The sequence below is a fragment of the Rhipicephalus sanguineus genome, chromosome 4 (assembly GCF_013339695.2).
Source record: "Rhipicephalus sanguineus isolate Rsan-2018 chromosome 4, BIME_Rsan_1.4, whole genome shotgun sequence".
In the NCBI taxonomy this organism is placed as follows: domain Eukaryota; kingdom Metazoa; phylum Arthropoda; class Arachnida; order Ixodida; family Ixodidae; genus Rhipicephalus; species Rhipicephalus sanguineus.
In genome coordinates, this window is record NC_051179.1 from 171,262,948 (window position 1) to 171,407,126 (window position 144,179).

Below are 144,179 nucleotides of genomic sequence, written 5' to 3' on the forward strand. Positions count from 1 at the left end.
AAGTTCGTTCGCTCCTGCCTCTATTGCAAACGCCGAAAACCTGCAAAGCACGTGTCACCAGCTGTTGTAAAACCATTACCTTGCTCTAACCGTCCATTTGGGCGCGTGGGCATCGATTTGTATCGACCACTTCCTCTTACGTCGGCTGGTAACCACTGGGCCATCGTCGCTGTTGACCATCTAACATGATACGCCGAAACCGCCGCGATGTTGCCTCCCTCCTGCTACACCGATTCATACTGCGTCACGGTCCACCCCAGGAGCTTCTCAGAGATGGAGGCCATGTGTTCTTGTCGGAAGTCGTCGAAGCCATTCTGAAAGAGTGCCATGCTGTTCACCGCAACACTACTGCTTACTATCCGCAGACGAATGGCCTAACCGAACGCTTTAACCCCATGCTCGGCTACGTGCTCTCAATGTACGTCGCCGCCGATCACACAAATTGGGATGCCATGCTGCGCTTCGTCACCTACGCATACAATACCGCTCATCGGAGCATTGCTAATTTTTCGCCATTCTTCGTATTGTGCGGAAGGCATCTGTCGCACACCAGCCACACGATACTTCCATACAATCCGGATCCGTCTGAGTGCGCGCCTACTTCTGTCACAGCCAGGCTTGCTGAAGAGTGTCGCGAGCTTGCCAAGACCTTTACGACGCATGAACAAGAGCGACAGATGAGAATTCACGGTGGCACCACCACTTCCGAGCCCACGTTCAACCCTGAATCGCTCGCATGGCTCTCGTTCTCTACCACTGCAAGTGGCGCCTCTACAAAATTACTGCCGATATACGAAGGACGAATCGCTCACTGAACTACTGTCGCCGCTGCCGCCGACTGCCACGCAGGGACACCAACAATCAGCGCCTGCTTTTTCTCTTCGTCGTCCTCACACGGCGTTCGTCATAACTGGACATTCTTGTCCTCACCCGCGCCACCCCTCTCCGTCTGTCGGGTAGGAGCCGCGTGCTGGCGGGCGCGCGCGCCTCCTCATGTACACTGCTGTCGCGTGACTCTCGCTGCGGCTATGTGGACAGCACGCCGCTCCTTGCTGGACGGAGGCGCCGAAGGGCTGGATCCCGTCGTGGCATGCTTTGCCCCAGCGAGGCCATGTGTTCTTCCGACAAGAACACATGGCCTCGCTGTCCTCCCGTAGAGCGTCAGCGCTTCTCTACCGCCGACCGAATCGCTCACTGAGCTATATTCGCCGCTGCCGCGCAGGTAAACATCCAATCAGTGCCTGGTTTCTCTCCTCGTCCTCTTCACATGGCGGTCGTTGTAGCAACTAGACGTTGTTCTGCTCACCCGCGCTGCCCCTATCTGTCTTTCGGGGATAAATCGCGAGCCGCAGACGCCTCGACACGTCCACCCTTGGCACGTGAGGCTCGTGCCGGTAATGTGGACAGCGTGCCGCTGCTTGCCGAGCGGAGGCGCCAACGGGCTGGACGCCGTCGCGCATTGCTCTGTGCCAGTGTGCACGTAACTTTTCTTCGATGGAGCGTCAACGCTTCCCTGCCGTCGACCGAATTACCCACTGAGCTACTTTCGCCGCATAGGCAAACAACCAATCAGTGCCTGCTTTTTCTCCTCGTCCTCCTCACATGTCGGTCGTCATAGCCACCGGACATTGTTCTCCTCACCAGCGCTACCCATTTCCGTCTGTCGGGGAGAAGCCGCGAGCCGGCGCGCGGGCCTCGACACGTTAACTCTTGTTGCGTGACTCTCGCTCAGGCTATGTGGTCAGCTTGCCGCTGCTTTCCGGGCAGGGGGCGCCGACGGGCGGGACGCCGCCGCGGCATGCTTTGCGCCTGTGTGCACGTACCTTAAGCAAACGGAATGCGGAAAAGAAATCCCCGACAAGCGCTCAAGTGAATGAGATCTTATGAGCCTCCGTGTTTCCGGCACAAGTGTATTCTAGAAATGCCACAAGATTACGCATGGAACTGCCGAGTCTGGACAAGCACTGACTTGTAAAAATGGACGCTTACAGTTCTGTAAAATCATCTAATGCAGGTGCATCTACAGCTATGAGCAAAAGTATGCGGAGCACGGGAATGCCTGCCGAAATTTTCGCCTGCGCCGTCTAGTGATGAGCCGCCCGTTGTCGAGAGCATTTGGACAGCGCAGTGCTCTCGACAACACACCACTCGCAACTAGACGGCGCAGGCGGAAATTTCGCCACGAGCTCCCGTGGTCCGTATACTTTTACTCACGAGTGTACTTTTCTTTGCGCTAGCCAATTATTGTTCACGACGATTGTTTAAATCCATATGACATTTAATGTGACTTAATCGTACAGGTGTGCACGTATTTCAAATGTTAGTAACTGCCTGAATTAAGAATATACGTTGTTATTGTGTTCTGCCAACTCTGAGTTCTGACAAGGCCTTTGGACCACAACCGGCGATTGCTGGCGCACCGAACGACCCTCTCAGAAGTGCCCGTGCTGTCGTATGGCGTTTCGGCGAAGAGGTGCGTCTGTCCTTGGAATCAGACTAGTGTCAGCACCCCATTTTCGGGATGTGACGAAGAATGAATTGCCTTTCACCGAGGCATACAATCACTCACGTGCAATAAAGATGAAGATAGAACATCTACGAACCAATGAAGCTGTACAGGGAAGGAAAATGGAGTAGAAAGAGCGAGAATAACTGCAATACCTTTTAACCATAGAAGAGCTAGATCACATTTTTTTTTCGACGCGTAGTGATCAAACTGTGTCATTCAATATTGAGAATTGCTTGTTGCATGCACGTTTGCCTGTGATTGTTGTAAACTGGCCGCGAATACTTCAGAAATATTCGAAATTTATTCGGAAATAGAAAACAATGAACAGTAATAACGTTATGCAATGGATCATTCGTGAAAGAAGTATCGTAAACCGCCGAATCTTTTTTTTTTTCATTTATTCTTCAACACTATACCGCATTGGGTATAATACCACCGCATTGATTCTTTTTTCGTGGCGTGTGTGTGTTTTTTTATATATAAGTGAGTGAGTACTGATGCGACTAGGGGCATCTGCCAGTGTATTCATAATAACGACTATGGACGGGAACAGTTTCGAGACCGCACATACAAAACATTTCTTACCAGCAGACAACTATAACCTCCCGAAGCGTACTTTACCTTTTACACCTGTCTCGTTCGAACCTGTCTCGTTCTTGATGGGAATCTTGGTCTGCTTAACTTCGCAGTTCTTCTGTGCGTCAGAGCCATCGTAACCGGCAGTAAACACCTTGAGGCATATTCCCTGGTTGCAGAAGCCCCGTGCGTTCACTATCTTGCCGGTTCCAACTAAGTACTAGAAAGAAAGAGATGTATAAAACAGGAGCGGTTTTCTCACGTAAAACTAACCTAGTTGTACATTTGGTTAGTCCTAGATTAAGGTAACCGTGCATTATTACAATGTTCCTAGTCTGTTGGTCGGCATAATTTGCATTTATGAGGCGGCTGTGAGTCACTGTAACAAAATCTCACAACTTAAACTGATTCGTGCAAAATAAAGTTACCCGCTGCGCCGGACGCGGCAAGTTTTGATGTAGTTTCGCGTACACAGGGTGTCTCAGGTATCGACCATCAAGAGTTAAAGGCAGAGAGGATCCAAGAAATCGTAGTAAATTTTGTTCCTCATAGACATGAGTAGCCGCTAGTTCTGTAAATGAGGACTAATCAGTTAGTTGTAACAAATTTTTAACTTGGGAAGTACTCAACTAGCTATCCAAATGTCAGAAGGCAAATGTAGGAAGGTTTAGGTGGCATCTATGCGCTTTCTTCAGCAACATAGAAATTGCGTGCATATTTATTTCGGCTGATATAGATAAAGAACGAACTCTGAACAATACCATGTCACTACGCTCCCAACCGCATAAAAAAGCAGCAACGTCAAGTAATCCTTCTGCAAGCAACCGCTTTGCTTATGCGTGCTACCTGAGACAGCGTCCCGTAGCTTAGTAATATTACGGGACGAACTCCAACAATACGTCTCCTAATCTTACAGGGATTTCTGCGCCTCCACTGAACGCGACTATCGTTCTCTATACCTCATTACCGGATGATACCATTCTGCAACTCGGCTGAAGAGCATTTCCACCACAGCCTGACCTCGTAAGACGAGACGCGCGCGTTCTTCTATCATGGAAGATAAAGAACTAGCGTGATGATGTTCTTTTCCTTTCTGTATCCTTTTCTTCAAACTGGCTACCTGACCGTGGGCCTCTTTTAGGGCGCTGCTCCTGAAGTGCGTTGCAGTTTAGTCGTATGGTATTTTCATATTTCGCGGGCTGTCTTGTTCATCAAGAAAATATTAGCTCGCAATTAGAACATTGCTGACGATAGCTCAGTCAGATATCACTGAAGTACGTGCGCGTATGCCTCCATTTATCGTTTGATGATTAGGGCGCTCTGCTCGCGCAACAAAATTTGGTATAATTGCCTAATTCAGACCGCGGGTCTCCCTCCACTTTGCTTGAGTTCCCGGAAGAGATGCGGCTGTGAACTTTCTGCTCTTGCTGGACTCCGTTATGTGACCGCGGTGACACCGGCTTTAAAAAAAGGTTTGCACCCACCGATTTCAATTAAATGCGTTCGGGAATGATCAAAGGTCAATGCTCAGTCACGCTTAATCAGACGTGCCGTAAGCGCTCCCTGGAGCCAGAGGAAAATGCGAGCGACACAGCGGTCTACGGCGCGAGCGACTGCGGCCAAGGGCACATTTAAGGTTATCGTTCTCCAGCGATGGCTGACTCTAAAACCGCTGCATCCATTTTGTCTTGTTTGAATTTTGGTAAGCGTGCCTTCAAAGCGATCATGTTTCTTTGCAGAAATATTGCGCCGCAGCAATTTAGCAGCAGCGCCCTGCGGCGTCGTCTACTTTACAGCAGTTGCAACGTCGTGCGGCTTAACAAATTTCGCTGGCACCCACCACGGTGGTCTAATGGTTGTGGTGCCCGACTGCTGACCCGAAGGACAGGGCATTGAATCCCGGCCACGGCGGCCACATTTCGATGGAGGCGGAATGCTAGAAGACCGAGTGCTTATTTTTAGGTGGACGTTAAAAAACCCCAGGTTGCCGAGATTTCCGGAGCCCTGTACTACGGCGTCTCGTATTATTAGTGGCCAGATTTTTAGGCATTCGAAAAACTCGTTTTTGGCACCAAAAATAGGCAGGCAACACAATGTCTTAGGCCTCCAATATCGTAAATATAGGCACAATAAATCTTGACATAAATGGAAATAATTTGAAACAAAGACGCGCGCGACCTCCATTTACGACAGGAACACAAAAATATTATTGCTTAAGATGGCACAAAGGCGCCAACACTTCAACATAGCCGTGCAATGCTGCTTTCTCCCGCAGGTTCGTAGAACATGGTCCCTCCCATGTTCCGCATGGTGAGTCCACTGTCCAATCAAACAAAAAAGGGGTTTATTTTTTTAAGGGCTCTTCTTTCTTTGTTATGCACAACATCAATGAGAACTAACAGGCAAGAAAACCAAGGATAGTATAGGGGATGGTATATGTAGTAATTATGATGTAAATGTCAAGAAGGTAAAGTGGACGAAAATACAACTTGCCGTCGGTAGGAACCGAACCTGTGACCTTCGTATAACGCGTCCGATGCTCTACGACTGAGCTACGGCGGGCGGTCATCCTCCCGTACAATTTATGGGGTAAGCCACAGCCCATAAAGTGGATGGGGGATATCTGGTAGTTCTAATTTACACTGTCCAATCAACGCGCTCTTGGGTGCCTTCTCGGCATGACTGAGAAGGGCAGGGCAGGAGCAGGCAGCCACGTCGCGAATGACCAGAAGGGAGGGATTCCTACTATTGGCCGGGTCGAATCGCGGAAAGCGAATTTTTCCCCTGAGAGTGATCACCTTAAGAAGCCAATTACAAACGAATCAAAAGCCGCGTTCACATAACATTTTTCTTTCTTTTTTCTCTCTTCGTTCTCCTTTCCGCTTACTGTTCTCCGCGGTTTCTCATTGGCCAACCGTTCGCGCCATGTCAGCGCGGTGGCGAATGCTCGCTGGGGAATGCCATTGAACTGCTGCTACACTGCAAACGCAAACTAGCCTAATTGGGCGTTTTAAGGGCTACAATCCTCCTTAATACTACCTTCATCTGGACAGTACTACCTTAGGGTGTAATGAGGTGGGTGTAATAAAGTTCTGCGTCCTCAATTTTACTTCGTTAAGAAATTATGTGGAAGAAAGGAGGTAAATTCACTATCTGACGCCATTCGTCGAATGGAGTTCAAGAACCAAGAAACTCCCATCTCATTTCCTCTGGCATGTTCCCTCTTTTTTTTTTTTTTCTTTTTCGAAGCTTTCCATAATGCCTTCAGTGCTGGCGGGCATGCATGCAGCTGTGCGGGGGAAAGAAGTAAAAGAAAGAGGCGGCATGCTTCAGCGCACTAAAAATCCCTTGCACAGATAGCCCAGAGAAAGAGATATACGAGACCCTCCGAACGGCTGGAGAGGAAACGAGGAAGCCCTTTGGCCTTGGCGGCCCGCCCCCGCCAGGTCAAAAGCAAGCCAGACGAGGCGCTATTGAAGTGAAATGGGACAAAGCTTCGCGCCGCATGCGCGCGCGAAGAAAAAAAAACAGAAAAAAAGAAAGAAACGTGAGGAGGGAGTCGTTCCCGCGGCGGCGCGATCGTCGTAGCAGCGCCTCGTCGTAGCTAGGCCTTGTGAACACCACTTCTCAAGTGATCAGCTGTGTCGGTCGTGTGTGCGCGTTTTGTGCCTGCAGCCTCACTGTGTTCTCGCCGCTGGATGTGATATGCGTGGTTTGACGACAGTGCGACATGCTGCGCTGCGAGTGCGATAATCGCGACGGCCTGTCGACTCAAGCGAGCGTGCCGCTGTGCATTACCAAGCAGATGATGGGCACCCTGCGTGCTCGGCACAGTCAGGAACAAAAATGGTAAGTAATACTGATGTTCTCTCTCTTTGCGAGCCCTTATCGTCGCTTATGCACCTGTAGATGACCATCTGCACATTGCGTCGATTGAAAAGTGCAATGAAAAGCAAAAAAAAAAAGAAAGAAAAGAAAATCGGCATGTCAAGCTTGCGAAATGCCCGCCAGCGCACCATGAGCGTGGCATGTGACCCATGCCGTACATTACACGCATGTCATTCATTGTTTCCATGTTACCAGCCGTCATTTATGTACGTCATACAGTCACGTCACGCTATACCAGTCTTGGTATGATATCAAGTTAGAGAACCGGACGTGAGTGCACCAGGCTCCATGCCGTAAATGACATACATGTCGTTATTTTCATGTTACTATATGTCATTTATGTTCGTCGCACAATCACGTCACGCTATATCAATTTAGGTGTATGTCAAGCTAGCGAACCGGCCGCGAGCGCACCATGAGCGTGGCGTGTGTACATGACATGCATGTCATTATTTTCATGTTGCCAGCTGTCATTTATGTTGGACGTACAGTCACACTGCACAATACCAATTTTGGTGTATATGAAGCAGGCGAAACGGCCACTAGCACCCCCGAGTCCATGTTGTCAAAATAACGCCATACATGACAAGCGTGTCATGATTTGCATGTTAGAAACTGTCGTTTATGTGCGTCATACACTCTTGTGACGCCATACCTATTTTGGTAGATATCAAGTTAACGAAACAGTCGCAAGAGAACCAAGAGAGTGACGTGTAAATCATGTCGTTAATGAAATGCATATCATGATTTTCAGGTTGAGACCCATCATTCATGTTCTTCATGCAGTCGTGTCATGCCACACGAATTTTGGCATACATCCCATTAACGAAACACCCACACGAGCTATGAGTCGTAGGCGGCTAGATAGATAGGTAGATAGATCCGTTCAAAGTTGTAGAAGTGTTTAACAAATGCTTCACATTTAAGTCGTTAAACTCAGATAGCAATGATGTGTGATGCACGTTTTGGAACTTCTGTGAATATCACTCATGCTTCATATGACCACTCAATCGACCCAGGAGTGCTCCCTGATAAAGTTGTTTGCACAATATAATTTTCTTGCCTGCGATAAAGCATGAATGAGGCATGATGCTTTCAGGGAATATACATTACAGCAAAAGGCCACGGTTATCACATTGTCACATGATGGACTGTGCATAAAGGACAACTTTGTTTTCGATTTATTCTTTTCTCCAACTTCATTTGTTTGTTTTAATCCTTCATCATCGTGTCAATTTGCGCACATTGACATGTGACAAGACCGTGCGCTCTCACTTTGCAGCATCTACCTTGGATGCAGTCAACTACCCTGGACATCTTTCTCCCGCCATGCAACTGTGAGAACCCACCGAAGCACAGATTGTCAGGAAGTGAAAAGACTTTTCAGCAACAATTTTGCATTGCGCACTCTGCCCGTCTCCTGAAATAGCATATTAAGGTACATAAGCACTGTACCTTCATACATATGCATCAAGGAACAGTGAAATAGCATATCAAGGTACATTAACATCATTAGCTTGGATTCATTTAACTAGAACGAATAAATCATGTTAAAGCTATACAATGATGGCCATATCATGTGACAGACATCTGCTAAGTGCAGTGTGTATTGTGAAGCACATGCGTTTTATGGTATTGAATGAATGGATAAATGTTTATTCCAGCAAAATACAGGAAATGGGCCTCAAGTGAAAAGCGACAATGGTAGCTTGAGAAGTGTACAAGGCCCAGTAGAGCAAAAAGAGAGACAGAGCAGCGGAAACGTGTGCACGTTCAAAGGCAAAACATATACGCATACAAAAAGAAACAGGAAAGACAAAGCAGAAGAAACGTGCACATTCAAAGGCAAAACACCTACGCCATCTGCAAAGTGACAAAATCAAAACGGGTGAACATTTACGCTAGTGAAAACAATGAAAATCAGAAAACAGTGAAAACAGAAAAGAAGGAACGGCCATTCAACGGCATGGAAGGAATGCAACTTCATTGGTCACGTATCAACAGTGGAATTTACATGTGCATATTCTTAGCCATTAGGAGATGTGCAAGGCTAATTTAATCGCATTGATATAAGTCAGCTGTTGAGTCTGTTGAACCAGATTGTTGAATCATCTTGTTTATTCCCTCTCGTTAATTTGCTGTTTTGCATTATGTTGCCATAGTTTTCAAGGTCAATACATAGTATCATGACTGTTGACACAATTTGACAAGGTGAAAGCGCTGTTATTGTGCCCAGGCCTTAGTTTATCCTCACTAGAAGTGCGCTGTTTATTTTTGCCATGGTTCAGTGCCAAGTTGCCCAATCTTCACTCCTAAGCAGAGTAGGTGCGGTTAATCAAGACCTTGCTAATATTCACAACCCTTTTAAAGTGTACTTATAATGATAACTTTACTGACATCAAAAACTACCCACATAATGGTAAACATGTGGGTAGAGTAAACATGTGGGTAAACATGGTAAACATGTGGGGCGAGAGTACACTTCTGGTGGTGTTTCGCATTTTTTTTAAATCCGTTTGTTTTTCGCCCTGTGCACACGAAGTGAAACGCTCACAAGGAAATATTTAGCAGCATCTCAATGTTGTATTTATTTCGTGTTTTGACAAAATGTCTGCGATAAGGATAGTCAAGTGCGAATCTTTGGTAAGACATTCATTTTTATGTGTACAGAAATCTTAGTGGACTTCTTTTTTTGTAATTTTCAGGAATACACTTCTGGCAAAGCAGCAAGTGTTGCTTGCCCACCAGTCTGTGTTCAAGACAAGTGTATTGTGGGCATGAGTGTCGGCAGGATTTTGTCTTGGGGGTGCAAGGTGGCGTAACGTGTCGGCCTGATGAGCAGGAGAGCATTGGTGTAGCTTGCGTGGGGTCAAGTGCTGGTGTGTCTTGATGGCGGCAGGTGCCCTTTGTGCAAACCCCTGCCGACACCCATGATTGTGGGAACACCCTGATGTGCCTCACTTTACACTATGTCGAACAGCTCGTACATCTTACCACATTTAGGCCAACACTGGTATTGATGCAGAGTGTTATGCGCAATGCTGCGTGAAACGTTTCTGATATCTTGTGCATTTGAAAATTTCGCGTTGTTTAAAAAGACGCTGAGTGGACCCAGTGTTATTCAGCAAACATAAGTCTTAACAGGGGCAGTTGGGTGAGTTGGTGTATATTCATAGTTAAAGAGGGTGCAAAAAAAAATAACAGCACAGAGAAATCAAGGGGACAGGATGACGCGCTACTAGCAACTGAAGTTTAATCGAAACCACAGAAAGATGTAAACACACAGTACGAAAAGTTACAAGACTAAACAATCAGACATCCACAGAGGAATGAAGGGGGCAGACAGGACAATGCGCTACTAGTAACTGAAGTGTAATCAAAACCACAGAAAGATATAAACACACATGACTAAAAAAGCCAAGCACATGTTCAACTTCAGTTGTTAGTAGTGTGTCGTTCCGTCCCCTTTGTTGCTATGTGTTCTGATTTCGTTTTCACGTTTTCCTTACCTATGAACTGAACTCCTGACTGTTTCACAGTCTCTATATATGTGAGGTCAATATTTATTCATCCTCATGGCATATCAAGTCCTAGGATCCAATGTGCAAAGCGACCAGTCACTATTTACAGGAATTTTTTTATTTAGTGCCTGTGATTGCCTAATTGCAAGTTGACGTCACAGCCATGGTGCTTGGATTATTTTCAATGTGGTAATTATGCGTAAGCCATCAAGTGAGGAATTAAGGATGAACTTTTGAGTTACAGGTGTTACAGATGGCACTAGCTGGCATAAAAACATTGAAGCATGGCTGTACTTGTTATGCATATTAGAAGTATTGGTACATTGCAGTCATGTGATTATGCCGACAAGTTCCCAAGCACACTTCCAGAAATTTACGATGGCTTCCAGGTATCTGTGAGTAAATATGTACGGCAACATATAAAGGCAACCTTGTAATTTTGTGGGCATTGCTGAATGCTTTTATGCACGTTGGTATGTGGACCTACAGTCAACACCACAGGTCTATTTTGGGCTTTTTTGTAGGAAACTCAACTCCAAAATCATGTGCGACATGTTTTGATGTCATAGGGCAAACTAATGCAATAAAAAACTGTACAACTGCCTGTCTACACGGTTTCATATTTCCCAAAAGTGATGCTAGCCTTATTGTACTAATTTAATTAGTTGCCTTCGTGTGTAGGCTGACACCAAGTTCCTTGGGTAGCTTATTTTTTTGGATTGTACTTACATACTGGCACGGTGAAGTGCACACGTTAGTGCGCATCATGATGAGATTTTACACCCTACTTTCGTATTGCTTTACTGCTGTGAATTATGTATAGTGCTTAGGCTGTACTGTATATGTTGTTCCACGTATTCAGTTTTGGGAGTAGGTTCTGTGCATGACGATGGAAATATATACCTATATCCTTACATTGACACGAGAACTGCTGCTGTTTTGATTCCAATAAAATGTTGCAACAACTGGTTCTTGTATCAATTGAAGTATGACTACTTGCCTTGCATGCAAATTGAAGAAATGAATTTGTGCTTGCAAAACAAATTGCTGAAACACTGCCTGCTCAATGTAACTGCTTGTGTTTTATTACCAAACACATTGAACAGATGATTCACAGATTAGGACACATTGTAGAAGATAGGCAACAGAAAGTTAGCCAGAAAGTTATCACTGTGTTCCAACGTAGATTGGGTGATCTTTTATCAATAGTAGCATAATTGAAGGTTGCTGTTGTATATATAAAGTTTAACGTAGTGTGCAGGTGGACGAGGGAGTGCACATATGATAGTTTTTCCAGTTTTCTGCATATTTGCTACAGTCCTCGTGTTTCTGTGTTACGATTGTGAAATTCTGAATTGCAAACAAGCCAACCTCTCTGCTGCTGTGGTGAAGTAATTCAACAGAACCATATTTTCTCAAGAACAGCTGTTCCATTGAGGAAGAGGGTAATGCTTTTTTTTAATGAGTACTGCATCATCTGTCTGAGGGGAGGGCCAAGTACACATGGACGTTCACAAGCAGGGGCGTAGCCAAGGGGGGGGGGGAGGTTGGGAGGGTTCAAACCCCCCCCCGAAATCTTTCTGTTTTGCTTGCTTATATAGGCACACACACATACAAACGCCCGCATGAACATACATAAAGTATGGTTGAACCCCCTCCCCCCCCCCTCCCGAAAAAAATTTCTGGCTACGCCCCTGTTCACAAGAGAGAAGTGCAAGTACATTTTTTTGTGTTGTGGGAGACCTGTCACTGGTAAACTGGGGAGGTTGTCCTTGACCTTGGGGCACACGTTAGGCATTCGCTTTAACGCGGTGGCGTGATGCTTACCAATAAAAGCTAATTAGTAAGAAATGTAGGTAGTATACGAGTATGAAAGCAAATAAATACTGAATATGCGTTATAGAGAAGCACTGAATGCCGTGCTAAAGCGTGCATTGCGAATAAGCGCTAATTGCGGAAATGATAAGCGTTCAGCTGCTCAGAAGGCGCTGCTGCCCCTATAGCTGCGTGCAGCTCGCGGCTGTACGCGCGCATTCAACCTGCATTCAACGCACTTTGTGTAGGCGCGTTACAATGTCCTTGTAACTCTCGAATTTTCTGCGTGTGTAATTTTCATATGCGAACGCAGGCGGTCCACACTAAAGGGTGCATTGCGAATAAGCGCTAATTGCGGAAACAGATTTTTGTTCAGCTGCTCAGAGAGCTCAGAGCGCGCTGCTGCCCCTGCGTGCAGCTCGCGGCAGTACGCGCGCATTAAATGCACTTAATGTAGGCGCGTTACAATGTTCTTCTAAGTCGGGCATCTGCGTGTGTAACTTTCATATGAGAACGCAGGCGGTCTTCGAACTGCTCATAACAGCTGCCGCATCTGGACTCGCGCAGTTCGCGGCTGCAGAAATAACGAAAATTGCTCCACAGCATACGCTCATGGAATGCACATGCGTTCGCTCATCTGAAGATACCGTTGTCACGCTGGTATTCACGAATTTAGCGCGAGCGAAGAGGGCACACGTTTATAATTTTTCTAGCGGCACGACACGGTGAACCGGAGAATTCGGAGCCGAGGGTGTTTACGTCGATCGGCTCGGCCTGCATGACGCCCCACAAATTATGTATTGACCTTCCGCAAGAGCAAACACACGCCGATGGTACAAGAACAGAAGTTCGAAGTTGTACCGACGGGTTACCAGCCGCTTTGTACATACATTGGTACATATATAAGCCCACAAAAAAAGCAAGCTTTCTAGTGGTGGCGCTGTGGTGTAATGGTTATAGTGCTTGCTTTGAGTGCGTGTGGTCGCGAGTTCGATTCCTGTGTCGTGCGTACTTGTATGCAAATGTCATGTTTGTGCATGAATACTTTGGTGTCCGTTTTCTATCTAGTGATGAATAGTAGCGGAAATTGGCCGGTAAACGTAATGTAGAGCCTAAAATATACTTTTTTTTTCATTTCGCGACCGCTCTAGGGCCTCGTATAAAAGGAGGTTTTAACAGCTCTCAAAAGAAGGAGAAAAACTCTCAATGCGCTCTGTTCAAGCCCCCAAAATGGCTTACATAAAAACACCAACTTTACCTCCAAAAGGAGGCTTTAAAAGCTCTCAAAAGAACCAGAAAAACTTCCAATGCGCTCCGTTCAAGCCCTCAAAATGAGTTCAATAAAAACACAAATTTACCTCCTTAGTTCCGTCTAATCACTGCCTTAAAGGATGTAAATAAAACCTCCTTTTGAACCTCTTTTCGAAGGGGGTTTTGCGTAGTACCTTTTGGATGCACGTTATGCGTCGAGCCCGAAACTCCCTAAAAGGCTCAAACCCGTTTGCAGTGTAGCAGCTGTTTCAGGGAGTTTGTTGAACTCGAGGACCAGGTTGAAACCCATAGAGATCGGAACAATGTTCCTTGTAACATGAATGACGGTCTCAAAGTGCATCGATGAGCGAAAATTGAGGCTAAATATTGTTCATAGAAGCGCCAGTTTTTAAAATAGGCATTTTTACGCATTTATGCAAACACTCCAATAATAGCTATTTATAGGCACTATAACAACAGTATACAAGCCGTTCTTAGCTTCTAATTCATGCTCATGTATTAAAGTGGCACGATAGGAGTGCAATGAACAAACAAGACATTTGTCTAAAATCCGGTCTGTACTCATTATCACATTGTGATTTCGTGACGTAAAACCACAACAATCATTTATTAATACTAGTATGGTGCAGGTTATTTTTGGATTCACCAGGATAGCACGTAATGAGCGCACGCTAACACAATATGAACTCAATTATTTATCTGGCGTTTTCTTTCTTCTTTTCTGTGCTGACATACCTCAGTCCCGAAGAATACACTAATGTGGTTTTCTATGTTAATCGCGCTCTATGCGCTGTCGCAAAGAAAGGCGCACCGTATACGTGTCGACACAAAGCAGCATTTTCTCGCGCAGTCTGCCGATCGCATGCTGTACTATCCATTAAAGTAGTGGCACAAGCGAGACGACGCAACAGAAGGAAAACGATTTATACGCGTTATGCACGAGAAGGCAGCAACAATGTCCCATCTATTACAGTCCAGAATCACAATAACATAGCTTACCGGAGCCACTAGCAGTGCTCGAATGTTTTTACGCGCGAACGTAAGTGCCGCATGTGTGAAATTGTTTTCGTGTAGCGCGGCCCCACAAGCAGCGCCACCTAGAGGCATTTCGCAATCATTTGAGCGCAAACACACTGCACATTCACACACGCACACACCCTCAGATCGCGGCACTAAACATGATCAGCACTCTGCCTGGATGTGTGGGGGTGCGTGTGTGAATGTTCCTTGTGTTTGTGCTCAAATAATTTCAAAGTGTTTTACCAACTAGCCCAGCAACAAGTTCTGTTTACATCTAGAAACAAAGCGGAGAACGAGAAGCACGAAGCCTCACGAAAGAGGAGCTTGTGAGCCAAGAATAACAACGTGAGTAGCCTAAGTAATCATCTGCGCACTAATTACATAAAGTACCACGGTGTGTGGTTGGTGAAGAAAACACGAACAAATCTCACTGGATGTCTCCGAACATTTTCTTTTCGAATGCGTTGGTCATGTGCTAGCGGTTCAGCCACTTTTACACGTAAGCGTAAACGATCCATTTGTAAAATCACTGTCCTGAAGTGTATGAAAGCCATCCCGGATAAAATAAAGAGATGTTTTACAGGCAATGCACAATGGAATAGCAACAGTTCGCTCCACGTGTAAACAATGCCATTATCGGTTCCCGTTTTTTGCGGGAAGGTTTACATATGGCAGTCGGGGAGACGCCTTAATGATAGGCTAAGATAACACAAGCAGTAGTTGGGCCAATATCACGATGGTCACGTGTGTGTGCATTGTAGTGATTGTGGATGTGAAGCTGTGTTAAAAGAGTGCACTGTTGTTCATAGGAATGCTGATAAAACTACGCGAGATATTGTTGAAGCTGTCCAAAATGCGAGGGATAGTAATGACTGTGTCAGCTGGCCATTGGTGGCACTGACTGGAAGTGAAAGACACTTTCTGGACACTGCACGTTTTCATGTGCGGTGATTGGGCCTTTTGTGTACGCATCTGCTTGTAATGTTGCTTCTGACAATAAACAATCCGTTGAAAATTAGCGCCTGTCCTGTTGTGTCTCCCCCATTCGTGTGTGTTTGCGCTATGCCACATTTTGAAGTATTTAGTCACTTGTGTGTGCCTGATTGGTGTAATACATGCTTCGCTTGCGTCGACTCGGTGTCTCACCCCCAGCAGCACCACCACGTAGAAGCGCCATTTCTAGTAAAAAAATGCAGCTGCACTACCGTGAAACCTGAGGAAGCGCACACCGCGGGCAGCCCAGCGATTCAGCCGGCAATCACGCGCTTGCCACAGCCTCGGCATTCAAGAGAGAGAATAAAACATATATTTGGCACGCTTGTCGAGGCGGTGGAGCACTCTCTAGCGCGGCGCGGGTATCGGCCGGATGTTTCAGATGTGTTTGATTTCGATAATAACTTTATGGACGTCGCCGTCATGTCCCGGATATATGTATGTATGTATATAAGAATAAAATCCCCAGATAAAAATAATTCACAAAAAAAAATTCCGACGCGCTCGACCAGCGTTCTGAACCTGCGACCCCTCGCTCCGCAGCGTGCTGCCTTAGACAATTACGGCATGCCTCATTCGTTCTCCTGGATACTAATGGCAGATTAAAAACGCACGCGGCATCAGGTGAAACGCACGGGACGCCACACATGGCGAAATTAAAATTATGCGAGACGCGGGCCATGCTGCATCGTTGCCCGCGCTGCGCTTGTGTCGTATCGCTGGCGATCCATATATATAGTTTTCCATTTTGGGGTTGCAGCGTCACGCCACTCGCGGCCAGTGGGCCAGTGAAAAAGAAGAGCGTCCCGTGGCTCGTGGTGGCGAGAGCTAATAGGAACGATTTGGCTTTTGTAGTCTTTTGCCACAGGAGGGAAGAGACGAAACTGCTGAACGAGAATCACAGTATATATGGTTCAGCGTGACCAGAATCCTGAGGCTAAAATTACAGCGCAAACGCACAAGACACACTCGTACGACACAAGCGCTGACTAAAACGTGCAACACAAGCGCTGACTAAAACGTACGACACAAGCGCTGACTAAAAACTGCTTTATTCTTTCATACGCCAATCCATACAAATGCCCAAGGCAAACTTGCCGCACATGCGCACACAACAATAGCTATAACAAAAACGTGCAAAAAGGATGATAGTGTATTAGATACGCGTAGGCATGAAGTTATATTCAGATTGGTGCAAGGACTAAGGAGTGAAAAAGAAGTAAGAAGGAGAATGAAGTGCGTTTGCGTTGTAATTTGAGCCTCAGCAATATGTACCAACTAGAGCCAAAGGAAGTTTTATCTTAGTGAACACAATGGACGCCCGCAGGGAACAAGACCCGTGGCTTCACGAGCCAGTGCCAAGCGCCGTCTTTTTCTTCTTTTGAGGTCGCGCGCTCTATGGTTTTGTTTGGCGCCCAAAAGAAAGCGCTGCAGGGTCTTGAGACAGCGCGAGCGCAAGAGTCCCACAGTGGCTTGCATTCTGTGCATGCGTCCTGGCGGCTTGGAAATTTCTTGAGTCCGCAACTATAAAACACTCTAGGGGTACGCCGGAGTTGTGCGCTTTCGACTTGTAGTTTGACATAACAGGGCGTAGTCGACCATACTCGAGCGATTATCTCTTGAGGGGGAGTTTTGTACATCTTGTGGTTTCATCGCAAAGTTTGCGTTGAAGATACGCTCTTACCACGATAACGTATAAATATGCCTATAAAAGTGAGTAACGGATAAAATAACAGTTACATCGTTCGTATTTTTCATGTTTTCATTATTTCGTCTCGTTCTATCGGTTACATTGCCGAAATAAACAGCGAATGAATGCGTTTATCGGTTACCTCGGAAGTTTGTCCGTTACCCCGGCATGTAACATATATATTGTAACCTATGTGTAACGCATACACTTTTCTGGTAACTTATCACCGAGATTCCAAGGAGACCTAATTAATGGAGTGGAAGTTCGCAAATTACACATGAGCAAAGTGCAGGCTAAGTTGCCTTCGTGCCCGCATGGTTAGTCGGCCTAATAAGAACGTGCACATTACTGAGTTACAAGTTATGCCTCAAGGCGCCTCACTCAAATAATAAGCGGGATGCCGTACCGGAACTAGCCCGCAGGCAAATGTTGTGCGACAATAACGACGAATATTGCAAGACTTACAATAACCGACTTCTCGAGTATCACAAAATCAGCGTTCTTCTCACACATGTGCCCTTGTATGTCCGTATGAAAAGGCGAAAGCCATCTTTTTCTTCTTCGTCAATGTATTCATTCTCCCCCGTCCACCTGCGAAAGTTTTATGCACCTAATGTGGTTTTGGCCTGCCTCCAGGACGGGATACAACGCAAGATTTCTGCGCATTCCCTGGTTCTGCACGGTCTCCATGATCGGCTCACTTTTTACTAAGCGATGATGTAATGACGTCATCACGTACCGTGATGTTGTGTGACGTGGTGGGGACGTTATAGTGACGCAAGGAGTGCTCATCGGCGTCCCTGCCGAACGTGGTCTGCATGGCACAAGGACGCTTCGAAGGGAACGTGTGTCTCATAGCCCAAACAACGCAACCCTATTCACTTCGACCGCATCGCAATTTTCATTGACGTCACTTTGTTAGCCATCTTGAAGTACAACCTGGTTGCGATGCCGTGTAAAACGCGTGGAGTGCGAAATCGTGACATTACATTAATGCCGGAGCCCTCTAGCGTTCATTTGTGTTTCCCTTGACGCAGCTGGCGAACGGAAGAAAGCGGGAGAGCACAAAATAACACAGGGGCAGAACGACTGTGCGTCATCCCCTACACTGACACTCTCTAATGAGATAAAAGTCACGGTGGTAGCCATCTAGAGGTACATAGCGCAGAGAACCTAACTGTGACGTCACATGAAAACTATGTATAGGATTTCCACACACCGCGCCTCGCCCCCAAGCAAGTCCGGAACCGGTTGTTCGGCCCACTAAAATTCAGTAACTGTATATACAGCAACTTTACACTCAAAATGCTTCCATTACACTCAACCGGGGCTATTATTTGAACCAACTCGGTTACGTCGCGAGTAAGCGTCTGAACAAACTGGAATGACATAAAATGGACAGAAAAAAAACACCTGCAGTACGTCATTCGCTGCTAAATTGTACATTGACAGTCGTGGCCCAACGCGCCAATTCTCTCCAACGCGGTCTTGGTACACCGAAAAACCACATACTGCCGCTCCATTGCCGAGGAGACTTGTGGATTGATGAAATATACAGTGGTCTGAAGCAACAATGATCTCTTTCGCCACGCTTCCATAAAAAATGACAGTTTTCAATGCAGCAAATCTCCTGCTAAGAGCGAACGATGGTCACAAACTTTGATCTGTGCGACAAAGAATTTGATTTTCTGCGACAGGTGTTTCCATAATTTCATCTTACTCATCTCACTTAGACAAGACAGCGGCGGCAATTCATGTCACGTGTGCTGCGTTTGACGTTTACATATATATGTGTGTGTGATGTGGAATAAACCTTTCAGTTGCGAGTCAGCGCTTGTTGTGTGCGTCGTTTCCTCCCCTTTAGTGTGCTCGTTTTGTTGGTGCGCTGATATTTGAAGTATGCACAAACTTTCGCTTTATTTTACTCGCAATGGACGTGGTCTTGTTTAAGTGCGAGTAGCCGCATCCGAAAGTTTGAATCATGCTTCGGGGCAGAAGCAGCGGCCATGTATCTATGGTATCTCTACATGTATTGTTGTTGCAGCGCTGCGAGTCGGGAAGGGGCTACGTAGATGGCGTCGTGATTGGTGCATGATGTTTGCCGTGTGTGTTAGCTCGCGTCGCTGGCTTCGCGGCAAATTTATACCATTATTCGCGTTGGACGCGCTTCCGAACATGTCAGCGTTGAACGTGGACCTAATTGTAATAGCGCGCGGCCGCTGCAAAGAAGTGGGTTGTGACAGTGAACGCTATACTGTGCTCGCTTCAGCTAACGTACGGTGTGACTACTGTGATCATTGCCCCGGATCGTATGGAAGATTAGACGAACTTGGCAAGTGGTCCTTTTTCATTGTTCTGTTTTCTCTGTTTTCGGTATAGAAAAATTTTTTTGTGCGAAAGTGTTCTCACCCGCACCTGTCGAGGTTTAGCGGCTGCCAGGAAAGAAAAGGAGGCTTCAGCTGTGCCCAATGGGGGAATTCGTCGCGAACGATGCCTGGCCAGGCTTTCGCCGGCTCTTTGGCGCTTTATGCGTTTGCTTTGGCCACTCCGGGTTTGTGTTCGTCATCAGCTTCGGCTGTGCCCTTGTCATGACGTTTGTTGACATTATAACCGCGTTTGGCATTGTTTGCAGGTATTCTCAATGCGTTCTGTTTTTCGAGCTTTTATGACGGCAACAGTGTAATAGTGTCAGCAACACGTGCTCCTTTGCAAGCACTTAGAGAAGCCTACGGTGCACTGTTTGTCTATGATGTTTGTCTTCAACACTGTTTATATGTTCGTCTGTTTGTTTGTTTGACTGTTTGTCTTCAACGGTGAGGGCGGGGTGCCGGCCTAAGGAGCTTCGCTACTAATAATTTGAGTTTTTTACAGGGTCTATGGGAGCACCTGTGGCTGGATATGCTGTCTCTAATGTGCTTGAGAACTCCGGACAGGCCGGTACCTTTAGTAATCGTGAATATGTAAAGCCAGCATTGTTTAAAATAAGTACTTACATATAAGTAGAATAGCTGTTTCCTTTGTTTTAGTTTTACAGTATCCGCTGTACTAGGCAAGCGTAACGCCTTTCGTGCCGAGTATTCTTTCTAGAGGCTGGTTTCAGTTCCTCGAACAATTAACGAAAAAGAACATGTCACTTGACGCTCCGGGCATCGCTAGCAACCTGATTGTTGTAAATTTTAAGCAAGAGCTGAACAGCACCGATTGATTGGCAAATTACAAAAACCTTATGTTTTATTTTTTTTTAGCTGTGGGCCATGTTTTGGTGGGATAATTTGAATCCGCCCCTTCACTGGGCGTAACTGACGGATGCCAGTGGCGCTCTCTGCGCATTTAGTTTCACTTTACAGGCGGGATTTACAAAAAAAAATCTGTGAGATTTAGCAAGAACAATCGAAAATATTTGGTGTAGTTCAAGAGATCCATCGTAGAATTTTCAGACCGCTGTGCCGGCAATACCGAAACTGAGTGCACCGTGTGCGTCGGAAGGGCGGTCCGTGTGCTGCGTCACACCGAATCTTCTCTTTACGTAATTTGATGATGGCTCGCCGCATGAGGACTTCGGCGTTGGAAAGACGGCGTGTCATTTCCGGGGAGCAAGCCCAGCAACGGTCCTTCGCGCGTGATGTGCGGTGCTTGTCGCCTTCTTTGTAATTTTGACATTGCCTTTCTTTGTAATTTTAGCTTTGACGCTCATCGCTGTCTTTGTCATGTGCGATCCGCGACCCGCAACAACACTGCTTAGCATTACGTGAGCTGTAGCGTTGAGGGGAACGCTGGCAGCGTTATCATGACCATTTTAAGATTACAAAGAATGCGACAAGCACTGCACATCACGTGCGATGGACCATCAGCCGGCTTGCTCTCCTCAGATGACGCACTGTTTTTCACGCGGCGAGGTCCTCGCTTGGCGCAACATCATTCAGATTACGTCGAGGTAAGTTCCGGCGTGCCGCAGCACCTTCCGGTGCACCCGGTGTGCTTTGCTGTTGCGGCATCGCCGGCACCGCGGTCTGGAAAATCGACGAATTTTTTAATCAAATCTGCAAAAGATGTCCATTAAAAATGAGCCACTATAACAAATGTCACCTTTAATGGCGACCAATGTCCAATGGTTTTTAGCGAATGAGCTGATAAACTTTATGAACATTAGTGTTCACATCTGTGCAGCTGATTTTTATGACGCCTAACATTAATTTAGGCCTGTTTTCATAGGAGTGATGATTGTCAATGTCTTAAATTGCTTTGTTGCAGTTGTGCATCGAGGTGGAACTTCGGTTCAATGCTAACATAGCAAGACTCGAGAGCGAACTCAATGATGTGGTAGATGCTTTCTCTGAAAAGGAAGAACGGGTCTGCACACTGGTGGATGTTATGAAGCACATACAAGGCAACGTTGGGCACAGTCTGATAAATGAGGTACGTGGGCACTCTCGTCAAGACTAATATTTTGCAGCTTGAGCCCTCTCGTAGATGCGCGAAAAGGATTCCTTGTGCCTCTGAAAAACCTGTTTAAATTTTTTGTATCTTACACCACAAAACTCCCACTTGTGGTATGTTGTAACACTGAATATATAGTTTGCTAGTGCCAGCATTAATAGATCGCTGTTCTCATTTTGCCCTTATTGGTACATATCTTCATTTTATTCTGTGGGCAAGTGCATGCATACCATACTCTGCACCACCAACAAACTTTGGCTAGTAGTTTATGTAGTCTGTAATTTCTTTTTGTAGACGGAATTGCCTGGTGATGAGCTTCAAATATCAGCGCCTCACATTTACTGCACTCCTGCCAAAGTCTACGTTTTTCGTGCGCACGCCAAAGGGCTGGAACGCTCTCCGTGCCAGCACCCTGCACCACTCCACTTCGATACTCTTCAAAGAAGACGTTGTAAAACTTGTGCTATGTTAATCTACTGCCCACCCCTCATGTAAAACCCCTAAATAGGGGCCTTTGAGGTATTGGAAATAAATAATAAAATAAATATCCGAGACATTGCCCGGAGAGCTTTGCAGTGATTGAACTCACCTGTTCTAAACCAGCCAGCCTAAAATAAATACAAAGTATAGCTGCCACAACCGTTTCTCGTCACTGCGTGTAGTCGTGCATGTTTATGAATGTATGCGTACATGCAAAATTGAAAAATTTTGAGGGTTCGAACGACCAACCCTCCTCCCTCTACCAGCTACGCCATTGTCGAAGGAACACCCGAGTGAGCGGCAGTATTATATGTGTCAAAAAACTGCAGCTGATTTATGTGAGTGGGGAAGCCCAGACAGTATTAAAAAGAGTGTGTTGATTTTTCAGGATACTTTAGCTACTTATATGGAATTGTTTTTGATAGCACTCTGTTTTACAGCCAGTTTTCAACATTTAGACGATGTCTCACGTCAAGAAATCTTGCCCACAAATTTGATCAGCAGTGTGATTTGTCGACTTGTCGGTTCTCATGAGAGAATCTGTCTAGAATATTCAGTAATTGGACTGAAAATATATACGGGCAAAGCAGCAGTGCGAGAAAACGTCATCCACTCTTCAATGTCTTGTTCAAATGCATCGAAATATAGGCGAAGTGATTTTATCAGACTCCCAATGTTGGCATCACAATCTTCTGTGAGAACAATTGCCACACGTGAGAGTACCATTGTAAACCTCATTACAGTGACCCTAGGGTTGGCTATACCGGCTGTTTCAAGAAATGTGCCCAACATTATCAAAAATCGCGAAAATCCGATATTTACTGGCTGCCTTGAGAATTGCTTGCGCTGTAGCGACAGGCGTCTTAAGATTGTTAAAGACCATTTGGGACTGCAATTAATAAGTTAAAATAATTAACTTTTTAATTAGTGAAGTTAGGTGGTTCTGTCAGAGGTGTGAATTGCAGTTCTTTATGCAAAGAACCCACCCCAGCTTTGAAGTATAGAAAAATCTGCCCCTAGTAATTTTTTTATCGTAGTGACATTCAACCAAGTTCCACGGCTTTCAAAGGAGGCATCCATTGAATTTGGTTGAATTTCGCTACGAAACAATAATTACTACAGGATGCTTTTTCTATATATCAAAGCTCGCATGGGTTCTTCGCATGTAAAGCCTCATTTCACCCATTTGATACAACCACCTAACTTCACCAGTTAGAGTTCATTAGTTTAATTTTTAATTACACTCCTAAGGGAGGTCTTTTTTAACAATCTCCAGATGCCTGCCGCTACAGCACAAGCAATTCTCAAGGCAGCCAGCAAATATCGCATTTTCGCGATTTTTGAGAATTTTCGGCAGATTTCTTGAAACACCCGGTGTAAATAGAGTGCAATCAAAACTAAAAGATATCAATAGCTGACGTAACCCTTAAAACACCTTTTTATAATTTACATTCAATTTTCAAAAATACAAGGCTACAGCGTAGCCCATATAATATCAACAATAATAAGGGTTACAATGTAAGTGATCTCTGTAACCGTTACAATGTACCTTATATATGTATGAGTTGCAATGCATCTTGTAAGTTATCCGTTACAAAGTATGAGATAAACAGGATTTTGTGCACGGATAGTAAGAGTTACAAAGTTAAGAGTGTATAGACCACACGAAGGTCACATTGCTCGCTGCAGTGGCCGCGTTTGCGATAGGAGTGATCTGCTAGCTAGAAGAGCCAAAGTAGGGGTTAGATAAACTAACAAGTGAGACAGCTCGCGCTCCTCCTATGTATACCTGTGCGTTCTTTTCGTGCCTCCTTCTTTGTGTTTCAGCAGCGCTTTGCAAGTGTCGAGCTGTGACAGTTGTTAGTTCGCATTCGCCTTGTTTGTTTTCTTTTCATGCGTCGTTTGTGCTTGAGCAGCGAGCAAAAATTACCTAGATGCTTGCCGTTCTTCCTGTGACATTCCAATTTCTCGCTATCGCATTCATTTCTTCGCCCTATGAGGTGAAATTGTGACTTCTTTCGCGATTTCCGGTAAATTATTTCCATTAATTATAAGTCATTTCTCTATTTCGAATTATATTAGATATTGTTAGTTTATTTTTCGCCGGTTTTGAGCATTTTTAGCCTTGTTTTAGGCCCCTATTCACCACTGCGTGAGCATGAGACGGTGGATAGACGACAAGCCGGGCCTCTAAAGTGCTACGCAATTAATACGAATCGTCAAACACCCTGACGACGACTTTAAATGATTCTGGTTTGTAATCCAAAGGGCTACCATGTTTGCAGCAGCCTCCGCGTGGCTTCCGAGCGTGGTAGAGAAGAAGGAAGTGTTACAGCGTATATAAATACAAATGAGACCATGTTATGTAATACCTACCCAACAAGGGCTGCCATCGAAGTATTTTCCGTATTTTAAGAAGCCGCATCTGTAGACACATGTACGCAAGGGCTCCTGCTGGAAAGACATTTAAAAAGACAAAATAAAAAAAAATATCACTGAAGTAAACTTGCGAATTTGCGACAAGATCATGTCCTGCCAATATCGACACGTTTGAAACACGCCTCTTTCACATAGAATTTCGAATAACCGAGAGCTGAGCTAGCTAGTAATTATTCATGTGAACGAGACAGGACGTGCACACATGGACACAAGAGAGAACTTGTATGAGGCCAGCGAACAAAAGGACACGGACAAAATAAGAGACGTACACACTCGGGCGCTTGTGTGTGTACATTTCTTTTGTCCGTGTCCTTTTGTGAGCTCACACCTTATAGCTATGACCAACGAAGAAGCCTGCATCGCTAGCCTCGTCGAACAAGAGAGAAGTCAAGATACGCGCGTTTGCGGTGTCTTGACTTCTCTCTTGTGTCCGTGCTTGCACGCCCTGTCTCTTTAACATGAGTATTTCGAATAGTGACGCTACCTTTATAACAGTAGTTGGTAAATATACGCGTAGGTACCTTCTCTAATGATTCACAATTTCTTTCAAGCCATTGATTTTGTGTGGTGAAATGCATAGTTTACGACATTAAAAAGTGACGATGGTTCTTACTTGGCATAAAAAACAAAAACAAACTCTCGATCGTGGTACTACTAAGCCTGTCATATTTCTTGAGTAACTGACAATAACGTGGAGAAAAATTCCCTAATTGAAAATTTTAGGATGAACGAAGAATGCTTTACCCTTGTACCCGTGTGGCCCTCAGTGTTAACCAGCAATTAGTGGAATATAAGAGGTCGCTAACCGGACGCTCACCTTCTGATTTCTTTTTTTTTTACATTGCCTGGAGTATAAGCGCGCGCCAAAATTCGATGAGTGCGTAGTTATTTACTGCACAGGAATGCAGAAACGCCTCTAATGATTGAGGCATGGCGTAGCGATAATCGTGGTAGCGCATGCTTGAGCCAATCGTCGAATAACTTGAATAAATAGGAAATCAAATGCCTTGTTAGTTCTCTTGCACGTTGACCCCACGCGTGCCGCATTGACAGGTTCGCCTTTTACCAGGGCATGCGCAGATAAGTTTTCGCCTCTTCTTTTCCACCGGTGTGCACCTTTGCAGGTGTTACTGGGCGTTTGTGGTGTCTTGACTTCTTCCTTTGCTTCAGTGTTTGCACGCTCTGTGTTTTAGAATTCCCTCTACAAGTTTGCACGCGACCGTCGTGTATTCTTGCCATAGACGAAATATCCAGTATTGGGTGGTCGGGGAGAGGGGTAAAGGGTGTGCTCGCCCACCCCAATTCCAATCTCCCACTTTCACACAGCCGGCAATACTCTAGTAGCCCCAAAGGTGTTTAGGCTCTGCAGATGCCTGCACCTCACAGTAAAACGTTTCAGGAAGTAGGTGTGCAATGTAAAAAAAGGTAGAGAGCGAGTGTTCCATTAAACATAAATAGGAATGTCAGAGCAAATCAGGGGAAGTGGCAGTTTAAAAAGGAAGGGGGTTTAAAGAGTGCAAATTGACAGGGGGTTTGTTTTTACTGTGCGAGGAGTCAGTGCCTATGGAAGCAAGTGCATAGAATGTCACATTCAAAACGACTCACCGGTTGCGGGTTGCATATTGTAGGACAAAAGAGTCTATCCAAAGGCCCACCGTATCCTTTCAGAAAAGAATAAAAATAGTACAGCAGTATGCAATTTAGGTACAATAACGTTTGCAAATACAGGAAAACTGTAAGCCAGTAATTTTTAAGTTGTTGCTGTGCTTGCTGTTCTCTGATATATATATATATATATATATATATATATATATATATATATATATATATGTGTGTGTGTGTGTGTGTGTGTGCGTGTGTGTGTTGTGTGTGTGTTTTAGGTGATGCAGAAAAAAATGCATATATATATATATATGTGACACATGAAGCCATGGCAGGAGAGGCCGACGAGGAAGAGGTGGCGCGTGCGATAGAATAAAAGTATGGCGTCTGTGCCGCTGGACGTCTCCCATTCATAGCGTCACACAAGTCGACAGGATGAAGACCTGGCAGCCACTTCATCAGCCACGCATCATCAACGTTCCCAACAAGACGCCCTGACCACATACAGACCACCTGTGCAGATCATCGCTGCATACAGTGACCACCACCATGGCAGCATCATCGACAGGCCTTGCCATCCCACAGTACGCCGGATCAGCGGACGATGGAGCCGTCGAGGACTGGTTCAACCTCTTCAAACGCCACGCTACCGCTGCATCATGGACAGAACGGGACATGGTCAAAAACTTCAACGACTACGTCACCGGTGAGGCCTTCCGCTTTTACCTCACGCACATCTTCCAAAACAACGAATCTTGGAAAAAAATCAAAGAAGAAATGATCATTAGATTTAAAGACTACAATGAAGATTTGCTTATAACGCACCATCTGCGGACAATCGAACTCAGTCGTCCTTTTCACAAACAATCTTCATGCATTCGAACACCGAGCATGAATCGGCCACTCCCACAAGACAAAGCGAAGCATCAGCTGACTGAAAGTCACCCAAGACGTATTCCCACAAGAACCGACCCTCCACAAGGCTTTCCTTCGGCACCAAAATCGGGATTTTCTACCTCTTCAAAGCAGTGTAGGACTCGAGGTGTTACTAACCCACCCTATGCACCTGATTCTTCGTTTAGCGTACGCGGCCCACCACCGGGTTTTCCATCACGCGGCTCTTCAGTTGTTCCTAATGCTCACCGCCTGCCTTGTAAGGTCGCTGCGTTAATGATAAGCGAGCTAAAGCATCGGGAGAATATCCAACGACGTCAGGACGAGTCCAAGAGGTGCTTTTTACCGCAAGGTTCTATTTCAGTAGTTCCGCAGCCTTGCCAAAATTCGAAACTGGAACCTGATCAAGCCATGCCTGTTGCGGTAATTTCCAGTACTCAACTACCTGAATGTCGAAGCGTTACAGACTCAATATTCAGCACGAAGTCCAACAACGAAAACGAAAGGCCACCCGTTACGTCTGATGACAGAAGGTCCCTTCAGGAGACTAGCTGTCAAGAACCTCGTATTAATACCAAAGTTTCCAATGCAACAGACCTTGCATGTTGCTGGGTACCAGAAGCGTCCGCAAATGACATCGCAGAGGCCCTTGAAGAGCGTGTCAGCAATTCTGGCCCACTATCTTCACTGCCCGGCAAGCATCACAACAGCCCACAGTGTAACTGCTGCCTCCTGGACACCACATCACATTGCCAAGAAGATCCATGTCCTGTTCCAAAAGGGCTGCCACCTCAGCAATTTCCGCAGAAACATCAGCAAGGCCAGCACAAGCAAATCGATCGACTTAAGCAACAAAAGGTACTCCGACAAGGACAACTACAACTATCGAAGCTTAAAGAAAGGCGTCTGAATGCAAGTCAACTGAATTTAAGAAAAATTCAAGACGCCTCGCTTAAGACAAAGAGGACATCAAATTCAAGACAACTTCGCCGAAAGGAACGTCGCCAGAGACGCCTTCAATGTCAGGTATCAAGACTGTGCCTACGAATGAACCACCTGAGACGGAACCACAGAAAACCACGGAAGTGGCCAGAAGCTATAACGCAAGAACACAGAAATCACCCTATCAGCCTTGATCATCGCACACGCAAACTGGAAGCAAAGTGTCCGTGCCAGCCACGGCACAGAATCCGACTCATGCGATATCCGACCATCTACTACAAGGGCTTTCCATCTCATTCGTTCCTCCCAAGAACCGTGTCATCATCAGTGTCCACGAGCCGGGCACGCTTATGTCATCCAATGTGGAACAGCCAGCCACGCCCACCAGAGCTGTGCTGGACATCACCGGACTGCTGAACCGTGTTCTAAAGTACTGGCGAGGTCATTGAACTCATTAGGGACATGGAACTATTGGCCTGATTTTCTCGTATAAGACTCCTCGTTCACTTTTGTTAGTACCTCGCGCACTCTTTCGGGGGGAGGGGGAATCGTGTGACACATGAAGCCATGGCAGGAGAGGCCGACGAGGAAGAGGTGGCGCGTGCGATAGAATAAAAGTATGGCGTCTGTGCCGCTGGACGTCTCCCATTCATAGCGTCACATATATATATATATATATATATATATATATATATATATATATATATATATATATATATATATATATATATATAGACATCAGATAACGAAATCCAAAAACGAAAAAAACGATATTTTTGACCGGAACGAAAACGTAACCGAAACTTTATGTATTATTTCGTTCCGTAGTGATACCGAAATTTTTTCAATCGTTTTTCGGTTCACGAGAAAACTTGGCACTCCGGAACAACTGAGGTTTTGCAACATGAGCAATTATGAATTTCTCAAGGTACAGTATTAGCGCGTACCCCAGGCAGGAATTCCAAAGCAAAGATATGTTGAAATTGTGCGAAAAACGAAAACAGTGGCAACCAGAGATGTTCATATTAAGGCAAGTCGACTTTTGCATTCTTGTCGCGCTGGCCAGGGAAGAGAGGTCATTCTCCGCGCTGAAGCTTGTAATAGCGAAAGCTGTTATGAGAACACAAACGCCATCTTTGGCGCCATAGTTGTCCGCTGCCGCCGCCGCTGGTGTCCGAAACCGCTATCGCGTGAAATATGAACAATGAAGTGAGAAACAAATTTCTAGGATCGGATGGGATTTGAACCCGCGCCCTCTGCGTGGCAGTCGAGTATTACACCACAGAGCCACGCTGGTCTGCTAATTACCGTCCCTGCTAATTACAAATGGGATATAAAACTGGAAATAAGAGCATATAATCAAAGTCTGGCAGTTCATATATAAATGACAAACAAATAACAAATATAGCCGCAAGAGTCGAGGAAGAATTAGGCAAAATACCAGGCATGGACTGGGAGTGTAGTGAGCTGTTACATATATGACGAAAAAGATGGGGAAAGAGAAGAAAAGTATTTGCTTGAAATGAAAGAGGAAGCCAAGAATTTGGAGGAACAAGGAAATCCGGGAAGCGATCGAGAAGTGCTGTGAAGCATCACGGGAGCATAGAAAGACAAAAAAAGGAGAAGCGGCCGAAGGACGAAGTCAACGAAACGTGGGAAATATAGCTTAGAACGACAGATAGCTGAGCTAGTTTGTAAGTATTCATTTCAAAAAGACAGGGCGTGCAAACATGGACAGAAGAAAGAAGTCGCGACACCACAGTTAAATGACTTTGTTATTGGGCGTTTGTGGTGTCTTGACCTCTTTCTTGTGTCCTTGTTTGCACGCCCTGTCTTTTTAGAATGGGCAATATATTTAGAGAAAAAAACCATTGTGCAGTAATTGGTCGAGGCCAAATATTAAGGTGAAGTGAACGCTGGGTGACAAAGATTCACGTAAAAAAGAACGGCCGCACCTAGAATATTTTGGAGCCACATAAAGGCGCTGGGTAGGAAGTCTGTCACAATGCAACAACATAATATAGATGAAGGAGGAAATGAACTGGAAGGGTACAAAGCACTAGGTTACATCCGAAAGGTAACAGCCGATTCGTTCAAAGAGATGGTCCCGGGCATTTTCCCGGTAAGTAAAAGTATGACGGCGGGAGCAACCGAGGAAGAGCTAGCACTTGAGAATTTCAACTGGAAAAATGCCGAAGGAAGCATTACAAAGCGCACTGCCCCGTGTTTAGATGGGGCGCCGTTAGCCTCATTAACAAACTAGGGCACAACACTAAACAAGCACTGCTGAAATGCGTAGAAAAATGCTTACAGGACAGGTAAATACCGGACTGTTGGCGAAAACGTAGAATGCACCTAATCTCTAAAGGCAAAAGAGAGAAGGGTAAGATTCGCTTGTATATATCGTTAACCGTTACATCGGTACTTACAGGTTGGTGATGCAGGCAGTAAAATTAATTATATAAACTTGGGTAGAACATAACGATGTTTTGGGAGAACTTCTAAATAGATTTCGAGTCGACAGGCGGTTAGGCGATAACATATTCGTTCTTACTCAGTGGATAGAAGTATTTAAGATAGAAAATGGGCCCTCGCACGTGGCTTTGCAAGACATCACTGGGGCCTACGACAAAGTTAATCAGGAAATATTGTGGGATATATTGAAAGTAATGGGCATAGGAGACGACTGTCTACAGATTTTGAGGGAAATATACGGGGAAAATACAGTTTGCATAGAGTGGCAGAGAATGAGTAGCAGAGAGAACGTTGAGATTAGCAAGGGGCGGAGACAGGATGTCCTTAGTCCCCGCTGGTACTCATGTTGTACATGGTGAGGATGGAAAAAACGCTAGAAGGCAGCAGCATTGCTCTTAGTCTGTCCCACAAGCAGGACGGCGTGATGATTGAGCAGAAGCTTCCAGGTTTATTTTATGCTGAGAATATTGTCTTATTTGCGGACAGTCGAGATGATATACAGCAGCTGGCGGATATATGCGGAAGCGAATGTGAAGCTCTTGGACTAGGATTTAGTGTAACAAAATGTGAATTGATGGTATTCAATGATCCCAACGATCAGGCGGTGTCATTACAGGGCCAAGAAACACCGAGGGTAAGCGCATATAAGTACCTTGGAATATGGGTAAATGAGGGTGATAGGTTCATGAAGATACAGGAAAAAGCCTCGGCAGTAAAAGGAAAGAGGAATGCTGCAATAATGAAGCACATATCATTATGGGGATACAATAGGTACGAGGTGCTTCGAGGATTGTGGAAAGGTGTAATGGTTCCGGGGCTTAATTTTGGGAACTCAGTGTGGTGCATGAAGACAGTGGTGAAATCGGGAATGGATGAAAATCAAAGGACTGTGGGACGCCTCGCGTTGGGTGGTCACGGGAAGAAGACAAATGAGCCTGTAAAGGGCGGTATTCTCTTACCACGGTAACGTGTAAATATACCGATAAAAGTGAGTAACGGATAAAATAACATTTACATCGTTCGTATTTTTGATGTTTTCATTATTTCGTCTCGTTCTATCGGTTACATTGCCGAAATAAAATGCGAATGAATGCGTTTATCGATTACCTTGGCCGTTTATCCGTTACCCCGGCATCTAACGTATATATTGTAACCCATGTGCAACGCATAAACTTTTTTGGTAACTTATAACGGAGATTCCAAGGAGACCAAACTAATGGAGTTGAAGTTTGCAACTTACACATGAGCAAAGTGCAGGATAAGTTGCCTTCGTGCCCGCATGGTTAGTCGGCCCAATAAGAACGTGTACATTACTTAGTTAGAAATTATGCCTCAAGGCGCCCCACTCAGTGAATAAGCAGGATGCCATACTGTAACTAGCCCGCAGGCAAATGTTGTACGACAATAACGACGAATATATCAGGACTTAAAATAACCGACTTCTCGAGTATCACAAAATCAGCGTTCTTCTCACACATGTGCCCTTGTATATACGTATGAGAAGGCGAAAGCCACCTTTTTGTTCTCAGTCAATGTATTCATTCTCCCCCGTCCACCTGCGAAAGTTTTATGCACCTAATGTGGTTTTGACCTGCCTCCAGGACGGGATACCATGCAAGATTTCTGCACATTCCCTGGTTCTGCACGGTCTCCATGATCGGCTCACTTTTTACTAAGCGATGATGTAATGACATCATCACGGTGCTGTGATATTGTGTGACGTGGTGGGGACGTTATAGTGACGCAAGGGATGCTCATCGGCGTCCTTGCCGAACGTGGTCTGCATTCCACAAGAACGCTTCGAAGGGAACCTGTGCCTCACAGCCTGAACAACGAAACCCTATTCACTTCGACCGCATCGCAGTTTTCATTGACGTCATTTTGTTAGCCATCTTGGAGTACAACCTGGTTGAGATGCCATGTAAAACGCGCGGAGTGACAAACCGTGACATTACATTAAATCCCTCTAGCGTTCATTTGTGTTTCCCTTGACGTAGATGGCGAACACAGGAAAGCGGGAGAGCACAAAACAACAGAGGGGCACAACGACTCTGCGTTGTCCCCTACACTGACACTCTCTAATGAGATAAAAAGTCATGGTGGCAGCCATCTAGAGGTACATCCCTACTGAAACGTTCCGTATGCCATTCCAATAATTCTGTATGTTTCCGTAAGATTCTTACGGAAATATATGGAAAACATACGGAAAGTATACGGAAAACATACGGATTCCGTATGGAAACATATGGAATTATTGGAATGGCATACGGAACGTTTCAGTAGGGATAGCGCATAGAAACTATCTCTGACGTCACGTGAAAACTATGTATAGGATTTCCACAAGCCGCGCCTCACCCCCAAGCAAGCCCGGAACCGGTTGTTCGGCCCACTCAAATTGAGTAACTGTAGGTGCAGTAACTCTACACTCAAAATGCTTCTATTACACTCAAGCGGGGCTGAGCGTAAGCGACACTCGGTTAAAAATATCTATTATTTGAACAAACTCGGTTACGGCGCACGTAATCGTCTGAACAAACTGAAATGACACAAAATGGACAGTAAAAAACACCTCCAATACGTCGTTCGTTGCTAAATTGTACATTGACACTGGTGGCCCAACGCGCCAATTCTCGCCATCGCGGTCTTGGTACACCGAAAAGCCAGATACTGCCGCTCCATTGCCGAGGAGACTGTTGGATTGATGAAATGGACGGTGGTCTGAAGCAACAATGATCTCTTTCGCCACGCTTCAATAAAATATGATAGTTTTCAATGCAGGAAAACTCCTACTAAGAGCGAACGATGGTCACAAATTTTCGTTTTATTTTACTCACAATGGATGTGGTCTTGTTTAAGTGCGAGTAGCCGGATCCGAAAGTTTGAATCATGCTTCGGGGCTGAAGCAGCGGCCATGTTTCTATGGTATCTCTACATGTATTCTTGTTTCAGCGCTGTGTGTCGGGAAGGGGTTACGTAGATGGCGTCGCGATCGGTGCATGGTGTTGGCCGTGTGTGTTTCCTCGCGTCGCCGGCTTCGCGCCAAATTTATACCATTATTCGCGTTGGGCGCACTTCCGAACATGTCAGCGTTGAACGTGGAATTGTTTGGAATAGCGCGCGGCCGCTGCAAAGAAGTGGGTTGTGACTGTGAACGCTACACTGTGCTCGCTTCAGCTAACGTCTACTGTGACCATTGCCCCGGATCGCATGGAAGATTAGACGAACTTGATAAGTGGTTCTTTTTCATTGTTCTGTTTTCTCTGTTTTCGGTATAGATAAACTTTTTTTGTGCGAAAGTCTTCTCACCCGCACCTGTCGAGATTTAGCGGCTGCCAGGAAAGAAAGGAAGCTTCAGCTGTGCCCAATTGGGGAATTTGTCGCGAACGATGCCTGGCCAGGCTTTCGCCGGCTCTTTGGCGCTTTATGCGTTTGCTATGGCCACTCCGGCTTTGTGTTCGTCGTCAGCTTCGGCAGTGCCCATGTCATGAGGTTTGTTGACATTATAACCGCGTTTGGCATTCTTTCCAGGTATTCTCAATGCGTACTAATTTTCGAGATTTCATGACGGCAGCAGTGTAATAGTGTCAGCAACACGTGCTCCTTTTCAAGCACTTAGAGAAGCCTACGGTGCACTGTTTGTCTATGATGTTTGTCTTCAACACTGTTTATATGTTCGTCTGTTTGTTTGTTTGACTGTCTTCAACGGCGACAGCGGGGTGCGGGCCTAAGGAGCTTCGCTCATAATAATTTGTTTTTTACTATGGGAGCACCTGCGGCTAGAAATGCTGTCTCTAATGTGCTGGAGAACTCCGGACAGGCCGGTACCTTAGTAATCGTGAATATGTAAAGCCAGCATTGTTTAAAATAAGTACTTACATATATAAGTAGAATAGCTGTTTCCTGTGTTTTAGTTTTACAGTATCCGCTGTACTAGGCAAGCGTAACGCCTTTCGTGCCGAGTATTCTTTCTAGAGGCTGGTTTCAGTTCCCTGAGCAATTAACGAAAAAGAACCTGTGATGCGACGCTCCGGGCATCGCTAACAACCTTATTTTTTTGTAAATTTTAAGCAAGCGCTGAACAGCAGCCGTTGATTGGCAAATTACAAAAACCTTATGTTTTATCATTTTTTGAGCTGTGGACCATGTTTTGATGGGATAATTTCAATCCATCCGCCCCTTCAGTGGGCGTAACTGACGGATGCCAGTGGCGCTCTCTGCGTATTGAGTTTCACTTTACAGGCGGGCGTTACAAAAAAAAAAAAAACTGTGAGATTTATAAAAAAATCGAAAATATTTGGTGTAGTTCAAGGGATCCATCGTCGAATTTTCAGACCGCTGTGCCGGCGATACCGAAACCGAGTGCACCGGGTTCGTCGGAAGGGCGGTCCGTGTGCTGCGTCACACCGAATCTTCTCTTTACTTAATTTGATGATGGCGCGCCGCGTGGGGATTTCGCCGCGGGAAAGACGGCGTGTCATTTCAGGGGAGCAAGCCCAGCAACGGGCCTTCGCGCGTGATGTGCGGTGCTTGTCGCCTTCTTTGTAATTTTAACTTTGCCTTTCTTTGTAATTTTAGCTTTGACGCTCATCGCTGTCATTGTCATGTGCGATCCGCGACCAGCAACAACACTGCTTAGCATGACGTGAGCTGTAGCGTTGAAGGGAACGCTGGCAGCGTTATCATGACCACTTTAGGATCACAAAGAATGCGACAAACACTGCACATCACGCGCGATGGGCCATCAGTCGGCTTGCTCTCCTCAAATGACGCACTGTTTTTCACGCGGCGAGGTCCTCGCGTGGCGCACCATCGTTCAGATTACGTCAAGGTAAGTTCCGGCGTGCCGCAGCACCTTCCGGCACACCCGGTGTGCTTTGCAGTTGCGGCATCGCCGGCACCGCGGTCTGGAAAATCGACGAATTTTTTAATCAAATCTGCAAAAGATGTCCATTAAAAATGAGCCACTATAACAAATGTCACCTTTAATGGCGACCAATGTCCAATGGTTTTTAGCGAATGAGCTGATAAACTTTATGAACATTAGTGTTCACATCTGTGCAGCTGATTTTTATGACGCCTAACATTAATTTAGGCCTGTTTTCATAGGAGTGATGATTGTCAATGTCTTAAGTTGCTTTGTTGCAGTTGTGCATCGAGGTGGAACTTCGGTTCAATGCTAACATAGCAAGACTCGAGAGCGAACTCAATGATGTGGTAGATGCTTTCTCTGAAAAGGAAGAACGGGTCTGCACACTGGTGGATGTTATGAAGCACATACAAGGCAACGTTGGGCACAGTCTGATAAATGAGGTACGTGGGCACTCTCGTCAAGACTAATATTTTGCAGCTTGAGCCCTCTCGTAGATGCGCGAAAAGGATTCCTTGTGCCTCTGAAAAACCTGTTTAAATTTTTTGTATCTTACACCACAAGACTCCCAGTTGTAGTAAGTTGTCACACTGAATATATGGTTTGCTAGTGCCAGCATTAATAGCTCACTGTTCTCATTTTGCCCTTAATGGCACTTATCTTCATTTTATTCAAGTGCATGCATACCATACTCTGCACCACCAACAAACTTTGGCTAGTAGTTTATGTAGTCTGTAATTTCTTTTTGTAGACGGAATTGCCTGGTGATGAGCTTAAAATATCAGCGCGTCACATTTACTGCACTCCTGACAAAGTCTGCGTTTTTGCTGGCAGCCAAGCCGAAGTCATCTCTGTCTCCACATCTGTATTACCGCGGGCGCTTATGTTTTGTCTTTTGGTGTATTATATCAAGAACTTAGAGTATCCATTTGCATATTCCTAGATGGTTTGTGGACGCCTGAAGTGTTTTTTGGCCTTTCTAAAGCAGAAAAATGTTATTCAAGCTGAAGCGCTTTTCGCTGCTATGTGTGTTTATGTTGTAATGCAGCTGCATTACTTTATGTAGCTGTATTTGTGACATCTTCTGTCTCTTTCATATTTTGTGCCTTTCATAGCTGTAGGGCTCTGACACTACTCGACGTGTCACACTGTTTTTGATATTACATCTTGCAAAGACGAGATGTTTAAATAAAGAATTTCGTACCTGAGAATGCTTTTTTGAGAAAATTCAAAAAATGTTTACAGGAATACCTTGTTTGAAAAGTTCAGACAGAGTTAGGAAGTTCACTAATAGAATTGCCTTCAAGTTCATTTGATATGCCATTGATATCCGAGACATTGCCCGGAGAGTTTTGCAGTGTGATTGAACTCACCTGCTCTAACACTAGCCAGCCTAAAATAAATACAAAATATAGCTGCCACAACCGCTTCTCGTCACTGCGTGTAGTGCATGTTTGTGAATGGATGCGCACATGAAAAATTGAAAAATGTTTAGGGTTAGAACCACCAACCCTCCTCCCTCTACCAGCTACGCCAATGTCGAAGGAATACCCGAGTGAGCGGTAATATATATGTGTGAAAAAACTGCAGCTGATTTATGTGGGTGGGGAAGCCCCGACAGTATTCAAAAGAGTGTGTTGATTTTTCAAGATACTTTAGCTACTTATATAGACATTTTTTTTTGTTTTGATCTAGGTGTCTCACGTCAAGAAATCGCGCCCACAAATTTTGTCAGTAGTGTGATCCCGCCTTGTCGACTTATCGGTTCTCATGAGAGAGTCTGTGTAGAAGATTGGGTTATCGGACTGAAAGAGAAACCATATACGGGTAAAGCAGCAGTGCGAGAAAACGTCAACCACTCTTCAATGACTTGTTCAAATGCATCGAAATATAGGCGAAGTGATTTTATCTGACTCCCAATTTAGGCATCACAACCTTCTGTGAGAACAATTGCCAGACGGGACAGTACCATTGTAAACCTCATTACAGTGATTCTAAGGTTGGCTATACCGGGTGTTTCAAGAAATGTGCCGAAAATTCTAAAAAATCGCGGAAATGCGATATTTGCTGGCTGCCTTAAGAATTGCTTGCGCTGTAGCGGCAGGCGTCTTAAGATGGTTAAAGACCATTTGGGACTGCAATTAAAAAGTTAAATTTTTAGCTTTTTATTAAGTGAAGCTGGGTGGTTCTGTCAAAGGGGTGAATTGAAGTTCTTTATGCAAATAACCCATCCCAGCTTTGAAGTATAGAAAAATCTGTCTCTAGCAATTTTTTTGTTGTAGTGACATTCAACAGAATTCCACGGCTTTCAAAGGTGGCATTCATTGAATTTGGTTGAATTTTACTACGACACAATAATTACTACATGATGCTTTTTCTATATATCAAAGCTGGCATGGGTTCTTCGCATGTAAAACCTCATTTCACCCCTTTGATGCAACCACCTAACTTCACCAGTTAAAGCGGTAATTAGTTTAATTTTTAATTACACTCCTAAACGGGATCTTTAACAATCTTAAGATGCCTGTCGCTACAGCGCAAGCAATTCTCAAGGCAGCCAGCAAATATCGCATTTTCGCTATTTTTGAGAATTTTCGGCAGATTTCTTGAAACACCCGGTGTAAATAGAGTGCAATCTAAACTAAAAGATATCAGTAGCTGACGTAACCCTTAAAAACACCGTTTTATAAGTTACATTTACATTTAAAAGAATACAAGGCTACAGCGTAAGATATATAATATCAACAATTATAAGGGTTACAATGTAGCTGATATCTGTAACCGTTACAATGCACCTTATATATGTAACAGTTACAATGTATCTTGCTAAGTGATCCGTTACAAAGTAAAGGATGAACATGATTTTGTGCACGGATAGTAAGAGTTACAAAGTTAAGAGTGTATCGGATCGGCAGGTTTTGAAGAGACAGAAGCTTCGAACCTTATTCAGAGTAGAATAAGGTTCGAAGAGAGGCTGTGAAATATGAAGGAGAGTAGATGGGCAGAGAAGGTGTTCCGTTATTTTTATAGGAAGAGCGTGGACACACAGTGGAGAAAAAGAACTAGGAGGCTCACTAATAAATATACCGCTGCTAGTGTAAGCGATATGGCAACATAGAGCGTCAAGCAAAAGGTCAGAGAGGCGCGAGGATTTACTGGACGGCAGCTATGGAGAAAAAGCCGGCTCTGAGTAGCTACCGAAAGGGCAAAAACGAAATAACACGGGAGGCATTTCACAATAATTCAAGGGGAAACGCTTTACTGTTTGAAGGGAGATCGGGTTGCCTTAGAATACGTAGTTATAAAGCGAGATTCAGTAAAGAAGAACAATGCACACGCTGTGGGGAAGTTAAGGAAACGGCGGAGCATGTTCTGATTTAATGTGGAGATATCCACCCAGGTGTATATTTGGGCACGAGTTTACATGCAGTCTTGTGTTTTAGGGAGAACAATTGAAAGCTGTACACGCACGTCCGCGATAGAAATAACTACGAGACGGTTAGAGTATTGGTAGCAGAAAGGTAGAGAGAAAGGAGAAAATGAGTATTGAAAAAATAAGGACATTCTGCCGTAAAGGGCAGAGAACTGGGCTGAGAATTTACGTTTTTTTTACTCCTTAGTAAGACAGATTTAATCGAAGTAGAGGCATTGGGCCAAGAATCAAAAGAAAGAAAAAAAAAAGCTTTTGATTTGTCGAGCATGGTGGCACACTTTTCATCGCCCCGTTAAAAAGGGGACACTCATAGCATCTATTCATCCATGCGTCGTTCAGTGGTGACTATCACTGCGGGATTGGAATAAGCCAGACACAAAGCAGGCTAATTCGATTCTCCTGCCCCAGCGCTTACGTGTCGATTCAATCCAGGTCGTCCGGAGACCGTTTTGTATTCCTTCTATCCATAGAACGGGGTTGGAGACCGTTCTGTCCCCGTTCTGTGGCTATTGCCACGTCTTGACCGTCAAACGAGCCTCCATCAGTCGCGTACGTGCGGAATTGGGTGTGGAAATGCTTGCCTTCTTCGCAGGTTGCGACCCTCTCTGTTTTTCATATGCTTTAGTTATGTTCATATCCACCGTACATCACGCCCTCTTCGCACATCTCATCGCACTGCTCATCCCCTTCAAGTCGCACTACCACGCACCCGGACCACTACATTCCAAGACTCCTTTTTCATACGAGCAGCAAAAAACTGGAACGGCCTTCCTCACGCCATTTATGCCACAAATAGCCCATCTATGTTTTCTAAAGCTATTAGAAACACCATTGTATAATTTATGGGGGCGATCCGCGGCTGTGAGTGCGTAGAAGACAACGACGATCACATGTGCGCTCGTGTCACAGGGTTCAGGGCTAGATGCAGCCGCAAAACCCTACAAATTTTATCAAACACCACTCCTTATGTAATAGCCCTCGAAAGGGGTCTTTAAAGAAATAAAGGGAGGTGAAGTGAAGTATATTTCCTTAGTGAGTCTGAGTGAGCTCCTCATTTTTTCGCCGACCTGTAGCCCTATATGCTCATTTTCAGCATTACTGCCAGCCTTATGTCGGCTTCCGTTTATACTCGTATTTACATACACATACTTCAACGCACTAGCGTTGATACGTCAGCTCAGTATTTATTGATCAGAGGCGTGACTTACGGAGCAGGAGGGCGTGCCTTCACCTCCACTTCCACCCACAACTTCTTTCACAATAAGTTATCGATAAAAATATCTCACGTGAGTAGTGCCCATTATTGAATATGTCCTCAGTGAATGGCGACCACTGATGACTCGTATTTCAACATACGAGATCAAAAGGCGCCACGTAGAGCATTATGTGAGGTATTGGTGTTCTGGAGCACTGACACCTTGGTCGAAAACGCTAATTATACAGTAACGGAATCATGATTCGAGTCACCAGACTTTCCCATACCCAGATCGAGCCATGAGTCTAAGGCTGAGTGAGTCCGGGTGAGAAATATTTTGGCGAGTTTGAGTCCGAGTGAGTCCGGTTGGGAAAAAAATTACCGCAGTTTGCACTAAGTCGCGCAAGGCTGGGTCACGGCAGGGCTGGTGGGCACGATTCAGCTTAAGTCTCTTGTTAAACATCTGTACAGAATGCTTATTGGGCGGTCATTGAGCGCGTGCTGGTTCATGATGATGATAATTTCCTATCTACGACACAAGGCGAAATTTCAGAGAGACTCCGAGCCAAGCCGAATCAGGTCGGGGAAAATTTTCGTGAGCCTGAGTCCGAGTGCGCCCTAAGCGCTAAATTTATTTCTTGAGTGAGTCCTAGTGAGCTCCAGACGTTTTGCCAACCTACGTGCGCCACAGACACTGCGTATGGAATCAAGGCTTCCGCGGCCACCAGTCTGGTCGGGAAGAATCATTGAAACACGAGGACGGCGACCACAAAGGGAAAAACAATGCAATGATGTTTCGGTGCCCCGAACGGGAGCATTGTTCACAATAAGAGCGAAGGTAGGAGAGCAAAGCTTGTAAATAGGCTAATACCCGTGACCTAAATATCTTGCGTACGCGGGGGTCATTCCAGTCGGTGCGCTTGTTTTTTTTTTCTTTTTCAATCATCAAAGATTCCAGACGATGCATATGTGCCAAGCACGTCCTAGCACAGCTTAGCTATGCCTAGTAGAGTATAGCAAAGGAGTGGCAAAGGGGAGTGACGGTGAGGAAGAGTATTGTGAGGATGAGGACGAAGGAAAGGAAGAGGGGAGAGGGTTAAGCACAGCATAGCCTTGTACACTACTGTTTAGGAGTGGGACGAAAAAGGGAAGGGAGGGCGAGGAGCTCTGATGTAAGGGTGAGGAGGAGGGAAAGGAGAGGAAAAAGAAAAGGCAAGATGGTAAAGTACAGCATAGCAGTGCACAGCATTGTAAAGCAAGAGGTGGGAAAGAGAAGTGAGGGTTAGGAGGAGGTATGTGATGGTTAGGGGGAGAGAAATGGGGAGATTGGGTAGTATAGAAAGAGTTATAGAGATATGGAACGAAGTAAAACGTGACGATTATACTATTTATACTAATTGATTTTACATTATTCTTAGAATAATCTTATTCATTATATACTAATAAATCTAATTAAATCCTATTGATCCTTGCATTGTTTGATCAAATGACTGAGCCTCAATCGATTCCGATGGTTGCCGAACTATGACTGAACGATACTAATCCATAGTCAATCGATAGATAATCAATCGTTTCCTGTTTAAGCGTTTCGTTGTTCGGTGAATGACCAAAATGTTAATGTAGCTGAAGAGTGCATAGAAGGATTGACGTGTAGTCCTTAGTTCATAGGTAGTAACTATGACATCAAGACAGAATAAATTAGTGCGGGATGCAAACAACTCGCCGTCCCGAGGAACCAACGCTACAACTCTCGCATTACGCGCCCGGTGCTCTGCCAACTGGACTATGGCGTCTGCCATTATGCCATCCGCGTTTTCAGTATATTCTGCATATTTCCGCTCGCGCGAAAGGCGGCGAATGAGGAACGTTCTGTTGAATGGCTTCACGCAGCACGTCACCACACAGCAAAGCGTCGAAACTGAGAGATTATAACACCAGAATTCAATTGTATTCCTAACTTACAATAGTGCTCGCTAATTTTCGTTTAGAAATAAATATGGTGTTTGTGCTGTTTCAGTCAGCCAAAATAAAGCTGCGGTCGTGATGACCTAATGACACAGACACTCCATGTGCTCAGCGGAACTACCGCATTGGCGTCAGCGGCTGTACCACTCTTCCCTTACAAAAATGTATGTAGGCAGTGTACAGACTCTCTAGAAATGGTTTTAGAAAATCTAGAGACTGTCTGAATTCATTTTTGTACGGGTTATTCCTCCATCGGCCGCAAGCCTACAGTAGGAAATCACTCCATCAGAGGTGTCAGTATGCACAATTTCGACGTTCGTGAGATGCACCGATCGATTATTCTGTAGCCTGCGATGACGAAAGTTACCGTGTATCAACGTTTTTTTCCCGGGCCCATATCTACAGTAAGCCTGCTTTCCATTTTTTGTAGTACAGCAGGATTGAAGCTATAAATTACAATGGACACAGCGACATTCTCAATAAATTTTAAGCAGACGGGAAGCTCCTTCATGCAAATAAATTGTTTCTATTTCCTTAACATTGAACGGCATCGCTGAAATTGAATTCGCCTTTCCTTACATTTTAACTTCACAGCAACAAGCCGACTAAACCATTGTGGCACCTTGGAAAAGAAGCTTCGAAACCGCCTTCGCTTTTGGGCGGAACATGTGTCCAATCCCTTTCTTTCTCTCGTAGCACAATGGCCGCGAGTGGTCGGCAAACAAGTATAGAAGCGGTATACAATAATTTTATTTCAAATATCGTGATCATAAAGTGCCCACAATTCTATTCTGAATATCGGTAATTGTCTCACTGGAAAAATATGTATGTATAGCAGACACAATAACGGCATATCCCTGCACCGAAAACGTGCAGTATCTTTGCGCCTGCATACATAATGAAAGCCCAACCAATGCACATCTGGCTCTACATCTTGCTCTGCTGTTTGAATAGAATTTGTTTCGTGCACTGTATTGAGCAGCAATAGTCTGATATTCGTTATCATCACCAAATTTGACGTAATATTCGAGCTGTGCACAAGCCCGTATACGAGGCAAGCACGCGGCTGAGGCTATATAACGAGCTGGCCATGGTTGCTGAAGTGTAGTAAGTATTGTAATACAGTCATAATGGTATTTAGCAGAAACACTAGACAACAAACAAAGGAGAGGAGAGGACATAAACCGCGTCTACTTCCTCTCCTTTGTCTGTTGTCTAGTGTTTGCGCTAAATACCATTACGACTGATTTGTTCCAACTCGCCCAACAAGAAATATTGTAATCCACCTTACGAGCGGCCGCGCTTCATATTGTCCAGGAGACGTGGGTCCTCATGAATTAGACATGTACGTTGCGGCTGCACACACAACGTCAGCTACCATGCTGCTACTGCTTAGTACATCTGGTGTGGTGGTACTAACCCACGCCAGCCAGCTTCCGCTTAAGATCGATGGCGCAAACAGACGGACGTTGAGATTTCTCTACACGCTTAATAATTACAAAAGGATACGGCACTACTCGGTGGTGTATATGTATTCTAAAAACATTAACGACACGGTGACTGCGGCCCCGTGGTTTCCTGATCGAATTCACCCTGGCTGTCCATTCTAACTAAGCCATGGCATCAATATTGCTGGCGTTGTAACACGTCTCGCGGTAAAGATGGCAACTCTGAACATTAATCCCAATACGCATGAGCAATGGGGTAATAATAATAAATAAATTAGTCCAGCCCACTTACCATGCGTGGCAAACACCACCAGGAGTGTCCAAATTGAAAGAGCGCGCATGCTATTGCCGCTGGCTTTTGTTGAAATTTCTCATAAGTGATCGAAGGCGAACAATGAAACGTGAACAAATCTTGACTGTTCAATGTCGCGATTAGATATGACGCTCTTGTGCCGCGAGCACAACGCGAGTAATAGGGCGTTGCTTCCAGTGCGGTGGTCATAGCTCCACAGCTGCAGAAGTTGTGCATTGTTTCGGCACATCTGGATATCGATCATCGCTGCCTATTGTAACATTGCAGTTCATGAATCTACGCAGAACTTTTTGACCACGGCTTCTTCAAAACTAAAGAACTCTGGCTCGGCTCCTGAGCTGCAAAAACAACGACACGAGCTTCCGATTTGCAAGCCCCTAAGCATATGCTCTGTATCTGAGTAAGGCGTCCAGCAAGGCCAGGACAATTTGCGTGTTCACCGGCAAGTTTGAATTGCGGATTTAAATGTTGCCACTACCCACCATTAGATCGAGAAAAAAACTTGGATATCTACAGCTAAGTGCTCTGCAACAAGCGATCTACGAGCAGTGTAATTTCTGCGAGCTGTGTACGTTGTAATGACGAATATGATCGTTCTTGATATGAAGCTCTCAATTCGTCAAGGTAAGTCGTACGAAGCGTCTTTTGCACCATTAGTAAAAGAAACAGCGCAACAGACTTCAAAATGCAACAGATGTATCTTCACGGAATATTAATAACTGCGTATTCACCTCGTTGTTCAGCTCAGAGCTTCCTGTATCAAGTAACTGAACTATAATAATAAATGCGAAGCATTTCTTAGCGAACCAAAGGCACATTCACCGTTTCTATCTATCTATCTATCTATCTATCTATCTATCTATCTATCTATCTATCTATCTATCTATCTATCTATCTATCTATCTATCTATCTATCTATCTATCTATCTATCTATCTATCTATCTATCTATCTATCTATCTATCTATCTATCTATCTATCTATCTAGCCGCCTACTTCTTGGCGCTCTCGTTGTCGTCTCCTTTGATAGGAGGGCGTGGCTGTATGACGAACGCGATTCGCAGGTCATGACATGACTAGTGTGGCTTCCCTGTGGATTCCTTTCCAGCAGTAACGTGCGGCAAATAACCGCATAGCGCGGCCAACGCTGTGCGGGTATGCGTCACAGGCGATTTTCAGTTTATATTAGCCCTCAATTTGGAAATCTTATCCCTACAGTGTGAATGAGTCCGTGTCACAAAAAATGCGGTGCCGGTGTCGGTGGTGTTGTCGATGCGTGAAGTATACAGATGCAAACAATGAATAAGAATTACGGCTCGAGCTGGAGTCAAACCCAGGCACTCCGCATGATAGTCAAGTATTCTACCTCAGAGCCACGCCAGTGCTCCAAACTGTTTCGAAAAAAACCTTGTACAAGCGTCGTAATAGGACAACGCCAATTGGGGTGGCAGTGTCGTGAGTGCCATGTTGCGGCATATATGAGTAAATATATGCAAAAGGAGGGAATGAAACAGAAAATCAATCGGCCGCACTAGTCTCGCAGCCCGTCCTGCGCACGGGAGGATGACCCTGAACCCTATGCCCCTTCCTCGAGAAGTCCGGCCCACGGTGTTAGAAGTATTATAGGTGGACCGACGGCGCCTCCGGAAGCGGCGAACTTTTGTCCGCGGTTTGTGGCGTCTTGTTCACAGGGCCCTAGATGGCGCTACACTACTGGTGGCTCAAGAGCGGTATCAGGCGTGGTCGCTTCGGAGCCGCGACCGCCCCTCGAAATGAATAAAAAAACTGTGCGTTCGCGCTATAACGAGCGCAAAAATAAATAAATAAATAAAAAATAAAAATAAATAAAATAAATAAATAAAAAAGCTTCGAATAAATCGAAATTTGGACGATACAGCCGCTACCTGTTGAATATGTTGAATTTGCCACCGCGAAGGTTGGCGGTGGCAAATTCAACATATGCTTTCCTCATTCGGACAATTAAAGATATGACAGTGACGTCACGCTGAAATATGACAAAAATTAGTTCTATTTGTAGAAGTATAGTTTAGATAGTTAGAAAAAATACCGCATTAGCCGTAGTATTACAACAGAAAATGCACAGTGTCTTTGCTGTCGCGAACATTCGGAGTAATTTGCGGTCGTTGATCGCAGATAAAAAAATGTGTCACGAATACGACTGTTTAGCTGGTCGTGCATAAAATACTGAATTTTAGCGAATGCCAGCAGCTAAGTTTGAGGCACCGACGAAGGATATGAAAAAGCATCCTGGTTTGGCACTGCGAGAAGGGGAGACATTATGAATGGTGGATATATGTTTCCGATTCTTCTCTGTTGCCAACTGAGGAATATATTTCACTGTTTATGTCTCGCATAGTCACCCGAAGACAGCGTTACTACTTCGTCTTTCAAGGAACACGTCGATCGCGGTGTGCGGAGTCTTTACGAGCGTAGCCAGTCAACCGCGATGGTACACCGGTTGCGGTACTCGGCTGCTGACCGAAGTTCCCTAGTTCGATCCCAGCCGCGGCGGTCGCATTTTGATGGAGGCGGCGTGCTAGAGACCCGTGTACTCTACGATGTCAGTGCATGTTAAATAACACCACATTGCCGAAATTTGTGGAGCTCTGCTACGGCGTCCCTCATAATCATAACGTGGTTTCAGCACGTAAAACCCAATATATTCTCATTGTTAACAAGCGTAGCTTTCGCACAGAGAGAGAAAGACTGCAAACGCACGTAGGTGTTAAAAAAAAACGGGCCAACTCACGGCGTGGATGAACTCAAGACGATGAACTCAAAACGAACTCAATACTTCGTCGGCACGGCGTCATTAGCCAGAGCCGCCTTTCGTGATGTGCTCACAAGAACGTGCCCTTTGTACACTGCTTCCCACGTCTTCGTTATGTACCTCGGCTCGAAGTGCTTCTCGCACACGTAATCAGTCGACTGCAGCACGCGGTCCTTGCGCGGAATCGCATGGCGCCAAACATTCAGGCGTTCCGCATCTCGGGGTGCAGAAAAATCGACTTTTCAGTGCAGGTCTTGTACACAGAGTTGCACCGCGGCACAAAACACTTTTTGCCCATTTCACGGCTTTCTCACTCGAATAGCATGACCTGCCATCGCACAAAAAGAATTAAACGAGGAAGCAATGTGGCGACAACTGCTTCGTCACCGTGGCTTGGTCGGAAGAGAGGCCGGCGCGCGCCGCTGTGAGCCTCTTGACTGCTCCTGCCATCTCGCGGCGTGACGGCGCGGAGGAACCGAAGTTCGACGCAGCGAGCGCACGGCGCCGGTGCTGCGTCGTTCCACCTGTACTTCTAACACCGTGGTCCGGCCTCACATAACAGTGTAGGTGTACGGAGCCAGGCGTCAAACTCTTTTAAGTAGCAGTAGTAGTAGTAAGGTCTGCTTATTTGAGGAAAAATGTACAAAAGGGGTAAAGGAAAAGGAAAATCAGTTATGATGAGCGTACTGTAAGTGTCTAGCTTGAGCTGCATAATAACTCTTCGCGCTATTTGGGCTGAACTCTTCATTCAAGCATTTCATTTAGCAGCTTTCCAAGATCTTGAAGAGCTAGGTTATATTAGGCAGAGGCAATTCACTAAAATTGACACAGTATACTTTCAAAAAGCTGTTGTTGAATATCTGCCATAAGTGCCAGGTATTGCCGAACACCCTAATCGGACGCACGAAAATCAATTTATCCCTTTTATTGAAGTATTTTCGAACACGACCTTGCGTTGCCATTAATTTAAAGGAAAATCTACGTGTACATCAAATAAACGAATAGCCGGGACACTTCACGCATGGAACATCGTGTAGAGCGAAACGTCCCAAGAAGGTGGCATTACCTCACGAAGGTAGCTTTCCCACATGCATTTTCGAGAGCAACTGCTCTTTTTATCAAACAATGCCAGTCAATTCCGGCGCCATTAATGCGACCGGGAGGATACCTCGGTTCACGTTACTGTAGCGGCGCGGAACGTGAAACGTGAGCGAAAAGTGTATGCTTGAGCATGATGGTAATTCATGTTTCACTTGAAGAAACGAAAAAATCAGCTTACGGACGCGTACACAAGAAGAGAAGACGACACACAGTCGCTGGATAGCAACATGTTTAATGAAACTATCACACATAACGTTCTTCACTTCCCTTCTTGTGTACGCATTCGTAAGCTAGTTTTTTCGTTTCTTCAGGTATGTACGAACAGGCGCCGCAACAGATTCTCGTGTTTCACTTTTTAGACACAGCGCTGTCCACGTCGCTTTTCGTCCTTGTTAACTTGTGCGCTAAAAAGTGAAACGTGAGTGAAAGCTTAGCTCTCTTGCAGAAGCGTGGCATCACTAGCAAAAACTTTGAAAAAGCTAGGTCGAACACTAGCATCGCTGTCGTTTCTATTCTTGCGCCACTAGTTCAAGATGTGCCTTTTTATTTATTTATTTAATAACCCTGTAAGCCAAAGGCTCATAGAGTAGAGTGCGCTTAACTGGGCTGGTTGGTACATGATTAAGACGTGAGCAAACAGGGCAAAACACGGGACTGAGAAGGACGACAGGCACAAGCGCTGAACTAACGTCCAGTGGTATGAGGCACATTCACACCGAACGCGGAGCACGCAAGCGGTCCAGCGGATTTTCAAGGCGGAGAGCCAGCGAGGCCGCGCGGCTGTTCAGACCGACCGCACTGCCTTCTGCCCTCTCCGCCGCGGGGATGGAGCAATCCACCAATCCACGGCGGATGTGTTGCCATCTTGTGGCACTACGCAATACGGCGCGCGCGCTTCTCGGGCCCTGATTGGCTGTGGTCAAAGCGACCAACTTTTCCGCGCGGAGAAAGTCGGTCCGGGAGCGATCTGGGCAAGCTGCCGCGGGTTTTCCGCTTTTGCGGATAATCCGCATCCGATTTCCAGATCCGCCTCTCCGCTTTCCGGATCCGCGCTTGGTGTGAACGTGCCTTTACTGCGCAATGCGCAAAGAAGTTAAGAAGTCATCATATCAGATGCGTCGGCAAAACAGGCTGTCACGTTTTGGACAAGTAATTTATTTCACATTTATGTAGATAATTTGACGGAACACTGACGCAAGCATTTCCGTGTGCATGGATATGGTGTGCTTCATAAATCACGTGTTCTTTGCTGGCTGTACGATTCCAAAGCGGTGCAACACTCAAGACATGGCTGACAACCACATGCTTTGCATTGCTGGGCTACATGACTGGGCACTCATCCGTTAAGCGAATACGCGTGCTCCCGTAAGCGGTCGTTCAAACATCGGCCGCTTTGGCCGATGTTTGAACAGAGGTATTGCGGATATACACAAATAATCAAAGCTTATTTATCCTTAGTGTTTACAGCAACCCAAGAAATAGACATCCCAATTTCCAATCACTTCTCTTCACGACCCTCTCTATCGCGAATGGAAGAGCCTTGGTTATACTTCGAAACCCTAAAGATAAACAGGTAGATGCACAACAACAGGGCCTTACTCTCATCACATACTTTAACTCGAGGGTCTAGTGTTAGTGTGGATACTACGCCAGATCTCACCTTTACCAAGAACATTACGGATGCAAAATGGCTCCATACGCTAAATGATCTAGGCAGCGATCACAGTATCCTGGAATCACTATAAAAGCAGGGCCACACAAGTCTAAGGCCAAGCAGCGTAATATTGTAGACCGGGACAAACTCACACAAGTTCGCAAAAAAAAAGGATAATACCATCTCAGATATAGTAGACTGGAGCACGCAGCACAAGATGTTACACAAGATGTTAGCTTAGCAGCACAAGTCATACCCAAGGAAGCGCAAATGGAACAGGTAAACAATAGGATCCTACATATGTGGGAAGCCAAAGAACGTCTCCTGAGTAGATAGAAAACCCAGAGATTCAACAGGACGCTCCGATGAAGGCTAGCTCGGCTTAACAGAGATATAGAAATATGCGCACAACAGATCTCGAAAAAACAATAGGAGGAAGCATGCACGCTTATGGATAAACTGTTAGGGCTAATGAGAAACTGGAACATTCTCAGGTACGTTTTGAGTCCCGAGGACACTAAAACGACCTACAGACAAAACATTAATTATTACACGCATATGAAAACACCGGAGAAGCTTTTATTGATGAGGTAGCCGTACGGTATTTATCTCGGGATAATCCAGCAATACACCCAAATTACACAGGCACCAAAAACGCACAACTAGACGCAGAGATCAGTGAATCGGAGTTTTGAGCAGTTTTACAAAAGGTTAATACCAAATCGGCGCCAGGTCTAGACGGTTTAACAAAAAAGATGATCCGAAATCTCGAATATGCTTCTCTAGAAGAAGTTAGCAAGTACACTAACGACTGCTGGGAATCAGACACAATACCACAACGGAAAACGGCTCAGTTTAGTCTAATACCTAAAGCAGGCAAGCGGCTGCAGTTGGAAAATGTGAGATCCATATCGCTCACTTCCTGTGTGGGAAAACTCATGAAACACGTTGTCCTAACAAGACTAACCAACTATCTCGAGGACAACGACGTTCTTCCGCCAACTATGTTGGCATTCCGGGGAGAGTTGTCGACGCAAGATGCAATGCTCCAAGTTGAACATGAATGCATAGATAACACAAGTCGAAACACGAAAGCTATTCTAAGACCAGACTAAGGCCAGCGACTATACACCTATATTCGAGACTTCCAAACTAACCGAGGAGGAGGAGGCGAACAAAAACGGAAGGACAGGGAGGTTAGCCAGTTCTCAGACCGGCTGGCTACCCTGTGCTGGAGAAAGGGGAAGGGGGAGTGAAAGATGATAGAAAAGAGATGTAACAAAAAATAAGAAAAAATAGCAATAATACGATAAACGACACTGCTTAAGGTCTGTCTATGAGACTAGTTGTGCGCAGAAAGCGCAACAATGCTTTCAAATCTTTCCCTGCCGAGGACTGTCTCGGCCAGTGTCCTAAGATCTTTTTCTCCGACAGTGGACGATTGTCACGTCTATCAAACACTTTGGACAGTTCTTCTCTTCGTGCACTGAAGCGAGGGCACTCACAGAGATGATGGGCGATTGTCTCCTCGCAGCTACAGTTATCACATGTCGGGCTGCTGGGCATTCCAATTCGAAATGAGTAGGCCTTCGTGAAAGCCACCCCGAGCGACAGGTGGCACAGGAGAGTCTCCTCAGCTCCAGTCATTCCAGATGGAAGACGGAGCTGTAGATTCGCGTCCACGTTGTGTAGACGGGCCTTGGTAAATTCCGTCGAGGTCCACTAACCAAAAACCACGTATAAGGATAGGGGACACTAAGTCCGAGGAACTACAGTGCGGAAGTGCAGGAACGCCCCAAGAATCAGTAATCTCTTCGATGCTGTTGAATCTCGCTGTGATGGGTTTACCAGCAGAGCTACAGGAATTCGACGGCCTCCATCATACCATCAATGTTGATGATATTACCCTATGGGTGAGGACAAGTTTAAAACACATTACAACGCACGATTTCGGAACAATTCTTATCAGCAACCGGGCACGTGTGTTCGGCAGAGAAATCTAAGCTCCATAATTATAAACCATCACGAGGTGGCCGAAAACCACGCAATTACGAGGAAAAGAACAGCCTGGAAATTCACGTCACTAAGGCGGATGGTAAACCCATACCCAAGATGAACAGGATTAGAGTGCTGTGACTCATTATTGAAATTAACGGCCACAATGAAGGGACCATACGCAAATTAGACGATGTAACGTTTAAAATCATGCGGCTACTTAAACGCATAGCCAACGGGATGAAAGAAGGCTTAGCCTATTCCAAGCGATTGTAATAAGCAGTATAGTGTACGTAGCATCGTACCTACGCTGGCACTCGTCAGAAAGATACGAATTAGGCTGTTTTAATCAGGAAAATCTGCAAGCAAGCAATTGGACTCTCTATCAGCACTAGTAACGATAGTCTACTGCAGCTAGGTCTTCAGAATACACTGGATGAGCTAATCGAGGCAGAGGGTATCGCATAATACGAACGCCTGTCCGAAACTAAAACAGGCAAGCAAATATTGGATCGGCTAGGTATTACTTATCACATAATATGGCGTGAAAGTAGATATGCCCAGATATATTAGAGGCGTGATAACCGCGCTTCGTATACCCAAGATAACCGCACTTCGTATATCCAGCCCACCACCAGGGCATACGGGAAAGCAGAGCACGCGACATACAAAAGAAATTTGGTAACAGGATGGACTTTCGTAGGAGAAAATTCGTAGATGCAGCTACATACAGAAACAAGGGCACCTACACAGCCGTTGTGATAAATTGTGAGGGAAAATGTGTAACGAGCGTTCCCGTCAGTACGCTACGCGTAGAAACCACAGATGAAACAGCAATCGCATTAGCCATATCACAAACGCAAGCCGACGTCATCATCAGTGATTCGCAGACGGCGATACGAAACTTCGAAAACGGCCGAATCTCCCCAGAGGCATTACAGATTCCAAAACTCGGTAATAATCAAGAAAAAAATTGGCCGCGTATTGCGTGCTTTGCTGCAAATGTCGCCTAAAGACGATAGAAGAGGCGCTGCATGAGATATGGACGCCATCTGGAAATACGTCGGGAAACATGAGTGCTGTGTTGCGGGCTGGTAGTCCCGGCGCAGCAGCAGGCGAAGACCGGCGGTGACCAACGCGAGCAGCGGGGACTCCAGCCAGACCGAACACGCGGTTTGGCGCGAAGCGCTGAAGCAGAAAAAACGTCTGCACTCAATGAGTACTCTCCCCACACTCTTTTATTTACACGTCGCCTGGGTAAAACAGGAATGCCAGAGCGGCGCCCCATGTAATTCGTACAGTGCAATACAGAACCGAAAGAGAAACACAACAATGAGCTCGTGCAGAGGGCACAGAGGAAGGCAAGTTTCAGCGCAGTCGCATTTTCAGCGCAGCTTAAGAAACTAGGGTCTTTAGAATTACGTATGTATGCATTTTCTAATAAAGGAACACACCACCTAATACTTACCTAGTGATGTTGCGCCTGAGATATGCGTAATGTTTGCTTTTTGATCGACAATGTACACAAATACGAACCTAGTCAGCCGTTCAAGATGGCCGGCCCTTGGGCAAGTGGTTAAACTTTGGCCGAGTGGCTGAATCGAGGGACGTGCCGACAAACAGAAGGACAGACCAAAATTTCTCCGTTTAAGTATCCCAAGAAAGACTATCGTTTTCAAAAGTGTCCATCTATTACGGACGCCCGCTCACACACATCAAAAGGTAGCAATGTGGCGGCGCAACTCATGGCTCGAGGGCTTACAGACCCAGCATCGGTTAGTCCCGCCTCAGGGAATACCGACGAGTGGGAGTGGGAAGATAGAGTGACCGCATTTCACGAAATTACAGTACACCATAGATTGCAGAGGCGTACATTCTCACCACCTCCCGCGAAATTAGTCAAGAAACAGTCTGTCAAATAGTGGCAGTTACAAACCCGATCCTACCCGAGCCCAGCTATCATGCACAAAATACGCCCAGATTTATACAAGACAGACAAGTGCACAGATTCCGACTCAAGAGCCACCTCAGAGCATATACTATGGGGATGTCCAGGTATAGTAAACAATAGCCGTGATACAACCTTAAAAAGCGCGCGCTGGGCGTCTGCGGATGGGGGTGGTAGTCAGTGGGCCGGGGAGAGCCCACTGGCTACCACCCAGACTAGGGAGAGCGGAGACTGGGGAGAGCGCAGAACGGGGAAAGCGGTTGGAGGCTACCTTCTCCATCCGCTCTCCCCAGTCTGCGAATGGGGAGAGCGGATGTATGTGGTAGCCAGTAGGCCGGAGTTAAACGGGCAAGTGCACTGCTGCCTCCATGGGAAAGGGCCGTCTCCTGCGTGGGCTTGAAGGCTTCGAGGGCTCGGAGACGAACGCCCTAAGCGATGGAGGTCAGCGGTGTGCGAGTTCATTTCTGCCTCTATGAAGGACGGTCGATTCCAGTTCCGGGTTTCTTACTGAGATTGTCCTATTGTACAAAAAAGCATTTTCCGACACCACAATTTTCAGCCACCAGAAACGAGCTCTTTGACAATATATCGCGTTAAAACGATTTAATACAACACAGAATTAAACCATCTCCCACTCAAGGAAACCATGAGGGGATGCGAAGCAGCAATGGGGGCGCACGTTCACTCGGCGTTTCCGTCAGCGCGTGAGGTTTGTATTTAGTGTTTGTGTTATGACTACGTTGTGTTTGTGCGTTGCTTTCCGTTAGCGCCGAGTGAATGAGTGGCGCCGACGTTTACGTTACAACTGATCTGAACGGGAGCGAAGCGACAACCGAGCGCACGCGCTTATATACGCATGAAATGGGGGAGGGAGAGGAGCGAGTGGGATACAGGCTGTATTTGGCTGCGGCGCGGCTGCATCACGTGGGAGGAGAGGCTGCGAGCGGCTGCAGCGCGGGGGAGGAGAGGAGACAAGGCAACCGAACACCTGCGTAAAGGAGGAGAGTGGGAGAGAGAGTAGGCGCATGCGCAGTGGAGCGCCGACGCCACAACCACCGCTCGACACAGCCCCGAGGAAAAGCTGCTTCGCATCTAAAATGCAAATAAACGAAGAGTGGATCGGCTGTACAAAATAGAAAACAATATCGGCAACACTCAGTAACATGTACATGCAAGTAAGCATACAATAAAAAAAAGAAAAACGGCAGATACAGAAAAAGAAAGGAAGAATGCGCAGATGGTGCGCGTACGCAAAGTTTTATGGCGTACTACAGAACAACGTATTCATCGTTCCCGTAAAGACTCCAGGTGCAACTCGAGTGCCGATACAAATGCGGACACAGTTTGTGAACAAACAATATCAGTTTAAAGCGAATCCTATAGCTGTACTTTTAACGAAAAAAACGAGTATTTCAGTGTGTTACAGTTCAAAAAAAGTGGCTAATACATTTAGCATGGTTAGTTCTACCGAAACGATGTCCGGGCGGACCCAAGTGGTCGGACTTGTTAACATTGTGAAGTCGTGATAAACGATTGAAAGAATTTTAAAACAAGCTATCTTCTTCCGACAAGCAAGCGTAGCTGCTTGGGTGCGAAGCGCAGGTACGGTGTGACGCCTGGATATTTTGTGTGTATGAACCTGAGGGCCCTGCTTTAGATATTTTCTAACTCGAGGATTAAATACTTTAGATGTGGGTTCCATACTATGCTGCCTTAATCCAAAGGAGACCTCACGAGTGTTCTATGAGCAGTTAAATTCAGCGAGGGGAAGCCGTCGCTAGTTTTCTTCGTAAAAATTCGAGTTGTTTAAATGCGTTGCCTGTTTTCTATCCATCCTGTTATTTGGTTTCTCGAGATTCCAAAAATCAATCAACTCTATGCAGTTGCTAGAATTCTCTTGCTATGAACTTGCTGCAGCATCACAATCGCTTTTCTTGCTGTGCATCCTAATGCGGTTTCAGGATTTTCCCGTCACTGCTGTCACTGTAAAGCATTACCGACAAGGCTTTAACGAATAAATCGATTAAGGGAAATGTGGAAATCCATTAAGATTGATCGTTTTGAGGGCTACTTTTATTGATCAATCGAATAATCTTTCATCAATGTTACCCCCTCTAGTTTCTTAATAGGCAACATGTTCAGGTGTGTTCTTTCAGTAGCAGAGTTAGTACGTAACGAGTGACCGACTCAGGCGGTCACTGTACGCTGGGTGCCGCGTTGTCTAAACATTAGAAGGTATAAAACGTTATTCAAATGACGGTCGATCATCCAAGACCGGAGGAGAAAATATGACGTATATCTTCGGCCGTTTTGACGTTAAGCCATGTATAATTTTCTTTTAGCAGAAAACTCGCAATACTACTGTCGCAGACAGTTATATCACGATCACGAAATCAAGCCGTTGCATGGTGAGCCTCTTTGCTCCCCTCTCTTCTTTATAAAACGCATTTAGGGAGATGTTGTTGCCTCTGTGCGGCGTCGGCCACTCCTCCTATGTAACATTTTTCGGCGTAATGTAGTGGACAATCACAAATATGTACAAATGTAGGCACGTTGACTAACACTCATGCACTCAGTCGTAGCTGTACAAGCGGATGTCCACTGAACAGGAGAGTTCACAACAGACACTCACACAACCCAATTGTACACACGTAAAAGAAGTGTTCACTAAGACGTTTACTAAGGCGCTCCAGCAGTCGCCAGGCACTTTTTGCCAGAAATCAATGGCACCTGCTTGGGCTACCAGGTCCTTGCCAACACCTATCACGTCGTAGCCTCGTGCACCTCAGCCCCTTTCCTTTCTCACCCCCCTTCCCCACCCCAACTAGAGAGGCTTGGGAGGAGTACCTGCTCGACTGCTCCACCTTGAATGCGCAACGCTCCTTGGACGCGCGCTCGGGCAGCGGCCAGTTCCATTCGCGTCCCGGAATAGGGTCTGGCCAGTCTCAGACGCCATAGCGTCACGCAGCCACTCTCTAGTTAATTTTCTGAAATGAAGATGTTTTCTACCACCACCACCACCACTGTGCTGCGCAGCTGGTGAACCTACCGCGCTGATTTCAGCTACACGGCCTAGCTGCGTTGCTGAAATCATCTAGGTAGCTACTTAGCTGCGTAGCGGAAATGTCTTTTAGCATACACCAACTTGCCCAGCAACACGTTCTTCTCATGAGGACATTGAGGAAAAGTGAAGGGGCGATTTTTCGCTTTGACTGGGACTACATCTTAACTTATCGGCTGCACTCACCACAGTACTGTCTGGCTGCCATGATAAGATGAACCTCTTCCAAGGGTGGGCAACTTTTTGTAATATCCTAAAAAAACGTAAAAAAACGTTTTTCAGCGCCCACCAAAGGGCACGGCGGTACGTATTCAGAGAAGACGCACTCACAGAAGTGATATGATATGCCAATTAAATCACTCGCCCAGATTTCAATCCTCGTAAAAACGCTGAGACCTACTCCTCCCATTAATGACACTGAAGTGCCGGGAATAATCGTCCCATCATGAAACCAAGCCCTAGTGTTGTTGCCAAAACGGTACACTGCAAGCATTCAGCCTTCTTAAAAGAACTTATGATTTCGAAAATAAATATCACCTTTGAAGTCAGATATAGTGAAAACCCTTCCGAAGGTTATTGCGACTTGAACTCAGCTTTTTCTGTAACGCTGCCTCCTTGCGCCTATGATAAATATATCATAGTCATTGTTCTCGGTACATTGATTGCTTTTCTGAGGTTTTCACACTCTTTCACACGTTTCAACGACGTCGGCTTGGGTACCTAAAGTCCTCATTCTATAACAATAAGAGTGATGCGTATTTATGTTGCGTTGAACGGATGTGTTGCGAAATGTTCACTTGCGCAGAGTGTGTAGGTGCGCCTCACAAAAATTCTGCTTTTTACAGAGTAACGTGCAGCGTGCTGAGCGAGAATAGTGTGAGTGTTCATTACATTTGGTCGAAGATGTCGAGAATAAACTTTTCATGACAGCACGATCACACGTGTGCGTGTTTGGTACACTAGTGCTTAAATACATGCGTTTCCCAAAGACACGAAAAATGGTGGTGTGTTTTAGATGCCAGGTAACAACGTTTTAACGCCCTACCAGGAATGTGAGTAGCGGCTGTCTCGTACGCATTTACGTACGGCCGGAGATAAGGCCAGCAGAATACCGTCTAAGGCTGCATTTTCCAGCTCCATCGCAGCATGCTCAGTCGCTGTCGACGCTCGTGGTCACCACTAAGTTTTCATTGCTAGATGTAGACTGCACGTTCCCTGACACTTTTTAATAGCATAGTTGCTCCAATTTATGGCAATCGTATTCACGATATAGGCATTAGGCGCTGGAGGCATTAGGCGCTGGTGGATTTGACGAATATGATTGTCCGGTCATGACATGAATAACGTGAAAATACTGTCGCGCGCGTGATCAAACCCTTTCCACTTGACACGTGTGGCACATACCCGTTTACCACGGGCCGCGGTGCACGGGTATGCGCCACAGGTGATTCACAGTTTATAGCTACCCAGGAACGGCAAGAACAGACAATGGTAACTTAAATGCTAGAGCGTTAAGGAAAACCAACATCGGCAGCGTTGACTTGACGAATGGAAAGAATGAAAATTAGGATCCCAGCAGGAATCAAACCCAAGCATTCTGCGTGGCAATCAGGTATTCAATCTGCCAGGTCTATAAACTGGTTTGGAAAAACAGCCTACGCAGGCGTAATATCGGTGCAACGTCAATTGTGGTGGTACACTCTTAATCAAATCCTGGCTAGCGCACATCCTGTAGGCGGGACGCTTCAAAATTCAGAAGAACTCACGGCTGCAGGAGGCCATGCGAAAAGAGTTAGCCGTGACAAGTGTGTAAAACAAGGGTTCACCCTCCACGCGCGCCTTATAGGAGGCCTACAGCTTCTGCGGCTTGCGATGCGGGCCGCGCGAACGGAATCCTGGCTGAAGAGCCCAGTGTATGCTCCCGTCTATGCCGGCGCAAGCAGCGCAAGCAGCGCAAGTGTCGGTGTTTACGCATGCGCAAGCAGCGTCCGCCGCAGAGGCAAGCAATGCTGCGAGGAGGTATACACGGGGCTAACTTATACCCTTTCCTGCGCGCGTGAAAAGGAGGCGCCTTCACCGAGCGATGGCGCGCCACTGTACTCCTTTATACTCTGTTGCTGCTGGCGCGGAGAAAAAATAAAGAAAGGAAGGAGGCGAAAACGAGAGTTCGATGTTATAGTACGATGGGAAGGAGGTTGCGTTTTTGGCGCGAAATGGGTTAGTTTTAGCGCATTCCACATCAGCGGCGGATGTTTGTAGGCTGGTATGGTTGATTGAGCGCGCGGTGTGAATCGTGTGAAGCGGTGCTCGGCAATCATGGAAGGATATACTTCTCTCGATATCAAGGGGGTATTGCGAGGACACTGCAATTTTGAAAATGCGTGCGCCTGCGATGGATACACGCGAGCTCTTGACACAGGACCACAAGATGCATCTGCGCCATTTAAGTCGAGCTGGTGCACGTATTGTGGTCACAGCCCGGCACATCATGCCCGATTGGTTAAGTGATTGTACTTTCTTCACATATGTTAGCGCTGTTAGTGTTTTCCGTGTTGCATTCTTGCGCTGCTATATGTAGGAAGGCACTGAGCTGTTAGAATGTTAGTTCAGGGATGTTAGAAAAAACTATATGAGTGTGCGCGCGCTCATCATTGTTCTCATCATCGCCTGCTGTATATAGCAGCGCACATTTAGTGATGCTGATAGAATTCAATGTGAACTCATATACAGCTCCGGCACTCTCTTCGTTCATGACATATGTCAGCGTGATGATCTCTTAGTGTTATTTGTCAAGCTGTTGGATTTTCGCTTGCGCGGGTCTTGTGGTTTGGCTGATAATTGTTTTCTGCAGTTCTTGTCAATTATAAGCTGCTACAATCGAAGGCGGCATGTTCTTGTTTGCAGTATATTGACGTTAGGTATATGCTCGCAATAAAAGTCTTTACGCTTCGCCTGCAGATTTTTCGCGCCTTTAAGAGAAAGTGGGAAAATGTTTCCATGACCAAATGTAAAACTGCAGTTACCAGTCTCGAAGACGTCAGTACCGTTTTATTGGGTCGGGCTGTATGTACAACTTTTCCAGGAATTATTCGCTCTTTCTTTTTAGTCCTCGAAACTGCGGTGACAGGGTTTATAATCAACGAGGTTCATAACTAAGCACTGCGGTTCCAGTGGCAGTGGGGGGTTGATTAAGATGTTTCGGAATTAACTTTGGGTGTGAGCGCACCGTGTTCTGACGGCGGTGGAATGCAAAAACTCGTGTTAGTATGTAGGCGGTGATGAAGTCCTGGCGGCGAAATGAGTTCGGTGTGCGTCAGGGCTGCGGGCCTGTTGTCCTGCGTCTTGTTTCAGGACGTAAAACTTTTTCAGATTTACATCTTGAATGGCGACAGCTTTAAAAACAAGCTTTGTTGCGTAATTTGCAGCAAGTTCTATAGGCAGCCTCATTCATGCTCTTTTGTACACGTGCATATTTGTTGTGCTCTTTCATTGATTTCCCCGGTTTGTGGTTCCATTTACCTATTCGTATTACGCAGTGCCAAGTCAAGTATACGCAAACGCATCAGTGGGTCTGGCACCAGCTGCGGCTCCTGTACAAGTCGATTATCTCGATGAAGGTAAACTTATTGCGTGTCTTATATTCTTTAACCTTAGTGATAGATGTCATTTGCGTCTTCTAACACTCTTTTTCATTCGAGTCGACAGCGCAACGTAATCGTGGCTGTATAAAAGTTGTTTTCATTCGCAGCTTACCAGTAATAATATTAGATCAGGTGATTTATAAATTGTATGCAAATGCATAAATTGCATATATAAATATTCTACCAAAGCCAAGTGCCTACAGGAATCTTAATCAAATATGCGTTTGTCGTTAAACCACGTGATGTTATACGCATAATGCGAATATGTTTGCAGGCGACCGAAAATTCGTTGTGACAACAGAGCCGCAAGGAGCAGCTTCATCAAGCAGCTGGCCTGGAGCTCCTATCTTAAGAGATCTTCAGAATCAGCAGCAAAAGACGACGTTGCAGGACACTGAAATGCGTGACGGTATGTTTCGGGAAAAGATTTGATAGCTTATTATGTACACAAGAAAACGCTAGCAAAGTGTGGCAAACGCCATGAAAGCTTAAGATAACTTTCTAAATTTTCTTGTTTTGCCCCATTTCTTGCATTGAGGTACAATTGCTCCTGCTGACTCCTTGCACTTGAGTAGCCTTATACGTGGGCTAGCTGGTGCACAACTCTGTGCTCTCAGGGAGTCGTATTTTTCCATATAAATACCACGTGACATGCTCGCTTGTGCGCCTGTGCGCGCCGTGATTGCAGTGCTCCCTAACGTTCCGCGCACAAACGATATATTCCCTCGCGGAGGTTCATGACAGCGACAAGTTGACGCAGCGGTTATCGCGTGTGTAGCCACTAGCAAAACGTCCGTCGTCGCATAGCCGCCACCGTCGTCGCTGCCCTGGTCGGGGCAGGGACGACGGTCGTTCAGCACGCCCGACCAAATGCTATTGTTTTTTCGCGGAACGTTAGGGAGCACTGTAATACGGCGCGCAAGCGAACATATCACGTGGTATTGTGTTTTTATTTCGCGGGAATCTGTAGTGAGCACAAGAACACTATAACTTGATAGATAGAAAGTTAGGAAATGTCTATTCGGACGCTTGCAAACTGATCTGCAACTTCCTCATCGGTACTTTTTCCCAACTTTGTTGCTTCAAAAGTTAATTAATTAAACATGCCCTATCAGGCAATAAAAAAGACCACAAAAATAGTGTGACGTACTTCAGGCAATAGTTAGCAACGCGCATTGGGTCGCGTCGCCATAGATTACGTCAGCATACTTTTAAACTCTGGCAAGAGGTGGCTGGGGTACCGTGTGTGTGTATATATATGTACACACACACACACACACATGTATATATGCATATATATAAATATATATATATATATATATATATATATATATATATATATATATATATATATATATATATATATATATATATATATATATAGCACATTCATTAAAATTCTTCTTAATGATGGCAAACGATGGCAAAGCATGTTTATTTCGCGTTCCACTTTCTGTCATGTACTACATTTGTAGGCTCACAACCATATTAAGTGTGTGAGTCCAAAAAACACACTATATCAATGTAACAATGTGTCCTCGGCAATCTACGTAACTGTGCAACAATACCACGTAATCATCTTTTGCACAACAATTAATAAGCTGAAGAACTCGAAGTAATTTGTGGCTCCTATTTAATGGCGTCTTGTTTTCCTACAACCTCAAAGAAATGTGTGTTGAATGGAAGTATGAGCTATGAAATGGCCGTTAAAATGTCTTAGACTGCTTATACCTGCTGTTCTTTTTTCAAATATGCAGGAGATGAAACCTTCCTCATCAGAGAGGCAAATTCATGCCTGGATGCTACCGACAAGCAGCATGGTGAAACAAGCAAGCACTCAACTAGCACCATAGACCAAGCAAGCAAATTGTCAAGTGGTGACAAAACGTCAAGTGGACTGGTAGGAAAACATGTCTGTTCTGTGTGTAGCTTTACCTGTAATACATTCAGTGACTTTGCTCAACACATAAAATGTGCCCATAGTAATACAATGAAGACATTTGTGTGCAGCATTTGCAATTACCAAGTTTGTTTTCTGAAGCACTATGAACAGCACTATAAGATATGCAAGAAAAGTTTATCATTTTCAATATGTGCACAAAATGAAGCAGATAACAAGCAGATAATACTACTGATTCTTTAGAAGACAAAGAAAAAGAAAATGCAAGTGTACCTGCTATGCTGACTGGTCTTTGTAGGCGATTGGAAGGTTTGCACAGATGTGAAAAGAGTGTGATCGATGGTGTTGTTCGGGAAGTTAGCAGTATGTTTGACATGGCTGAACTTTATGTCAATGTGGATCACATAAGAACAGACCAACGTCGGAAGCAGCACTATCAACAACTTGGTATCTTTGTGACACCTTTCGTAATACAACTGGCTCCAAAAGCAAAAGCGTATGTCATTAAGCTAACAGATCTTCTTGGAAATCTTCTAAAGTATCCCGAGATTGTTTCGCATGTGAGGAAGCCGTGCAGAGGTCCAGATGATTCTGTTTATTATGATTTCCTTGATGGCTCCCGTTTCCACACCCATCCAATTTTTCAAAAGCACGAAAAGAATGTAATTTTGCTTAGTCTCTATTATGATGATGTCGAGCTTGCAAATCCTTTAGGCATGAATAAAAGCAAGCGTGGGAAGTTGAGCATGTTTTATTTGAGCATTTTGAAGTTACCACCGCATGAACGCTCAAAACTAAGCAATATTTTCCTTTTGGGAACAGGTAATACACAGCATCTGAAGTACCACAATGAAAGAATGAAGTTTTTTCACGACTTCATATGTACGTTGAAGGCACTTAGTAATGAAGGCATTATTTTCCAGACTGACAAGGGCCCAGAGAGATTTTTCGGTTGTGTAATGACAATAACGGGAGATGCTTTAGCTACGCATTCACTAGCAGGCTTTAAGCAGTCGTTCGGCCCAGCAGTGTTTCGCGGCTGTCGTACGTGTATTGTTGAGAGCGCCGATTATGCACAGTACACTCACCATGGTCAATGCATCCTCCGCTCAGAAAACGAAATCAGAGCCCAAATGAACAACTCAAGGAAACTGTACACATTGCTGACCGCAAAAAGCTTTCCAAGCAGTTTGGTATCAATGGTGACACGGTGCTGACCCAGTTCCCATTTTTCAAGTTATCAAAGGACATCCTATATGACCCCATGCACGTACTTCTTGAGGGAATTGTGCCAAAAGAAATAAGTCTATTTCTAAACACTGCAGTCAAAGAGAAGCACAGGTTTTCAAGAAAACAACTTAATGATGCGATTTCTTCCTTCAGCTTTCACCGTGCCGTTAGTAAAAGCGACAGGCCAAGGCCATTTGAAACTGATCTGAGCGTTGTTTCTTCTGCTCACGCAGCTCTTGTGTTGATACTTCATCTTCCACTTATACTAGAGGAATTCTTGCCTGATAAATCGCCATTTGTGGAATGCCTTGTTCGACTTGCCCAACTGACGCATATTGTTATCCCCCGTGTTGAATGCCGAGCCTGTTCATGACCTTGAGGAGCTTGTTGCAATCCATCATCAGTTGTTTGTACACTGCTATGGTGAAGTAGCATTCTTTCCTAAGCTTCACATGCTTGTACACACTGTGGAGCAAATCAAAACGCATGGGCCTGGAAGGCATCACTGGACAATGAGAATGGAAGCCAAGAATGCTCTTCCAAAATCGAAAAAAACTGTTCAATTTCAAGAATGTACCTTTTTGAGTCAGTGATTTCATGCAAACGAACATGTCATATGCTCTCTGGAATGATGATGGCACTCCGAAAATGGACCATGCTGTTACCGAAGTACCGCCATGTACTGGTGACCCTTTTGTCCTCGGTGAATGCTTTTGTAATGCAGGATTGGAAGCGGAGGATGTTGGAAAGACTGCACTAGCAGTGGGAAAGTTCATAATAAAAAATGTGGCCCTGCGGGTGCAAGATGTTGTTATTATTGGGAATGCGGCTGATGAGCCTTGCTTTTGCAAGATGGTTAATATTGTACGCTTTAAGTCGTCCGTGTTCTTTAAGTGCATTCGGCTGAATACCAGTGCTTACAGCGCAAAGATTAATGCTTTTGTCGGAGAAGACACTTGTCATGAAGTTATAGTAGCAGCTGATGCGTTGCTGATGCCTTGGCCTGTGTTTCGCTATAAGAAAAGAAGCATGAGCTATCACATTCCACAGTGCGTGTACACCACATCGCATATTAATGCAGTGCAATGAGTTCTCATTCCTCTTTCTCATTACAGAGATACAACTAATACACGACCGATCCCTTCTTAGTTTTAAATAATGAAAGGCTAAACATAGTTGACATATGTGTTACATTGTAATACGTCAATTACATCATATTGTTCGTGTACCTTCATTATATTTTAATTATAAATAGCTTTGTCCTGATCTGGTGTGTATTCCTTCAGCAAATAAAAGAACAGTGTGTATTTGAGATATGCATTCTCAGATGGACATGCCCTGACTGAAGAACTGGAAGGAAATGTTTTTGTTTCAGCATGTAATATCTCATTTCTACCAAAGACCTGATTGTGAGTTTTTCGACAGAAGAGGTGAAACAGTTTTTGCAATAAGACAGCCAATATTTGCAGTGTTAATGTAACATGCGTGAACATAATCACAGTGGGATTAGTATAATCCTGTGATCGTTATGTTTTCTGTAAGTAAATTTTTATGCTGATTGTGTGAAGATGGCATTTTTGTTAAATTATGATCGCTATTTAAATTGTACTCTATATTCGCGTCACAGTTATGGGAATATCTGATTTTTGGAAGTATGCATGAGTGTCTATTGTATTATGATTTCAATAGAAAGATGACACAAGAGGCATATATTCTCTTTCTATGTCCTGTCCATTTTTGCTGTATTTACTCAAACCTTCGAATATCTTTGATAATCTCTGATAACCTGTAACTGTCTTTTGTTTACTGTTCTATTGTTTTTTGAAAAGTATATTTTCGAAATAAATATCCCGTTTATTTTGATACACTTTCTGGTGTCTTAAAAATGTGTGATGGTGTTTCTGAATCTCTCTGTAGCCTGCCCTGGCGAGTGTGCAGTGGTCCAAAGACAATAATCTACCCGTATTCTCAACAGTTGTGCAGCCTCTACTTAATGGTCTGGCTATAACTGAGGATGAACATCGGCACCAATCGAAGCAGCTCCGGCACGAGATCATTCATTTCCTTGAGTAAGTATAACGCCACAGTGTACTTTAGAAAACTCGAAAAGTATTAAAAACAGCTACCAGTGCCATTATAGATCACTCAATTAAGGTAAAGTTTATAACAGTCATAATGACTGGCTTAATTAGTGGATTAATTTCAAGTTGTTCTTCACTATGTGCTACTGAAGAGCTGGAAAATAGTCAAGAGTTTCCTCTTCAATCCCTTTCCAATATATTCATGAAGTACAAATTAAAGTAGCAGTCACAAGCATGACTTACGCGCTTATATTAAAGTGGTACTGACACCATTTCTCGAAGGTGAGTGTACTCTGCCATACAAACATCCTGTATGCAGAGACGGCTCTTAGAAAGTATAAAGCTTAGCAAATGCTGAGAAAATATTTTATTTTGATATCAAAATATTTGCCCATGGTGGGTCTACCGACATCGAGGCTAGCTTGACGTCATGCTACAGTACTAATTCTGGTGACTTCACGCAGCAGTCTGGCTTGTTGTGACGACGTCAGGTACCAAAGCTTGCAAAACGGCCGCTTGTGCGTCACCAATGGGGCCACGGTGTGGAGTGGCCGTGAAAACGTCACATCTTGCACGAGCACGTGACAAGAAGTTCATACCATGCTCTGACGTCAGGGTGCAGTCGGAACCAAAACGAGCGTTTAAAAACAACCTATATTACTTTTGTAGCGTTAGCTACACTTGCCTAGCCCAGCCAGTTTCGCGTGGCTCCTCAAGAGCCGTGCTGCGCATGCGCGAAGACCAGTGATGTCACACAGCTGGCGCATCGGAGCCGGCACCTCCCGCGCACTCCGCCGCTGCCGCGCGCGACTCGCTGCTGCCGGTCTGCGTTTTCCAGAGTAGTGGCGTCCAAGGTTGCCACTGACTTTCGACTAAATGTCGCCAAACGACGAGCAAAAAGTCGCCAAAAGTCGCCATTTCTTTCACAAACTTCGCCAAAAAAGTCGCCATTCTATAGATATGTGCTGCATACCTATAGTAATAAACATTTTCACTCATGTATAGCCCCGTAGAATACAGTACCATCCTAGACCCTTCAATTATATTGACGTTTCTCAATCCCAGTCGTATCGCCCGCTTCACCATGGGAGTACATGGCGCTGCTTCTCGGACTATCCGCAAGATGTGCGTGGTGGCGCAAGGGTGAATGAATGAAACGCTCATGATATCCTTCCATCTCTATCCGACCGTTTCAAAGGTAAAAGTGTGGTAAACCTAGGGCGAAAACTGTGAAATCATTGTTTGTGGACAGCTTTACGTACCCTTCTATGAATTAAAAGGATTAAAAGGTTTATTGAAGTTAACGCGACAGAATACTTACAGGAACCGATCATTAGTGAGTCTTACATATTTTCATTGTGAACTAATATGATACCGGACGCCACCGACCCTTTCTTATAATCACTTTTATCTACACGCGTCAATCCGATGCGTTATTAATGAACAGGTAGATAAGGTAAAATGTTATATAACAATTGTTTTCATTGCACACGCTCACCGATAACAGTAGAAAATGCCTCAATAAATATTTTTTATTGCTCAAATAGCCGCGTATCCGCCTCTCTTCGCTATTCCAAAACAGTCTTTACGAGCTGAATTGGGGGAACTGAAACAGTCAATAAGTCGCCAAGCTATTCAGAACAGTTGGAGCTCTGGCGGAAGAAATAGTCGGAAGACGCGGCCAACCCGTCATCTAGCCCCTTCAGAAGCGAAACTTTAGAGAAGCTTAAGGCACCTAAAGCCTTAAACTTACAGTAAAACACTGCCGCCTCGCGGTATGCAAGGTAGTCCGCTGACTCACATGTTGCTAGAATCTCGCTAGAGGCCGCTGCAGTACCTCTTGTATCTAGATGAATTGAGGAGATACACACGAGTTACAGGACGGGCATACCGAATGACGCGTAATGTGCACATTCTACTCGTGGGTCTAAAACCATGAAAAATACAGAGAATGTTGCCGCTCATTCGTTGGGAAGACACTGAGCTTAGGATGCCTAACTTAGTGGAGACCTAAGCCGAAAATCGCGAAAAATTCGCCGTGTCGCCATTCATAATTTTAAGTCGCCACGAGCCTCTCAAATTCGCCAATTTGGCGAAAAGTAGCCACCATTGGCAACCCTGGTGGCGTCGTAGCCGAGGTAGACGTACTGGTGGCGGTGCGCGCGCAGCTATTCGCCTTCGCTGTGCAGTCGCCGTCTGACACTGCGCTGGAGCCACTTAATAGCGCCTCTGACTGGCGTTTGCTAGTGTGGTTTAACCATGGAGAAGGAGAGCGCAAATGCTGCTCAACGGCGCAGAAGAGCGGAGAAGCTTAATTCATCGGATCCGAAGTAGTTGCCTGGCAAAATAAATATACATGTGCCACATAATATGTATACCATGTGCGTGTCATGGGAGCAGCAGTAAGCATGATAATCAAGCTAACCCTAGACAATCAGGAAAGCTAAGAACGATCAGCTGAACCTTTGCTTACGCTACGTTATCCAGTCATAGCCGAGCTAAGCCACTGCAACATTTTTTTCAGGGTGCACTCACGCTTAGCAGTACATTTTCTGGGTTCTTGAGGGCTTGGCCTTGCATTTTTCGCGAGAAAAAACAACTGAAAAGTTTCGCGTCAATGCCCATTTATTAATCTTAGTTCTTATGAGTATGTATAACTAAAATATCAATCGCTGAATTATTGTGACATAAGTATAGCAGTTTTCTTTTTGATATGTTTTCAGCCAACATAACCTGATCAAGAATGAGAACAACTCTGTGCAAAGATGGCAGTATTTTGCCTTAGGACAAATTCTTGCTGCAAATTATCCAAACATGCTTTGGAAAAAGCACGGACAGACAGACATGGCCGTACTAAATCGCCACAGGTGATGTAAATTTAGTTTATGGTTCCGCTGTTCAAATTTAATAATCATTCTTTGTTAATAAATGACCAGATAATTACTATTTTATTTATTGTTGTTCGATTGCTCTCATTGTTTAGAGTGTGTTCATGACAAGGCTCGCTGAGGCCAGGCGACATCGTTCAAGTAGACAAGCAGCACGAGAGCGAGAGATTGCAAGGAGACTACAAGTTGAGATATGTACTGTAGCAGAAACACTGGACACCACAACTGCAATTAAGGAACTCGCTGTAAGTTGATAAAGCAGGTTCTACACAAGCAAATATTTTCTAAGCATATATTTATTTATAATAACTTGAATAGCCCAGTTTAAACATAATTGTAAAGGTTGCACAGATTCACAAAATAAAGAAAAGATCCGGTAGCTTACAAACCGTATATATTTAAGTTTCCCGTTTTCATATTTTGTCATATACCGACTTGCATTTTGTTTTCAAATGCTGTCAATCCAAATGCTATCAGCAAATAGTCTTGAAAACAGTGATCACAGAAGAATGTAGCCACAAGCATTACTGGGAAAAAATAAAACTCTTGGAAAAGCTCTTCGGAGTACTGATATTTGCAGTGTGCGATAGACTATTATTAGAATCAGGTGCTATGGAATAACAGCACATTAACCATTTTCAGAAAGCTAGGTTACAATGCGCCGTAATTGAAAGTTGAAAGTTTATCATCTGTTCTGAAATGTACCAATTACATTTTCATCATTTTTTTCCCCTTTAGACATTACCAGACTTCTGGACTGAACAAAGAAAGAGTGAAGCTTCTGCTTGTTTCCACTATAGAGTGGCGCAAAGAAAACCCACCAGCTTGCCTCCCATCTTATTTACTGAATGAAGAAATTGTGAGTATAATGTAAAACTGCTTCCCTTGTACGAAGTTCTCAACAAATTGTGACTGTGCTGTGGTATTTACTTGCAGCTGACATTCGAAGCGGAGCTTCGTTTCAAGGAAGGCATTGACAGTTTGATGAAGAAACTTGAAAAAGTCCGACTCATTGTCAGTCAGATGTACAACACGTGCACAGATTTCGTCGAAACTGACAAGTATTTCAGAGGAAAGAATGCAAAATTTTCACTCATAACAGTGGTATGTTTAGGTTAAAATACTATTAGAAGGCTCGATTCGCAGCTTTTCAAAAAATATTTTTAAACTTGTGGGACAGTTTCTATTTAAATAAAAGTTAATGTGTGTAGCATATTGAGAACAACCACTTACAAGCTACAAGTTTTTGTGTGTTGAGTAAAAATGCCAAGTAATATAACAACCTAAGGTTAACAGTACCATCTTGCTTTTCCTTCTTTTTCTTCAGGATGAGACGCCAGAAGTTGGCCCATCGCCTGGCCCAAGAATCTTATGGGGGTGTGACAACAAGGCGCTGTACTGCGGTGAAGTGGAAGGCAACTTGAAGCTATCAGGTGACACTCCTCTTGAAAAAGCCCTGATTTTGTGCTTTACCACTTACTACATAAAGGATCTCACATACCCAAGTGGATATGCTCAGACACTAGGTCTTGTTCAGAGCGTCATGAAAAACACAGAACTGTTTCCAAGGTGCTTTGCTGGCAGCAAGTTGCTCAAGGTCATTGAGAAGGTTAAACGCATTCGATAAGCATCAAAATACATTAGTCCGAAAAATAGCGGACGGAAAGTTTGTGTTGTTTCTCTCAGTCCTGGTTATCACGTTTAACGCTGTTGTACAATTTAGAATAAACATTTATTTGTACACATGAGGAGCAGCTGTTTCTCGCATGCTTATTCTTGCTGGGCACAGAAGGACCTGTTAACTATGCAGCTGGTGTGATCTATCAAGTAATTGTCAACCAACATGATTCCGATGGGCAATAGAGACTCCCGGTGCAACCAGGGTTCAGCCGCTGTTAATAAAAAAAAAAGAAGTGGCGGGAACAAGGGTGATACTTTTTATTTACATGTCTAGACACACTGCATGCTGACAGTTTCAGTGTTCGTTTCTGTGGTGAATGAGCGAAAGAAGCAGATTTTAGGACCCGTTTCTTTGACACAATCTTAAAAAAAAGAAGACAACAGAAAGTGAAGCTAAGGAGAGCATGATAGCAATTATGTTATAAATGCGAAAGAAGTAAAGCGGTATAAATGCAACTCACCGCGGGCAGGCACCACACCTGCAACCTTCAGATAACGTGTTCGATGCACTACCAATTGAGCTCACTATGACGGCGGTTGTCCTCCTGTCCACATTAGCGGGTATTTAAAACTGGGAGTATAGTGCCGCTCGCAACAATGACGGCGAGTGTAGAACACTTTTTTTTGCCAAGAGTGCAAATAACATTCCATACCTTTCTTTGCCTCATTTTCTGTTGATTTTCATTAATTTCAATTGTGAATGCTTCATTTTAATGGTTAGGCATACATGTTTTAACTTAATTTTTTACTTGCAAAAGCGGCACAGTGCTGAAATCATGCAACTAGAAAGAGACAAAGGTTTGTTCATTAATTCTTCATATGACGAGGATATTACCCCTCAAACGCAAAACTGGACTTCCTCATCTTTCTCTGCGCCGCCTCATCGCCAGCCTCTCTTTCATTCACAAATTATTTTCGCAGCACTCTTAACCACACGCCATACATCTCACCGATGCGCATATCCCACCGCACGACCTATCTTCATCTAACTGCACGCCGCACGTGCTCGCACTACCAACTTCGCTGCCTCATTTTTTTCTTCTTCACAAAGCAGTGGACTGGAATGGCCTCCCCCATGGCATTGCAGCCATCACGTGTTGGTCAACTTTTTCCGATATCACTGCTCATCGTTCGTTATGAAGATCATCCTTCGTAACCTTCCTTTGTCAGCCGACCCTTTACGCAATAGCCCCTGAGAAGTGAAATGAACTGCAGGTAGGAAAACTTCCACGGGGTGCACGTATTATGTTTTCGCAAGGACGCTCAACCATTCCTCTTAAATCCACGGCAAGCAATGCCTAAGTGCGAATGCTTCTTTAAAAACAATAATACAAGTTTGAATTCTCCTCTGGAACGCATGTGCCAGCCCCAAGTGCACACGTCTGTGGACGTATACCTCATATAGATTCGCTCTACTGACTGACAAAGTTTAAAAATCATAGAACACTTCCTTGTTCGACAAGTGGCCAATTTACGTTTACGTTCTTGCAATCATGCGGCATAATTCAGCAGTTTCAATTTCTCGCGACGACTGTCGCACTGAGGCGGAACCGCTTTGTATGTGCACAATAAAAGAATCCAGCTTGCACCAATAGTAGCGTAACCTTCATGCATCATACATTGTCCTGTAGCATCTGCATATACCTTTGAGTCGATGGTTTCAGAGCCATTTCTCATTAGTGCATCACTATACCCCGCTGTGGATTTGAGCTGTATGCAACACTCGGTGAGCATCGCATGAACCAAAGCTCGTATACGTATTTTATTATTTACTTGGTTTTAATACATAGAAGGCACGAAGACACAGAAGAAATAGGGAGGGAACAGGCTGACAACTGTCACCTAAAGGGGCACAACGTCTGCCTCCTCATTTGGGAAAGAGGAAACAGAGGAAAGGAAGAAGGGGGAAAAGTAAGAGGAAGGAAAATAGGAAAGAAAACAAAACAAATAACACAGACGTGAGCACAAGTAAGTGGTCACATGGAAAAATATCTATAAGCGCGAGGCTAAATCGGTATTTTTTAAGAAAGTACGTAAGGCTAGATGGGCCTGGTCACAACCTCCCGGGAACAGGCAATCGTCAAGGTTCGAACACTTAAGACCAATAAGTCCATATTCCTTGATGAGCAGTGCTCGCTGAGTAACGAATGCGGTACACTCAAAAATTATGTGTTGTAGTGTCTCACAGGAGCCATACGACGCACATGACGGACTGCCTACACGACCTTGGCGGTATAATCGCTCACGCACTAATACAGAGCCAACTCTTCGCTTAATAAGTAAACACACACACACACACACACACACACACACACACACACACACACACACACACACACACACACACACACACACACACACACACACACACACACACACACACACACACACACACACACACACACACACACACACAGACGAAGCTTATCCACGTACTCTAGAACGACAAACTGACATACGTTGTGTGCGCAAACAAACGCAGCTAAGTGGATGTAGCCTGCATATGTTGGCGTGTACAGCTGTATAATTGCGGCTAAATGTGCCAAACAATTATGAAAACATGAACTTTGTATAAAGTTAGGCACTGCACATGAAGGTGCCTTATCGCATGGACGCACTTCCCACAAATATTCCAGTAACTTTTGTGAAAGTATTGTATCATCCAGTGCGATTTGTTCGCAGTCTCGGCTTTGAGACGAGTATGAGCTAGTCTCTGTTACGCGGCGGAATCGCCATATACCAACGTGAATTGAGATGTCCTCAAAAGTATGGGCACTGATCTAGCCGTAACAGAGCGTCGCGAATATTTCTGCGACAGGTATTGCCGGTTATGAAATCCAGTTCATGTTAGCAGCAAGTCCGTAACCGCCTGCGCATTACGTGCCTGAGAACGGTGAGCGGCGAGCCACCGGGTTGCAAGCGTGGACAGCCGCTTCTTGAAGGACGCCGTGCAACGTTACTACCCAGAAGAAAGAAGGAAAAAAAGGAGCGCCAGCCCGCTTCACGAGTCAGGTCTGCCGCGCAAGTGGCACGCTAAGCAAGTAGACGGCATTTCTTCCGGGCTCAGCCCGCCGAGCGACCGCGAAGACGCACACAAACAGCGCCAGCTTCTCGCTTCCGTGGTCGTCGTAAACGTGGGTCACACGTTCTATTCAAGCAGATATAACGTCTGCTGGAATAGTGCCCTTCATTTGAGGGGAAGCGAAGTGCACTGTCAAACGTTTAGAACCAGCGAGAGTTCCCTTGCAAGTGAAGTTCAGCTGCAGTGTGTGCACGGCGCACCTTAGGCGCAGTACACTTGCGCGGGCGTGTTCGCACAATTTCATCTCAATGTGCAGTTATTGCGAGAAGAGGGTCGAGCCAATAACAGTAACAAATAAAACAACCTGGCTTATGAGCGTGAGCGGTTTGTTCAGAAGCACCGTCGACTGCTGTTTCGAAATAAACTGAATAGGCTTAGTGACGATATCGACTACCGGCCCGGCAACCGTCGGCGGCGCACAAAGCTGCCGGCGATGCTACTTAAAACACGGTGATGTCTCTTTACGTCTAAGTGTGAACGATGCATGCATAATAACGACCTCTGCTGCACTAACACGTCAGAACATGCAGCGACCCATTGGTGCATATATAACCCCGATGTTTTACGGCCCTCGCTGTGGTGTGATGTGGTGTAGTGGTTAGCGTACGCGCTTGCTGACTGAATGTTCGTGAGTTCGAATCCCCGTGTATTTGTTGTGAATTTTCTGTGGTTTACTTCTGAGTGCAATATGTCCGTATCGATTATGTATGTCATAAAATGTGTATCTAAGCCCACAAATTCAAGGTTAGAGCTATAAAATGGGCTAAAATCTTTTTTTCTCCGCTCTCATAGACCGCCTATAGCTAGGACAAGCCGTACCTGGGACACACCGTACCTAAGACATAGTCACGCGGAACGAGGAGATCCCTATAGCCAGCCCTGTAACTAGCCAGGATTCGAGACGAAAAATCTCCGGCCTATTTGAGTCCCGCCTATGAGATGGGCCGCTGAGAAGACATGCCTCCTGCGGTGTGGGCCGCCTATGCGCCCTACACGCCGCGGGACGGCTACGGACGGCGCTGCCTGCAGATTGTGCCGGCTAAACAAACAGTATATAGGCGTTAGATTTTTCGCCTCGTTTCCGGGCTATAGGCTGGTACTTTAAGCAGGACTTGATTAAGAGTGTAGTGCTTGCTATCTAATTTTACAACGAAGCAATAAACAATACATGATACTCCTACGATGTGTACTCCTACGATACAGGCGTCATATCAGATTAACGTCTGTGGTTCCAGTGTACGCTCCGCTTTTATAGCACTCTAATAAACATTACGTTTGTATTCCTATGATTCAGCAAGCTATATTGAAGCATTGCTTGACCCCGGAGAAATAGATTAACGAAAGTTGCATATGATATCCACATCACCGCACCGTAAAGTGCACTTCGTCCGCCAGAACGACGCATTGTCCTCTTCATTTCTTACGAGGCTAGGCGATGGCCTTATGCTGACCGAGGATGATGCCAGATTGATTGACAGCCGCTTTGTAGACTAGGCTACGTAGGCCACATACGACCAGGTAGTCTATGAATACGACAAGCACGATCCACTGATGTTGGTCTACGTAGCACTATCCAGGCCTACCAGCCTCGGCGGCCTATACCTCACCAACGCGAAGGGTAGCTTCAGGTCCCGACATGTCGCCGGCTGACAATTTGTCGACGAAATGACCGAGGCATCCACGAATTCCAACAGCTCTACTATACCACATAGTTCACTACACATGGACCTTCGTCACCGCGATCACGACCGGATCCTATAACAAGTCGTGACCAGCTGCTGGTGCTCACTGATCACGGTGATGATGCCCTTGTTCAAGAACTGTCGAGAACTTCTTCCACACATGCTCACGGATTCGTGAAACGTGCGTGGGTTCTCGGGAGAAGTATAAGCGCTACATATCAGCTTACCGCTTCTGGTGTTGGTAATACCCACGTTGCCATTGGCAGCGTTACCCAACCGTAAACAACTGGTTATATAACACATATTCGGCTCTTCAACGTATATGTGTGCGTATAAAATTTATACAAATGTTTAGCGTCAATTTGTAACGTGTCACTCAGTAAAAAAATTACGCCCCAGTCACCTTCCCGCCGCATGCTTCGCATAACATCGACTGCCACGGTACGTGGGTTCTGCGGAATTGTTTTTGTTCGTTTTAGTGTAACTTGTTATAGTTGTACTGGTTTTAACAGCGGAGGTGGGTAAACCGTTAATCCGTGCAGAGCGAATAAAAACTATCATCATCATGAAGCGGCACGTGCTTTCTTCGTCCTCCTCTTCCTCTTCATCCTCTTGTTCATATTCTGCTTCGCTCCCAAAACATGTGCGCCAATTTTTCCGACATGGGATGCAATAACTCTGACATCAAGGCGACAGTGCACGTACGCACACGCACACAGAGCAAGAGATAGAGAGAAAAGGAGAAATAGAGAGAAATAAAAGCAAGAAAGACTAGAAAAGAAAGACAGAGAAAGAAATACACAAAGAGAGGAAGATATGGCAAGAAATGGACACAAAAAAGAGATAGAAAGAAGACAGAGCAACAAAGAAAGAGATAGAGAGAAAGAGAGAAAAAGAGGAAGCGTGAAATGAAGAGAGAGAGAGCGAAATGTAGGGAAGAAAGAGAAAAATTGATAGAAAGAGCAAGACAGATAAATAAATAAATACAGATAAAAGGACAGTAATAGAAATAATCAGAGATATAAAAGTGATAAAATAAGAGAAAGAGATGAAGAAAGTAAGAGCAACATAAAGCGAAACAAGGCACGCCGCCCAGCTCCGCACTTCCTTGACGCTCGGCGCCACTAGTTCCAAGCTGATTTAATTTGTTTTTTTTTTTCCTTTTTTTTGGTTCTTTTAACTGGCTTCACATGCTACGCACTGCCACAAAATGCCACGCGAAATGTCAACCAAAATAAAACATATTTGAGAGTGAATATAATATATGTAGCGCCACAGTGCAAGATTCAACATAAATATAAAGAAAAGCGTGGCTGCCGAGATTCTTTGCGAATACGAGACACCGACGCACACCTTTTTTTAGCCGAAGTCCAAGAGTCTATGCTTAACAAGTCGCCGCGGCGTTGAGGCATGTGCACAAAAACTCGTTCACTTCATCTCTTCCAATGGGGCCCTGTTTTATGTTCTCTTTCCTTCGAAGAGCAATGCCGTTTGAACACAGCACTCCTCGCCACGATGACATGTTGAGCAAGACTTCTCGGATTTCGTCTTAGAATAGATGTGCGTCCGAGTGTCGCACTTGCAAGAAATCTCTGACGTCATAGTTTTTTTTTATGTTTTCTAGCAATGCCGTACAATAGAGCTAGAAATGTTTACATGCACCATCAATTTATCTTAATTTTTCTTGACACTGTGCATTACTTTTTGGGGCAGTGCGTAGCAAATGAAGCGAGTTTTAAGAAACACACAAAAAAGAAAACCGATACCACAGTAAAAACTGTACAAAAATAATCTATAGCTGCAACTGGAAGCCTGGTCATTTGAATGGCATTTTACGCGCAGACGCACGCAGCTCATAAATGGCCAGATAGTGCAGGCTACCGATCGCTGCGGCACGGGCGGCTTTACCCTGTTTTAACTTGACTTTTCGAAGCTCGTTCCGGACACTCCTCATGGTTCTAGTGAAACTAATTAATTAAACGTTCTATTAAAGCCAAGGGGGCATCATACATAAAATCTTTTTTGCCAGGGTATTCCTTGAACGTACCATGCTGATCATTAGTGTTATTGTGTTATGTGCATTTATATACACCTAATATGAAAGCAAGCCTGAGTAATTACTATCGCATACATTATCTGACTCAGCAAAGGGTATTTGATATTTTTAGTTTTCTATCACATTTTCTGCTCTTTTTGTTGTTGTCATTGGTAATATGCAGGCGAGCTCGTGCCTTAATTCCATAGTTAGTAGCTAAGTGTCAACAGAATTCGGAAGTCGTCCTTATCATCGTTCGCCACCGGTTTCAAAATAATATCAGCCCTGGAATTTTGGAAGTTCATGGGCATGTCGTTAACGTAATAACATCTGATCGGCAAATATCTCATATATCGTCATGCGGAGAATTTTATTCACGCGGCAAATTGGCGTTCACGACACAAATCGTCTGTTTTGTTTGCCTGGAGGTAAGGGGAGAGGGGTGCTTATTTGTAAGCATGTTAGCATATATACGCGTGGTGTGAGCAGACAGACAAGCACACAGACGAGAACGTCGGTGTCCTTGCCTGTCTTTGAAAAATATAAGAAATAATGCAAATAAAAAAAAACTGTTCGTGGAAACGACACCGGTGCCAGTCACTGCTAGATGTTTTTTGGGGACTCTCCGTGTTTTTTGCCCCGCCACGGTGGTCTAGTGGTTATGGCGCTCGACTGCTGACCCGAGGGCCGCGGGATCAAATCCCGGCCGCGGCTGCTGCATTTTCGATGGAGGCGAAAAAGTTTGAGGCCCGTGTACTTAAATTTAGGTGCACGTTAAAGAACCCCAGGTGGTCGAAATTTCCGGAGCCCTCCACTACGGCGTCTCTCATAATCATATCTTGGTTTTGGGACGGTAAACCCCAGATATTATTATTACTGACTCTCCGTGTTTGGTTATTTATTTAGCCACGCGCATACAAATCAAATTTCAGTTGTTAGTAACAGCGACGTCCTTGTCCCTCTTCTTTTTGCCCTCGACTGAAGTTCCGCTGCTCAAACCAATGTTAGCTATGAACCAACTAGCTCCGGTAAATTCCCTTTATGTGGTTGTCACATACACTTGTTCTTCTTAACGCATCTCCCCCCGCCCACGTTCCACTAGGCTTCGCAGTTCCAAACAAACAAGACTGGCGCTTCAATGATTTCGTGGCGATGGTGCCTAAATTGTATGGATTGGCTGCTTGGCATGCGCTTAAAAGTGGCCCTTCCACAGAGCAACTTTTTGAGAGAAAATTTCGTATTTACGCGTGTTCTAGCTAACAGGCACTCCGTGACATGTGACAAACCGTGGCCCAGTGACGGCGCTGAAGATGTACTGCGAACCATAATAGAAACAGAACGACGAAAACAAGACAGTGCATGTCGCGGAAATTCACACAGGGAAGAACAAAGGGTGCATACTTTGTTTTCGGTTTCAAGCCGAAACCAGGCAGGATAATATCGCTGCGGAGAATGATTTTTTTCAAGCCTGGCCGCACTGTGACGGGGCAGCTCCTGTAAATTATTCAATAATGAAATGATTGGGAATGTTATTGCGGTAAAACTCCTATAAGACGGCTTGTAACATATATCGTGTAACAAACGCTGATGTAATGAACGGCGATCAAGGAACAATACCACTTTAAACAGAGCATTTCTGTAACTTCAGATCCACCAAGAGGACAAGGTTAGGTATCCGTCGACACATACCCAGTCTGTGCATTTACAAGTGTTCTATCTGTACACAAGTTAACAGAGCATCGTGCATCATACCCGTACCGCTCGAAAATCGAAGCAGCCGTATACGTCAGTTGTCATGATCACATGCTCGAAATTTGACAATATAGGCCCAGCTTTGTTTTGAAGCAACAGGACGATACGGCCCACTTCTGCTGAAGACAGTGTCATTAGCTGCCCGTCAATATATGTGACAGTGCCTCACTAATCATTTCGAAAGGACTGCTTGTGGGTTTCCGCAGTACTGGTAAATATCCGTAAACAGGAGGCTCCGTAAGAAAGTGAACTAAGCGAGACCGAGATCGGCAGGCAGCAGCGCGTGCGTGTCTAGGGGGCGGATAGAAACAATTAGCGACGTGATGTCGCCGTCAATCGACAGTCGCGCTGTTCCACTTGCTTGCCAACGACGAAAGAGCGGGATATATTGATTGAAAGCAGCCGTTAGCAACAACTTCAGAGGTTTGGCAGGATTCACAATAGGAGAAGCGGAGAAGCTTCTCTCAAAAGGAAGCGTAGACGCCGTCCTTTCGCAAAGCTATACTTGCCACACAAAGGCAGAGGCGCACAGTCCAGGTCGTACGCTATTGTGTGCCGGGTACATTTCTCTGGCCGTAGTTTTGCGGCGCAAGCACCGAAGATCTCATTTTCAACACTGCTGCCACGGAAGGATCTACTATTGCACACGCCAACGCCGTAGGTAAATATAACGCTAGCGCAACGCAAACTTTTGACCACTCATTGAGTTATGTATTTTTTTATCACAAGGCTGCCTAAACCGCAGTTCTTTATATGTAATGGGGAACTCATCATTGTGACGCGGTACATCACTTGAAATTTCTTTTTGCCTTCGTTTCGCCTTTTAAAAACACTACATCATATACTAAATATATGTGAACCTGGAGCTCACTTTGACAAGGTTACTGACACGAATATCGCAAATTATTGGCAAACTGCATCCTGCTTGGAAGGGACGCCCCAATATGGCATCTCTTATGGGATTATTGATGCTGCAGCCAGGGAAACGTAACAATATAGAAAATATTAGCGTTAAAAGTGTAGCAGATCCCACTCACTGCGGGAATCGTTTTCATGCGAAGTAGACAGAGAGTAGCAGCCTAGGCGGTTTTTCTTTAGCTTTGAGCCGTGCGTTATATGAGATGGATAGACGTCTTTCTGTACTTTGAGTAGCTTTGAGCAGTTATGCGCATATTGTGGGATTCCCAGGCATGCAGACAACACTGGTTGGTAACTCATGGCCTGACGTAGCGTCGGCACACCAGTTACAGCACAGACGTCAGTTTAATGGAAAAGAAGTGCACGCTACGGTGCGATGATGTACTTATCATAAGAAACAGTTGTCGGCGTATTGCACTGCGATCAACCAATGCTATAGCTTGCGGAGTAATGGATGTACATATGTAATGTTCATTACACCGTTATAAGAGCAAGGCTAATTGGTGTATTCATGTGGGAGGTAGTAACCACGGAGCCGAACCATGAGAGTGAAATAACTAGAAGAATAAAGATGGGATGGAGCTCACTCGGGAAGCATTATCAAATCATGAATGGTAATCTACCACTATCCCTCAAGAGGAAGGTATACAACAGCTGCATCTTACCGGTACTTACCTACGGAGCAGAAACCTGGAGACTTACAAAGAGGGTTCAACTTAAATTGAGGACGTGGCAGCGAGCGATGGAAAGGAGAATGATAGGTGTAGCCTTAAGAGACAGGAAGAGAGCAGAGTGGGTCAGGGAACAAACGGGGGTTAAGGACATCATAGTTGAAATCAAGAAGAAGAAATGGATATGGGCCGGGCACGTAGCACGTCAGCAGGATAACCGGTGGTCATTAAGGGTCACTGACTGGATTCCAAGAGATGGCAAACGCGTGAGGGGGAGACAGAAAATTAGGTGGGTAGATGAGATGAAGAAGTTTGTAGGTATAACGTGGCAGGAGAAAGCACAGGACCGGGTTGACTGGCGGAACATGGGAGAGGCCTTTGCCCTGCAGTGGGCGTAGACAGGCTGATGATGATGATGAAGAGCAAGGCAAGCACTGATACCACAATGACGTCGCCCGTACATGGCACCTGCATTGGGTCTTTTTCCGAAGAAGTTTCAAGCAGTGGGGTCGCTCTGTGGTACAATGACTGTCACGCACAATGCATGGGTTCGATTCCGGCTCCAACCGCAATTTTAGGAGCTTGCATCTTTTGCTGGGGGTTGTCTCTCGTCCCTCCTGCCTTGTGCGCTGCGCGTGCTCCGCTTTCGGTGGAGCACGCCCTCAAGTGCGCGATTCAAGGGCACGTGCTCCGCTCTCGGCGGAGCACGCTGAGACTAAGAAGAAGGAGCCGAAGAAGCTGAGGCAGCATCGCGGAGAGCTCGCATTGCAGCAGCAACGCGGTTCGCCGCCAAGACCTTGCGGTGAGAGTTCGCGAGGCCTGTAAAATTTGCAGTGCTCGCCCTCTTTCTACGTCAGGGCTTTCTGATAACATTGTCCCACTTGCTGTTATCTTGCTGCTTTCGTTTCTTTCCTTCCAACCTGCGATTCGCTGCGTAGCGCTCAAAAACGCGTCGCAAAGTGAATAGACTGGGAATGACTTCCTGGCACTGCTTGAGTCGTCTGTTTCCTGGGCCGGCTGTCGTCAAGCCACCGAATACGCTACAGGCCGAAGAGAGACGCCAGCGCCGACAGCAAGCACAAGCCACTACCAGCACCTAGGCGGCGGCAGCAGCGAGGGCTCGCGATGCCGAAGCTAAACGGAATCGTCGAGAAGCAGACCCGGAGGCGGCACGGGCCCGCGAGGCCGCAGCGAAGTGGGTGCAAAGGCAAGCGGACCCCGAGCTGAGAGCCCGCGAAGCAGAAGAAGTCATTATACTAAAAGGAATACGTTTCCCCGAGGTTATCTGAGCAGTAAATAAGCTCTTGAACACAATGTATATACTGCATCAATATTAGCGGACCCCGAGCTGAGAGCCCGCATAGCAGAAGAAGCCATTATACTAAAAGGAATACGTTCCCCCGAGCTTATGAGAGCAGTAAATAAGCACTTGCACACAATGTACATACTGCATCGATATGCAAACTTATGTGTATAGTGCACCAATAGTTAAATAATAAACATTGTGTTCATAACATTGCGTTATAAACTTTGTGTATAGAGAATTACACCCCAAGAACTCTCGTGTCACTTCTTTATATGATGATGATTGGGCAGATGTACAGAGGATTCATGGTTTACCGGATTTAACCTCTGGAGCAAGCTCATTCATCATAATTCACTTCGTGGAAATGCTGTGATATTTTGTTGTTTGCATTCGTCGGGGTCTTCCTCCTACCCACAACGCCGCTGTCGCCGGCACCTGATTCGCTGCGGCATGTGCTCCTTAAAAGAACATTAAAGAGGAAAGCGACTTTTTGTGCGAATAAATTACTGTTACCCAATTTCAAGATCACCACGCATACCGCAAGAAGACGCTTCGTAACCGGGCAAATGCAAGTGGCGACGCCACCCTAATATTTCCTCAACAAACGCCATGACGTCATAGATTTTGACGGCATGTACTACGCCCTTCGCAGTTACTACACTCTAAAAAGAGGGGGGGGGGCGATAATGAAGCAACGGGCTGCGTTCCTCCTTTGCGGACGCTTAAAATAACTGGAACAGGAAAAGTACCACGACCGTCCTGCCCGCCGCCATGTTTGGTCCAGCGCGGCTGAAGCTGGGGCGGTGCGGTATTGATTGTACACGGAGCAACGCATGTTTTACGCATGTTTTACTCATCTTTTACGAAGCCCCACTGAAGCATACTGTTGTTCGCTAGCTTATCAGGAAAGAAATAACGGCAGTTTTCATTTGCCTACATGCGCACGTATAAACGCGTTAAAAAAATGCGAACTGTGTTGCATTTCCGCGCTCGGCCTTTATTAAATGCGAAGCATTTCTTGACAAACTTCTGAGAGATCAAACGTATCTATCTATCTATCTATCTATCTATCTATCTATCTATCTATCTATCTATCTATCTATCTATCTATCTATCTATCTATCTATCTATCTATCTATCTATCTATCTATCTATCTATCTATCTATCTATCTATCTATCTATCTATCTATCTATCTATCTATCTATCTATCTATCTATCTATCTATCTATCTATCTCGCCACCCACGACTTTGTGCTCTCCTGCACGTTTCATTAATGGGATGTATATTAAAATTGATATGGCAGAACATGACTGTATGCCAAATACAAATGACAGCTTATAACACGAAAATCTTATCATGCATGTCATGAGCCGCATGATTTACCCGCCACTACCTTGGTGCTCCTGCGGCCGCTTCGTTAACATTATATGTACCACAACTGGTGTTGCGTGACAACAGTGTATGGCGGAAATAAGTGACTGGTCGTAACGTGCAAATCATGACACACATGTCGTGTACAACATGATTTACACGACATGATCTCGGGGTGCTCGCGGCCATTTAATTAACTGTATATATGCCAAACTTTGTAATGTGGAACAATCTTGGCAGAGAACAGCGCTTTGCGATAGGTGGCGAGACGCTGGAAGTTGTAAAGGAGTACGTCTACTTAGGACAGGTAGTAACCGCGGAGCCGAACCATGAGAGTGAAATAACTAGAAGAATAAGGATGGGATGGGGCTCATTCGGCAAGCACTATCAAATCATGAATGGTAGTCTACCACTATCTCTCAAGAGAAAGGTATATAACAGCTGCATCTTACCGGTACTTACCTACGGAGCAGAAACCTGGAGACTTACAAAGAGGGTTCAACTTAAATTGAGGACGACGCAGCGAGCGATGGAAAGGAAAATGATAGGTGTAACCTTAAGAGACAGGAAGAGAGCAGAGTGGGTCAGGGAACAAACGGGGGTTAAGGATATCATAGTTGAAATTAAGAAGAAGAAATGGATATGGGCCGGCCACGTAGCACGTCGGCAGGATAACCGGTGGTCATTAAGGGTAACTGACTGGATTCCAAGAGATGGCAAACGCGTGAGGGGGAGACAAAAAATTAGGTGGGTAGATGAGATTAAGAAGTTTGCAGGTATAACGTGGCAGCAGAAAGCACAGGACCGGGTTGATTGGCGGAACATGGGAGAGGCCTTTGCCCTGCAGTGGGCGTAGACAGGCTGATGATGATGATGATGATGATGCCAAACTTGCTATGACGAGACATTTATGTATGATGAACGTAAATGACAAGCGGTAACGTGAAAATAATGACATGCATGTCATGTATGGCATTGTTTACATACCACGCTGACGGTGGGCTCGCGGCCGGTTCGCCAGCTTGATATATGCCAAATTTGTATCTTGTCGCGTTACTGTATGACGAATGTAAATGACAGGGTGTGGTAACATGAAAATCACGACATGCATTTCACGCCCGGCAAGATTTACATGCCGCGCTCATGGAGGGCTCACAGCCGCTTCAGTAGCCTGATATACACCAAAATTTGTATTGCATCGCGTGAATGTATGGTGAACGGAAATGGTAGGGGGCAACATGCAAGTAATGAAACGCATGTCATGTAGCAACAGTACGGAAAGTTGGGCGAGTTGGTGCTCATTCAAGACTTCTTTTGCGCAAAACGTACACGGACACAAGGAAAAAAGAGGCAGACAACACGGGCGCAATCTCACAACTGATTTGTTTTGAAAAACGAACTGTACTTTTATCCTCACGTATAACAAACGCCCCCCACCGGTGGACCCAGGAACACACCAGATAAACTAAAGAAAACTTATTCAGCGCTACGTCATGATAAGAAGCAAAGAACAAACAAAATTTTAGGAGGAGTTCACGCATCTCTAGACGGATTGTTGCACGTGCCAATCAGTTGTGAGTTTGCGCCCGTGTTGTCTGCCTCTTTTTTCCTTGTGTCCGTGTACGTTTTGCGCAAAAGAAGTCATGAATGTCATGTAGGGCATGCATGATTTACATGCAACGCTCATGGTGCACTCGTGGCCGGTTCGCTAGCTTGATATACATCAAGATCGGTATTGCGTGACGTGACTGTATGACGAACATAAGTGACACGGGGTAATATAAGAATAATGATATGCATATCATGATTTTCATTTTACCGTCTCTGGTCGGTTTTGTTCGTCATAGAGACACATCGTACGATACCAACTTTGGTGTAGATATGAATCCAGTGAACCGGCCGCGACCGCACCTTGAGCGTGCCATGTAAATCATGCCCTACATGACATGCATGTCGCTATTTTCATATTGCCACCTGTCATTTACGTTCATCAAACAGTCACGCGACACAATACAAACTCTGGCGTTCATCAAGCTAGCGAACCGGCCGCGAGTACATCCCGAGCGTGGCAAGTAAGTCATGCCGTACATGACATGCAAGACGTAATTTTCATGTTACCATCTGTCGTTTACGTTCGTCATACAGAAATGTCTCGTCGCAGCAATTGTCATACTGGAATATTGGCAGCGCAAACTAACGAAATAGAGAAGGGGAACACATGTTTCTTTCTCGCTAGTTTGCGCTGCCAATATTCCAGTATGAACCTATACCAACTAGCCCGCCTTTCAACCCTTCTGCATAGAAATATTGGTGTATATCAAGTAAATTAAACGCCATGATACCATGTCATGTAAATCATGTTCTACATGACATGCGTGTCATGATTTGCACGTTAGGACCAGTCACTTATGCTCGTCATACACTCTTGTCACACCACACGGATTGCGGTATATATAATTATATACACCAAAATTCGTATATACCACAATTCGTATACCGCAATTCATAGACAGGGGCGCGTAATTGTGCGGTTCGTGGCATGCATCCCTACTGAAAGCGTTCCGTATGCCAGTACCATAATTCCATATGTTCCGTACGGAATCCATATGTTTCCCGTATATTTCCGTAAGAATCATACGGAAACATACGGAATTATGGTACTGACTTACGGAACGTTTTCAGTAGGGATATTAAGATTTTCATGTTATGACCTGTCATTTATATTGAGCATACAGTCATGTTATGCCATATTAATTTTAATATAAATCCCATTAACAAAACGGACAGGAGAGCCCAAAGTCGTACACCGCGAGGCAGGTTTAGAGGCCGAACTTGACATGGATGTTACCATTTTCATGTTAACATCTCTCCTGTATGTCCGTTTTACAGAAATCGTTCGTAATATCAGTTTTGGTACATATTCATTTAAATAAACAGCCGCGTGCTTCCCGAGACCATGTAAATCATGCTCTACATGACGTGCTTGTCATGATTTGCTCTTTAGGACAGGTCGTTTATGTTCTTCATACACTCTTGTGACGCCATACCAATTTCGGTATATATCAAGTTAACGAAAAGGCCGCAAGAGCACCAAGACCGTGCCATGTAAATTGTGCCGATCATGTCATATCATGAATTTCATGTTCATCATCATCAGCCTATCTACGCCCACTGCAGGGCAAAGGCCTCTCCCATGTTCCGCCAATCAACCCGGTCCTGTGCCTTCTGCTGCCACGTTATACCTACAAACTTCCTAATCTCGTCTACTCACCTAATTTTCTGTCTGCCCCTCACCCGTTCGCCATCTCTTGGAATCCAGTCAATTACCCTTAATGACCAGCGGTTATCCTGCCGACGCAGCGAGCGATGGAAAGGAAAACGATAGGTGTAACCTTAAGAGACAGGAAGAGAGCAGAGTGGGTCAGGGAACAAACGGGGGTTAAGGATATCATAGTTGAATTTCATGTTATGACCTGTCATTTTTCTTCTGCATACAGTCACGTTATGCCATAACAATTTTCGTATGAATCGTCTTAGCGGAACGGCAAGTGAGCACAATGTCGTAGGCGGCTGATAGATAGATAGATAGATAGATAGATAGATAGATAGATAGATAGATAGATAGATAGATAGATAGATAGATAGATAGATAGATAGATAGATAGATAGATAGATAGATAGATAGATAGATAGATAGATAGATAGATAGATAGATAGATAATGTAAAAAGGCGCAGTAGTTCGCTAATAAATGCTTCGAATGTAATTCCCGCTGTGAAGAGCAGAGAGATTTGCCCGATTCCCGCCGGTCGCTGCATCGAAAAACGCGGCACCCAGGCACTCTTCCATGCCTTGACAGGCCTCTGATTTAAGTCAAAACGATACCGAATGTGGTAAAGTTCCTGCACGCTTATTTCAGGCTAAAACAAATAATCGCCCTCCAAAGGGCCGTACGTCGGCGGCCTCAAGACACATGCGAGACACGGCCCCCGAGAGCGCGCGGCGGCGAAGAAAAAAGGAATGCGGCACTTTTCCCGTTCTAGTGATTTTACGGACGCTTTACTTGTCGCGCATGCGCACGCAGAGTCATGTCGTGATGCCGTACTGCGGAGAGCGACCGCTGTGTGCGTTACGGGTACTATATTTTGCAACCTCTCGCGCTCACTCGGCAGCCTCAGACTATACAGCACTACCCAACCTCGACCAATCGCGCGCCATTACTTGTGCCTAGGATTGATGCGAGGAATACACGAGTGACGTTCATTGTTTTCTTTGATGTGTTGAGTAACGTCTGTGGAGCTTGTTCGGAGTGGGCGCGATGCGCCGCATACTTTCGTGTATCTCCTGTTTTTTGTATACTCCTGCGCACGATCTGCGTGTCATAAATACAGTAAGCCCTGCTTCACAAAAGAGTCTTGATTTATTGAATACCTTTGACTGTACACCAATAGTTTGATTTTTTTCGGCATTAACATTCTTGGCAAGCGCACGTGTTTTTAGCTTTCCACGGTGCTTAGAGCACATATCAACATAAGTAATATAAGGAAATGTGAAACTTATTTTTTTTTTTTTTCAAATTTTAGCAAACGTGATACCACTGGGCAGAGCATGCGTGAAAGTACTATAATATACTGCCACGTTGCGTTTCTTATTATCACTTTTGCTGCATGCGGTTTTCGCCCACAAGGACTGTCAGCAACGCTCAGCGCAATCCGCGCCTCATTGTTCGAGAAGCTTCGGGATCATTGTAGATCGTTTTCTTAAGACTTCGCGCAAGACGCGAACACTCGAGCTTATTCTAGAGTTTGCGCGACAACCAGCGATAACGGTGAAATATTCTACGGCACGTGTATAAATGCCGACACGCTTCACCTCTTGTCAGTTCATCGACGGTCGACGCTCTGTTCGCCGCTATCAGTGCATACCTTGTGTATTGCTGTAAATTAGCTGTCCGTTTATCGGCCACAAGTTCGGCCAAATAAGAAGTTTCATCTTGGACACCTCACCTGCTGTCTTCGTCGACGTCACGACCACGTGACATCGTGTGGAGGTGCTTCTCCGTGCATGTACCGAACACCCCCCCTCCAACCGTGGGCCAAGCCCACACCGTCAAGGGAATCCGGTGCCACTGCTCACCATCGAGCCAGCCGCAGACAGCAAGGTCTCCCATTAGAATACGGACTCTTACCGGACAAGCCAAAAGCCACGGCATCGGAGACACCAGGGACGATGACTGCTGCAATGTCCCCTACGGCGATCATGGTGCAGCCACCCAGGGAACCGCCGACCTTCCGTGGTTCGCCATGGGAACCCCGAGACTTGGCTCGAGACCTTCGAAATGACGTCAACATTTAATGACTGGAACTTCGAGGACAAGCCGCGCCACGTATACATCTACCTAGAAGACGCCGCGAGGACGTGGTTCGAGAACCGAGAATCCGCCCTACAAACATGGGATCTCTTTCGGACGACGTTCCTAAGCACGTTCGCAAGCACGTTCACGAGCGTGGTCCGCAAGGAACGGGCCGCGGCTATACTGGAGACCCGTGTGCAGCTGCCCAATAAAAATATTGCCATCTACACGGAAAAGATGAATCGCCTGTTTCAACACGCCGCCCAAGTATGCCCGAAGCGAAGAAAGTGAGGTTCCTCATGCCGGGTGTCAAACAGGAACTCTTCGCTGGATTGATAAGCAACCCACCGAAGACGGTCGCTGAATTTGCTTCGGAGGCTTCGACAATCGAGAAAACGCTTGAGATCAGAACCGCAGCTTCTCGGCCACAACCTACGCCGACGTTCAAGTACTAGGATCCGCCGACCTGCGTGAGACGATTCGAGCAATCGTGCAAGAGGAGCTGCGAAAAATTCTACCTTCGTCGCAACCTCAAGTAGATTCCATCGCCGACATCGTGCACCAGGAGATCCTGCGATTACTTGCGCCTAGGATTGATGCGAGGAATACACGAGTGACGTTTATTGTATTCTTTGATGTGTTGAGTAACGTCTGTGGAGCTTGTTCGGAGTGGGCGCGATGCGCCGCATACTTTCGTGTATCTCCTGTTTTTTGTATACTCCTGCGCACGATCTGCGTGTCATAAATACAGTAAGCCCTGCTTCACAAAAGAGTCTTGATTTATTCAATACCTTTGACTGTACACGAAAAGTTTGATTTTTTTTCGGCTTTAATATTCTTGGCAAGCGCACGTGTTTTTAGCTTTCCACGGTGCTTAGAGCACTTATCAACATAAGGAATATAAGGAAATATGAAACATTTTTTTTCAGATTTTGCCAACGTGATACCACTGGGCAGAACATGCGTGAAAGTACTATATACTGCCACGTGCGTTTCTTATTATCACTTTTGCTGCATGCGGTTTTCGCCCACAAAGACTGTCAGCAACGCTCAGCGCAAACCGCGCCTCATTGTTCGAGAAGCTTCGCGATCATTGTAGATCGTTTTGTTAAGTCTTCGCGCAAGACGCGAACACTCGAGCTTATCCTAGAGTTTGCGCGACAATTAGCGATAACGCTGGAATATTCGACGGCACGTGTATAAATGCCGACGCGCTTCACTGCTTGTCAGTTGATCGACGGTCTACGCTCTGTTTGCCGCTATCACGGCATACCGTGTGTATTGCTGTAAATTAACGTTCCGTTTCCCGGCCACAAGTTCGGCTAAATAAAGTTTCATCTTGAAAACGCCAACTGCTGTCTTCGTCGACGTCACGACAGCGTGACAATAGAATTGCTGGTGTTTTACGTGTCGAAACCACCACGTGATTATCAGGCACGTCGTAGTGTGGGACTACGGATTAATTTCGATCAACTGGGGTTCTTTAACGTGCACCCGAACATAAGTACATGGGTGTTCTTTGCCTTTCGCCCCCATCGACATGCGATCGCGTGGTCGCATTTTAACGTTAAACTGCATCATAAATGCACATATCTGAAAAATAAGTCAATGACTTCTCTCAATTAAGACAAAATTCTCAATCACATGCGTTTAGGATTAAGCATGCCATCACTGAGAATTAGGACGGGCTTATGCACGCGTGCAGTATCTATCTCTTGTTCTCAGGATTCTGCTTTGGCTAGCAAAACTGAACACGAAATGCACTTCTAGTGACAGCTGTGCACAATAGGTAATCACTAGGGCTCTCACGCACCTTTGTGAAAAGAGTATTCTAAATTCAAAGGAATAGTAACCAGAGCCACAACGATAACGACACAGCTGTCGCGCAATAACCGTAATTTGACACGCCAGGCGAATACCGTGACCAAACTGTAGCAGAGTAGTATGTAGGTACAGCGTACTAAAATATTAGAGAACACGTAGAGTGGTGAACCACACAGCGCGAGTGGTGAACCACACAGCACGTGCATCATGCTTAACCAACACGCCTAAGTTCACTCTATTACGTAGAGTGGGCAGCGTTCTTTTCCACAATTCGCGCGGTGTAGCGCTAGTTCCTCTACTCAAGTAATGGAGCGGCCGCGACGCCAAGAACCACTGACATCGCTCTCGAAAAAGCACCGTCCGGTGCGAGGTCATCTTTTCTTGTTTCTTTGCACGACCCGCGTTCTAAAGTACGTATACACAACTGAGACGGCCGTTACCACATCAGAAGCATTGTCTTTGAAGGGCTAGCAGTTGAACAAATCCATGGCTCATCGTAATACTTGTGGTCAACGCGTAAATAGAATGTTAACAGATGTTAGCGCCCAACCACTCAACAAAGTCGACGCGACCAAGGCGACAGAATCTGGCCTGCATGCTGCGCCCTCCCACAGTAAAAATAAAAAGAGAGAAATCAGATAGCAATATTTTATGTGTGGCCGCTATCGAGAGATGGCGCTACATTCAATATGTCGTCTTAATGTTATGCATGGTCTGGAGGCGGCCGTTTTCACGTCAACTGAATCTACTCTGTAATTATAACGTTAATTATAATGCGGCTTTAAATTAACTGATGAGCTTGGCCAAGCCACAGCTACAACATAATATATGTCCGCGTATCTTATTATGTAGCCATGTAATGCACAGAGTTGAACAAAAATGACGCATCGCTTGTGCCACCATGGTGGGCCGTAATTCAGTGACTACATAAGGGTCTGCTCTTCGTATGGGGTACGTGTTAACACAAGGGAACAATCGCTAAAAGCGCAACACCACACACCACAAGATACGACCAGACGAGCACAGGCGCAAACTAACAACTGATTTATTGAAGGCAGATCTCCAAGTATATATACCAACAGGCTGCGAGGGCGCATCGTCAAAACAGTCCTCGGAAAAATCGAACATATTGCGAAAGAAAATCAATTTCAGCTTCAACCTGCCTGTCCCATTGGAAACGCTCCCAACGTTTCACAAGCCGTTTTTTGTCTGCTTCTGTCTACAGTTTTTGCGCATCGGAAACGTAATTCACAATTCGGGCATGTCATGCAGTGGTCGGCAAGATGGCTTCTCTCCTTCTTAATTAGATTTCTTGCTTGTTCCCTGAGCCGGACATTGAGGCAGCGCCCCGTCTGGCCAATATATACTTTGCCGCAGGTCAGGGGAATCTCGTACACGACGTTGTTGGCACACTGAACGAAACGTCGTTCATGGTTCTTTCTGCGGCTTCACTTTTCCTCCGCACAGGTGGTGCGACGGCTCAGCTGAGCGAGCTTCTGGGTGGCCGAGAAAGCTCACGACACGTTGAACCGGCTAGCCACTTTTTTCAGGCTATGTGTGACCTTGTGCATCTACGGCACGACTTCTGGCCTCTGGACGTCCACCAGGGGCTTCGCGGCATCTAAGTAGCAACGGTGCTTCATCTTCTTAAGAAGCCTCTCAGCAACAGACAAGACGACCGACCCAAGGAAACCGGCTGAAAACAGCCTCCCCAATTGAAGGTTAAAACTATCCTGCACCATGTGAATGCATGACTTCCGAAGTGCTGAATCTAAACAGAGAGCTGCGATGCCTCTCTTTGCCATTTTTGAGTGAGCTGAATTGTACGGAAGGAGCTCTTTTCGTGCACGCGTAGAGTACGCCCTGCAAACATGACTTTCGTTCAACGTATATTGCAAATCTAAAAACTGAAGCTTCCTTTCTTCTGGACGTTCAAAAGTGAAGGTTAGCCCTTCCCCATGTTTTCTAAAATCTTCTATAACACACTTCAGCGCATGCTCATATGAGGATGAGCACTTGTTAAAAAGAACTAAGAAGTCATCCACATAACGAAAAACTTTAAGAACCTTGTCATTGTTAGAAGAATTAAAACGATCGCATAAAGAGCGATGGATGGATGATAAAAAGATATGACACAACACAGGCGCGATAAATGAACCAATACAGATGCCTTGACGGCCAGATTTATCTTCAAAAGAAAGGCATCTGTATTAGTTCATCTATCGCCCCCGTGTTGTGTCATATCGTTTTATCATCCATCGCTCTTTACGCGATCGTTTTAATTGTTCTAACAATGACAAGGTGCTTAAAGTTTTTCGTTATGTGGGCTTCTTGGTTCTTTTTAACAAGTGCTCATCCTTATATGAGCATGCGCTGAAGGGTGTTATAGAAGATTTTAGAAATCATGGGGAAGGGCTAACCTTCTCTTTTGAACGTCCAGAAGAAAGGAAGCTTCAGTTTTTAGATTTGCAATTGACGTTCAACGAAAGTCATGTTTGCTGGGCGTACTCTCCGCGTGGACAAAAAGAGCTCCTTCCGTACAATTCATCTGAATAAAAAGTGGTAAAGAGAGGCGTCGCAGCTCTCTGTTTAGATTCAGCACTTCGGAAGTTGTACATTCACATGGTGCAGGATAGTTTTAACCTTCAATTGGGGAGGTTGTTTTCAGCCGGCTTCCGTGGGTCGGTCGTCTTGTCTGTTGCTGAGAGGCTTCTTAAGAAGATGAAGCACCGTTGCTACTTAGATGCCGCGAAGCCCCTGGTGGGCGTCCAGAGGCCAGAAGTGGTGCCGTACATGCACAAGGTCACACATAGCCTGAAAAAAGTGGCTAGCCGGTTCAACGTGTCGTGAGCTTTCTCGGCCACCCAGAAGCTCGCTCAGCTGAGCCGTCGCACCACCTGTGCGGAGGAAAAGTGAAGCCGCAGAAAGAACCAGGAACGACCTTTCGTTCAGTGTGCCAACAACGTCGTGTACGAGATCCCCTGACCTGCGGCAAAGTATATTATTGGCCAGACGGGGCGCTGCCTCAATGTCCGGCTCAGGGAACACGCAAGAAATCTAATTAACAAGGAGAGAAGCCATCTTGTGGACCACTGCATGACATGCCCGAATTGTGAACCACGTTTCCAATGCGCAAAAAGTGCAGGCAGAAGCAGACAAAAAACGGCTCGTGAAACGTTGGAAGCGTTTCTAGTCGGAAACGCAGGTGAGGAGTGTGTCAGCGACACTTCCATTGCGCTGTATAAAGCTGAAATTGATTTTCTTTCGCGACGCGTTGGATTTTTCCCGGGATTGTTGTGACGCGATGCGCCTGCGCAGCCTGTTGATGTATATACCTGGAGATCTGCCTTCAATAAATCGGTTGTTAGTTTGCGCCTGTGCTCGTCTGGTCTTCTCTCGTGTTGTGTGGTGTTGCGCTTTTAACGATGGTTCCCATGTCTAAACACCAACTAGCCCAATAGTCAACTCTCTTAATGTGTTAACACGTCTGTACATACGCGTCTGCAGTGAATTATTTATGTTATGGGTTGTATACGTATGAATGAATTGTGTATTGAATTCATGTGAATATCGTGTGAATATCATACGTAACTTTCGTTAATGCATTCCTCCGGAATGGAGCAATGCTTCAATATAGCTTGCTGAATCATAGGAATAGAAATGTAATGTTTATTGGACTGCTATGAAAGAGGAGCCAACACTGGAACCACAGACCTTAACCTGATATGACGCCTGTATCGTAGGAGGACGTATGTTGTGTTTATTGCTTTCTTGTAAAATTAGATAGCCAGCACCATGACCACAATTGCCGTTGCACCGACATTACACCTCCATCGGCCGTTTTGTCAAAGCAGTTTCTATACCTGACGTGGCTCTGTGGTAGAATACCTCATTGCCACGCAAAATGCTTGGGTTTGATTCCTGCTGGGATCCTAATTTTTATTGTTTCGATTCGTCGGGTCAACCCTGGCGAGGTCGCTTTTTCTTAACGGTATCACATTTAAATTACCAATGTCTGTTCTCACCGTTCCTTGTTAGATATAAACTGTCAGTCACCTGTGGTGCATAGCCGTACACCGCGGCCCGGGATAAACGGGTATATGCCACACGTGTTTGGAGGAAAGGGTTTGATGACGTGCGTGACAGGATTTTCATGTTATTCTTGCAATTAACGGACTGTCACGCTCTTCAAATACTTTTACCCTCCCATGCCGATTTTGGTCTACAGCAAGTTAAGGAGGCGATCGCGAGAGCGCCCAGACGTAGGCGGCTAGATAGATAGATAGATAGATAGATAGATAGATAGATAGATAGATAGATAGATAGATAGATAGATAGATAGATAGATAGATAGATAGATAGATAGATAGATAGATAGGTTCAAAGTACCAAAGTTTCGCTATGAAATGCTTCGCATTTATTATTCGTTGAGTGTTTTTTTAACAGCACCGGTGGCGCAAAGGTGGCGCATCCGACTTTAACAAGGGAGGTACTAGGTTCGATACCCAGTGCTGGCCGAGAACACGCGGTTTTATTTTCTAATCGGTGAAGGAATACTCAACCTCTCCCTAGGTAGATTATGGGTGCTCATTTCAAAATGTGGCCCCTTACGATCAGCGGTCCCTTGGCGTTCTTTATCGAACCGTAGCTTTGGTGAAATATTCGAGCACCGATGGCGCTGTGGGAGACGTAGAATAGCAGGCGCCGGGTGTGTATCGGTAAAATATTCGTAGGCACAAGCGCGTTTCCGGCTACATGCTCGGCAGAACGAAGTTACGAGTAACAAATAAAGGGGAAGGGGGGCACTAACGGTATATCAATCAGCCCTCTGCAATAGTGATTGCTGATATTACGTATATGCACCTTTCGTTTCGGTGTCATAGGTGACGTTAGCGTTCTTATTAAAATGCACACACTATTCAAAGCTCACAAGGTCCACCACAATACGCAGGGACGTTTTGAAGTTTCCAGCACGAGAGCGTCTTCAGATGTGGTGCTGCTGCTCTCCCAGCTCGTCAGCGCACGTGAGTTTGCGACTCTCTCTACTCTGATCAGTCTGGCACGAATAAGCATTTTGCGACGTTCATGCTTAACACAAACTATGTGCATGAATATAAATAAAGAGGCACATGGAAAAAATTAGAAATGAAAAATGGCGCACACCCGTTCAACTAGTTTGTTATTTACTAACCACGCGCTTTTATAGGGTACATCGGCAACTGCAATGATACGAGTAACAATTAAATAGAAGTAGTAAGAAAAGAAAGTGGTATGAAAGAAATGGAGATTAGGTGCACGGAAAGGAAACTTTAATGTCAATGTACACTTCACGCATGTTACGCTAAGGAACTTGCACGACTTTCCTCTCAAGCGCCAATTCTTTATTCAGAAGAAATGAAAGCACGGTGGCGCATATTATGTGACAATCTGAGAAGGTTATTCTATGATATGCTGTCTAGTTCTCCCGGTGATGTCGCTACAATTACGTATAAATCAGATTTTCAAGTTCCCTCGCTTTCTGTTGCATTGTGTTGACAGAGCAGCTTCCGACACGTCATTTATATTGTAATTTCACTCACGAACCAACTCATAAAAGATCTTCCATTCTGGTGAACGCCCTGACTACCACACGAGAGCCGTACCCTAATACACAATGCCTAGTGCACATGTAATGTACGACTAGACGTAACAATGTGTTATCCGCTTGGTGCTCGCACATAGACCTATTCAGCCCAAAGGCTCTCAGTAGTCATTTCATTTTTTTTCATTTATCCTTATAGTTGTGCGTGAAGGACTAGAAACGCCTGTCGTTGGTCCCGTATGACAAGTGAGCCCCAGCGAATTTTTCACAAGGCGCGAAGAAATAAACTCTAGAAGGAAGAGAAGAAGATCGGTTTCTGCTCGGTCGCTGTTTTTGTGCGGGGTTCGAATTTTTCTCCTATCTTGGACTTTTACGCTGACGTCAGGTTCCTCCTCGGAGTGCTAACAAGACGTCGGGTGAAGACTCCGGGGCCCCGGCACCTTAGATGTACGGTGTTTCTCTAGCAAAGACTTGGCTAATGCGCAGCCACTACGGTAGTTGGCAGCCATCGTCCAAGTGGCTCGTCCAAGTGTGTCAAGCCATATGAGTGATGCTACAGGACACAATGAAAAGCCTGGGGGATTGCAGGCGCGACAAAACATCATAAAGCCACCACGCTTAACCATTCTCAACCGTGAAACAGCTTCGACGAGATCAGGAGCAACGGATGACGATGAAGCTGATAGCAAGAAGACTCGCTTAGGGGAGAACAAGTTCGGCGATAAGACGTCAAATTATGACCTAGGTGATGTAGAGGACATGGGCGAAGATGAGCCGTTTATGTTGGTGACATATAAGAAAAAGCGAGCGGAGGGCATCGCAGTTGTCTTTCGCCCAACAGGTGAAGGTACACTCACAGCGATAAGACAGTTCTAGTAACTCTCTTTGCGAAAGTAAACGCTTGTCCCAAATTTCACTCCCTTTTCAGGAGTGCTGGGAACTCTCTGCTGCACTGAGTAGGCACGCTCTCTCGACAGAGGTCTGGTACTCTGGCTGAATGAGAGTGAACAAGCTCCCTCGCCAGAGTTAAGTCACGCTTTTGAAATGGAGCACATAGACTCTCGGCTGCAATTACGCTACTCCCTCACAGAGTTTTACTATGCTTGTTGGGCTAGAGCGCATGAACTCCCTCCAAGAGTACAACCACTCTTGCTGCTAAGATTAACGTTTAAAAAAAACGGGAAAAAACCGTCGTGCGTTTTCTATAATGTAACAGTGAGCCTTGCTGAAATGCCGGAAGCTTACCTCACACATACACAGAACCCACATCCGCACACTCACTCATACAATACACAGCAACACTGAACATATGCGCTACTGGCGCTGCACACAACCATGCACCCGGTAACTGGTATATATATCCATGATGTTTTGCCCCCCTTCCAGCGCCAGTGGCAACAGCTCTGCTGTGCGTATTTAAACAGCAAATATAGACGAAACACGTGTAAGTATATAATGATCTATTGGGATACTGTTGGCACATCGAGCTTTTACTATAAAACAGCATAATATTCAATACCGTTTTCTTTAGTAAATTCCAAATACAGTGATGCTATCGAGGACTTCTGATTTGGAGCAATTTTTAGAGCAGCAAAATTTCCAATTTTGGAGCACTTTGGAGCAGGAAAAATTTTCATCTTGGAGCACTTTGGAGCAGATAATTTTGCATCTGGGAGCACTCTGGAGCAGCAAATTTTACATCCTGGAGAGCACTACAGAAGCATATTGCATTAACATTTAAGCACCTGAAAATTATTATGGGGCTCTTATGAAGACTAGAAATATTTGGAATCATTGCAATTCTCACGAAAAAAAATCATATCAGGAGAACTCCATACTTCACTCGCTAATGAAAAAATAGAGAGAGAGAAATAGATTAAAAGGAAGAGGCAGGGAGGTTAACCTGGTGCGAGTGACCGGTTTGCTACCCTGCACAGGGGTGGGGATATAGGGGTCGGAGAGAGGACAGAGAGAGAGGGAGATAAAATAAAAACAAAGCAAAAAATGCACACATACACACACATGCAGGACGTCCTATCGGAGCCGTTGCGATAGACCGGTTGAATGCAGAAAGCGCATTAGCGCCTGCACAGCCTTCTTCTGTGACGTTAAGTCCTGTCGGTGGCGCAGGATTCTTTCTTCCGAAAGAGTTCGGTCGTTTAGTGTATCAAGCGCGTTGCAAAGCGACTATCTTTGCGAACAGTACTGTGGACAGTCGAACAGAATATGCTCAATCGTTTCATCACTTCCGCAGTGGTCACAAGCTGCCGTGTCGGCCATTCCTATGCGGAACGCGTACGCGTAGGTAAATGCGAAACCCAACCATAACCTGCAAAAAATAAGGATTCATGCAGTTTAGTGTTCTGGATTAACCTCTTCGGCGATTATTTTCGACACTAGCAAATAAACAGAATACCGGATAAATAAAATTGCAATTTATGAAATAAAACTCTAAATACATCTATGTGGTTATCAGCAGACGTGGTAGACAAACTCCGTGATGTACAGCAGTGCCTCAATGCCAAAGAGCCACACTGTCCCTAATGCATTCCCCTAAGAAAACTCCAAGGCGAAAGCCAGGTTCTTTTTCTTCTCGATCGACGGGTTGATCCTCTCCCACCCTCTCTGCAAGCTTTCTGCACCTCACATGGTTTTGCACTACCTCCTTGATCGGTGCACCGATCACGGAAGCAGTGTAAAGCGACGATGTCATGTGATTACATCATCACGTGACATCACGATATATGACGCCATGTTAGCGTCACAAGTTTTGACGATGTATGACGTGATGATGACAACATCACATGATTATTTTTTACATCAATCGAATGCCGCCGACGGTCAATTTTCGTGTTTGATAAAGCATCTAAGGCTTTAGCATTATTATTGCGTATTGGAAGTTAACAGCCTGGCCGTTAACAACCTGGCCTTACATACCAAACTGTCCTACACCATGTCACCTTTGTGCCATGCACGAAACGGCTTCGCTTATCATCCACTTCACAGCTCCTTAATTTTTTTTTAATTTTTATTGTGATAGCAATTATATGGACACTCTAGGCGGAATTTTACGGTCGCTGTTGCCGTAATTTTCCGTATAAAGTCCAAATTAATAACATCACCACGCGCATTCTAGCTGCGGGTAAAAGCTCGCGAGCGCTGGTGACGAACGCGGCTGAAGCGGAGATTAAACTAGCCGGCCGTCTGTCTCCGTCGCACGGAGAGCGTATGAGATAACATCTTCCCGCTTGCGGGCCTGCCGTCGATTGCTCATCAAACATAGAGGAAACGCCCCGCCCGTCTTTCGTAAGGAGCATGAAGGGACGCCAGGGGAGCAGAGGGGGGCGGGGGTGGGGGGACAACCGCGTCGTTCGTTGGTTCGAAAGGCACTGTCGCTTGCGCGCGCGCTCTCTCGAGGCATCAGGAGACGGCTCGTAAACTTGCTGTGCTCTCAACGCTTACTTCGCGTTTAGAGAAATCACAGCACGAAAACGCTTCGGTTCCTGGAGCGGCCTTATCCCCTTAAACCAGCGTTTTGTTGAGTTACGCGAGATCGGATCCAAAAGAGTTAGCTGCTAGCCTTACTTCGTTTAACAATACAATTTGTTGATATCGCATTCATTGCTTCACCCTTAAGCGAAACTGAGTTTTTTTAACCGCCAGCTAATGACCCTCGAACGCGAGGGGCGAACGTGTAACATGGCGCAGCCGCTTCACTGTGGGCCGTCAGCGACGGGCCCGCTACAGCTGCGCATTTGCGGCTGCTCCGACCAGGAGATATGCTTTTACAGCGAAAGCTGTTATGAGATCATTTCACCGGCCGTTTTTGGCGCCGTAGTTGTCCGCCGCCGCCGCCGCCGGTGTCCGTAACCAGTATCGCTCGAAATAAGAAAAAAAACTAAATAAGAAAAAATTCAGGGATGGAACGAGGTTCGAACCTGGGCCCTCTGCGTGGGAGCCCAGTATTCAACCTCTGAGCCATGCCGGTGCTTGAAACTGCTTTGCAAAAATGTCCTATACAGGCTTCATGTCGGGAAGGAACCACATTAGCAAATGCAATATAGCGTGGTAGAAGAGTAAAATAAGCACCAAGCGTCGCACAACGCGAATTCTGTAACCAGGCGTCACACAATGCGAATTGCGCAACGAGTAGGTTGTTGAATGCTTCCAACCCATTACAAAGGGCTCTGCCATAATTCTTCATCGTCATCAGGCACGGCATCAATAAAGTGCACATAATGCCTTAATGCGTTTAGCAGGCACCAACGCTCTCCGTAGAATGACGAAAAATGGCACAGTGCCTGCTACCCTACTTCTAAAAAATTACAATGATTTATAGCGCAGTGGGTTCCTCGCAAGTGCACTTGTATTGGTTGCCAAGGAAGCCCATAAGCGCATGATCCATTTCCTCGGGGTCTCAGTAAAATTACAATGATTTATAGCGTAGTGGGTTTTTCGCAAGTGCACTTGTATTGGTTGCCAAGGAAGCCCATAAGCGCATGATCATTTCCTCGGGGTCTCAGAAAATTCTGCAACCCCCCCCCGTCTCTCTCCCAAGTCAACGTATGTTATACAGCATGACGGGAGCGGGAAATAGCGACTGGGCGTCACCCAATGCAAATTACATAACTGGTGGGCCGTTTAAAGCTTCCAACCCATTACAAAGAGCTGAGCCATAATTCTTCATCGTCATTAGTCGTCGCGTCAACAAAGTTCACATAATGCCTTACAGACGTGTAGCTGCTGCCTCGCTTCTCCGCAGAATGACAAATAATGGCTTAGAAGGTGCTTCCCAACTTCACAAAAATTGTGATTTATGGCGTAGTGGGTACCTTTCTAGTGTACTTGTATTGTAGCCCCAAGAGAGCTTACAACGGGCTCTAGAAACGCCGCTCTTCCAGCTTTCGCTGTGACTGTGCTGCAGTTTCAGCGCAGACCTGGCGTTTTTATTAATCAGATGACATTTTTAAAAAAGCAAGCAAAAAATTCGAATTGGAACACTAGCTCGTGAGCTCGAAAGGGCAGGGCCTTTTAGGGGGTACTTACCGCAGAGTGATTACAAACTCGGATGTGCTGGTGGAAGGAATTATGAAAAAGCTCTTCTGGATGAAAATCCATGGATAAAGTATATCTGAGGAAAAGTGTCAACGCGTTCCCACCGTTCGCGTGCTCTTCCACAAACGCGAAGCAAGGAAAATCCGATATCGTTCCATATCTACTGCTAGCGATCCCAGATTTCATTCCGCGATGTGCAGAAACAGAAGTGACAGACATTTTAGCGGCACGCATGTAGTTATTACTGAACATTGCTTTCCTTACGTGCCGTGCGACGCTTGAAACGAGCTATCAGGAGCGTTTCGGGAACAGACGACGTCCGCCGATGAATCGCCGTCGCAATTTTCTCGCTACCGATAGGCCTAGACGTCACGAGCCTCTGCGGAGAGCGCATTTTGCTGTAGAACCGACTTGCAGAACAGAAGCTGCGTCGGCACCGTGCATGGCATGGTGGCTTACTCGGGACGCACGCACGAGCGCTATTTATTCAGCGGAATAATTCTTGGTCCGTGGTTGCGACTTTGGCAGCCCCAAAATCAAGCTGCACATGTTCTGACGCGCCGGCGGTGCGATTGCCGGTGATAGACGCCCCCAAACCTGAGACTTTGGCGCAGTTTGGCGCAATTTTCGACGATATTATCAGGATGGCGCAGTAAATACAATTTGGCGCACTTTGGCGCAGTTGGCGCAGGAGTGGAATCGCTGCAAATATCAGCTGGTACTCTATCATATCGGCTCAATGCAGTACAGCAGCTCATGCCCAAGTCTGAGAGTTGCAGGCACGGGATTACAAATACACTTGCGACAATCCTATACCAGGGCTGGCTGACGGATACTTTACGACGTTACGATCTGGCGTCCGATCAGACATGCGGTGCCGCGGCAGGCGCAGCATGTACGCCAGAAAAGCAACGCCGGTCCACGTAACCACAATGCAAGCGCATCTCTGGCGTTTCTCGCAATTTCGCTTACCTCGACTGCACTTTTATGTAACAGTGAAAAGCTTTTGACGCTAAAATGCGCATTCATCAACATTCGCCAGCCACTTGCGCCGAGATCGGCTGCACTCAATATGACCCGTATGACTCCCAGCGAAGGTAGGCCTAGCGCACCTGCCAAGTACGTGTGTACATGCAGTCGGCGCTTCTGGGGTTAAGGATACGCAATTCCGACCTGTACTAAGGAGTGTGCAGTACAGCTTTAGTATCAGTTTACATGAATGAACCATTTTACAGGGCCGTTTTTGGCACCGTAGTTGTCCGCCGCCGCCGCCGCCGCTGCTGCCGCCGCCGGTGTCCGTAACCACTATCGCACGAAATAAGAAAAAAAAGAAAATAAGGAAAAATTTCCAGGATGGAACGACGTTCGAGCCTGGGTCCTCTGCGTGGGAACCCAGTGTTTGACCTCAGGGCCATTCCGGTGCTCGAAACTCCGTTGCAAAAAGACCCTATACAGGCTTCATGTCGGGAAGGAACCACATTAACTTATGTAATGTAGTGTGGGAGGAGAGTAAAATAACAACCAGGCGTCGCGCAAACACGAATTCTGTAACCGGGCGTCACGCAATGCAAATTGCGCAACGAGTGGGTTATTCAGTCCTTCCAACCCATTACAACGGCCTCTGCGATAATTCTTCATCATCATCAGTCACAGCATCAACAAAGTGCACATAATGCCTTACAGGTGTTTAGCGAGTACCACGGTTCTCCGCAGAATGACGAAAAATTGCATAGTGGCTGCTTCCCTACTTCACAAAAATTATGAAGATTTATAGCGTAGTGGATTCCTCGCAAGTGCACTTCTATTGGTTGCCAAGGAAGCCCATAAGGCTCCCATGATCCATTTCACCAGGGTCTCAATAAGGCTAATTTCGTCTCTCTCTCTCTCTCGCTCTCCGTTTGTCCGGTTAACGGATGTTATAAAGCATGGTGGGACAGTTAAATAACGACCGGGCGTCACACAATGTGAATAATGTAACTAGTGGGTGGTTTAAAGCTTCCAACCCATGACAAAGGACTCAGCCATAATTCTTCATCGTCATCAACCACCGCAATAACAAAGTGCACATAATGCCTCACAGATGGTACCTCGCTTCTTCGCAGAATAACGAATAATGTCGTGGTGGGTGTTTCCCAACTTCACAAAAATTATGATTTGCGGCGTAGTGGGTACGTTGCTAATGTACTTGTATTAGTAGCCACAAGAGAGTTTATAACGGGCTCTAGAAATTCCGCTCTTCCAGCTTTCGCTGTGACTGTGCAGCGCTTTCCGCGCAGGCCTGACGTTTTTTTTTCTTGCGCACGGTGTCTGTAGAAGTAGCGATGGGCATCGTTACGGCGTGCTTTCAGCAAAAGCACCCCGGCAGCCACCGAAAGCCGCCGGGCGCACTCGCCGGCACTTCGCTGACACACACGTGTCAATTATTACGCCTTGTTGAACTAACATGATGGCATACTTTCTTGCACGTTCAATTTGGTGTTTGGCGATCGGTTATGTATATAGTTGCACCTATCGATTGAGATGCAAATCAGTACACTGAAACGGCCGATGTACTGGCGCATAGTCGATTGCGCGAGAAAATATACGCCTTATTCAATGTCATTCGTGGTCGGCCGCTGTTTGTGTGTTATGAAGAAGCGAATTTCATTTGGGAAGGAAGATCGCGTATATCTTCAGAATGCGACCCGTAAAGATTAAGCCGAGTGGTGAGCTCTGTCTTGACTAGACTTTTTACGGCAAGTGTCCTGCCAAGCATTTTTTTACGGCTCTTTTTTATTGCAATAATAATTTAGTGTCTACCTTATTTTAGTGGCAGTTAGTCTGTGTCTTAAACTAAGTTGGCGATGCGTTAGAAGTTGCCGATTTTCGAGGCTTCGAAGCTGCCTCTGTTGACGTTTTAAAAACCAAAGGGATCACAAACCCTTTCTTTTGTTATTACTGAAGGCTATCCTGTTAAATTGCACATTAAAGTGACACCTGTGGCGTCTGCGCTTGGAGGATTATGGTTAAGAGACAGTTATATATCGCTGTGCGGCGTCGGCCAGAAGCTCGCGCTAATTTGTACTCCTTCTTTTTGGCAGGAAGTTCCCGACCCTGCTCACGCTACGTCGGGGCGGGAGTTCCGTGGATTGGGAACTCTATCTGAGTAGCAGAGAGTTCGCGGTCTCTTTTACTGTGCCTTCAAGGAAAGAGTAAGCTCCGCGGCTAACTCTCCACTACTCCCCCACGGCGTTAAAGAACTCTGGCGAGAGTAATACAGTCGCTCTACTCTTGCATTACTCCCCCTACATCTGTGAGTGTACCAGTTTCTGGCAAGTGAACTCCAATCGAGTGTCAGCCGAAATAGCTTCCGCTGCTAAAGAAAAATTGCACTCATTCAGGAGTTTCAGTGTCAGCGTTGATTCGGTAACGCCAGCAAAACGCCTTGGGATGCTTTCGAATGTAGGCGGCCTAGAACTCAGGCATTTCATCCCAGAGTCACACACACGAAACGTTGGGAAAGTAAGGCATGTACCTCTACTGTATTCAGACGTCACGAATCCGTGACATCTGGTGGAGGTGCTTCCCGGTCCATGTACCGAACGCCCCCTTCCATCCGTGAGCCAAGCCCACGCCGTCAAGGGAACATCGACGCCCACCCTGACGAGCGAGCCAGCCGCAGGCAGCAAAGCCTTGCAACAGATTATGGACCCCTACCCGACAAGACCAGGATCACAACGAAGAAGACAACAGCGACAATGACGGCCGCTGTGGCGCCTACAACGGTCCTCATGCATCAACCGAGGGAGCCGCCGACATTCCGCGGATTACCATGCAATGATCCAAAAAGCTGGCTAGAGGCATACGACCGGGACTCCACGTTCAAGAACTGGGGCGTCGACTAGAAGCTACGCCATGTATATTTCGCCCTTAAAGATTTATTTATTTATTTATTATTTATTTATTTATTTATTTATTTATTTATTTGGAATACTGCAAGCCTATAGATTGGCTCAAGCAGGATGGGCGTTACAATACAATGCAAAAGTGAATATACAAACAACGCAAAAATGAACAGAGGCAACAACATAAACAGAGTGAAACTCATTTACTGATAGGGCCATGAAACGGAACGAAAAAAAACACGCACATGATAGGAACAAGATACGTAGGAACTAAGAACTCTAGATGTTCAAAACATGACTCTGCATTTCGTTAAATTAATTATTGGAGGTAAATATGCAATGTGCCAAAGAATTCCAATCCGCGACCGTACGAGCAAAGTAACTGTACTGATTCGCTTTTGTGCGAGCGAAGATTGGTGCCAACGAATGTTGATGAATGCTGATGGCGCAAAGACCTGGTTCCAGAATCGATTGTCCACGCTAACACCATGGGACCTCTTCGGCACCGGAGTTCTGAACACCTTCACGAGCGTCGTTCGGAAAGAAAGGGCTGAAACCCTTCTGGTCACCCGTGTACAGCTCGCCAACGACAACATCCGGCTGTACGCCGAAGAAATGAGTCGCTTATTTCATCATGCAAACTCCGCTATGCCCGAAGAAAAAAAAAAGGTTCGCTTCCTGATGCGGGGAGTGAAGGAGGAACTTTGCGACGGACTTGTGGCAACCCGCCGAAGACGGTCCCGGAATTCATTTCGGAGGCCACCACAACAGAAAAAGCGCTCGAAATCCGGACTAGGCAATACAACCGGCATGCCCACGTCAAGCTACAGAGTTGTTCAAGCGCTTAGAACCAACGACCTGCGCGAGACGATCAGAGCTGTCGCGTGTGAGGAGCTGCAGAAGACGTTCCCCAGATCGCAACGTTTTTCAGAGGGGGGCAACGCTGCTTTTTCAGAAGGGGACAACGCCACGCGCGTTTCTTTTGCTATGTCTCTGTAACTGGTCCGTTACACGTATAATCACTGTCTTGCCCAAACCGCGCCCGCATGTCGGAGAACCTTCCAAATTATTTTAGAATCTTCCTATAGGCTCGAGCGCGCAAACGTGAACAGTTGAGTTCATTCTGTAACCAATGCGACCACCAGTGATAAGGCTCAAATGTTCGATGCCGCATGTATAAATGCCCACTCGCCCTACCGTTAAGCCGTTTTACGACGCAGACGCTCTGTTCGCCGCTATCAGTGTACAGTGTGCATTGATATAGTTTGAGTTTCCATTTTCCGGCCACAAGTTCGACCAAATAAAGAGTTTCATCTTGGACACGCCGACTGCTGCCTATATATATATATATATATATATATATATACACGGGCCCTGACGGCGACGGTGCCGGCAGACGGCGAGGGCAAAAACCAGCCGAGAGTGCCATTGAATTGCTATCGCAATAAAATTCCGCCGATATGACACAATCTGTACACGCTGTCATGGAAAGTACTTATGTTACGTAGCCCTTGATTTTCACGTTTTAATCCATGGGTACTGCACATCGCAGCAGCCAATGTTGAACATGGCAACTATCTTGCCTTGCTTCTTCAGATTCATCGAGCGTAACCTCTTATCATTTACCTGCCTTCGCCAGGCTGAATAAAACAGTACAGGTTATTGCGTAAGGGAAAGTATGTTATGGGTTGTCTTTTGTGTTACGTTGCGGTTTCGAAACATAAGTTGTTGGCTGATTGGGTTCATGTTAGAACCTATGAGAACGGTAACAAGGATGTTCACGCATGTTCCGAGAGCTCCTTCTTTTTAAATGCTAGTGAAAGAAACTCAGTTAATGATAGTGTCAACAAATTCCGCATACTCCTTTTCTCAGCTCTTTCCGTGCCTTCTTCGTTTAACAGAGCTGACATTTTTACGAAATTTAAGCATGTATGGCGGTTTTCAACTAATGATATTTTCTATCATATTAATTTCCATAATTGGTCTGTTTCCTGTGGTATGCCGTTAGTGCCTCGTGCGACACTTGCGAGAGCAAGGTCATCTCTTCTGTTGTCCGCGTGTGTTTTACTGGATCTTGCTTTCGCGTTCCGTGTAAGAGGTTGCACTCACCGCCTTGTACTTTTGTTTCGTTGTGTTTTCGCGGCACAGAAGTCCCAGAGTAAAGTGCATCCGCTGAAGCAAGATAAGCTAGGAGCACCTACAGGCTTCGCGAACAACCCTGTGCCAATGGAGCTCTATCACATGGATGCAAGTCCACCGTGCCGGGCCGTGCGCATGGTTGCTCGGCATTTGAACCTCAGCTTGAATCTGATCCCTGTCAACTTCATGGCTGGTGAGCACATGACTCCCCAGTTTCGGAAGGTGAGCCGATACTCCTGTGTTTATTCTGCCACGGGTGACATTTCGTTACAGAATTCTGTGCGAATCATTGTAAGAGTCATGAAAATTGCATAATCTCTAGCGCAGTGTCAGTGACAAGACCTTAATTTAATAATCCCGAGGAAAATGATGAAGGGAGGCCTAGGGCTCCCAATCAAGTCGGTGGCTCCACCCAGGACGCAACCGGGAGGTGATGACTCTCGGTGACGGTCCGGGCCCTCTGGACAGCCTGTAGTTGAAGAGCGATGTCCGAACTTCGAAGAGCTTCATCCCACTTCTTATTTTGCAGATCAGAGCCCACATTGAATGGGCACAGTCAGAGCATATGATCAAGAGAGCAGGAGTGCGGAAAGAGGGGGTGAAGAGTCTAGTAGTTTAAACATGTGTTTCTAACAAGAGGCCTCCGCAAATATAAAATAGAGAGATACAATAAGCTAATACCACCACACACGCACGCACGCACACAAGATGGACGTCTAAATATGATGGCAGTAAGATTCTTTGCTTAAATTGAAAAATATGCTTAACATATCACTGTACTATGATAATGCTGAATTGACCCATGTTTCTTCTTTCTGCGGATTGCTGAAGAAGCCCCGCTGAAATGATTCTTTTCGTAGTTCAGGCCTGGTAAAGCATATGGCTCATACGTAGCGGATATTTCTCGATGCCACTAGAAATAACAGACAGTATTCAGAAATGGATAAAATAAATGCATTTTTTATGTCAGACGCAAATTTATTTACCCTGATTCTGAGTCGCAATGTAGCTCCCGTGCAGTCGGTTTAATGCGCATACCACTTCTTGAACTTATAATAAAACAAGAAAATTACATGGTAGATAACAACCGTTTACTACGAAGAGTTTAATGTTGGTTGACACCTCATGAAAATACGTGTGATGTCATTATTTTTATAACATGTTTTATGGATAATTTATTAATAAAATATTACCCATCGAAAGGTCATGCATTTACCTTCCACTTGTGCTTGTCACGATGCACCATACGGGATATTAACGACAGAAAAAAAAAAGACAGCAGACTTCGGCCGCTTTTTGTGGGAAGCTACAGAGCTAGCAAAAACGATTTATAGCTCAAGGAAAACTGCGACTCTAAGTCATCACGTTTGTGGAGCCATGCACCATATTAGACTGCGTTTTGCAAAAGTCAGTAAGTCTCTCTTAAATATTGCTTAGATGTGGTGGTCTATATTAACAAAACGAAGCCAGAAACAGGGATATTCTTTGCACCGTTGGTGGATCAATTGAAATTTCCTTGAATTTGCCTTGCGGTACGAAAGCAGAGGGTGACAATGTAACACGACATGATGCATGTCTTCAGATTAAAATGTTCTCAAACGTTTTGAGGATTTGCAAACAGACGAAATGAGGCGCTAGAGCGATTTCTCAGGATGATTACCAAGCCGGCAAAACAAAAAAAGTGATTTGAGTGGTCTACGTAAAGCGTATAAATTATGATAAACTTTAAATCTACGAATTGCTGGAGACAGCAGGGGTGCTATTTTCAGCCACCGCAGCACATGACACGTTGTATGCATAAGCGATGGGATTAAATTTGGCGCTAACTTCGGGGGTGACTCTTTCAAATTTAATTTTCAAGAAATATAGTACACATTAATTTGAACAGTTTACTATTCCTCTGAATACACAATGATGGAGAGAATAGATAATCACGATATACTGCTACACTTTTCAACTTTTCTTAGACAGGGTGCGTCGCCTGCCTGTATTACAATCTGCTCCATGTTAACGCGAGCTGCGCGAGGTCTATTGATTTGGAGCCAGTTTCGCGTGGCTCCTCAAGAGCCGTGCCGTGCGTGCGCGAGGATCAGTGATGTCACACAGCTGGCGCATCGGAGCCGGCGCCTCCCGCGCGCTCTACCGCTGCCGCGCTCGACTAGCTGCCGCCGGTCTGCGCCTTCCAGAGGAGTGACGTCGTAGCCGAGGTAGACGCACTGGCTCCGGCGCGCGCAGCTATTCGCCTTCGCTGTGCAGTCGCCGTCTGGCACTGCGCTGGAGCCGCTTGATAGCGCCTCTGACTGGCGTTTGCCAGTGTGGTTTAGCCATGGAGAAGGAGAGCGCAAATGCTGCTCAACGGCGCAGAAGAGCGGAGAAGCTTAACTTATCGGATCCCGAAATAGCTGCCTGGCAAAATAAATATAGATGTGCCACATATGTATACCACGTGTGTGTTATTGGAGCAGCAGTAAGCATGATAATCAAGCTAATCCTAGACCATCTGGAAAGCTAAAAACATTCAACTGAACCTTTGCTAATGATACGTTATCCTGGCATAGCCGAACTAAGCCATTGCAACATTTTTTAGAACACGACGAATGCCGCATGACATGTTGAGCTGTTGCATCGTGAGCAAGACAGCCGGTAGGCGGAGTAGCTGTAGCGCATCGGTACAGTGAGCACCGGGCGCTAGTGCCAGTCAACGCAAGGATCCACGCGTCTTCGGCCGTAACATCACCCTGAAGGACACCATAATTACTCCCGCAATGACTCGTACCGCTGCCAGGGCGCTTCGTTTGTGGGCATAATTATCAGCGTTGGCGGATTATCGTCGTACTGGAGCTGTGAGCGGGAAGCGGCTAGGGTGCCTCGATGCTTCTGATCCACCGCCGCTTTGTGGAGCAGGGGGGACGAGGAGCGTCGGGGCACCCTAGAAGTGGCTATATAGAAGCGCCTAAGGCTCCTCTGTTTTTAAAAATTAGCGACAACTCCACGCGTGCCCTCCCGAGGGGTCCAAGTAGCAGCGTTTACAGACGACGCGCCGCTCGCTCCCGTACGTATTGCGCACGCCTGAAACCGAACTTAGTGCGCGCTTCAACCGTTTAATTATTAACATTTGTGGCCTAAGATGCTCAGCATCTACAAACTACAGGGACAAACATGAACGATTCCAGAGCGCCTTACACTTAGAAATAAAACACGTGCGTTTCCGAAGCAGGTTCTGAACAGTTTCCTACAACAGTTATCATGAAGGGCATTTCTTTTTTCATTTTTTGCATGTTTAGAAATTCAGGTTAACTTGAAGGAGAAGTGATATTTAGCTGAGCTAATCGTGCTTGTTTTCTAGTTCGAGAAAAATGAGGAGGTTGTCAGCTCAGTGCTACTTTCGGAAAGGTCATTGGGCAACCGGCGCTCTTGTAGTACCAGTAGTGCGCTGTGCGAAATGCTCGCTATTAGTGGATTCATCGCGCTTGTCAGCGTTGGGAAGTATCGCCACGGTTACACGATATTTTAACTAGGCGTATATTGTTTGTAAAGCATTCTAATAGGTTTACTTAGGAGAGAGCTGCACTGGATGTGTGGAATATCAGCAACCACTGTACCTTTCAAGATCGGGGAAATATAGCATACCCAGAGTGCCTCGCGCATTTTAATGTTTATCTGTTAAAAAAATGTATTTATTTGAAGCAGTCCCCCTTTTACTACCTCCGCCGCTTCTATGTCATGCAAGGTATGTTGCAATGTTACCCAGTGCAATTAAAAATAAATTTGGGGTACGTGTACACCTACAGGCCTTGAAACGAGACTGTAATCAGAAACCTTGAGTTTGGTGGCTTTTCGAGGAGGCAGGTGCAAGAGGATTAAAGAGCACTTATTCACATATTGAGTTTTATTGCACGAAATTATAAGAAAATTCATAACATCCCCCCCTCATTCGCTTGCAGTGTGGCTTCCATTTTTTCTGCCTTCGCCAATAGGCAAAGATGATCGGTGCAGCATATGGTTTGAGTTTTTTCAGCCTTGTTTCTTGCAGTGTTATTTACTCGAACTCGATAAAAGGATTGTGGTTTTCTAGGGAAAATATAGTGCGGAATGCTTCAAAGAGGAAGCCTTGCTCGACCTCACGCATAGCAGTGTGAGAAAACACGGGCAAGGTGTGGAAAAAATGCTAATCCCAAATGGTCCTTTCTCTGTGAGCTTTCAGTGTTGTTGCCACCGCGGTGGCATAAACAAACGCAGCTGTATTGTGGTCCCGAGCTATTTATTGTGAGAAATACGTGGCGTGACTCTACATTAACTACTACGCAAAACTCTACAGCATAAATAATGCCGGACCAATGATAGCGTTGCTGAGATGATGTTCGTGTATATCTGCACAAACAAACAACACGCCGGCCAGGTGAAAGGCTGCTTGAAGTTACAAACATTACAAAATTATCCACTTCGCATAGCCAGGCATTTTCTGTGGGCACAAATTCACTGCTCCTGATTTTGCGGAGCCTTATCTTTTTTCAGCAGATATTGTTGTAACCTCGAGGAATGGGGAAAAAAAACTTTTTTTCCGTGCTCCGCGCAGTGAGGCAACCGAAAGCAGAGGAGCCCGGCATTCTAGCAGGCCACGCTCCAAACGTTCCATAAAAACATAAAAAACTGGAAGGAGGTTTGAGCTTCGACTTCAGGCCGCGCCACGGTGGTCTAGTGGCCTAGTGGATCGAATTCCGGCCGCGGCGGCTGCATTTTCGATGGAGGTGAACATGTTTGAGGCCCGTGTACTTAGATTTAGGTGCACGTTAAAGAACCCCAGGTGGTCGAAATTTCCGGAGCCCTCCACTACGGCGTCTCTCATAATCATAGAGTGGTTTTGGGACGTTAAACCCCAGATATCATCAGCTTCGACTTCAAGAGTATAACGCAATAGCGTAATCGGGTCCTGTGCGCATCTCCTTCTCAAATGCTAGCCTTGCTTAGGTTCTCTGTGCATGCCTCAACCGTGCCGCATGAAAACGAACGTCTGTGGGCATACCATTGGCTGTTTCAAACTATCCTGGAACACCTACTGCAAGTAAAGTTCCGCACTGGCCACTACGCCATAACTATTCCTTTTTCGAATCGGCGATGGGCCCACTACGCGTCCGTAAGGCGATACGCGAACCTATGCAGCTGCTCATTCTGTTGATGTTTTTGCAGATGATGGTGATTTAATATGTCTGAGCACTTTGTAATGGGTGGGCCTTTAAAACACCCACTCTTTCCGCAATTCACATGTTTTCACGCCTGGCACGAGTCTACGCTTCTCCCACGCAATACTACATGCGTTAAGAAGACTTCTTCCACTACATAATAATCACATAGTGGTTTTTCCCCGAGCAGTTTCTAGCAATATCACGGCTCTGTGGTGGAACACTTGCCTGCCAGACAGACGGCCTGGGTTCGATTCTCACTAGAAACCGAAGATTTTTATTATTTATTTTGTTTGCATCTTTCTTGATATTTCGGTCGCAGACATGATGATTTTTCGCTCAGGACAAACGAAGCAGACAACGGAATTTCTGCGAACAAACTCTTTAACGCTATCCCGCTAAAATTCCTGCGTCCACTCAAGCATCAGGCACATAGACGCTTCTAGTTTGCGAAAACAATGCGACAGAGGCGCGTGAAGTAGTGTCTGCTCACTAAAATGGTCCAACTCCACCTTTGAAAACACAGGCGTCAGTACCTCCCGCCAGCACAGCGCTGCCGCTGCTGGGCCCTTCGGATTGGGTGCGAAGGCCAAGAAGTCACGTGTCGCCAACCGGCCCATCGTAGGGCGCGGTGGCTGGATCAAAAGATTTCGCTACTTTTGACAGATGGAGAAGCTTTAGAAGCGGCCGGGATGTTGGGACACCTAGCGCTGAACAAGACAACAATGCGCTGAGCACGGCGGCAAGAGGCGCAGCCGTCGCCAGCGTGAAACCGGCTGCGTGGCAAAGATGTCCAGGACAAGTAGTACTAAGGAGCGTGAGAGCCAATTGCCTTTAGCTGCCTTGGTGTAAGATGCGTTTATGCAGTCATGATGACAACAATATGATGAGGCTACAGCCAAAACGGTAGCAATATCGAAAACCGTTTAAGGAACCGTGCTAGACACAGTTTTATCGACGTCTAAGTGCAGGACGCTTTATCAAAGATACAGCTTCAGATTCCAGCTAAATACTTAAAACAAGCACGTCATACGGAGTTATGAGCTCATGACCATCCATAATCCTCAGTCCACATAACTAACACTTTGTCCTGGAATATACATACAGAACATATAACGTCCAAAGCTAATAAAACACTGGGTTACCTTCGAAGAAACTTCTTTATTGCTCCATCGTCACTAAAGTTACTACTATATACCACATACTTCCGTCCTCAAATGGAATACACTTCATTTGTTTGGGACTCTGGTCAGGTAACATTATCACAGATGTTGGAATCCGTTCAAAATTGGGCAGCTCCTTTCATTTTGGCTCACTACCATCGTTCAGCTAGCGTCACCCAAATGAAGGCATCTCTAAACCTCATCCCACTAGTTACCCGCCGAAAGCACACTCGCATTTGCCTGTTTCATAAAATATTTTATCATAATCCGAAACTTCGTTCCCGATTAATACAACCTGCTCCCTTCAATTCTCTTCGCCGTAATCACCAACAAAAAGTCACAGTCCCCCGTTGCAACACAGTAGAATATGCCCAATCATATCTCCCAAGAACTTGTAATGAATGGAATACCCTGCCTGCATCAATAACAAGCATCGATCACTCCATTCAATTTAACAATGCCCTTAAAACAATGATTACCTAATTACCCCCTTTATGCTTTGTTCATCAGTTGATTTATATTGCTTTTCGCCTTCACCATGTAAGAAAAATAAAATATTTGCTGATCATTTGCTTTTTTATGATGTAAGTTGTTCGGAGTATTCATACTTAGTTAACTGAAAGAAGCCACAAAACGTCGAAAACGGAAAAAGCAGAGCGGCAGAAAACAGAGACAGAGCACAGAGACGTGGCACTAACAACTGGCGTTTATTTCGGAAAAACCTTCCCCCCCCCAGACCGTATGACGCATGCGTGGATGACAAACAACAACCAAACCTGGGGGGGAAGGTTTTTCCGAAATAAACGCCAGTTGTTAGTGCCACGTCTCTGTGCTCTGTCTGTTTTCTGCCGCTCTGCTTTTTCCGTTTTCGACGTTTTGTGGCTTCTTTCAGTTAACTAAGTATGTACCAACTTGCCCAACAAGCAACTCTCCTGAACGGAGTATTCATCTTTGTACCCCAATTAGTGACTATATTTGTATGCCATTTGCTTTGTGTTCCTTGTTTTTTCATTGTTGTGCATTACCCTTTCCCTCCCACTGTGTACCCTGAGGGTAAATTAAATAAATAAATAAATAAATAAATAAATAAATAAATAAATAAATAAATGCCGCAAGCACGTCATTTTACAGCATTTTATTGAATGAATAAGCCACAAGCATTTTTCTCATTGTACAGATCAATCCTCAGTCCGTGTTGCCGACGCTGGTCGACGATGGCTTTGTCCTTTGGGAAAGGCAAGTGGCTCTTCATTTCATGCGCTACGTAATTTAGCTTCGAGGTGCACAATTTTGCTCTCAGTGGAAACGTTGCCCGAAATTTTATTTGGAAACCCTGCCTCGAAAGCCCTATCACAGACAGCGGCCGCCATTAGAGTATTGACGCTTAACGTAAGGAATTCAGGCAATACCGCTTTGTTGGCTCCACTGCAATAGTTCTAGGCCTCTGCATGTTCTGGCTGATTATTCAGAGCTCTAGTTGCAGCAGAGCGTCGTTGAAAATTAGTGCTCTCAATTCCTTCCATTTCGCAATAAAAAACATTTGAAAATGGCCTAGATGCACATCGCAATGCAAAGCAACGACATATTACGACTATGACATATTCGCAGCTACTACAATCGTTCCGGACGATTGGAGAAAACAAAAGCATGGCCTTTATTATCGTCTCGTGTTACCAGGTGGGACTGTTCGCGTTACTGAGCACTGTGTCAGTTATTATTTCCACAGTGTTACGCAGTGTAACTACCACTAATGCCATATCCCAGCGCAAACGGCATGCGCTCTAACAGCAATTTTGTTGTACGAGTACAGTAAATACGCAATTTACGAAAAAGCAAGATAGGAATAAGGGACCTTTGGAGAATAGTTACATGCTTTGCGAGCGGGAACGATGTAGCGTTGTCTTTCACATTGTGTTGACGCAAATTAAGTTTACTACGAAATTCGGTGTCGTATTCCTTACATAATTTGCATATTTTTTATTCAACGCATTATTCTCCTCGTTACGTTCACTTATTGTTTGCAAGATTGACTGGTAATTAGCTCCAGTTATCCTTATTTTAGGAGGCCAATATGATCAAGCCTCTTGTGTTATCGGAATTGCGTTGTATTTACGCGAACAATCATGCTTGAAAATGTGCACCAGGATTAGATCCTTCAGCAAGTGCAAAGCCTCATGACTATATACCACAACCTCAAAGCCAATTACAAGTAATTCTAAATAAATTACACCCTTTCCTGCGAAAGGGGGCCATGAGGCGATGCGAAGCCGGAGCACTTGCACGATCGCGTTCCGTTGGCGTTCGTTGGGCATGCTACCGACCTCGCGTCGTGGAACGCGAAGAGGAACGCTACGCGCGTCTTGTCTTCCCTCTAGCCTGGCCGTTAATTCCCACAGGGCAAGCGGGGAACGCGGTCGACAGGCGTGAGCGAGGGGGGCGGCGTAGGAGAGGAGAGAGAGGGGGAGGGGACGCGCATGCGCTGGCGCTCATCGCGGCGTTGCGCAGGAGAGAATTTCGGCATGTCTAGCCCGCGTTTCAGAGGAAGAGCGGAGAGGAGGAGGGGAGAGGGAATGTGGAGAAGGGAGAGGGGTAGGGGAGAAGAGAGATGGGAGAGGGGAAAGTGGAAAGGGTGAGTGGAGAGGAGAGGTGGTGAATGGGAGTGGAGAGGAGGTGTGTGGACAGGGTATGCACATGCGCAGTAAGGGTGGTCACGCCGCACACCACCACCGCCGGTTTGAACTCCGCTATAAGATGCTTCGCATCTAAAAAAAGTCGTAGATAGGAAGGTTTGTTGTCGCGTTGTGCCAATACAACCACGCTGTTTATGTGCCCTAGCTCGTCGCTAATTACGTCATATCTAATGTTTGAGCTATGAAGGCTGACGGCTTCAGTACCTGGAGTCGGAAGGAAAACCTGTGATGGCTATGCAGAGTTGGTCGCAGGGATAAGTAACTTAGACCTTCGGAGTGCTACCGTGCTTCTACACCACAATAAATGGAAGTTAATGGCATCTTTCCTAGATTGTTTAAATGACTGCTCACATCTCACGCATTGCTGTCTGTCGCTAGACGCAAATAAACCGAAGTATTGCCCAACCATAGACCTAAAGTCCCGCTGTTTAGGGACTAGTACGTCCTGGATATGTCATTTTTATGCTACTAAAATTGAAAACATCTTAGTGCTAAGTGCTGGTTTGCGAGCCATAGAAGTTGCGAGAAATACAATTGAACGGCGACTTCGTTTAGTTATAACAGCAGGCAGCGCGAAATGACTGAATACCGGTAAAAAACATGGCTGATCCCTCCGTCATAGGAATCGGTATAACACGAAAGTGAAACGTGTCTTCACAGAAGTAGTGCTTATGATATATGAGAGCTTGTACAATGTCTATTCGTGTTTGGCAGCTATAGCACCGTTTGACGTGGATGCACCCATGTTGACAGCATGTCTCTATCGCGAAGACTAACGCCCATGATCATGATTAAACCGTTGAGGTAGCTGACGGTGTGAACATATATTTGGACACAGCAAATCGTGAATCGCGCGTAAGGATGATATCAACAAGTTCATAATCAACATTGGTACCCGGTATGCACTTCTTCAAAGCGTCGTCAATTAAGGAGAGAAACGGCACGGTGTGCGCTTTCTAGTAATGGGTAGCCGACGCCTGTGCTCATGCATACATAACACACACTGCACTTCAGCAACGCGGGAGGTAGAGGTTCGTAGCCTGAGCCGCAAACGCGTGCGTCCCGCTGGCCTCTGTCTCGCAGGCGCTGCTCTCGCTCCACCAAGGCACGACATTCGCCCGTCGAAATCGCGTCCTTTCTGCAACGCATATTGCAGCAGTTTTGTTAGTCGGTGCTCTCGCAATTGAAGCAGTCGGCGGCAGAGAAATCCCGTTCGTGCACGTGGAAGCTGCACTACTCCGATGAGCCGACGCACGCTAACACGAATCCAAAGGCAAAGAACGTAACTGCGTCAAGGGTGCCTCGGCGACGCCAGCGCGGCCAGTCTACCTCTCTGGTATCGAGACGCTTTAACCATGACCTCCGATATCACGTGCAATCTCGGAGTAAGCGCTTGTAAGTGTCGATCGTGAAGCATTACTTCTTTTCACCTCTCACAGACGGCGGCACCGCCCTGCTCCGCCCGCCGCGAAAGAGAAGGTGTGAAAGATATAAGGCGCGTTCGCGCCGTGCCTAGCATCTCCCGAGTTGGCTTAGTCGGCAGAGCGTCGGGCGCTTGCCGTCGCGGCCGCAACGTCGTGGGTTCGATTCCCAGCGGGGTATCTTTTTCCTGGTTTTTTTTCTTTCTCACCCGTTGGCGTCCATTTTATCAACGTCATATCCGTGACGGATGTACTTGGTGGACCCCGGCATAAAACACTTTCGTGTTAAAATAAATTACACCAGCTCCCGCTAAAGGAGACCATGAGGCGATGCGAAGCCGGGGCACATGCACGATCGCGTTCCGTTGGCGTTCATTGGGCATGCTACCGACCTCGCGTCGTAGAACGCGAAAAGGGACGCTACGCGCGTCGTATCTTCCATCTAGCCTGGCCGTTAATTCTCACAGGGCGAGCGGGGAACGCGGTCGACAGGCGGGCTAGAGGGGGGCAGCGTAGGAGCAGAGAGAGAAGGGGAGGGGACGAGCATGCGCTCGAGCTCGTCGCGGCGTTGTGCAGGAGAGAATTTCGGCATGTCTAGCCAGCGTTTCAGAGGAAGAGTGGAAAGGGGGAGGGGAGAGGGGAAGTGGAGAGGGGTATGGGAGAGGGGGATGGTATGTGGAGAGGGGTAGGGGAGAGGGGGATTGGAGAGGGGGAGTGGAGAGGAGGTGTGTGGAGAGGGTATGCGCATGCGCAGTAAGGGAGGTCACGCCGCACACCACCACCACCACCACCGGATTGAGCTCCGCCTTAAGATACTTCGCATCTAATAAGAAAATAGGAACACACATCCAGCCGTCAGCAAATGTATTCATAATGATTATTTGCACTGGACTGACGTTATTTGTACCCATAAAATTTGCTCTTAAAATTCGGGTTATGTTTCTGATTTCCTCATTTCCTGAAAATAAAAAAAAACGCTTATGCCGAGCAAGATGGTTCTTTTTACCACCAATGTAGTACCGCTCTGCGCAGACACCGCGTAAAACAGGGTGTCATTAGGCACTAGGCTTTGAGCCTCATACGAACCTCATTGTCTGATTGTTTTCCAGTGCTAGAAAGAAAAGCAGCACTTTCCTTTGCACTTCCGGGGACTACGCGAAACAGCCTTTCTAAGCGAAAATAAATAAGAGAACCCTCGGAAATGGCTAATGACGACATCCTTCTACAGTCTTTTTGATTAGCGGGAGAGCTAGCCCGCAGCAATGACCTTCGAAGTCGTGTCGCTCGCCAGCTCCCGCTCCTTGCCAGGAACATCACGACGCGCGCGGAGCTCGTCTCCTTTCTTTAAGAGTGGCTTAATTATTGCACTAACTGACGAAAGTTTATTTAGCGGTTACGCAAAGTGTTCTGCAGATAACACATTGCACTTAAAATACGGCATCCGAATGCTGTAATACAAGAAATAGATAGACAGGACGCCGGTAACCGTCTCGGAAGAGCAAGGTATAGGAGATGAAGAAAAGGTACCATAGAAGACCATGCCTTCAAACATGACGGTTCACGAATCATGCATGGAACTTAAGCGTCATCTGTGTGAGGAAGCAGATAGTCTCTGCGGAAGCAAAATACAAAGTCGAAGTGACATTCCCAGTAAAACGTTGGAGGACGCTTGAGCTTCGCTTCAAGGGCTGAACGCGACAGCGTAATCGGGCCCCGTTCGCATGACCATCTCGATGGAAACCTCAACCATGCCGTAAGTAATGGAACGTATGTGCGTGTTACATTAGACATTTAAAACTATTGTAGAATGCTTACAGCAAGTGCAGTTGCGAAGTGCGCACTATGCCACAAAGCTTATATTGCGGTCGGTAAAGTACGCACAACGCGCCCATAAGGCAACACACGCACACACGCAGCTGTTCACTTTGCTAATTTTTTTGCTGCTGATGATCATTTATTATGTCAGAGCACATTGTAATGTGTGGGCCTTGAATAAGCCAACTCGTAGCGCAATTCACATGTCATGACGCCTGGAGCCATTCTACGCTTCTGCCACGCCACATTACATGCGTTAAGGAGACTCTTCGCGGTACATGACATTCGTTTATGGTTTTGTTTTTTCGGAGACAGCTCCAAGCAATGCCGTGGCTCTGTCGTAGAACACCTGGTTGCCACGCTGAAGGCCTGGCCTCGATTCTAACTCGAACCACAATTTTTATTGTTTATTGATTTATTTGCGTCCATCTCAATTTTCGCTCGATTACCAATCCGATTTTTCGCACGCTACCAACGACGCCGACACCAGAATTTCTGCGAAACGAGCTATTTAACGCTATCACGTCAAAACGAAAAAAAAATGATTTCATGTTTGTTTGAAATGGCACGAAATTTGTTTTAATATCTTCTATTTCTTTTGTAGGCTTACGATTACACTCTAAACCCTAATACAGCTATACGGGTGCTTTTCTTGTCTATATTTTACACGCTTACACCATAAAAATTGGGTTGAACAAGCAGGACAACAACTCTAAATTGGGCGTATTTCCAAACTTTCTCCCAGCGGGTGTAAAATATTTTTTGGGAGTATCAGCACCATTATACTTTACACCCTTGTAAAAAATGCCATAATTGTAGCGGTACCAATAGTCAACAATACTTACATTGTGACGCACCACAGATGCAATCCAAGAGCTCTGCATGGGCGCGGAAGCGGGGAGGCAGTGTTGTGATGAAAGGAGGCACGCAGTGGATATTCCCAGGTACGATATGTCTGCCACAGATGGCGCTTCCCGTCAAGAGCAGTCGTGCCGCTCCACGTTGCTTTGGAAGGCTATTGAAACGTGGTTCTGCGGACTAGTCAAGCTGCCCAATGGCAGCTTTCATTTCATTGTCGCCTATCTGTAAAATTAGAAATCGTTAAAATTATAAAGGGCTTTATTAATGGCACTAGTCGACGAAGCACAACGGCGACAGTCAAGACAGAGCGCGGACTCTGAGCGCGAGGAGCGCGCTGTCAGAGAAGAGCCGAAGGGGACGACCAAATAGTAAGCGCTCGAGAGGGCGACCCATTGGAGGCTTCCAACGCTTCGCTACAAAATAAATATTTAATTTGAAGTGTCCTGTTAGCTGTGAAGGAATTTCAGCAGCTGTTCTTTTCTCATGCAAGACAACGCAGATTTCAGATCAAGCTAAACATCATGTGCGCGAGGTATGATTACGCCTTTCAAGAAATTCGCGAACGCCGCCGGCGGTAATCGCAACGCAGCATAGAAAACCGAGAGCCGGCCACCATGGTCGCCAAAGTTTTGTATGCACCCCTCGTTGAGGCATAGAGCGTGCGATTGCGTTGTTTCAAGAAATGTGTCACGTGGCTATGACGGTGACTAATCAAGTAACGGCAAGGTCAAGTTATTTATTGGGTGAATTGTACCCAGCAAAAGCAACACCCGCTGTACAGAAGTATGACAAGCAGTACAAATATAGCGGGGAAGACGTTCGTCGATGGTGAGTGATCGTACGGGAAACACTCGGCTTTTGTACATGCGTGGAAGCGTTAATGTACGCACATTATAACCTTGTCACTGGCAGTCGCATTAATTCTACAATAAACATCACACGCGTCGTGGGTACAATCAGATCGGATAATTTAAAAAATACTCAAGAAGTTTCATAGTATTGTAATGTAGATGCGCTGAGCGAAATGCACAAGCCACTAACGTAACAAGAGGACAGGGGTGCTATGCAGGATGGCCCGAGCTTCTCGGGCACACGAGTTTGCTCCGAGCTTGCATTACGGCGGTCATGACAGGAAGACAGTGCGGAGCACGCGATAGCAGCGTTGATAAAAACGGCTACAAGAACGAGAATGGCGTCACAAGCGCATATGCGGCATTTGCGGCGGTTTTCAAAGGAACACCGCGTGCAAACGCGTCAGCGCCGCCACTCAGTCAACATTTTGACAGTGCAGCAACGTCAGCATGATTGTCGCGCTATCTTTTTGCCAACTGATCATCGCGCCTCCCACGGGCGTGTTCGTGGGCGTTTGTCCTCTTTCGGAAAATTCTTTCGTTCCACCTGCAGCATGGAAATTTCCACTCTCGAAGGCAACAAGGGCGCACGCGCAGCACTTTGGTGCAGCTCGTTTCGCTTCTCTGGAATATTACAGATAAATAAACGGACAGGTTACTGCTATACTTACATTACACGTCTGAAAATTTTTCTGTAGTAGCGAATCGGTAGAAACAATGCCTCCACAAACAAGTAAATACTAAACAAGTAAATAGTTCTCTCCGAAAATCGCACCAGGGGCGCTTGCTTCATAGCTGTGAGTGGTACGTCATGAGAGCGCTGAAAGTGAATGCGAGAAATCGTAGCCACGTGATGATATAACCTTTAGTTCTTCGTGCGTGTGTGCATAGTCTGTGCGATTAGGCTCATAGATGAATAATGCTGCTCGCTGGCGTTGCGTCGTGAGCACTGTTCCACGGCAAGAGGAAACTCGGTGGGCGGACCCCCCCTTCGCCGCGGGCGTCTGTCAGTCAAATTGATTGACGCGCGAACTCGGGCACAAACTCGTTGATTCTGAAAAGGCCCCAGTTCAACTCGGGACTGTCATAGTGCCGGTGTGCTTGTCAAGTGTTTTATGCGGTGGACGCTACTCAGCAGCTTCTTTGCATATAAAATAATTTGGTCAGCTTGCACTACTTGTGCAAGGCTGGAGCCATTGGAGGAGCTTGTGATCACCTAGCTTCTTCCAGCTTTTTACGTGGCTTGTCTACTCAGTATGCTTGGTCGGCTTCAGAGTAATGACCGTGTCAGTTCGGTCTCAATATTGGTGTTATTGATTAGGAACGTCTTAACTAACATGATATTGAATGTCCTTTCTTAATTGTTAATGTTTTAATTACCACGACATAATTACCCAGGTTTAATTCGCAAGGTCCTGAATAGCACAGAGGTAATTAGCATAATACTGCTAATCCTGATTAACACGACTTCAGTGAGTAAGGTCTTCATTATCTTCGTTTTAAGTACACGCTCTAATAGCATTGTGTTAATTAGGACTAATTGTCGATGTTTTAATTACAGCGGCATTAATGACTCAGGTTTATTTCGCAAGGTCCTGAATTGTACAGAGGTAATTAGCCTAATTCTAATGAGCACGATCCTAATTAACACGCTCCTAATTAGCGTCGTGTTAGTTAACATTAATTTATTGTGTCTTAATTACCACGAGATTAATCACTCAGGTTTAATTCGCAAGGTCCTGAATAGTACAGATGTAATTAGCATAATCCTAATTAGCTCGACTCTAATTAACACGATCTCGGTGACTAAGGTCTTGATTATTTTGGTTTTAATTAAATGCTCCTAATTAGCGTCGTGTTAGTTAGCATGATCTTAATTACCTTGCTCCTAGCTTTACACGACTTCATTAGCATGGTCTTAGTAAGACGTGGCTTAGCTCGGCCTTCGCATGATTGGGCCTAATCAGCTTCGTCATAGCACGTCCTGACTTAGCTAGGTATACCGCCCAGCCAATTAGCTAATCAGCCGGGCGCACGTGCTCTGGGAGCGAGCAGACGATGAAGAAGAGAACGACGAGGGCGCGCGCCGGCTGAGCAACGCGCTAGAATGTACAGGCCGACCATGGTGTTTATACACGTGGCCTCAGCGATTAGCTCTAGCCGCCGTGTTATAAGGCGTTCGGCCGGAACTAATCTCAGAGGACACGGTGCTGATTATCCTAAAGGACTCTTAGTGGAGACATTAAACGGTCGAAAATGAATTCAAACGGCGCGCGCACACATAAAAAATATAGTTAGTAGAGCTTTCTGCCACTTTTCTTGCATGGGTGCACTTCTGCACTCAGTGGAACGACAAACAAATGAAAGAAGTTTGACGACACCACCCAACCTTCTCGACCGCCCTTGACGTGACGCCGCGTTCCATCGTAACCAATGGACGGAGCGCGCGCTGAGGGATGGATTTCACCTTCTCGTACTATTAGCTCGTTCAAAAGGGGGTGTCGCCAGAGCTCGGAAAGATCTCGAGTTTCGCCAAACTCGGGCCATCCTGCATAGCACCCCAGGACTAGTGGTGTTACGCTACTCTTGTTCTGTTACTCATTTGTGGATTTCGCTCAGCGCATCTGCATTGCATGCCGTACCCACTAGCACAAATTGAAGCTTTGCTAAATGTTTCCATAGCATTCAGGCGTCGCCTGACTGCAGTGCACCTAGCAATATCACAAGTCAGACTTTTCGCAGTGAAAGCCGTTCACAACAAAAAGAAAATCAAGAATCAGCATAAATAGAACCTTTTATAACTGCTTCAAGCTCTGCTGACTGAACACACGTGTCTCAGTCAACCTGGGTCCCGGTCAAGTAGCAGAATCTTTAGTTCGTTTCTCCTATGTGCGGGCGAAAATACTCCTTAAATGAGAACGGGCTGGGCGACTCTGCCCGACATTGAATATACGCGTGCTGCAGTAGGTCATCTGCCGCCACACTGGTTGTTTTTCATAGCAGGAGCATATTTCAACACGAAAGCGTTCCTTGGCTTAAGTGCGCACCCAATAGGATTCGGCAAAAGTTGTTCCCGGAAAGCACGTGACCCTCTCGCGGCAAATGACGACTAGCTGGCATCGCTCTCTACCTTTGATGGGCACTCCACCTGTCGCCCTGACGACGGATAAAGGAATCCCCGCATCACAAGGGGATCTCCCGACTTGAGGGGGAGAATGGAAGCGTTTAGGTATAGGCGGCGCACAGCGTCAGCGCGCTGATGTCTACAACACGTGGCCACCGACGTAGCGTGTCCGCTGCGTCAGTTAGGCTTACACACAACTCGGTAACATGCAGCAGCTCTCCGCAACAATAACCTAGCCAAAATGAAAGCTTCCATGTTCACGTGACATAATCGAATCCTTAGGGATCATCTGCAATATTTGTATTCATTCAACTATGGCCTCACGGCAAGTTACTGTTCCGGTTAATTGTGGCTAACAGAGTCTTTACGAATAGGCCTTGTCGCGTGATACACTGCATCATTGTTCATGCGCCGCATGTATGTAGTCAACGCGACATATGGCTGTCAAGGGCACATATAATTACGATAGAAAATGTGTCGACTGCTCCTTGATCTACATCGAGAGTGCCCAAACGAACACATTTTGGAGCTCACCATATTGGTAGTTTGGCTTGCTGGGATGTCACTGCTGCTAAAGTGCGGAGGAACTCGGAAAGAAATGATAAAAATGTACGGGGTACATGGCTGGCACAACATCGATAAGCTGCGATTAGAACCCTTGTTAAATACGTGAACAACTGTTTATAATAATTCTCACAGGCAGGTACCTGGAAATATTGAAACTTATCTGATATTAGTACTCGGTTCCGAATGTGCTTCCCAAAAGCACCTTGGAATGATTTCGAGGATATCGTAGAAATGTACTGATCCGGTAGAGGAAGTCACTAGGATAATCCGCAGACCATTGTGACTCTGTGTTGAAGTATGTAATTATTTAAAAGTAATTAAATCTGGGAATGCCTAGAGATAGTAGCGGCGCACTGTTTTCAGGCACCCCTATCGATGGCACGTTCCATGGGTGAGCGACGTCACACAGGATACAAATCTGATTTAATTGCACTACCGAGGTGGCGTTTAATTTGAGCAATTTATTGGGAACAAATCTCACTGACAATAATTGCAATGTTTCATGATTTGTTGTATTAGCAACACACTAGCTGAAAGCGAACATGCGTTGCGGCACCTTGCAGCGATAACTTAAATCTCAACTAAAGTGAGCTCGTCGGTGTAGTTCTACTATGCGCTGGCGACAGCGGCGGGGGGGACATTGCCTTTTTTTTACATGTGGTGTACTCACAGGTACATGTGGTGTACTCGCGTATTTCTTTTTACATGTGGTGCTTTCCAGCCGCGCAATCCTGACGTACCTGGTGAACCGGTATGTTCCTCATAGTCCCTTATACCCAACTGATCCACGCTCTAGAGCTTCAGTGGAGCGTCTCCTTTACTTCGACATGGGCACCCTCTTCGATGCATGCCACAATATACTGGTGAGGAAGTGACGATACGTGTAATGTATTGTTTGATATTTATGTCAAATAGGTGCTACTTCTGCGTGAACACTTCTATTATGCATGGCGCAATTCAACATTGGTGTATATTTTACACGTCATGACAAATGTGAGTTCATGTACGTCGTGTTTGTGCGCGTGAATTCTTGGTTGTCAATAAGCCGATGGATATACATCATATTATTGGTACAGCACGTCACCATATTATTTGTACAGCAACGTGGTTTTTTAAAGTGATTGGATAAGTCCACGGCGTGACACTACCTTGCTTGTCCGTCTCTGGCTTGGAGTGGCCTTCTGAAATGCCTATTGATTTATTATGAATAACCCGTTATGTGAATTCTTCGCGTACAGCGAAACAATTGCGCACCTTCTCTCTGAGTGCACCCGCTTTACCGTCGACAGAGTAGCACTCTCAGCCGCACTAGGCCAGGTAGACAACCAACCCAACGCGGAAAACAAAATCCTAAGCCAGTGACATACCCGGTATTCAACGCGAACCGCTATGAAGGCGTTGTTGCGGTTTCTTCAAGAAACCGGACTGAATGACCAGCCGTGAATGTTCACAGATCATGTTGGCGTGTCGTACATGGACGGTGTAATTGTCATGACTTCATAGTGTCGTCGCAGACTCGTCTTCCTCTTTATCATACACCTCCCTTCCCATGTGCACTGCAGCCAGCCGGAGATTTTCAATGGTTAACCTCCGAGTATTTCCTTTGTTTCTCTCTCTCTCTTTTTCTAACTACTAGCGCGTTTGTTTTAGTTCGGCCCTGAATACGAGTAAGACAACCAAAGCACCCACTGCACAGTATCTTCCGCAAAACCAAAAGCTGAGTTATGGAAGGGATTCCAGAAGCCCATTCTGGACATCTTCAAATATACGCATTTACACTAGCGCCAAGTAATGTAATGAGTGGCCTATAGTGTAAAAATACATTCTCATTATCTTAAAGCACCCAATATTGGCATTTTTTACAATGTTTCCTAGATGATAAGCACGAACTTGTGTTTTCTATATGTCGCTAGATCTGTGTCCTGTGCTAAACACCCAGCATGTCCAAATTATCGATTTTCATAACTGAGACGCCAGGTCCGCTCTCGTTTATCCACTAATGTTCGACGGACATTCGATATTCGATGGTGAGGTTGTTGTGTCACAGAATACTTCCTGTTGACGCTTCGGAATCGTAAACGTGCGTCTACGGATAAAGTGGAATTAGTAAAACATCACACCATCTCCCGCTAAAGGGGACCATGAGGCGATGCGAAGCAACGTTTCGGCATGTGGAGCCCGCGTTTCATTGGGGGAGTGGAAAGAGGGAGGGGAAAGGGGAAGGGATGAGGGGAGGGGAAAAGGAAAGTGGAGAAAGGGAAAGGGGAGAGGGAGAAAGGTGAGATGAGGAAGGGGAGACGGAAGTGGAGAGGAGGAAATATGAGAGGGAATGGGGAGGGGAGAGTGAGAGGGGAAGGGAGTGTGGATAGGGGGAAATGGGAGAGGGGTACTGGGGAGAGGAGGGGGTGAAGAAGATGTGTGTGGAGAGAAGGTGTGTGCAGACGGCTTGCGCATGAGCAGTAAGGGTGGTCACGCCGGACACCACCACCGGATTAAACTCCGCCATAAGATGCTTCGCATCTAATAATTGTATCTATTCTGGCATATTCCTCGCCGTTTCACGCGGTCAGCGTTATTAGGCGAGCTATATCATTCTAACAAACCAACGGGTGGCCGCAGTGCCCAGTACGTATCTAACATAAAGCGTCGGGCATGAACCTAACATGATATTTAGGTCAGGAGCCTCGGAGGGCCTACCAAAAAAAAATCCTTGGTGAGGGTCTTATATAAAAATGAAAGCGCTATGGCGCACCAAAAGCGCTTACGGCATCAAGAAATATCGGCGCATCTAATAATAATATCTGGGGTTTAATACCTCAAATATGGGCGCATCTGCCATCGCCAAAAATGTTGTTTAGTACCGAATATTTTGTTCTTACGTTTCGTATACTGAATGAGTTGGGTTAGGACTGTCTAATAATCGGACATATGTCCTCAAACTTGCAACAGTATCCTGTGATCTTCGGTGGGCCACACCCGGACTCCGACCAGGAGAAGCCGCTGGTGCGAGCACTGGATCTTCTCGGTGGATTTCTCGGAGAGAACAAGTTTCTGTCTGGAGACGACGTCACCCTGGCCGACATTTCCATCCTCGCTTCGCTCACCGTCACTGAGGCAAGTACGCGCGAATGTAATTGAATTTCAGCGTTATACTGAAACGACGCAGATATTTATTTTTAAAGATTAAAGCTGAAACTGCCTACCGGGGAATCGTCAAATTGTTTGTGCGCTACGCATGTAATTACTGATGAGGCTTAGAAACCATCATTTAAATCATACTGCAATCAATAGTTGGATATGCATTTTGTTTTCTTTTTCAAAATTTGTGAAAAGAATATTCTTGCTTCGCTATTTTTATGGCACGACAGTTATAGAGCGTCAGATATGGTGATGTTACAAGTGGCAACTGTGCTGTGTTTGTTTCTTTTATTACTTCTTGTGACAACTGTAGACAAGTTTACTGTTGCGTACTGAAGCGGCATATTTTCTCTCTGCTCCAACTGTATTGTATGGTTGCTCCTTGTGCTAGCTCTGTTGTCGTTGTTCCTTTCTGCATGAAGTGCTGGTTGTTACCACAAAAGCTGCGCAACTTATTTCAGTTGCGAACGCCCTGGTGTACCACCAAGGTGTATGGACCATAACACGACATCCTTAACTTTGCAGAAGTACCACGGTACGATGAGAAACGAACAGCTACAGACGATGACGAAGACGTTCCGCAAGGTTCATTAGCGCTGTGAAGTAAATGATGCGCACGCTCAGTTCCATAAATTTGTGAATGCTTTCATAGAGGCTGCTTTCGACGGCGTCTCAATAACATTATCGCGGGCGACTGCGTTGTCTATCATAAAGTGTCAAAAAGACCTGCTTTGTAATAGGAAAACGAAGGAAAATAGCCATCTAAAAATAGATCACTGAAAAGCGCGAAATGAATATACGCATGCTAGTACCTAGCTTTCTATGCAAAGTTATTGATGGTCCTCCATTGATAAGTACCGTTAACAACACGAAAACAGAATATCTCGCCATATTAGTAGTTCCAGCTCTGTCCAACGTCAAGAAATACAAACTGAGTTCCGCGACGGAAATCACGTTCGTCAGTTCTTTATTCACCCTGGCGTCAAAATACTTTCGTGGTAAAAAATTAAGAGAAAGACGCGTGCTGCGCCCATTACGAGAAGAGAAGGAGCGAACTCGCCCGCGCATTGCAGCTCATGCATGGGGTGTGAGTCGGTCTTCAAAAAGGCAAACATTCTAGGAAGGAGCAAGGAGACGCTAGGTCGTCAGCTATTAGAAGCTTTTTATATTAAGGAATTGGGCAACTGTGTGAGTGACACTTCTGTTGCTCTGTACGGCGCAGAAAGCAATTTTTTTGACGTGAGGTATCCTTGTCATGTTAATGAGAACTAAGAGACAACAATGCCAAGGAAAGTATACGGGGTGTTATTTGTAGTAATTAGAATATTAATGTGAACAAAGTAAAGTGTACGAAAAGATAACTCAGTTATCTTTTCGTCCACTTTACTTTCTTCACAGTTATCTTTTCGTACACTTTACTTTGTTCACATTAATATTCTAATTACTACAAATAACACCCCCTATACTTTCCTTGGCATTGCTGTCTGTTAGTTCTCATTAACATTGTGTCTAACAAAGAAAAACGAGCCCTTAAAAAGTAATATTGTATCCTTGTCATGTGTTTCCTCCCCTTTTCTTCCCCCTCTCTTTCGATTTATTTGGGACGTGTGGAAAAAAAGTGCATTTATATGCAGCGACCAAATGAATAAAGCCGGTTGATAGGTTGCGCTCTTTCTGTTTACTTTGTCCTTTCCTTCCTGTAGCCGTCCAATTGATTGCGCAACGATTCCCATCACAGACATGCACCAACTCGCCCAGCAAGAAGTTCTTCTAAAATACCTGATCGCAAGATTCCTGCAAAGGCCGCTGTCATTCCTCTGTGTTGAGTTCCCCATTCGCATAAGTCGGTGACGAACGCCATCCCGGAAATTGGTGAGGCTAGACTTGTGGAAAAGAATTTAGATGAGATTGTGTGACTTTATGGAGCTTTTCAACCTGTATCTGACTTCCCTTTACGTAGAATTCGAAAGGTCATATTCTTAGAAAGGTGGCATTTCTATAGGATCATGTGTAGCGCCTACCCTTTCAGATCTGTATGTGGCCGAAGGAAACAGATCTTTGGAAGTACTTCGTGAACAATGCATTTGTGCGTGCTTTACGTACGTAGACGTTTAGGTACGTAGACGTTTTATCTTCGTTGGACCCCTATCGAAGAAGAACAGAGTCCTTTAATGAATATTTTACGCTTGTTCCAAAGCCAATTTGAAGGGCTCAAATTTACGTCAGAATCCCCTACCGGTGGTGTGATCCAGTTCCTCGACGTAAAAGTAATTTTGAACAAGCATCATACGTGCTGGGCATACAATCCTAGGGGAGTTAATGAACTACTTAGGTTCTATTCTAGCCAGTCAAAATTGGTGAAAAGAGTAGCTTTGCTTTGTGCGCAGCAAGCTATCAAGAAGTCTTGCTCTCACACGGTACCTTCCAGCCTTGAAGCATAGATTATCAGGTTAATGAAGGCGTCGTACACGGATAAGGTTATTTGCTCATTCGCTGAAAAGGCGCTTGCAGTCGGCACGACTGGCAAGAAAGAACCCTCGAAGATTAGTGGGAGCCTGGCAGACCGGCTGTGATCACTCATATCCATAATTTCTCTAATAAAATTAAGAAAATTATGTTGAAGGTTGACGTACGCGTTGTTTTTTCAGCGCCAAGCAAGCTCAAAGGGCTTTGCAAAAGAGTCAATGAATTTGACAGCGGAAGCACGGAAACAGCCTAGAATGTTAAGCACAAAAACAAGTTTGTCGAATGCTCAGAATACGTTGTACACAACATATTCTCTCCTTTAATCGGAAATTCATAGGCCAGACTGGGAGGTTGCATAAATGAAATACTTTGAAAGCTTAACTAGGCGTATTTGCTGTTGACCCACCGTTGCCATTTGGTTTCGCACTGGGCATAATGTAAGTACAAGGCGTTGTTTCGAGACACAAAAGTATTGGCGTGTTCTTCTGATCAGATAGAGAGGAATATCACCGAAGCGTGTCATATGCACATGAGCGAAGGGTGCGTTAGCACTCGCTCAACTGCTCTCTCTCTCAAAAAGAAACTGTTCTTTTCAAGACAACCACGTCACCGCATGCGTAACGCATGACACCTATCGGTGGCACTGTTTGATACGTAGGCTGATATGTCTTGTTTTATTAACATCTACCACTTTTTATTACTCAATTTTGGCTCCTTTTCGCGTTCCTTCTTCCTTTTTCGAGCATGTACATAAGCCTGTCCATTCTCGAAACAAAGTAAGTTGTTAGTTTGCGCATCACCCTGTGATGTTTCTCGATTTTTAGATGTGAAGCATATTATGAGCGAGCTTCGTCCGGTGGCGCCCGCGCTACCCTCTCTCTCCCACTCTCCTGCTTTACGCAGGTGTTCGGTCGCCTTCTCTCCTCTCCTCCCCCGCGCTGCAGCCGCGCACTGTCCTCCTTTACAAAGGCGTTTACGCAGGCGTTCGGTCGCCTTCTCTCTTCTCGTCTCTTCCCCCCCCCCCCCCCGCTGCAGCCTGTAAACCCACTCTCCCCTCTCCTTCCCCCATTTCTTATAAGCGCGTGCGCTCGGTCGGCTTCGGTCATTCTCGCTTCGCTCCCGTTCAGATGAGTTGTAACGTTAACGTCGGCGCCAGTTGCAGTAGCATTCTAACCTCTGCCGAAATCGAGATCGTCGCGGAGCAGCAGCAGCACAGGGCTCGCTACGTAATGATAACACAAACACTAACTACAAAACGCACACACTAACGGAAACGCCGAGTGAACGTAAACGGAGACTTGATGTGGACCCCCAATGCGGGTTCGCATCCCCTCATGGTTCCCTTTCTTAGGTGATGGTGTAATTTTTTTCTCATCAAAACGTGTCATACCTGGCAGCGCATACAAGATGAAAACGTACCAAATAGCCCCTGTTGCAGCCTTATTACTTTAGTTACAGGTTAATATCGAAAAACTGCAAATGATTGTCTTGAGGTAGCTCACGCGTAAAAACTCTGAGACAAACATCTGAGTGGAGGTTTCTAGCGAGTGGCTGGTCAATACATGAGAGAAAAATGCCTATGCAGCATTTTTCCTATATATGCCTCATTTTCTCATTTATTGACCACGCGCTCGCTTGAAACCTCGACTCAGATCTTTTCAAAAGAGCAGCAAGTTGGGCTAGTTGGTTGATGTTCATTCTTCAAAGATATACTGCGCTACAAGAAACAAGGACACAGGAAAACGGGGGGGGGGGGACAACACATGCGCAAACTCACAACTGAAATTTTATTGAGTGAAGGGTGACATATATACAGTGAAGATGAAAAGAAAGATGAGCTGATTTGGCGAAAACTGGTCACGTGAACGCGTCAATCACCATGTCACAACCTAGATTCTAGATACCGCACTTCACAGTCAGCAAGCCTCACCAAGGGATCGCTTACACGGGAGCTCTACGAAGCTTATGCGATTGGGAAAACAAGGGCGTCTGTAAGCGATCCCTAGGTGCAGCTTGCTGACTGTGAAGTGCGGTATCTAGAATCTAGGTTGTGACATGGCGATTGACGCGTTCACGTGACCAGTTTTCGCCAAATCAGCTCATCTTTCTTTTCATCTTCACTGTATATATGTCACCCTTCACTCAATAAAATTTCAGTTGTGAGTTTGCGCATGTGTTGTCCCCCCCCCCTTTTTCTGTGTCCTGGTTTCTTGTAGCGCAGTATATCTTTGAAGAATCAGATCTTTTTCCCAGAAATTTTAAGGCGATTTTCTTTCACTGCTAAACACCTCTAAATCTTCGACAATTTGTAAGGATGAAAACCATGTTTTGTCAGTCTTTAGAGACTATGGCAAAGCCTCGACATTTACGCATGAGTTACCTCAAGACAATAATTGCAGATTTTAGACATTAACCCGTCAATAAACGCTACAATTTCGTGCTGGGTGTACACAACCCCCGCGCGCGTAGGGACCTACTGCCTTATGAATCAGCTCACTCCAACCATGAAAAGTGTGATTGCGACAATATGTCTGGGGTCTGCATTGTTGTAGTAGTGCGACCACACAATGAGCTATAGTTTTCATGTAAAGATTTGAAGGCTGGTTGCAGCCGGCTTCCCTTCGGTGGTCTTGACCAGCGTATCCGAATCTTTGCTCCGGAAGTCGAAAGCATGGATCACGCAGCCCGACGCTGTGCAGAAAAAGAGACCTCTGGTTCATCCCTACATGCACAAGATTGTCCGCACTTTGAAGAAAGTTAGAATAACAGAGAGCTGAGCTAGCAGGTGAATATTCATGTTAAAGAGACAGGGCGTGCAAATATGGCCAGAAGAGAGAAGACAAGAAAACACAAATGCGTTGCGAATAAAAAAGTATGTGGTTGATCCCTCCGTCATAGGAATCGGTATAATACGAAAGTGAAACGTGTCCTCGCGGAAGTAGTTGAATTTTCAGTATGCATTGATATACGAGATCTTGCACAATGTCTGCTGGTGTTTGGCAGCTGTAGCACCGCTTGATGTGGACGCACCCACGTTGACGCCTGTTGGCACATTTCCATCCTGACGACTAACGTCCATGAACATGATTACACGTTTGTGGTAGAAGTAGTATTTAACATACACCTGGACATAGCTAATGAAGAATCCCGTGCAAAGATGGCTTCAAAGCTAACATGATAAAAACTGACTCGACATGCACTCTTTGAAAGCGTCATCAGTTTAACAAAGAAACGGCAAGGTGTGCGCTCCCTAGTAGTCGGTGCCAGTGAAGTCGAAGCTGTAGGCGGCGGAAAAACACAGTCCATTTTGAAGCAGCCCTACACTGCCGAGGAGGCGTCACATGCTCACGCGAAAGATGGATTGTGTAACTGCGTAGTCTCCGAATCGAATCACCGTGGACGCCGCATTTCACCAACCATGCAGCGAAAGACTTGTCGCATTGAGGCTACCGAAACGCTCGCAGTCGGTGCTCGTTAGTGCTATGGTCATTACTTGCGGCCTCCGACATTGGCCCCAGCAACGCGCCGTTGCTAGTGTTACTCAGGCCGTTCCATTCGCAGAGGGAGAGCGTAATCAGAGAAAGCGTTGTCGCAGTCAGAAGAGCGTCGGTTATTGGACACTGAGCTTCTTTACTTGGCTTGGGATAAGGTCGCCATCCCGTGGAACTTTAACGAGCTCACAGAAAGATCACACAAAGGACGGGGCAGAAATTCGACGGGAAACGCGACGCGCGTACTGTCTCCCCTCTAGTTTGGCCGTGATTTATCACGGTTCAAGCGGGGAACGCGGTTGGACAGCAAGATGGGCATCGCAGGGCTATTTTTGTAGCGTTAGCTACACTTGCCTAGCCGGAGCCGATTTCGCGTGGGTCATCATGAGCCGTGCTGCGCATGCGCGAGGATGAGTGCGGAGCCGGCATCAAACACGCTCTCCGCCACCGCCGCGCGCGGCCCGCCACGGCTGGTGGCGGAGAGCAGGAGGAGCGGCGTCGTATCCGGGCAGACAGATTGGCGCCGGCGCGCGCGACTCGCCGCTGCTGCTCTGCGCATTCGAGAGGGGTGACGTCGTAGCCATGGCGCGCGCAGCTATTCGCCTTCGCTGTGCAGTCGCCGTCTGACAATGCGCTGGTGCCGCTTAATAGCGCCTCTGACTGGCGTTTGCAGGTGGGTAACGCCATGGAGAAGGAGAGCGCAAATGCTGCTCAACGGCGCAGAAGAGCCGAGAAGCTTATGTCATCGGATAACGAAGTAGTTGCCTGGCAATTAGCGATTCAGCGTACGAAGAATGAACAGACGAAGGCTAAACGCGCTGCGGAGACACTGGAGGAAAGGGAGGAACGTCTAGCAAAGCGGCGTCGCCAGGATGCTGAGCGACGTGCCCGACCACCTCTGCAGCAGCAACAACAAGACGCTGTCGATGACGTCAAGGCTCGCTGATCGACTGCCTATACTGTGAAACTTAGCTAAAGCGCCAGTGCGACCGTTTGGATACGTGTGCGACGTGTGTGAAAGACTATGGCACATGAAAGACTTGACGCCGCTAAGTAGTGCCATGCGTGAAACGTTTTTTAGTGGCGGCGCCTGAGTGGGGTGAAACCGTGGCGCGGGTTTGTACAACGTGCAAGAACTTTCTCGTTAAGCAGAACATTCCGCTCTTTAGCGTTACCAATCGGTATCGTTACCCGGCCATGCCGCCAAATCCATAGAGTTTCCTAAAATTAACTAGAGGGGACTCTGGCGCTGCGATCGTTCAGCTACCATGGGAATGATGGGTAGTACACAAATTTGCCTAGTCTTCGTGCTTGCGGCTTCAAACGTACTTGTGGCTTTGTTTATTGCTATGTTTTGGTTTTCTTTCGGATAAAAGAATGGAGTCGTTGTGAACTTCGTGACCAGATTTGAATCGCTGAGCCTAAAGAAGTTAAAGTGGCGAAGTGAAACTGCTGACTTTTGCTGAACTTCGTTTTGCGACAAAGCGGATGCAGCCGACGCGGAGCCAAACGGAGCCGAAAGTACGAAGTTTAGACAAATTTGTGTACTACCCATCATTCCCATGCTGGCTGAAGCGTCATGCGTTGCAGCTCCCATAGACACTAGCGCCAGAGTTCCCTCTAGTAAGTATTGTAGGAAACTCTATGGCCAAATCTACCGGTTCTGAACGATGTGGCCGAATGTGTGTCATTGGAGCAGCAGTGAGCATGACAATCAAGCTAATCTTAGACAATCTGGAAAGCTCAGAATAATCAGCTGAACCTTTGCTAACGATACGTATATCCTGGCATAGCCGAGCTAAGCCACTGCATTTTTTATCATGGATGAATGCTATGCGGAAGGCTTGGGCAAAATCCGCCACATCGTGGTGTTAACGCATTAACAAATTACGGTTCTTTTGGAAACGCCCGAAATGAAACGGCCGTAGCAATGGTGCAACCGCGCGTTGCCGGAGCTAATAACAGAGGCTATCCATTGCTTCAGTCTACCGCTTCCAGACAGCGACATCACCCCGCGAACCAAGAGCACTGTGAGAGGAAATGTGAGAGAAAAAAGGCGCATTCGTGAAGCCTTTTTTGTGAACGACCGCGGCGCAGTGGTTGGAGCGTCCGTCATCTATCGTGGCCGACCGAGAGGTCGTGGGTTCGACTCCCGTTTACGGAAAAATTTTCTGTTGCAAACAGGCATGACGTTCCAGTGATTTTCTCGGCACCCAACAAACTGTCCAAGCTTTGCGCCCACATTTATTCACAGAAAGCCAAGCTTTCATGCAAACAGTAGCACGCCCGGCCAGTTCTGCGTTGCATGGCGGACGTTGTTTATGAAATTCCGTTGAGCTGTGGCAATTCGTACATAGGCCAAACCGGCCGCTGTGTTAATGATCGCCTTAGGCAGCATATACTATGGATAAAGAATGGTGTGGGTTCACACCTGCTATTCGATTGTGCTTCCTGCGGCTGTGCACCATAGTTCGGGGAAACGCGTGTGATAAAAAGAAGCAGGGAAACATTGGTACGTGAAGTACTTGAGGCCTATCACCTACTAAGAGAAGCGGCATGAATGCCCCAGTGTTCCTTCGATCTCTTTGTACAAGAGCGAACGCCTATTTTAGATAGTGCTGTGCGATAGTTCTATATTGTGCTGTGCGATAGTGTGGATGTGCTGCGCTCCCCCTTTGTGCGCATATCTGAAAATATATATATGGGGGTGATGTGCGCAAAATGAACAAGTTGAAAAACCTGGCGCCCTATCCCCTCTTTTCTTGTTTTTCTTCTTCGCTCACAGTTGCGAGTCGCAACTTGCGACACAAATACTTCGTTAATTATGTACCAACTCGCCCAACGTTACACTCCAGCAAACTGTAGACATCACTCCAATATACGCACGGACGCCTCAACCACTCAGGACACTTCTCCCATGCCTTCTATGTGCCTCGACAAGACAGATGCTCTCTTTTCGGCTACAGTGGAGGATATGCTCCACGACAGTGGAACTTTATGGCATCAAAGAAACTGTCCTCTATATCTTTCGCCGAATGGCTGGCCAATGGGTGATTTTTACCGACTCTAAGGGAGCGCTATAAGTATTGTTGAACCTCTCAATGAAATCAAATGATCCGCCTGTTTCATTCGACATAGCGTAATTACATCACTTTTCTATTACCGCAAGGCATGACAACACACATCACTGGATATCGGCTCATTTCGCTATTCTGGCCAACGAAAAAGCAGATGAAGCGGTACGCAAAGGACATGAATACCAAAATCATACGCGACTTTATTTCACTAAATCTGATAGTTCCCAGCTGGCTAAAGGTCTTGCTTCCAAAAAAAAAAGAGGCTTTGAAGCCTTCCGACACATCATTAGGTTTTCCTTTACTCAATCGACACACATATTGGAAGAAGTCTGCCATCCAGAATTCCTCGACACTTGCAAAATCTGTACCATCGCCTTCGTCTAAACGCGGCCTATGGAAACAGCTTACAGTACCGCTTTGGTCGAGCGGCAAGTTCATACTACAGCAACTGTGACTCAATCGAAACTGTGGAACATATTTTGTTTAAGTGTCGAGCGCTTGCCGGTGAGTGTGCGCTCTATGAACATTGCACGTTTTCGATGACACTGAGAACTTTATCATTTGACTGTGTCGTAGGCCTTTAGCCTGCCTCACGCAACAGAGGCGTGCGATTCTATTCACATAATTGTATAATATCGGCAGCTCGACAAACTGACAAACCTTAGCTGCACTTTGAATGCAGACAATGAAAGAATCAGCGCGCGTCTCCGCCCAAAAGCCAGAAGACTCAGTCTGATTTTTATTTATTTTACCCTATCGAAAGATTTTGTTTACTTTATTATCTTTTTGCGCCTCCTCTTTATATATTTCTATCCCCAATCCTTCCCGCGCAGAGTAGCAAATCAGCGATATGTGTACGCCGGCTAAATCCTGTGCCTTCTAATAAAACTTTTCTTCTCTCCCTGTTTCTCTCCTCTCGAGGATGCGAGTTCGATTACTGGCTACGGCGGCCTCGTTTCGAAATGCAAAAGCACCACTCTACATTTATGCGCGCTTTTGTTAGCTCTGAGTGGTCTTCACTACGACGTGCCTCATGAATATATCGTGGCTGTCGCACGCAAAGACCCAGTACGTAACTAAAGAAGTGCTCTGAACACATCTCCAAGCATTGTTCACGTCTCACAAAAAGAAAGAATCATACAAATGGCTTTAGCAGAAGTATATTTATTGATGTATTATCGCCTCATACTACTAATAATTGCTGGGGTTTTACGCCGCAAAACAAAGATATGATTATGAGGGACGACGTAAAGGAGGGCTGCGGAAATTTCGACCACCTGGGCTTTAACGTACGCATGAATCTAAGCACACGGGCCTCTAGCATTTTCCTCCATTGAAATGCTCCATCGAAATGCGGCTTGGATCCAATCCCGCGACCTTCGGGTCAACAGTATCTTCACCGTTATCAGTTTCGTAGCTGATATATATCAAGCGTCATAGTAGATTTGTGCACGACGAATATTGGGCCGCCATTACCTTTAGTCATACGTTTCTTTTTTTTCTGCAGTGCGCCGACTATGACCTGGGTCGCTTTCCTGTCATCCTGGACTACTACGAGCGACTCAAATCTTCGTTGCCCTACTACAACGAAATCAACGACCTTGGAATTCAGCAAATGCGAGGCATTCGCAACCAAAACAATTCAAAATAGAGGCAACAAGATATTCACTGTTGCTTCTATGAAAGAGTGACTCAGTATTGAAGTGTCGTTTGTTGCTAGAGGATAATACTCGCTCTCGCAAAACTCCACGCTTTGCTTTTCTATATTTGCCGGCAGAAAGTTGAAGCGGTTTCTACATGTCCTGTGGGACAATGGCTTATATGCGCTTTAAAGACGACCGCACATGTTGCAACTATTTCAAAAGCGCTCTGGGCATATTCACCGACCACAGACACATAGATAAATTTCAAGGCTAACATTTACGCCCCTGCATGTATTCTACATGAAAGTTGAACTCATCGAAGTAAAATGATTCTGTGCATCAAAATAAACCTTACCTGTTTCTTACAGCTGCAGCCTACCCTGGTTGACTGTGGCAAATATATGCAAGGAGACTCGAACACCTACACATCACGACCGTGCGTGCGAAAGACGCACGTACCTATGGCTGTAAACAGCAGCGTAGCCCGCAGAAAATTCCAATCTGATCCATGTTTATTTAAGATTTTTTTGCGTTGGGGGCGTATAAGAAACATAGTTGATATATCCCTCATAGGAATCGGTAAAACACGAAGGTGAAACACATCCTCGCAGTAGTTCAATGCTTACTTAAATTGATATACGAGAGCTTTCACAATGTCTAGTGGTGTTTGGCAGCAATAGCACCGCTTGATGTGGACGCATTCACGTTGACGTTGGTGGCACCATCCCGACAACTAACGTCCATGTACATGATTAAACCTTTGCGGTACTTGTAGTAGTTAAGACACCTGGATACAGCACATGGTGAATCTCGTGCATAGATGGCTTCCACAAGCGCATAATAAACACTAACTCGACATGCCCTCTTTCAAGGCGTCGTCATTTCAGGAGAGAAGGGGCGACTACTAGGGTGCATTCACTAGTAGTCCGTGCCAGTACACTCGAAGCAGTAGGAGGCGCAGAAACACTGTTAGTTCATTTAGAATAGGGCCTAAGCTGGCGCGGAGGCATCACACACTGATGCGAAAGGCGAATCGCGAAACTGCGTCGTCACCGAATCGAAATCACCGTCGACGCTGCATTTCACCGACCATAGTTTTCTACAATGTTGCAGCGAAAAGATCCGCCGTGCTGAGACTACCGAAACGCTCACAGTCGGTGCTCGTTGGTGTCATGATGCATCACTCATGACATCCGAGATTGGCTCCGGCAGCGCGCCTTTGCTAGGGTTGCTAAGGCGGTTCTATTCGCACGGGGATAGCGTAAGTAGAGAAAGCGGGGTGACAGCCAGAAGAGCGTCGGTTGTTGACGCTGAGGCACACTAGTTAGCTTTGGCTAAGGTCGCCATACCGCGAAAAGTTAAAGAGTTATCAAAAAAAATTACAGCATATCCACGGAGTGAATGATGATGAGTGGGCGAAGCTGCGGAGGCTCATCGGTAAACCGTGAATCTTCCGGAAATTCTGCCCAGTACATCATCACCGACGTGAGATCGGGCGCGTTTATACTAAAGGTTCGATGAGTTATGACGACTTGCAGCTCACTTTAATTTTACATGTACGCTGTGAATTTTCACTGTTTAGAAAACCATTGCTTTAGAAAACATCTGGCGTCTTTCGTTAAGCAGCTGGCGTCTTTTTGTTTTGCTTTAGAAACATCTCGCGTTCTTTCGTTTCGCTTTTAGAAACCATCTGGCGTCTTTCGTTGGTTTATTTCATCAATCAACGGCATTTTGAACGAAATTTTTATTGTTTAATCACGCACAGGAGAAATCTCACCAGGCACCACCTTGAAGGTAAACAATGGCTGCTAATGGTAATGAGAGACAGAAGAAGTCGGCTTTTAGCTAACACTTACACTTCTACTTCTACTAACGTTTCCTACTGAAACATGCCAATGGCTGCTAATGGGGAATGAGAGACAGAAGAATTCGGCTTTTAGTTAACGCACACGCTGCGAATTTTTTATTTTCAACAACGCACAGGAAAATCTTCCACCGGCACCACCTTGGAGGTCAAGATCTGGTACTAGCGTTACGACTGGTTACGCACTACGACTACGACAACTACGAGGGACGAACGGGTGCCGCCTTAAGGAGCTTCGCCCCTAAAAGATCACACCACCGCCAGGCTAGAAACGCGAAGGCAGAGCGACGCGCGTCGTGTCTCCCCTCTAGTATGGCCGTGAATTCACGCGGTTAGAGCGGGGAACGCGGTGTACAGCCAGCCGAACGTCACAAAGCTATTTTTAATATGCATGAATGCTATGAGCAAGGCTTGGGCTAAAGCCGCCAACTCGTGGTGCAAGGCGTTCAGAAAATTACTTTTCAAACGCGCTGAATTAGCTAGCCGTAGCAAAGGCGCAACGGTGCGTTGCCGGAGCTAATCGCGGAGGTCATGCATTACTTCAATCTACCGCTCCCAGACGGCTGCGCCACCCCGCAAGCAAAGAGCAGTGTAGGGGGAAAGTGTGAGATATAAAAGGCGCGTTCCTGAAGCCTCATGCATGTGTCACAGTGGCGCAGTGGTTAGAGCGTCCGTCTCCGATCCTACAGGACCAAGGGTCGTGGTTTTGACTCCCATTTGCGGAGCTTTTTAAATGTGAAGCATTGCTTAGTGAACTTCTGCTACTTTGAGCGCGTCTATCTATCTATCTATCTATCTATCTATCTATCTATCTATCTATCTATCTATCTATCTATCTATCTATCTATCTATCTATCTATCTATCTATCTAGCTATCTATCTATCTATCTATCTATCTATCTATCTATCTATCTATCTATCTATCTATCCATCCGCCTACGACTTCGTGCTCTCCTGGCCGTTTTGTTCATGGGATGTATACCAAAATTGGTACAGCATAACATGACTCTATGACGAACATAAAAAACAGCTCATAAAATGAAAATCGTGATATTCTTGTGATGTACAGCATGATTTACATGCCACCGTCCTAGTGCTCTTGCGGCCGTTTCGTTAATTTTATATACACCAAAATTGGTAAGGAGTGACAAGAGTGTATAGCGAACATAGGTGACAGGTGGCAACATGACAACCATAATATGCATTTCATGTACAGCATGATTCATGCGACACTCATCGCTCGCTCGCGGCCGTTTCGCTAGCTTGATATACACCAAAATTGGCATTGCGTGACGCGACTGTATGATGAAAATAAAAGACAGGTGGTAACATGAAAGTCACGATTTCATGTCACGTAGGGCATGATTTACATGCCACGCTCATGGCTCGCTTGCGCCCATTTCGCTAGCTTGGTATACACCAAAATTTGCATTGAGTGACGCGACTGTATGATGAACACAAATGACATGCGGTAACATTAAAATCATGATTGATGCCAAATAGGGCAAGATTTACATGCCACGCTCACGACGCGCTCGCGGCCGTTCCGCTTGCTTGATGTACACCAAAATTGGTATTGCGTAACGTGACTGTGCGACAAACATAAATGGCGGGGGGTAAGATGACAATCATGATGTGCATTTCATGTGCAGCATGATTTACATGCGATGCTCATGGCTCGCTCGCAGCCGTTTCGCCATCTTGATATACACCAAAGTTGGCATTGCGCGTGAGGTGACTACATGACAAACATAAATGACGAGTGGTAACGTGACAATTATGGCATGCATTTCATGTACAGCATGATTTACATGCAATGCTCATGGCACGCTCGCGGCCGTTGAGCTAGCTTGATATGCGCTAAAATTGCTATTGCGTTACATGACTGTACGACGAACATAAATGATAGATCCTAACAAGCGAATCTTCATATCCATGTCATGTATAGTATGGATTTACTTGACACTGTCTTGTTGTCCTTCCCGCGGTTTTGTTAAGTGGATATATACAAAATTGGTATGGCATGACATGAGTGCCTGGCGAGCATAAATGAGAGGTCATGCATTGTACATACCAGACTATACGTTTGATAAGCATGATCTGTACCAGATAGTACATGCATGCATGGATGCATGCATTACAAACATGCGATATATAGTGCACTAGATGTCATGACATGAATGACTTCATTTGCCTCATAGGCAAACAAGGCGATGTATGCAGCTTTTGCTGGCTGCTTCGGATTACATCGATTCCCACAGTGCTTGGGATCTGCCGGATTTTTTTCTTCGTTTTTTTTTTCTTTGCCACCTGAACGTGTGCATTTCGCTAGCGTATTTCCTGACGGAAATACGTAATGAATGTCTTGTGAACCCCAGCATAATTCACTTTCGTGTTAAAATCTAAAGTGCAGTGTATAACAGTGGTTGCACCCTCCATGTGATGTGATGAACAAGTATACCGGGCTAGCTGGTACAGATCCATCTTCGTAGGAAGCTAAAAACAACACACAGGGACAGCAATGAATAAACAAACTACACAAGCGCTTCTGTAGTGTGCTTCTTCCTTGCTGTCCCTGTGTGTAGTTTTGCGCTTCCTACGATGATTGGTGTGATTTGAGTCGAAGCGTAAGAGTGCGACACGTCCCAACCACGGAGGGTCCCCTGGGATTATAGCCTATGGAACATTCAAGAAGGTTGATGTATCTTTGTGACGTAGCGTTATTATGCTATGTTTTGATGCGAAAGTAACAAACGGCTCATTAAGCGAAACGCCAGCTACTGTGAGGACAAAATGGGGGCCAAATTCTCAATAGTGTGACACGACAAGAGACTCCCAGTGATTGTGCATACAGAAATACCCAACAAAGTGGGTGGGAAGCGCCTTCCATCGTAGCTCAATTAGTAGAGCATCGGACACGTAATTCGAAGGTTGTGGCTTCAGATCCCATCGAAGGAAGGGGTGATTTTTGTCCACTTTAATTCATTTCCGATTGCGTCATTATTACCACACTATTCGAAAAAAATTGCTGCGAGCGATTAGCAATGCAATAAGTTCCGATACATAGGCGATTCGATGGTTACTAGGAAAACTGGCTCAAGGCACCTTTACAACTGCGCACCATTGTTGTTGAACCAATGAGTGCCACACCAGAAGTAAGAGTGAAAGCGAAAGTACGCGGGGATCGAGAACGTGCGGATAACTAAGGAGGGAGGGTCATGAGGCATGGCGCCAACGCCCTCTCTTGTCGCGGAATGCCAAGTAGGCTGCTGAGGCTGAAACGGCTGCCTTTAACCCATACTTTGTATACGCCGTGAAAACAACGAACGTTTTGCAGTTCTGCATCACCTTTTCAAATGAAGCTTCCGTTTACGCGGTACTTTGCCCATTCTAAGCTTTATTATCCAAACTTTTCAAAGATTAGTTAACTTTGGGTAGTAATGAACACATGTACCTCATAATAATACAGGGACCACACAAAGAAGACAGGACGTGCGCTTTCTGTGATCCCTGTGCGCTATGGCTTCAATGAACGTAACATACCGACTAGCCTAAAAGTCTGTTCTCTTGAACACTTTACCATCCGTAATGCGAGATTTGCAATGAGGAACTGAGGAACCGACGCAATCACACGGCCGGCGCAGAAAAAACGCCAGGCCTCCGAGGAAAGCTCAGCACAGTCACAGCGAAAGCTGGAAGAGCAGCCTTTTCAGAGCCTTCTGTAAACTCTCTTGTTCCTACTAATACAAGTACACATGCAAGGTACCCACTACGCAGTGAATCATAATTTCTGTGAAGTTGGGAAAGACCCACTACGCCCCTACTCTTCATTCTGCGGCGAAGCGAGGTACCCGCCACACATCTATAAGGCTCATTAGGGTGACTTGCTCGGCAAGTTGGTGCATAGATATTGGTAAGAAAATGCCAGGAGCACCAAAAGACAGTAGAAGACAGTAGAACTACAGGTTTTCCCGCTCAATTTAATCCAAGCGCCAGCCAAATTATTCTGGCCGCCAGTCAATTTAATCCAGCCGCCACTCAATTTAATCGAAGTGCCAATCATTTTAATTCAAGTGCCACTGAAATTAATCCAACGGCCAGCTGATTTAATCCAATCGCCAGCGAATTTAATCCAAGCAGGTCGTACGTGGCTACTTTGCGACTTCAAGACGACCCACAATTTCCGGAATTGCTTGGAGTGAATTGCTTTGGAGTGATTTAAAGGCTGATTTATTCAGCATGTGTAGAGTAAAGCACGAGTGAGTCACTAGTGATCACGTTGTCCGGTGTGACCTCTGCTGCAAAAATCCCCCTCGTGATCACTGGTATCAAAGGGGGATTAACTGAGCGCTTATCTCGGTACTCTTGCACGCACCAATGACATAAGTTTTCGTGATCACTAGTGATATGTTTAGCTCTGTCCTCTCGTT

The 144,179-nt window shown here is 45.7% G+C and overlaps 3 protein-coding genes and 3 long non-coding RNA genes across 6 annotated transcripts; 5 read left to right on the forward strand and 1 right to left on the reverse strand.

Moving 5' to 3' along the window:
- Positions 1-3,130: 3,130 nt before the first annotated feature.
- LOC119390896 (uncharacterized) lies at positions 3,131-43,957 on the reverse strand (the record flags this gene model as incomplete). Its single annotated transcript, XM_037658604.2, is given in 4 exon segments — positions 3,131-3,305; positions 24,578-24,655; positions 26,246-26,301; positions 43,754-43,957. Coding segments are annotated over 4 exon segments (358 nt in total), but the record flags the coding sequence as incomplete, so codon positions are not given.
- LOC119390898 (uncharacterized) lies at positions 14,650-22,357 on the forward strand. The gene is made up of 3 exons (XR_005183523.2): positions 14,650-14,946; positions 21,536-21,700; positions 22,016-22,357. It is a non-coding gene; the product is annotated as an uncharacterized LOC119390898 (long non-coding RNA).
- On the forward strand, positions 34,357-36,399 carry LOC119390900 (uncharacterized). The gene is made up of 3 exons (XR_005183526.2): positions 34,357-34,374; positions 35,699-35,863; positions 36,172-36,399. It is a non-coding gene; the product is annotated as an uncharacterized LOC119390900 (long non-coding RNA).
- A 17,417-nt stretch (positions 43,958-61,374) lies between the features above and the next one.
- Positions 61,375-67,277, forward strand: LOC125756251 (uncharacterized). The gene is made up of 4 exons (XM_049415417.1): positions 61,375-61,387; positions 61,722-61,864; positions 65,012-65,163; positions 66,241-67,277. The coding sequence occupies exons 1-4, from the start codon at positions 61,375-61,377 to the stop codon at positions 66,320-66,322; spliced, it is 390 nt and encodes a 129-aa protein (XP_049271374.1). The 3' UTR covers positions 66,323-67,277.
- A 511-nt stretch (positions 67,278-67,788) lies between these two features.
- LOC119390897 (uncharacterized) lies at positions 67,789-69,952 on the forward strand. Its single transcript, XR_007416039.1, has 5 exons — positions 67,789-68,042; positions 68,159-68,308; positions 68,802-68,922; positions 69,000-69,167; positions 69,391-69,952. It is a non-coding gene; the product is annotated as an uncharacterized LOC119390897 (long non-coding RNA).
- Positions 69,953-106,411: 36,459 nt separating this feature from the next.
- Positions 106,412-138,190, forward strand: LOC119391842 (glutathione S-transferase 1). Its single transcript, XM_037659490.2, has 5 exons — positions 106,412-106,620; positions 113,919-113,977; positions 124,792-124,933; positions 127,020-127,184; positions 137,750-138,190. Exons 1-5 carry the CDS (start codon positions 106,486-106,488, stop codon positions 137,891-137,893), a joined length of 645 nt encoding a protein of 214 aa, XP_037515418.2. The 5' UTR covers positions 106,412-106,485; the 3' UTR covers positions 137,894-138,190.
- Positions 138,191-144,179: the final 5,989 nt, after the last annotated feature.

Bases quoted from the DNA above. Each gene is read 5' to 3' on its own strand.
- LOC125756251 (XM_049415417.1), top strand. The intron at 61,865-65,011 runs GTAGGAAAACAT...ATCTCTCTGTAG, and splicing joins ACAAAACGTCAAGTGGACTG to CCTGCCCTGGCGAGTGTGCA. The intron at 65,164-66,240 runs GTAAGTATAACG...TCTCAATCCCAG, and splicing joins GAGATCATTCATTTCCTTGA to TCGTATCGCCCGCTTCACCA.
- LOC119391842 (XM_037659490.2), top strand. From the start codon at position 106,486: ATGGAGCTCTATCACATGGATGCAAGTCCACCGTGCCGGGCCGTGCGC. The intron at 106,621-113,918 runs GTGAGCCGATAC...CTCATTGTACAG, and splicing joins TGACTCCCCAGTTTCGGAAG to ATCAATCCTCAGTCCGTGTT. The intron at 113,978-124,791 runs GCAAGTGGCTCT...GGTGCTTTCCAG, and splicing joins GGCTTTGTCCTTTGGGAAAG to CCGCGCAATCCTGACGTACC.